We start from the raw sequence: 144,179 nt of genomic DNA, 5'->3' as shown, positions 1-144,179 counted from the left end.
GGGGCACTGTGAATTGTCCCTGCAGTGGAGGCTGAGGACATGGTGGAGGATGAGGAGGCAGAGGCGGACATTGTCGCAGGACCAACGGCGTGAGAACGTGGAGGCGGAAGCGGCGTCACCTGGCCAAGTTGCAGGTGTGGCTGTGAAGGAGCCATATTCACCCAGTGGGCCGTAAAGGACATGTATTGTCCCTGACCGTAGTTACAGGTCCACACATCGGTGCTGCCGTGCACTTTGGCAGACACCAACAGGCTCAAGGACTGGCCCACCTTCTGTTCTACATACGTGTGTAGGGCTGGTACTGCCTTTTTGTCAAAGAAATGACTGCTTGGGACTCTCCAACTTGGTTCGGCACAAGCCATCAGTTCTCTGAAAGGTGCAGAGTCCACCACTTGCAAAGGGAGGGACTACTGCAGCACCAGCAACTTGGCTAGGAGCACGTTCAGCTTCTGTGCCATTGGATGAGTGCAAGTGTAGCGGTCAGAGGAGGGAGAGACCGCAAAGCAGGATTCAAGTACAGTACAGCGGACAAGGGGACTGAAGCAAAAACCGGCTTTATTAAAGAACCAGATGTAACTGCCAGAAAATCGGATTAACAGTATAAACAGGTTTACACAGATTACATGAACACGAGTTAGAATAAATGCGTTCCACAGTATACACATCAGAGTCCAGGCTACACTCAGCTAGTATACTCCTATCTAGCCCTGCTACCCAGGGGACGCTTCTACAGCGCACTGACTAAGTCCCTGACTCTAGAACCTATCACAGATAAGCACCGGTGCCACTCACAGTTCTGCAGATTCTCCTTGATCCCATAAGAATCAGTCTGGCTCCAGGTCCGGTTGCTTGCTTGTCTGTCTTTCTCTCTCTTGTTACAGCAGATGCAGATCTTCTTCAGCTCTGGCAGGAAGGATCCGGCTGGTAGTGGTCTCTGACACACGGTTCCACTCCTCTGGAACACACTGTGCAGTCTCTTTCTCTGGGTCACAGCTGCAGCACTTCAGTTCAGAGTCTATCTTGGCCTGTCTCCAGCACAGTCAGCTTCTCAGGACTCCATTAGTCAGGCTCCATGTCCCATCACTAGCCTTTACTTGGCTCCTAACATGGCAGCCATCCTCTCACAGCTCTCAGGGCACTCTCCCCTCTAGCCAGGACTCAAACCCCGGGAACTTCTGGCTCCTCCTACCTCTTGTGCAGCTCAGAAAAAGTTCAGCTTCCTCTTTCTCAGAGCCACAGTGGCCTCTAGTGGCTGAAATAAGTCATTACAGTCTATGTAGCACCATATTGTAGATATCTGTGCAAAGAACAGTTATTCTAGGGGCTGACCCTTACACACGCATACTGTTGTCTCTTGGCAATCGCTTCGGTGATCAATTACTGGCGGAATAACTGGCGAGGAGTAGAAGGGCAAGGAGCAGGAGCATCAGGACCAGCAGATGATGGGAAGGACAGACAGCTCCCTTCAGCTGAGGTGGTGGAGCCTTGACTGCCTGAAATCGGCTGCGTGCCACTGGGTGATACAGCAGTTGCTGCGGCAGGCTGGACCACCACATCGGAGCCAAGGTTCTCCCAGGCCAGTTTATGATGACGCTGCATATGTTGATGCAGGGCCATGGTGCCAACATTGACACCCTGGCCACGCTTCACCTTCTGCCCACAGAATCTACATATGGCCATGTTCAACTCCTCCGGCGGCTTAACAAAAACTTCCACACCGCCGAGTAGGTAATTTTACCCCCAACACTATGAGCTGACTGACTTCTACCGCCGCTGAAGGGTACCACTACTTCCCGGGCTGGTAGGCTCCTGCGAAGCGGGTGGTCTACCCCGGGCACATTTGGCTCTTGACCTCCCACTGCTGCCACCCTGCTGACTCCCGGCCACGCTAGCGACTTGCTGGCTCCGCTGCTGCCTCATGGGCAAGCTGCCATCCTCTTCTCCCGATGATGATGAAGCCCCTTCGTCACCCGGCTCCGAAGTGCGATCAGCTAAATCATCGAGTACTGTCTGCACCTCATTGATGTCCTCCTCAACGGTCTCTGGGTCAGGAGCCTGACCGCTCAGAACACCAGCTCCCACACTACTCTCCTCATCACTACTTGCCTGCCTACCGGAGGAAGCAGTGGATATCTCCTCCACATCTTGGCTTGCCAGTAGCTGCTGACTGTCCTCTAGTAGCTGAGCCCACAGCATATAATACTTCTCTGGGTGAGGGAACAGAAAAGGACAGAGGCAGGCTGAGGACAGTTGAGGGCACATGGCCTGCTCCCAGGCCATGCCAACTAAGGGTTGTGTCTGATGAACCCACTGACTCTTGGCTGGGGGGTGCAGAAAGAAAGGTGTGCAGGAGCAGCACAGCAAGCGGCTAGTGTAGAGCAATAATGGAAGTCATGCAGCAGCTGGGCAGGAGATCACAGGTCCAAAGCAATCCAAGGTATATAGAAAAAATGGAGGGCCACAGCAGCATGTCCAAAATCCTTCTTTATTTCAATCGATCACCGCATAACACAGCATAAAAACAGCAGCAACGTTTCGGCTAGGAATAGCCTTTGTCAAGCATATTTTACAATTAAAACAACAAGTATATATCCAACATATCAATGCCGCCCACTATGATCACAATCCAATCAACTGTTGTTTCTCTATGTTACACCCACCTAGTTAATATGCACCAAGCTGCTATACAACATTCATTAGCTGTTTCAAACAAACATGAGCTGAATTCACATATTCACCTGTGTGGTATAATGGCGTGCAGGCATCCTCATAGTAGCTGGCGTCTCAAGCTAAAAAGTGCGCATGCACGTGCGCGTCATCAGAAGGCGACACAAACCGAGCCGCGCCGCAACCACTATTGACAAAAAACTCAACGTGGTGGCTGGCGTCCCAATGTTCACACTGCGCATGTCCGTAAACGTCATCAGAGGGCGGCCGGCTAGCGTCACGATGCCGCGCCTATTAGTGACGTGACAGGCAGCGTGACAGGGGAGGCAACATAGCTGCAAATGAGGAATGTCCGCGTTGCTAAGATATAAAACAACGTGCAAACTGATAGATACATGGTAAGGATACAATGTGTAGCGTACCTCAGTTAAAGCGGAGATCGCCAAGTAGATGAATGGACGCAATACCCACACAGGTGTATACATATGATAATATACAAGAATACAGAGGTATAAAACATGTGTAGCCAGCATACAACATTAGAATGAAAGAAATCATCCAAACTGGTGACGTGTCAGTAGAAACTGATGATCAGATGGTTATCAATCGCAGGGCTATGCATTGTGATATATTACAACATTTTTCAAATACATAAAACATAACATAAAGAAATACAGATAACAGAAAAGAGTCTAGCTGATTCCTGCCACATTGAACTCAAGATTGAGTCCAAACGGCTGCAAGGACCTCAGCGTATAGATCCATTTGAGTTCCTTTTTTCTCAATATCGCATCCTTATCACCACCTCTCCGTAGGAAACCCACACTGTCAATGACTCTTCAGGGACACCTTCTACCAGCAACAGCGGGGTGTGGCCATGGGGTCTAATATGGCCCCAACTTACGCTAACATCTTTATGACCGAGGTTGAGGACAAGCTGGTTTACCGTTCCCCCTTTTTTGGGAGGGTCCTGTGTTGGTGGCGCTACATTGACGACATTTTCATGATTTGGACAGGCACGACAGATGAGTTGGACAGTTTCCACTCACATTTGAATGCGGGTGTCCCAGGACTGCAGTTCACAATTACTTCGTCAGCTAGTGAATTGCAGTTCCTTGATGTACGGGTATATGTGATGGAGGGTCTTTTAGCCACTGACCTCTATCAGAAGCCCACTGATAGAAATACCCTCCTTATGCATGATAGCTATCACCCGCGTAAAATGCTTGATTCCATACCCTGGAGTCAACTTTTGAGGGTTAGACGCATAGTTTCTGAGGAGGATGTTTGTACAAAAAGGGTGGACGCCATGTGCGCAAGATTCGTTGAACGTGGCTACCCCAAACATCTGCTTGACAGAACTAGACGTAGGGTGAAGCTGGTTGACAGACGTTCCACACTTCAGAATTCTACAAAAACCAAGTCCAAGGCTAGGGTTCCCTTTGTCTCCATCTTCGGCCGGGACAGTGGCGACATCGCCCATATCCTCAGGAAGGAATGGCATATACTCCAAAGGGGATTGCCAGAGATAGAAGAATTTCAGTCCCCGCCGATGATGGTATACAGGAGGAACCCTAGCCTACGTGATAGGCTGGTTAAAACCGATGTAAGCGATCAGTCTATGACTGCACAAAAACTGCTTGCTCCGCGTAAAAACGGTACTTACCCGTGTTTATCTTGCTGCAATTGTGGTAATGTTCTTAAAGGAGATCACTTCTTCCATCCATATAGTGGTAAAAAATATAAAATCAATGGCTATTATACCTGTAGGTCACGGGACGTGATATATGCTATCCAATGTCCGTGTAGCCTCACTTATGTGGGAGAGACTACCATGGAAGTTAGGGAACGCATTAATAAGCACAAAAGCACTATACGCAAGAAGAACATGGACAAACCCGTCGCTAAACATTTTGTTGAGGCGGGACACTCAGTCAACCAGCTTCGCTTTAGAGTTATTGACAGTGTGGGTTTTCTACGGAGAGGTGGTGATAAGGATGCGATATTGAGAAAAAAGGAACTCAAATGGATCTATACGCTGAGGTCCTTGCAGCCGTTTGGACTCAATCTTGAGTTCAATGTGGCAGGAATCAGCTAGATTCTCCTCTGTCATATGTATCTCTTTATGTTATGTTTTATGTATTTGAAAACTGTTGTAATATATCACAATGCATAGCCCTGCGATTGATAACCACCCGATCATCAGTTTCTACTGACACATCACCAGTCAGGATGATCTCTCTCATTATAATGCTATATGCATAGCCCTGCGATTGATAACCACCCGATCATCAGTTTCTACTGACACGTCACCAGTCATGATGATCTCTCTCATTATAATGCTATATGCATAGCCTTGCGATTGATAACCATCTGATCATCAGTTTCTACTGACACGTCACCAGTTTGGATGATTTCTTTCATTCTAATGTTGTATGCTGGCTACACATGTTTTATACCTCTGTATTCTTGTATATTATCATATGTATACACCTGTGTGGGTATTGCGTCCATTCATCTACTTGGCGATCTCCGCTTTAACTGAGGTACGCTACACATTGTATCCTTACCATGTATCTATCAGTTTGCACGTTGCTTTGTATCTTAGCAACGCGGACATTCCTCATTTGCAGCTATGTTGCCTCCCCTGTCACGCTGCCTGTCACGTCACTAATAGGCGCGGCAACGTGACGCTAGCCGGCCGCCCTCTGATGACGTTTACGGACATGCGCAGTGTGAACATTGGGACGCCAGCCACCACGTTGAGTTTTTTGTCAATAGTGGTTGCGGCGCGGCTCGGTTTGTGTCGCCTTCTGATGACGCGCACGTGCATGCGCACTTTCTAGCTTGAGACGCCAGCTACTATGAGGATGCCTGCACGCCATTATACCACACAGGTGAATATGTGAATTCAGCTCATGTTTGTTTGATACAGCTAATGAATGTTGTATAGCAGCTTGGTGCATATTAACTAGGTGGGTGTAACATAGAGAAACAACAGTTGATTGGATTGTGATCATAGTGGGCGGCATTGATATGTTGGATATATACTTGATGTTTTAATTGTAAAATATGCTTGACAAAGGCTATTCCTAGCCGAAACGTTGCTGCTGTTTTTATGCTGTGTTATGCGGTGATCGATTGAAATAAAGAAGGATTTTGGACATGCTGCTGTGGCCCTCCATTTTTTCTATATATCTTGGCTGGGGGGGTCTGATGTCACTTGCAACAAAGTCGAAGATCAAGTCAAGAACCACTGGGTTGCTGGTCAAGACACGACCGCTAGCTGACACCGGGAGCTCAGGCCTCTCGCTGTGGCCCCTGCTGCCACGGGCCCTTACTCTGCTGCGACCTCTGCCTGCACCAGTAACATTTAGGCCTCTGCTACTCCCCTGTGCAGGGCCTGGCACTTCTCTATCTGACATACTGTTAGATCAAATAAATAAATAAAAAGGAAATTAAAACACCCCAAAAAAGTCTGTAATTTTCTCACTTCACCACACAATGGCTAATAAGCCCTTTTTTTTCTTTTTTTCACACTAATACACACACAAAAAGGGCTTTAGAACATATAACTGCACCGCTGAATGGCAAATATATCTTACTTTTGCCACTAATACACGACAAAAAGGGCTGTAATTTTTGCACTTCAACACACAATGGCTGATAAGCCCTTTTTTCCCCACTAATAGAAGCCAAAAAATGCTTTAGAACATATAACTGCACCGCACAAGGGCAAATAAGATGTAGAAATATTTCCTTGTAATAAACCCTGTTAATGGTTGTATCAATCAGCACTTGTACCCCAATAAGGACGGTTTGCTGGAATTACAGAGCTGTATAATGGAAATGTGGATCCGCAGTCAGTGCAGCAAGGTGTAATAGGATTGTTCCTATTACCCAGGCTGTAACCTCCACTACTGAACCCTGTTCTACATAAATGCTGTGGAATGATTCCTCCCTATCCTTTCCCTACACCTTGAATAATCTTTCCCCGAACTTGTAAATCATTTCTTCAGCACAATGAAGTCTTTCCTAGCACTGTCCCTAGCGCCTGCTGACGTCTCTCCCTGCACTAAGTACACTGGAAAATGGCAGATCCCAAGATGACTGAGGCTATTTATAGGGCTGTGACATCACAGGGCTGGCTGGCTGCTGATTGGCTGCATGCATGGCATTATGGGTTATCCCGCCTTCCCAGAGTTCCTTGCTCCATGTCCTCACACGTTACCACGAAGAGTGACGAAATTCGAATTCGGTGCAAATTTTTCCGCTCATCTCTAAAAATAACATTCTCCAGGGGTGCAGCAGCCTTTAAATTCCAGTTAGACTATTTTATAACAAATGGTTGCAGTGGGGTTATGACCCGCCATGAGCGTGGAGACTGTCCACTGATGTCATTGGAAGACCTTTGGTCTCGTCTGCAGAAAAAGCTGTGTGTCCTTCACGTCCCATGTGGACAATTCATATTTGACTTTCTTGTCTGGGTCTACGTGATGGATGAAGCCACTGTGCCCTTTGCTGCTCCTCAGATCTGCAGCCCATCCGTCATTCATGGCCGGACTCTGACGTGATTGAGCTCATCGCCCTGTCTGTATTCATGTGACTCCGCCGTCAGTGAACCTGTACGAGCATTAGAGGCTTCATTGTAGCAGGGGTGTAGTAATGGATCATAAAGTACAACCGCCTGGAGCTTGTAGTTCAGCACTAGGGATACAGGGGTGAGTGTGAAAAATATAGTGGGGGCGTCTCTTCAGTAGAGGCAACCACCGCTATGGGACTAGTTTTGCATTTGTACCTTATCTTAAAGGGGTTGTCTGGGATTTTACTACTGACGATGTTTGGAGAGGGCACCGGTGCTCCTGAGAGTCTGCAGCCCTCTCGCAGCTCACCAAGCACAGCCTCATAGAAGTGAACGGGGCTGAGCTGTGATACCAAGCACGGCCACTATACAATGTATGGCGCTGTGCTGGGTGAGCTCACAGGAGCGCCGATGCCTTCTTAAACAGCTGATCGGCAGGGGTCCTGGGTCAGACCCCCACCGATCAGATACTGATGACCTGTCCTGAGGATAGGTCATCAGTAGTAAAATCTCAGAAAACCCCTTTAAAGGTTTTGTCCCTCGAAAACCTTTTTTCAAACCAGCACCTGGATCTGAAGACTTTTGTAATTGAATGAAATTAAAAATTTAGTAAAGCCAGTGAACTATTTAATAAAATGTATTTGTATAGCGCCACCTGCTGCAGCTAAAAGGGGACACTCCCATAGAAAGGACACACCCCCTGAGAAAGGGCACCCCCCATGAGAAAGGACACACCCCTGAGAAAGGACACACCCCCTGAGAAAGGACACTCCTTCAGAAAGGACACACCCCCTGAGGAAGGACACACTCCCTGAGAAAGGACACACCCCCTGAGAAAGGACACACTCCCTGAGAAAGGACACACTCCGTGAGAAAGGACACACTCCCTGAGAAAGGACACACTCCCTGAGAAAGGAAACACTCCCTGAGAAAGGAAACACTCCCTGAGAAATGACACACTCCCTGAGAAAGGACACACGCCCTGAGAAAGGACACACCCCCTGAGAAAGGACACACTCCCTGAGAAAGGACACACTCCCTGAGAAAAGACACACCCCCTGAGAAAGGACACCCCCTGAGAAAGGACACCCCCTGAGAAAGGACACACCCCCTGAGAAAGGACACATTCCCTGAGAAAGGACACTCCCTGAGAAAGGACACACCACCTGAGAAAGGACAAACCACCTGAGAAAGGGCACCCCCCCCCCCGAGAAAGGGCACACTCCCTGAGAAATGACACACCACCTGAGAAAGGACACACCCCCTGAGAAAGGACACTCCCTGAGAAAGGACACACTCCCTGAGAAAGGGCACACTCCCTGAGAAAGGACACACTCCCTGAGAAAGGGGACACCCCCTGAGAAAGGGCACACCCCCTGAGAAAGGACACATTCCCTGAGAAAGGACACACCCCCTGAGAAAGGGCACACCCCCTGAGAAAGGGCACACCCCCTGAGAAAGGACACTCCCCCTGAGAAAGGACACACCCCCTGAGAAAGGACACACTCCTTGAGAAAGGACACACCCCCTGAGCTGCCAGCTTGAAATAAATCTAGCAGAACAATTGCAGCAATGAATGTGGAGATCTCTGGATCCATGTGAGGTGCAGGGCTGGTTCTAGCTTTGTTAGAAAGAGGTTGTCATGTTCTATATGATGTCTGATTTTTATATTTTATAACCCTTTAACCCTTCCAATTACAACTTCAAGCGCCTCTTACATATATGTCATACCTATATCTGAAAATCGTTATCACTGCAGTCACGCATCTTCAGTTTTCTTTACATGTAGTGTTGACATTTTATCCATGCCCTTCCTTACTGCTCTCCCTGTGTGTCAGTCTTCACTGCAGTGCTGGCATTTGCTTTGTGAAGCAGGAGGACCAGGATGAACCGTGCTATAGGCCCCCACCCAGAGAGAGATTGCTGCTGTGCACTGAATCTTTTGTAGGACTTTATGGCACCTCCTGGGATGCTTCTCCGTCACTTGTTCATTTTGAAGGATGAATGTCAGAGATCCTTCTAAATATCCAGAGAAATGTGCGTGTAAACTAAAAAGTGACCGCAAGTCTCTCAGGAGACAATTACGCGGGATTTCTGCGTCTTCTGAGACTTGTGTATTGTAAGTACTCGGCGCAGAGTATCTAATTAATAGCAGAATGGGGAACGATGTTCCCAGAAATGACATCTGCAGCGTAGAAATATAGAAACATAAGTCAACTAGAAATCCCGAGGGTCACAATGACTTATTTTCTCATAGAAAGCAGATAGCAAAATCGTGGAAGGATGGATAGATACATAGATAGATAATAGATAGATAATAGATAGATAGATAGATAGATAGATGATAGATAGATAGATAGATAATAGATAGATAGATAATAGATAGATAATAGATAGATAGATAATAGATAGATAGATAATAGATAGATAATAGATAGATAATAGATAGATAATAGATAGATAGATAATAGATAGATAGATAGATAGATAGATAGATAATAGATAGATAGATAGATAATAGATAGATAATAGATAGATAGATAGATAGATAGATAGATAGATAGATGATAGATAGATAGATAGATAGATAGATAATAGATAGATAGATAATAGATAGATAATAGATAGATAGATAATAGATAGATAGATAATAGATAGATAGATAGATAGATAGATAGATAATAGATAGATAATAGATAGATAGATAGATAGATAGATAGATAGATAGATAATAGATAGATAATAGATAGATAATAGATAGATAGATAATAGATAATAGATAGATAGATAGATAGATAGATAGATAATAGATAGATAATAGAGAGATAGATAGATAGATAATAGAGAGATAGATAATAGATAGATAGATAATAGATAGATAATAGATAGATAGATAGATAGATAGATAGATAGATAGATAATAGATAGATAATAGAGAGATAGATAGATAGATAGATAATAGAGAGATAGATAATAGATAGATAATAGATAGATAGATAATAGATAGATAATAGATAGATAATAGATAATAGATAGATAATAGATAGATAGATAGATAATAGATAGATAATAGATAGATAATAGATAGATAGATAGATAATAGATAGATAATAGATAGATAATAGATAGATAATAGATAATAGATAGATAGATAGATAATAGATAGATAATAGATAATAGATAATAGATAGATAATAGATAATAGATAGATAATAGATAGATAGATAGATAGATAATAGATAGATAATAGAGAGATAGATAGATAATAGATAGATAATAGATAGATAATAGATAGATAATAGATAATAGATAGATAGATAATAGATAATAGATAGATAATAGATAATAGATAATAGATAGATAGATAATAGATAGATAATAGATAGATAGATAGATAGATAGATAGATAGAAGATAGATAATAGATAGATAATAGATAGATAGATAGATAGAAGATAGATAATAGATAGATAATAGATAGATAGATAGATAATAGATAGATAATAGATAGATAGATAGATAGATAGATAATAGATAGATAATAGATAGATAATAGATAATAGATAATAGATAGATAATTGATAATAGATAATAGATAGATAGATAGATAATAGATAGATAATAGATAGATAATAGATAGATAATAGATAGATAATAGATAGATAGATAGATAGATAATAGATAGATAATAGATAATAGATAGATAATTGATAATAGATAATAGATAGATAATAGATAGATAGATAATAGATAGATAGATAATAGATAGATAATAGATAGATAATAGATAGATAATAGATAGATAGATAATAGATAGATAGATAGATAATAGATAGATAGATAGATAATAGATAGATAATTGATAATAGATAGATAGATAGATAATAGATAGATAGATAGATAGATAATAGATAGATAATAGATAGATAGATAGATAGATAGATAGATAGATAATAGATAGATAGATAATAGATAATAGATAGATAATAGATAGATAATAGATAGATAATAGATAGATAATAGATAGATAGATAATAGATAGATAGATAGATAGATAGATAATAGATAGATAGATAGATAGATAATAGATAATAGATAATAGATAGATAGATAGATAATAGATAGATAGATAGTAGATAGATAATAGATAGATAATAGATAGATAGATAATAGATAGATAATAGATAGATAGATAGATAGATAGATAATAGATAGATAATAGAGAGATAGATAGATAGATAGATAATAGATAATAGATAGATAGATAATAGATAATAGATAGATAATAGATAGATAGATAGATAATAGATAATAGATAGATAATAGATAGATAATAGATAGATAGATAGATAGATAGATAGATAGATAGATAATAGATAGATGATAGATAGATAGATAATAGATAGATAATAGATAGATAATAGATAATAGATAGATAGATAGATAGATAATAGATAGATAGATAGATAATAGATAGATAATAGATAGATAGATAATAGATAGATAGATAATAGATAGATAGATAATAGATAGATAATAGATAGATAGATAATAGATAGATAGATAATAGATAATAGATAGATAGATAGATAGATAATAGATAGATAGATAGATAGATAATAGATAGATAATAGATAGATAGATAATAGATAGATAATAGATAGATAATAGATAGATAATAGATAGATAATAGATAGAGAGATAAAGACGACTTGCTTAGCTCAGTTATATATCAGATTTTCAGTGCTATATTATTTTTTTTCATAACTCGGACAACCCCTTTAAGTAATCTCTTGGTCCGACCAACATATTGTCGTTTACAGGGGCATTTGTAGTTGAATCAACAGACAATGTTTTTTGGGGGAAGGAGGTCGTCTTGCACCACATACACTTCCCGCATCTGAAAAAGCCAGTGGTATTGGTCCATTTTTGTATTGCTTGTGCTGTACCTCCTGGAAGCTACATTGCAGCCTGTAAGCGTACTACACGTGGGACTCCACGTGAACCGCAGCACAAACCTACAGAACTGTAAGTATAACTAGTGCCGAATGAGTGTACACACAGGCAGAGTGATTGGATGCACTGCTAACTTGTAGCAAAAGAAATGTGAGAGCCCAAACCACAAGTCCTCACTTTGGCCACATTGAAACTAATCTGTGAACTTTGTTTCTAAAATCCTGATTACTACGGACTGTGTTCAAACAGCGTGGATATCAGGTCCTCTGGACAAATAATATAATACGGACACTCAGAGCAATAGAAAGGAACAAAAACTTGAGATTCTATTAGGACACTTCTTCCCTAGGATCGTCCATATGACTTTATATTTTAGTGTTGCTTTTTATTGATGTTTGTAAATTAACTGAGTTATCCACACCTGGCACATGCGTCGCCACAAAACAAGCATTTAACCTCAAACCCTGCAGAACCAAATAGCGAAGCAAGCTCACCACCAGCGGTGAACTCGCCGACTGCCCATTGATCACGTAAACTACACTCAAATTGTCGCAGTAAAAACGTACGCGTTTATTCTGCAACCAGTCTCCCCACAATTCCGTCGCCAAAACAATCGGAAACAGTTAAAGCAAAGTTAAGTTACCCAGAAATCCCACCAAACGCAACTCCTCAGGCCAAGGGCCTGCGCTCCACTGTCCCTGACAAAAAACGCCCTAACCACAGGAACCCGAAGCATCCGTATACAGCTCCAAATCAACATTAGAAATGGGCGCCTCCATCCACACCGAACGACCATTAAATTGCTGTAAAAACCATTCCCAAATTTCCAAGTCCGCCCGTACTTCAGTCGACAATCACAAAAAATGTAATGGGGCAACCACCCCGGCTGTAGCCATGGCCAGGTGACGACAAAATACACGTCCCATTGGCAAAATGCGACAGGCAAAGTTTAACTTGCCTAACACGGACTGCACCCGTCGGAGCTGCACCTTCTTAGCCCTCCACGAAAAAAGCCACCTCCAAAAACAAATCTGCCACCTTATCCTCCGGCAATCTACATTCCATAGCCACACTGTCGATCACAATCCACAAAAACTTGATGGACGTTGCCGGCCCATCAGTCTTTTCCGGGGCCAAAGGAACCCCAAACTTTGCCGCCACCTGTTCCATTGTATGCAACAAAACTCGAGCCTACACGAGACCCCACTGGTCCCAGAAACAGGAAATCATCAAGGTAATGCAGCACCGAAGTCCAACCGGCCGCCTGCTTCATTACCCATTCAATAAACAAGCTAAAAGTCTCAAACAAAAAACACGAAATCGCACAACCCATCGGCAAACAACAATCTACGCAAAACTGCCCTTCCCATTTAAAACCCAACAAGTGGAGATTGTATTAATCGGCAATAAGCGAAACGTCGCCTCAATATCCATTTTCACCAACAGGGCCCCATATCCAAAACGGCGCACCCACCTAATCGCCGCGTCAAACGATGTATACGAAACGGAACATAAAACCTTCTCTATACCATCATTCACTGAACTTCCCTATGGGAACGAACGGGGATGAATGAGCCCAAATTTATTTAGCTCCTTCTTTGGCACTAGACCCAACAGCGACACCCTCAAATCTAGCAACAGACACTCCTTGAATGAGCCCACAACACGTCCTGCCTGTACGTCTTTAACGATCTTCTCCGAAACAACCTCCGGCCGTTGTAAAGCCGAAATCAAATTACGCCCGACAAACCCCGCACCTTCCGAAGTACAAGGGATCGTAAAACCAACCTTAAAACACCTAACAACAACTCCGCCGCCTCCCTATTTGGGTGCCTCTTTAAAAATGACTCCATCTTGTCCACCCTCATTAGAGTCACCCCTCTTCTGCAAAGTCTCATGCCCCTTCCCTTTGCCCTGCTTAAAACACTGTGACAAACTGTGAGCGCCACCGCATCCGGAGCGCTCATGTTTGTATCCGCAACCTGAAAGAAACTTGCAGTATCCTTCATTAAATTGCCAAAAACAGCCTTTCCTGCTCCCAGTGCCTGATTCTGATGCCGAGGGACCCCCGGCCACCCCACGAAAGGACTGCACACCCACTCTTGGCGCCGCCATTAAACGCATCCACAGGCCAATGTCCTTATGCTCCCACCTAATAATAGGCCTAACCGCCTTTCTCTGCCGAAACTGCTCGTCATGTCTAAGCCAACTGACACCCCCAGACACCCCCGATAAGCCTCCCCAATTGCGTCCATATAACAAAATAAAGCCAAACAATGCTCTGACCCTTTCTCCCCTACCACACTAGCTAAAATAGCGAACCCCTGTAACCAGTTCATTAACGTGCGCGGAATAAGCCGATACCGCCGTTTCTCGTCTTCCTCCTTTTTGCTCTCATCCGGCTTAACCCTATCCAAATGGAACTTTTCTAACGGAAGCAATGAAAATATCTCAACATATTCGTCCCTCCAAATCTTCTCCCTAACCTCAGGCTTCAAGTGAGCCCCTAAAGGACCCTCAAAGCAAACATACACTTCTCTCCTTGCCGCATCCGCAAGCCTAACCTCTTCTCCAGCTAATCCTTTTCCGCCACCGCTAGCTGGCACTCCCGCACCAGATTTGCCCGCAACCTCAACGACAGGCGCCGTAGATGCGCTTCCCGAACTAGGTAAGGTAACCCGCTCTGCAGCCCCTACAGACAAATTAGGGGCCCACACTAGCCACACTCCAAGACACCGGGCTCATCTCCCCTTCCTTCACAGATCAGACCGCCGGCGACCCAGGGGTGGGGTGAAGTACTGGAGTTGAACTCGATGCCTGGCCACACTCAGCTGGCCGCTGACCGATGGGTCTTCTTCCCCTCATAGCCAGTCTCCTCCCATGTCCCACCAACTCCCTGACCATGTGGCCAGGAGCTGCCTCGTCACCCTCCTCTGCCTCTGCTGCAAGACAGCGCATGGAGGGCAGAGCTAAACCTGGCCCCCTGCCGCACTTTCACTGTAAAACTGCCGACCTCCACACAGAGGCCGCAGCGCAGATTCAAATCTCCCGTCATCATCCCCACTTGTAGTGCCCTCTCCGGCCACTAGAGGGGGCACGTCTCCCTCCAAGCTCCCGACCTGCTTCTTCCTCTGTCTGCCGAACGCTGCTCCTGGCTCGCTCATAGCGACGGGCATCCCGCAAGGAGGACACCGTACTCATTCCCCCCCCCCTCTTGCTACTAGGGGAAGCGGGACAGGAATATACCCGACCCCCTCCCGTAGATTCTGCGCGTGCTGCGGGATTCCTCCAGCTGCGGCGGAGCGCCGAGGACACACCAGACTCTGCCGACCGCAGCAGAGGGTCCCTGCTGGGGCTCCCTAAACGCCGCCGAACCTTGGGGGTGACTTCTGAACTAAAGCACTCGGGAGGGATGGACCTCCTAGCGCGTACCCTTCCGTGAGGGACTACACAGGACACCGAAGGCTCGCCCACCGCTACCTGGATGGTCCGCTGCAACCATTCCATCCTGTGCTGCTCAGCTGCTGCCCTAACCGCCGCCAATAAGTTCTCCAAGGACTTCATGCTGCTCACAATTCATCAGCAGCGGAGAGGACCCTGTTATCTGCCTGAGCTGCTCTTACATTCAGTCCCCCTCCATCTCCTGTCAGTTCTGACAGAGCTGCTGCCTGGATCCAGTTACAACAGCCAGTAAGAACTCTCGCCATTTAAATGGCAGAATGTATGACTGGACGAAATGAAGAAGATGTGCAGAGAGATCCTGAGGAATCGGTGCAGAGGATGGGAGTGGTAGTGGCCCTGATGAGATGTTGTGTCACGTTGTACTCTGTCAGGTCGTTGTCCCCTGAGGATTAGTGCTGTGAAAAGGTGGTTGAAGGAATTAAGCCAGAAGTAGAAGAATAAAAGTCAAAATAGTTGTAGTAGATGCCGCAGTTTTTTCTTCCCCGATAATGAGATATGGTGGCAGATTATGGCTAGTGCTGAGCAAAGAGAACTATTCGAAGCGGAATTCCGTCTGAAGTTTAGGAAAATTTGATTCGAAAAAAATCAAATTTTTCTCAAGCTTCATGGCAACAAATCAGGTTTTCCTAAAATAGCGGCTGCACGTGTTACAAAGCGAAACTAAATGTAGAAGAGACAAGCTCGGGAACATAAGATCTGCAGGGAGGGTGCAGGGAGACTGCAGGGAGAGTTCAGGGAGACTGCAGGGAGAGTGCAGGGAGACTGCAGAGAGAGGGCTGGGAAACTGCAGAGAAAATGCAGGGAGACTGCAGGTAAAGTGCAGGGAGACTGCAGGGAGGGTGCAGGGAGACTGCAGGGAGAGTGCAGGGAGACTGCAGGGAGAGTGCAGAGAGACTGCAGGGAGACTGCAGAGAGAGGGCTGGGAAACTGCTGAGAAAATGCAGGGAGACTGCAGGCAAAGTGCAGGGAGACTGCAGGGAGGGTGCAGGGAGACTGCAGGGAGAGTGCAGGGAGACTGCAGGGAGGGTGCAGGGAGACTGCATGGTGACTTATTCTTCATCAGTTTGATTTACTCCTACATTTTCTTATTCCTACAAATCAGCCATAAACTAAGATATGTAATTCAATACCAATAAGATGGAAGCTTTTATTATTCCAGTGCCAGCATGCCAACTAATACCATCCAGTCTGCACCCCTTGCGGGGAGGGTCAGGTCTTACTGATGACCATCCTCATCTTTTGCTGGCTTTTTTTTCTTCTAAATCATCCTTCTTGGTCTCCATGTCCTAGATAAGTCAGTAATATGGATGTTCCTGGTGACATATTCTCATCGATATTAGATGATGTGGAAAAGGAGGAAAACCAGACGGCAGAAGAAGGGTTCCCACCTGTAGGGCAGGAGAGCGCTGGGTTTGGATATGGGGATAGGCCAGAGCTGATAAATATTCTGTGTTTACTGCCAAATAACCTGCAGGAGATTGCAGCAAGAACAGCAATAATCTACATATTGTGCCCCCACTTAACCAGCCAAACCCCATATCAGATATTCACTTAATAAGTCCGCCTCGTTGTACTAAGGAAGTCATAGCCTGAATGTGATGCTGTGTGATTGCTTGTGAGCAGAACGTACATATCTGCTTATTGTAGTTTCTGATTCATGGTAGTCGGCGCTCTTAGCTGATGTTCGGGGTCTGTGTTCTGTATGTGTTTGGGGTAATGGACACTCACTTTGCGGCCTGAGAGTGTGGTGTGCACAGAGTGACAGCTTGTAGGCAGTTTGGCCCCTTACAGACTCATCCTTGGTCATGGGGGCACGTATATGACAGTAATGATTGGAGATGGGCAAATTTCTTTTCGATTTGGATGACCCGAATCCACTGTAATCCACTTGACCTAAAAATGTGATACTCTGAGGTTAAACAGCGTGTTTAAAACACACCGCTCCGAGACATGTGCTATGCATTGGAACGCTCGTTAGATATAATCAGCCGGTGTAAAGGTGCCACCGATTACCCGATGAAAGAGCTGGTAATAGGATCTTTCATCTGGACACCTAAATCATTGTTTGCCGTCAGCAGATCTGCTTCTAAACAGTCTCCTTCACTGACGAGCAGACGGAACGCTTCCTTCCCAATAATCGTCTTCTCAACTGATCAGTGTTAAGGGGTCTTAAAACTACGCGGAAACACATTCAGTGCAGGGCTCAGTCTGATTATCTGCCTGTAGTTCTTATTTGCCTACTACTGATAAGGGTGCATTGTTCTAGTTTTGTGTGTTTGCTTTGCGAACGCGTTTTTCATAATTTTTTTTGCAGCCCCCTATTTACTGCGGCCCCTCATCTATCATATTTCATACGTTATCAGGGAAATTCTACTTGCTTTGGCTGAACGTGATACAATGGACATTATGTGCGGAAGCTAAAAGAGGAACAGATGTCACCTTTTGTTACTGGAATTTTCCTAAATTTAACGCTTTGTTACAAATGCAAGAAAACAAATTTGACTTTTTGCATCTGCCATACGCAAAATTCTCTCTCCCTGTCTCTGTTAGACACAGTAGCCTCCTATATTCTCTCTCCAGAAACTGGAAAGTATATCCCGCTGTGTAGTCAAGAAGCCCAGTAATTGAGCTGCGGGTGTCGTGTGGTGGCTACATGGAGCAGTACCAAGCTGATTTTCGTTCTATATGCACCATTTTATTCAGACCAGCCCAATATTCTCATTAAAACAATAGCCAAAGTCTAAAGGCAGTGAGATAACGGCATGTATTATCAGCATCTCCCTTAATTTGATTCTGCTAATTGTTGCTATCATTTAATTATAAGCCATGTTGGCAGTCAGTCATACAAATTAGATAATTACTGTAGATTAGTGGTCTATAATAAAATATCTGTGGAGTATTGATAATAGGCAACACACTAACCTCACAAGCACCACCATCCATCTGTCTGTTAGTGGAAATAAATGTAACAGGTTTCACTTACAGGGGAACATCAGCCATGTGACGCTTCTAGTAAGGTCTTCCAGATGAGACTACCCCAATTGCCAAAGATAAGTATGGTGTATGGTACGGTATTGCTTGAAGATTTGAGATGAATCTCCACCACAGAACCCCTTGAGGTGCACCATAAATATAAAATACCAATGCATGAACTAAATGGTTCTTCTGAAGGTTCTGATTTCATTGGTGCTTCCAGAATAAACGAAATTCAGTGCTGAGTAATGGGCTGAAAGTTCTTAGACACCCGAAATGCAGATCGCCACTCATTCCAAAAACAGTGCCATTGAAAACAATTGGTGTTTCTAAGCAAATAGTAGGATAATAAAGTAATGGAAATGGTGCCAGAGGTTGTGCTATTTACAACATCTGAGGAAACCAAAATCGAGGGACCTTGAAATAAAGTGTGGAAACTTGGGAATCAGTGTGGGAGCTAGTGTGGGAGCGTAGAAACCAGTGAGAACTTGTGAGAAAATCTGGGAACTAGTGAAGGAACCTAGGAACCACTGTGGGAACCAGCAACAAACACTGCGAACCAGTTTGGGAACTTGGACACCTCTGAGAGAACCTTAGAACAAGGGAGGGAATCTGGTAACCACAGAGTGAACCTGGAAACCATTAAGGAAAATCAACAAAGAAAACCCAGGAACTAGCACTGGATGCTGGAACCATGGAACAACTATGGGAACTCAGAAACCAAACAGCCAGGAGCAGTAGAAACAAATACAAGAACCTGGCATATGGTGATGGAATCTGGGAAACCAGGAATCCATGAACCACAAGGGAAGCAGGGACCAGGAATGGATGTTTGAAACAAGTGTGGGAACCTAGATTGGGAACCTTGAGTCCAGTCAGAAAACCTGGGAAGCAGCATGCGAGGTACCAGCAATGAAACTAGAAGCTACTGTGGGATCCTGGATACCAGTAAAAGAGGCTGGAAACTACTAAGAGATCTTAGAAACTGCTAAGGGTACTATCAAAGAAAACTGGAAACCATTGTGGGAACTGGGGACCACTAAAGGAACTGGTGAACCAATGTGCGACACTGGGAACCAGTTCGGGAACCTGTGAAAGCAGAGTGGGGGACTGAAAGGACATTTGGGAACCAGGGAGGAAATCTAGGAAACAACAATGGATGCTGATACAGTTGTGAGGACATGGGACTCACTGAGGGAACCAAAAAAAACACTGTGGGGACCTGGAAACCAGTAAGGGAGCCTTGGTATAATCAAGGGAGGCAAAAAGGAAAACTGGGAACCTGTTAGGGAATTAGAGTGGGACACTGGGAAACAGAGTACCTAGGAAAAGTTAATTTATGATGTCTGTGTGGTATATCACAAGATTAAGATGGAGTTCCCTACAGTGCTTAATAAATAAAATACCATTTTTCATGCTCATATCTTTGGCTTAAAGTTATTGTTCAGGACTACATATCTGACTTCTTCCACTTGTCCATGGGCCAGAGCAATTTCATTGGAAACTTTTCGATTTTTAGGACAAATGAGGTCAACTGGAAGGAACCCAATCAATTATAGGGATATTTAAACCCATGACCTCAGTATTGCAAGATAAGCAATTCAATGGTTTGCTAACTTTTTGACATTATCTAGTAATCCTCTGGACCTCAGTCCACTCAATTCCACCAGGAATAGATTTTTATGGTTCTAGCCACACATCCCAGGGTTCCTGAATATTCATTTAACTAGGAAGCAAATGTTCCTGGATAATTTCAGCCAACACTTTATTATAAAAGATACAGTCAAAATAGAAATTGCTATGCGACAAAATGACTGCTGGATGAGGACACGGGAGATGAAGTCCACCACTTTTGCACCCATCTATTCTTCCAGCTCGGTATTGCCAAATTTCTTAAAGGGCAACTCTTGCAAACCTCTTTCCATTGTAATTATCCATCAGTCTCACTAATAAATTATATCATTAAACAAAGCCGATGATTGGGCAGCGGGAGACAAATCAGGTTTTACACAATCTTGTGATCACCTATGTGCCTTCATCACCATTAACATTCCCAGCAGGAGCAAGATGGCCGACAACAGCCAATAAAGGAGCAAGGAGATGTCGGGATTTAGTTCTGTCTAAGGCCTCATGCACACGGATGTTTTGTTTTTTTTCACGGTCCGCAAAAACGGGGTCCGTAGGTTCGTGATCCGTGACCGTTTTTTCGTCCGTGGGTCTTCCTTGATTTTTGGAGGATCCACGGACATGAAAAAAAAGTCGTTTTGGCGTCCGCCTGGCCGTGCGGAGCCAAACGGATCCGTCCTGAATTACAATGCAAGTCAATGGGGACGGATCCGTTTGACGTTGACACAATATGGTGCCATTTCAAACGGATCCGTCCCCATTGACTTTCAATGTAAAGTCTGGAGTCCCTTTTATACCATCGGATCGGAGTTTTCTCCAATCCGATGGTATATTTTAACTTGAAGCGTCCCCATCACCATGGGAACGCCTCTATGTTAGAATATACTGTCGGATATGAGTTAGATCGTGAAACCTCATTTCCGACAGTATATTCTAACACAGAGGCGTTCCCATGGTGATGGGGACGCTTCTAGTTAGAATATACTACAAACTGTGTACATGACTGCCCCCTGCTGCCTAGCAGCATCCGATCTCTTACAGGGGGCTGTGATCAGCACAATTAACCCCTCAGGTGCCGCAGCTGAAGGGGTTAATTGTACTATCATATCCCCCTGTAAGAGATCAGGGCTGCCTGGCAGCAGGGGGCAGACCACCCCCTCCCCAGTTTGAATATCATTGGAAGCCAGTGCGGGCCCTTCCTCCCTCTATTGTAATAATTCGTTGGTGGCACAGTGTGCGCCCCCCCGCTCCCCCCTTCCTCCCTCTATTGTAATAATTTGTTAGTGGCACAGTGTGCGCCCCCCCCCCCCTTCCTCCCTCTATTGTAATAAATCGTTGGTGGCACAGTGTGCGCCCCCAATCGGCCCCCCCTCTCTCTATAGCATTAACAACATTGGTGGCCAGTGTGCGGCCTCCCATCTCTCCCCCCCCCCCCCCCCCCGATCATTGGTGGCAGCGGGTTACTAGCAATAGTACAATAGTAAAAGATTCATACTTACCTGGGAGCTGCGATGTCTGTGTCCGGCCGGGAGCTCCTCCTACTGGTAAGTGACAGTTCATTTAGCAATGCGCCGCACAGACCTGTCACTTACCAGTAGGTGGAGCTCCCGGCCGGACACGAACATCGCAGCAGCCAGGAGCAGGTAAGTATGAATCTTCTACTATTGTACTATTGCTAAGTAACCATGGCAACCAGGACTGTAGTAGCGTCCTGGTTGCCATGGTTACCGATCGGAGCCCCAGCGATTAAACTGGGACTCCGATCGGAACTCCGCTGCCACCAATGATGGGGGAGGGGGGGAGATGGGAGGCCGCACACTGGCCACCAATGTTGTTAATGCTATAGAGGGAGGGGGGGCCGATGGGGGGCGCACACTGTGCCACCAACGAATTATTACAATAGAGGGAGGGAGGGGGGGGCGCACACTGTGCCACCAACGAATTATTACAATAGAGGGAGGAAGGGGGGGGGCGCACTGGCCACCAATGATATTCAAACTGGGGAGGGGGGGAGGGTCTGCCCCCTGCTGCCTGGCAGCCCTCATCTCTTACAGGGGGATATGATAGTACAATTAACCCCTTCAGGTGCCGCACCTGAAGGGGTTAATTGTGCTGATCACGGCCCCCTGTAAGAGATCGGGTGCTTCCAGGCAGCAGGGGGCAGTCATGTACACAGTTTGTAGTGTATTCTAACTAGAAGCGTCCCCATCACCATGGGAACGCTTCTGTGTTAGAATATACTGTAGGATCTGAGTTTTCACGAAGTGAAAACTTAGATCTGAAAAAGCTTTTATGCAGACGGATCTTTGGATCCGTCTGTATTAAAGTAACCTACGGCCACAGATCACGGACACGGATGCCAATCTTGTGTGCATCCGTGTTCTTTCACGGACCCATTGACTTGAATGGGTCCGTGAACCGTTGTCCGTCAAAAAAATAGGACAGGTCATATTTTTTTGACGGACAGGATACACAGATCACGGTCTCGGAAAACGGCACAACGGCCACGGATGCACACAACGGTCGTGTGCATGAGGCCTTACATTGTAAGTCAGGACGGATCCGTTTGCCTCCGCACGACCAGGCGGACACCCGAACGCTGCAAGCTGCGTTCAGGTGTCCGCTTGCTGAGCGGAGCGGAGGACAAGCGGTGCCAGACTGATGCATTCTGAGCGGATCCGCATCCACTCAGAATGCATTAGGGCTGGAGGGATCCGTTCGGGGCCGCTTGTGAGAGCCTTCAAACGGAACTCACAAGCGGAGCCCCGAACGCTAGTGTGAAAAATCCTGTACATTTTGAGGGGATTTATGTCTCCCCGTTGTAGATCTTTTAGGAGGATGTTTGTGTCAGGCAGATCCCTTCCACGTACCTACAGTGTGAAATGTAGGGCGTCATCAAGGATAACACATGATAGCGCTGAATGCAGTGGATGTCATGCTTAACCCTTTCACTGCCAGTAATATACAGCAATGTCTACATGCAAGGACCCACTGTTTTACTTTAGATCTTTCATTAGAAACTCAGAACATCTCCCCCATCGTGGGGCTAGATACTTACCTTTTATGTGATTGGACACCAAGATGGACCCCTTATCCTGTAGCACAAAAAAATTTTTTCAAGAGCCCAGTAATTACTGCAAATAAGTCATAGATGGCCGCCTAACCTCGTACTAGCCATAAAAATCCTTAGCAGTGTCTCCATAACAGTGTCATCCACAGATCCCCATAACACTGTGTCCTCCACAGATCCCCCATAATGTTGTGTCATCCACAGATCACCCATAACAATGCCTCATGCAGAGATCCCCCGTAACATTTCCATAAGTGTGTCATCCACAGATCCCCATAACAGAGTCATCCACAGATCCCCCATAAAAGTGTCATCCACAGATCGCCCATAACAGTGTCATCCACAGGTCCCCATAACAGTGTCATCCACAGATCCCCATAACAGAGTCATCCACAGATCCCCATAACAGTGTCATCCACAGATCCCCCATAACAGTGTCATCCACAGATCCTTCGTAACAGTGTCATCCACAGATCCGCTCCATAACAGTGTCATCCACAGATCCCCGATAACAATGTGTCATCCCCAGATCCCCATAACAGTGTCATCCACAGATCCCCCATAACAGTGTCATCCACAGATCCCCCATAACAGTGTCATCCACAGATCCCCCATAACAGTGTCATCCACAGATCCCCCATAACAGTGTCATCCACAGATCCCCCATAACAGTGTCATCCACAGATCCCCCATAACAGTGTCATCCACAGATCCCCCATAACAATGTGTCATCCACAGATCCCCCATAACAGTGTCATCAACAGATCCTTCATAACAGTGTAATTCACAGATACCCCATAACAATGTGTCATGCACAGATCCCCCATAACAGTGTCACCAACAGATCATTCATAAGTGTCACCCACAGATCCCCCATAACAGTGTCATCAACAGATCCTTCATAACAGTGTCATCCACAGATCCCCCATAATGTTGTGTCATCCACAGATCCCCCATACCAGTGTCATCCACAGATCCTTCATAACAGTGTCATCCACAGATCCTTCATAACAGTGTCCTCCACAGATCCCCCATAATGTTGTGTCATCCACAGACCCCCCATAACAATGCCTCATCCACAGATCCCCCGTAAAATTTCCATAAGTGTGTCATCCACAGATCCCCATAATAGAGTCATCCACAAATCCCCCATAACAATGTGTCATCCACAGATCCCCCATAACAGTGTCCTCCACAGATCCCCATAACAGTGTCATCCACAGATCTCCCATAACAATGTGTCATCCACAGATCCCCCATAACAGTGTCCTCCACAGATCCCCATAACAGTGTCATCCACAGATCTCCCATAACAGTGTCCTCCACAGATCCCCATAACAGTGTCATCCACAGATCTCCCATAACAGTGTCATCCACAGATCCATCATAACAATGTGTCATCCACAGATCCCCCATAACAGTGTCATCCACAGATTCTTCATAACAGTGTAATCCAAAGATCCCCATAACACTGTGTCCTCCACAGATCCCCCATAATGTTGTGTTATCCACAGATCCCCCATAACAATGCCTCATCTATAGATCCCCCGTAACATTTCCATAAGTGTGTCATCCACAGATCCCCATAATAGAGTCATCCACAGATCCCCATAACAATGTGTCATCCACAGATCCCCCATAACAGTGTCCTCCACAGATCCCCATAACAGTGTCATCCACAGCATCCACAGATCCCCCATAACAGTGTCATCCACAGATTCTTCATAACAGTGTCATCCACAGATCCCCATAACACTGTGTCCTCCAGGATCCCCCATAATGTTGTGTCATCCACAGATCCCCCATAACAATGCCTCATCCATAGATCCCCCGTAACATTTCCATAAGTGTGTCATCCACAGATCCCCATAATAGAGTCATCCACAGATTCCCATAACAATGTGTCATCCACAGATCCCCCATAACAGTGTCCTCCACAGATCCCCATAACAGTGTCATCCACAGATCTCCCATAACAGTGTCATCCACAGATCTCCCATAACAGTGTCATCCACAGATCCCCCATAACAGTGTCATCAACAGATCCTTCATTACAGTGTCATCCACAGATCCCCTCCATAATGGTGTCATCCACAGATCCCCCATAACAATGTGTCATCCACAGATCCCCCATAACAGTGTCATCCACAGATCCTTCATAACAGTGTCATCCACAGATCCCCATAACACTGTGTCCTCCACAGATCCCCCATAATGTTGTGTCATCCACAGATCCCCATAACAATGCCTCATCTATAGATCCCCCGTAACATTTCCATAAGTGGGTCATCCACAGATCCCCATAATAGAGTCATCCACAGATCCCCCATAACAATGTGTCATCCACAGATCCCCCATAACAGTGTCCTCCACAGATCCCCATAACAGTGTCATCCACAGATCTCCCATAACAGTGTCATCCACAGATCTCCCATAACAGTGTCATCCACAGATCTCCCATAACAGTGTCATCCACAGATCCCCCATAACAATGTGTCCTCTACAGATCCCCCATAACAGTGTCATCCACAGATCCTTCATAACAGTGTCATCCACAGATCCCCTCCATAATGGTGTCATCCACAGATCCCCCATAACAGTGTGTCCTCAACAGATTCCCCATAACAGTGTCATCCACAGATCCCCGATAACAATGTGTCATCCACAGATCCCCCATAACAATATGTCATCCACAGATCCCCCATAACAGTGTGTCCTCCATAGATCCCCCATAACAGTGTCATCCACAGAGCCCCCATAATAGTGTGTCATCAAGGTGGAAGACTTTCTCAAGGTAAGTCTACATCAGTTACTAATATGCTCCCGTTGTCTGATAGGTGCGGGTTCCTTCCTCTCGTTACGCAGCCAATACTGTAGAGGAGGGCGCACTGTGCATGGGTCGGCTGTGTCCATCGGCCACATAAAAGGGAATGGAAGCGGTGGCCGCACAAGTTCCTATCCATTTGAATGGGGATTTCGAAAATAGCCAAGTGCGCCGCTCGGCTATTTTCGGTGGGTCAATAGGAATGCTTAGTGGTTGCTGGACCCGGCACTGCCAGCCACCACTTTGCCAGCTTCATTTTCGGCTGCGTTTAAGAGATAGGTGTGGGACCCGCACCTATGAGACAATAGGGGTCTTGTTTTAGTGATATGCCCCCGTTATCTGAGATGGGAATACCCCATTTAGGCACATGAAGGTCATAGACAAGGGTCTCCTGTTCAGCCCCCTCTACAGAATATAACCCTTAGATGGTTACATGGTTGCCCATTCAAGGTGCAGCCACCCACAGCTTCCTCCTGAAGAGTCTTCCAAGAATAATAGAATGCCATAAAACGGCCAGAAATTAGTATTTCTAGTCCTAAGCTGTGGTGTCCGAGGCTCCGGATATTATTTCCCTCCTTTTTAGTCAATTTTTTAGACACAGTCTCATAAATTCTCCTTTAACTTTTTGGAATGGACCCGGGAGAGAGAAGCCACTGGTTCCTTCCCCAGCCCACCTCATTTCTCCCCACCTAATCTCTGCCTACCTTATCTCTGACCACCTCATCTCTGCTTACCTCATCTCTCCCAAACTTATCTCTGCCCACCTCATTTCTGTCCACCTTCTCATTGTCCACTTCAGCTCTGCCCACCTTTTCTCTGCCCACCTCATCTCTGCCCTCTTCATCTCTGCCTAGATTATCTTCTGCCAACCTCATCTCTGCCCAGCTTACCTCTGCCCACCTCATCTCTCCCTACCTAATCTCTGCCTACCTTATCTCTGACCACCTCATCTCTGCTTACCTCATCTCTCCCAAACTTATCTCTGCCCGCCTCATTTCTGTCCACCTTCTCATTGTCCACTTCAGCTCTGCCCACCTTTTCTCTGCCCTCTTCATCTCTGCCTAGCTTATCTTCTGCCAACCTCATCTCTGCCCAGCTTACCTCTGCCCACCTCATCTCTCCTCACCTAATCTCTGCCTACCTTGTCTCTGCCCACCTTATCTCTGACCACCTCATCTCTGCTTACCTCATCTCTCCCCAACTTATCTCTGCCCGCGGCCTGCCTCATCTCTGTCCACCTTCTCATTGTCCACCTCAGCTCTGCCCACCTCATCACTGCTCACCTTCTCTCTGCCTGCCTCCTCTTTCCCACCTCATCTCTGCCCACCTCATCACTGTCCACCTTATCTCTGTCCACATTATCTCTGACCACCTAATCTCTGCCCACCTTCTTTCTGCCTGCCTCCTCTTTACCCACCTCATCTCTGCCTGCCTCAACTCAGACCACCTAATCTCTGCTTACCTTATCTCTGACCACTTAATCTCTGCCCATCTTATCTCTGACCAACTAATCTCTGCCCACCTTATCTCTGACCACCCCCTCTATAACCACCTAATCTCTGGCCACCTTCTCATTGTCCACCTCAGCTCTGCCCAACTTTTCTCTGCCCACCTCATCTCTGCCCACCTTCTCTCTGCCTGCCTCCTCTTTTCCACTTCATCTCTGTCCACCCACCTTATCTCTGCCCACCTCATATATGCCCACCTTATCTCTGACCACCTAATCTCTGCCCAATTTATCACTGACCACCCCCTCTATAACCACCTAATCTCTGCCCACCTTATCTCTGCCCACCCCCTCTATAACCACCTCATCTCTGGCCACCTGTTGGCACAGGGAGGTTCTGTCTTTCGCCATCATGCAGCATCCTTCCCTTGCCTCTGACAGGTTCCTTCTCTTTTATTCTCGTTTCTTTTTGACTCTTCTGTCACAATCTGACGTCAGCCTCCGGCAAGTTTACTTAAGTCACTGAGGGCGGAGGAGAAAGGAGCAGAGGAGAAGACAGAGGAAAGAGGAGCAGAGGAGAAGACAGAGGAAAGAGGAGCAGAGGGAAAGACAGAGGAAAGAGGAGCAGAGAAGAGAGGAGCAGAGGAGAAGACAGAGGAAAGAGGAGCAGAGAAGAGAGGAGCAGAGGGGAAGACAGAGGAAAGAGGAGCAGAGGGGAAGACAGAGGAAAGAGGAGCAGAGAAGAGAGGAGCAGAGGGGAAGACAGAGGAGCAGAGGGGAAGACAGAGGAAAGAGGAGCAGAGAAGAGAGGAGCAGAGGAGAAGACAGAGGAAAGAGGAGCAGAGAAGAGAGGAGCAGAGGGGAAGACAGAGGAAAGAGGAGCAGAGGAGAAGACAGAGGAGAGAATTTAGGAGCAGAGGAGAAGACAGAGGAGCAGAGAACAGAGGAGAGAGGAGACGTCCCCTCCAGAGGCCGCACCATGGTTATCCCTATGACTGGAGGAAATGCCGCACTGGACATAAAGTCGCATCACTTGTCGCAGACATGAGATCTTTTTCTTGGAATGTAAAGTTTTCCTGAAGTTTCTACCGGGATAATCCAGAAACTGGAGGCAGAAAAATCCTAAAAGACACAGGATGGAGACGAACATATTCCCCAACTCCTCCGCTCAGTCATACGGGTATGTGAGCAGTATCAACCTTATACATGTAGCAGAGCTGAGAGAGTACTGGCAGCTTTTGTGAATTGTGATAACTGAAGGATACAGGCAGATTGCATGTAATAGTATAGATAGATAGATAGATAGATAGATAGATAGATAGATAGATAGATAGATAGATAGATAGATAGATAGATAGATATGAGATAGATAATAGATATGAGATAGATAATAGATAGATAGATAGATAGATAGATAGATAGATAGATAGATAGATAGATAGATAGATAATAGATATGAGATAGATAATAGATAGATAATAGATAGATAGATAGATAGATAGATAGATAGATAGATAGATAGACCTCACAGCTGAGGTTTTGCTACAATTACATAGAATGTGTCGGCAGATAAGAACCATTTGGCCCGTCTAATTGTGTCTAGTGTAAACAATCCTTTATGTGTTAAATCCGTATCTCATATCTCTCCTGTCCTGATGGTTTGTTACAATGTAGCAGGATTGTCTGGACTGGATACAATTGTAGCAAACACTCTGCTGTGAGAAGGATGAGGTCTGTATGGGGCTTAAAGTCTCTGAATGTGAACAATGAATGTTTCAATTCACTGACAACAAGTCAGAAAGTGGGAGACAAGAGGGAGAACTTATTACAGGACAGGTGACAGTTTTCTGGTGAACACAAGTCATATATTTTTTGTGCAAAAATCCTTGTGTTTTTATAAGTCACTGCTTTTTGTTGAGCACAGTTTATCGGGGTCGCGACCTCCCCGACTCCAGTTATTATAATGTAGTGGTGTGTATAACGGTGCAGATCTATGGCCGCTGGTAGGTTGCACGGATTCGCTCTCCGGGCACACGGCCTACATGTGCATACTCCGCGCGGTGCTGTTCATTACATGTTATCATCCACACTAGTGTTTTTTGCGGATCCGTCATGGATCTGCAAAAACGCTTCCGTTACAATAATACAACCGCATGCATCCGTCATGAACGGATCCGCTTGTATTATGTCTTCCATAGCCATGACGGATCCGTTTTCTATTGTGTCAGAGAAAACACGGACCATAACGCAATTCTATGAGGGAATGCATAACGTAACGGCATTTCCATCATAATAGAAGTCTATGGAGTCCTCTCCTGCATAACGGAAACAGGACGGATCCGCTATGCAGGCCATAGACTTCTATTATGACGGAATGAATAATGGAATGCCTTTACGTTATGCATTCCGTCATAGAATTGCGTTATGGTCCGTGGTAACGGAATCCATAACGCCATTCTGCTTTTACCACCAAACGAAGCGTGAACGAATTGGATTGTGTCTCTTGTAGCTCAGCGCAGGCGCAGGATTGGTAATGTAAGATGGCAGCCGCCCAGCGTGGGCACCGACATGCCATGGGACCCATCCACTGTGCAGCCATTCAGGGCTCTTGGAAAGCTGGGTGACTGCCGAGGCGAGTGCTGTGATGGCGGCCATATTGGTCGCTGCGCTGCTCCAGACTTCACTGCTCAGATGTTTTACATAAACATTAAATGTCGTAAACCAGGAGCACTCCGCAGCCGAGGACAAATATTTATAGGGTGACTTCTCAGCGAATGTGCCAAGTATTAACAGGCCAGGGCTGAGCGTCGAGGGGCTGGTGGGCGAGGTCCGAGGATGACGTCACGGTGGTCCCTGGCAGGATAAAGTTTATTGAAGAGCAATACACCGGTCATAACATTTAAGGCGACTTTCACACTGGCGCTTTGGCTTTCCGTTTGTGAGATCCATTCAGGGCTCGGTCCAAAACGGATCAGTTTGCATTCTAATCAGGCGACTTTCACACCTGCGTTCGGTGCCGATCCGTCTTGTATCTGCACAGACGGATCCGCACCGATAATGCAAACGCTTGTATCCGTTCAGAACGAACCCGTCTGCATTATTCTTTTAAAAAAAGTCTAAGTCAAAACAGATACATTGAAAGTCAATGGGGGACGGATCCGTTTTCAATTGCACCAATATTGTGTCAGTGAAAACGGATCCGCCCCCCATTGACTTACATTGTAAGTCAGGACGGATACTGTTTGGCTCCGCATCGCCAGGCGGACACCAAAACGCTGCAGGCAGCCTCAAAACCGGAACGGAGACCGAACGCAGACAAACTGATGGATTCTGAACGGATCATTATCCATTCAGAATGCATTGGGGCTGAACTGATCCGTTTTGAACCGTTTGTGAGATCCCTGAAACGGATCTGACAAACGGAATTCAAAACGCCAGATAAGGATCCGCTCAGAATGCATCAGCTCAGTCTCCAGCGTTTTGGTGTCCGTCTGATGAAACTGAGCCAAACGGATCCGTCCTGACACACAATGTAAGTCAATGGGGACGGATCCGTTTTCTCCAACACTATAGAAAATGTCCTCCACTGACTTTCAATGGTGTTCAGGACGGATCCGTCTTGGCTGTTACAGATAATACAAACGGATCCGTTCTGAACGGCTGTAGAAGGTCGTATTGTCTGAACGGATCCGTCCATGACGGATCCGCACAAAACACGAGTGTGACATCATGCCACCAAATCTGTGGAATCTGACAGCAGATCCTGTAAGTTGCTTGGGGAAGTCTCCAGGGTCCGGACTTGAGGACAATTTGGTGACGGGTCTTCACCTCCATCTCTGTCTGCTCCCCATTCCTGGACAGTCTTGTCAGCGAGGCCGGGGCTTTATCCTGCAGAAAGAAGTCACTGCCATTAGGGGGCACCGCTGCTATGAAGGGGGGTACTTCTCTGTACAGTGGTTAGGTAGGTGTCACATCCACATGATGGCCGGACACAAGGTTTCTAACAGAACATCGTCCAGAGCATCACACTGCCTCCGCCGACTTGTCTTCTTCCCATAGTCCACCTGGTGCCATCTCTTCTCCAGGTAAGTGACGCACACATAATCAGCCATCCACTTGATGTAACTCGATTCACCAAGGCCGCCTTCCTCCTAAGTCCTATACTGCACCTGGTGCCATCTCTTCTCCAGGTAAGAGACGCACACACACCCAGCAGGCCACATGATGTAACCCGATTCACCAGACCAGGCCGCCTTCCTCTCATAGTGCACCTGGTGCCATCTCCTCTCTGGACACATGCACCCGACACCTCTTTAAGAGCTACTGATTATACAGGGAGTGCAGAATTATTAGGCAAGTTGTATTTTTGAGGATTAATTTTATTATTGAACAACAACCATGTTCTCAATGAACCCAAAAAACTCATTAATATCAAAGCTGAATATTTTTGGAAGTAGTTTTTAGTTTGTTTTTAGTTTTAGCTATTTTAGGGGGATATCTGTGTGTGCAGGTGACTATTACTGTGCATAATTATTAGGCAACTTAACAAAAAACAAATATATACCCATTTCAATTATTTATTTTTACCAGTGAAACCAATATAACATCTCAACATTCACAAATATACATTTCTGCCATTCAAAAACAAAACAAAAACAAATCAGTGACCAATATAGCCACCTTTCTTTGCAAGGACACTCAAAAGCCTGCCATCCATGGATTCTGTCAGTGTTTTGATCTGTTCACCATCAACATTGCGTGCAGCAGCAACCACAGCCTCCCAGACACTGTTCAGAGAGATGTACTGTTTTCCCTCCTTGTAAATCTCACATTTGATGATGGACCACAGGTTCTCAATGGGGTTCAGATCAGGTGAACAAGGAGGCCATGTCATTAGATTTTCTTCTTTTATACCCTTTCTTGCCAGCCACGCTGTGGAGTACTTGGACGCGTGTGATGGAGCATTGTCCTGCATGAAAATCATGTTTTTCTTGAAGGATGCAGACTTCTTCCTGTACCACTGCTTGAAGAAGGTGTCTTCCAGAAACTGGCAGTAGGACTGGGAGTTGAGCTTGACTCCATCCTCAACCCGAAAAGGCCCCACAAGCTCATCTTTGATGATACCAGCCCAAACCAGTACTCCACCTCCACCTTGCTGGCGTCTGAGTCGGACTGGAGCTCTCTGCCCATTACCAATCCAGCCACGGGCCCATCCATCTGGCCCATCAAGACTCACTCTCATTTCATCAGTCCATAAAACCTTAGAAAAATCAGTCTTGAGATATTTCTTGGCCCAGTCTTGATGTTTCAGCTTGTGTGTCTTGTTCAGTGGTGGTCGTCTTTCAGCCTTTCTTACCTTGGCCATGTCTCTGAGTATTGCACACCTTGTGCTTTTGGGCACTCCGGTGATGTTGCAGCTCTGAAATATGGCCAAACTGGTGGCAAGTGGCATCTTGGCAGCTGCACGCTTGACTTTTCTCAGTTCATGGGCAGTTATTTTGCGCCTTGGTTTTTCCACACGCTTCTTGCGACCCTGTTGACTATTTTGAATGAAACGCTTGATTGTTCGATGATCACGCTTCAGAAGCTTTGCAATTTTAAGAGTGCTGCATCCCTCTGCAAGATATCTCACTATTTTTGACTTTTCTGAGCCTGTCAAGTCCTTCTTTTGACCCATTTTGCCAAAGGAAAGGAAGTTGCCTAATAATTATGCACACCTGATATAGGGTGTTGATGTCATTAGACCACACCCCTTCTCATTACAGAGATGCACATCACCTAATATGCTTAATTGGTAGTAGGCTTTCGAGCCTATACAGCTTGGAGTAAGACAACATGCATAAAGAGGATGATGTGGTCAAAATACTCATTTGCCTAATAATTCTGCACTCCCTGTAGTGAAATAATAATTACTAGTTAGTTCACACTAGTTAAGGTCAGTCAGGGCACACCAGGTAGTGCCATCTCACTGCGGCGCAGGCGCAGTGAGTGAAGCCGACAGCCGGCGAGTGTCCTTCACTTACTGCACCTGCACCGAATACTGAACGGGACGGGGCAGGCGCAAGATTTCCACAGGAGACAGGGCCGGCAAGCGGAGACCAACACTGCCTGTCAATCAAGTGTAGCAGGGCGCGGCCATAGGTGGGAGAACGGAGCCTCTAGGAGCCTCTTAGGGTTAGTCAGGCCGCACCTGTTAAAGGGGTTGTCCGGGTTCAGAGCTGAACCCAGACATCCCTCCATTTTCACCCCGGCAGCCCCCCTGACATGAGCATCGGAGCATTTCATGCTCCGATGCTCTCCTTTGCCCTGCGCTAAATTGCGCAGGGCAAAGGCATTTTTAGGAGTTCCGGTGAAGTACCGGGGCTCTCCATGGGGCTGACAGGAACCCCGGTAACGTCACCGGCACTGATGGGCGGGATTTAGCTCTGCCCTAGCCAGTAAAACGGCTAGGGCAGAGCTAAAGCCCGCCCCTCAGAGCCGGTGACGTCACCGAACACACTGCCGGGAGGAAGTTACCGCCCGGCAGTGTGTTATTTAAAACAAAAGAGCCCGTGCCCTGCGCGATTTAGCGCAGGGCACGGGAGCGCATCGGAGCATGCCTCAGGGGGGCTGTCTGGGTGAAAATAAGGGTATGTCCGGGGTCAGCTCTGAACGCGAACAGCCCCTTTAAGGTTAGGATTAGTCAGGGCACACCAGTTATTGTTATGGTTAGTCAGGGCACACCAGTGAAGATTAGGGTTAGTCAAAGTGCACCAGTTAAGTTTAGGGTTAGTCAGGGCACACCACTTAAAGTTAGGGTTAGTCAAAGTGCACAAGTTAAGATTAGGATTAGTCAGGGCACACCAGTTAAGGTTATGGTTAATCAGGGCACACCAGTTAAGGTTATGGTTAATCAGGGCACACTAGTTAAGGTTAGGGTTAGTCAGGGCACAACAGTGAAGATTAGGGTTAGTCAGGGCACACAAGTTAAGGTTAGGGTTAATCAGGGAACACCAGTTAAGGTTAGGGTCAGTCAGGGCACACCAGTTAAGGTTATGGTTAATCAGAGCACACTAGTTAAGTTTAGGGTTAGTACGGGCACACCAGTTAAGATTAGGGTCAGTCAGGGCACACAAGTTAAGGTTATGGTCAGTCAGGGCACACTAGTTAAGTTTAGGGTTAGTCAGGGCGCATTAGTTAATTTTAGGGTTAGTCAGGCCATACTAGTTAAGTTTAGGGTTAGTACTGGCACACCAGTTAAGGTTAGGGTCAGTCAGGGCACACCAGTTAAGGTTAGGGTCAGTCAGGGCACACCAGTGAAGATTAGGGTTAGTCAGACCGCACCAGTTAAGGTTAGGGTTAGTTAGGAACTATCTTTGCACGTTCTGATTGAGCGGAGCTGGACCTGGTACACAGACAAGACAGACGGGGATTTTAGAAGCAAGGAACACAATGTGCGAGACATAGTGCAGATGCCCTGGAGAAGCTCCGCGTCCTATAAAATCCCCATCTTGAGAATCCACAAGAGTAAATTTGAGTTGTAAACTTCAAAGCACCAAATCTGTCCGTCTGTGATATCTATCTACTCGGCATCACTCGTCTTAAATCCTTCTTAATGTAAACGGAGGCGGCGGTGAAGTCGGCGATCTAGCACTTTACATGGGAAAATCCCACTAAACAGAAGATTGTTGGGTGTCCCTCTTCACTTACGTAGTTTTCTATTTAATAAAGTTACACTTTATTAGGGGCAGGGATGGATACAAACAGAGGGTCCCTGTGAAAATACATTACATGGGCCCTGAGTCTCTAATAGCTGCCCCTAGAGCTCTCTGTCTCTGACTGTCCATTAGTGAGAGTGAGCCCTGGAGTTCACTAACCCAGTCCCTTGCATGCACTTTAATAGTAGATACTTTTAGGGTCACAGTGCCCTGTCCCCCCAATCTACTGGGCCCACGCCACATTATATATGTGTGTATATATACACTACTGGAAAATGATTTTGGGTTTGGCAGCCGCTGCGACACAGGCTGCCACTCTGGCATGGTAGCTGTCATACAGCTGGTACAGTGGCGTTTCACTTGGTGCCACTGCATCTGTTTCTTGTGGGTGTGAATTGGTTCTGTTGTGTATCTACCCCTGGCTCTGTGTGTGCACCTGTGTGTCTTAGTGTCCTGCCCCTGCTGGTTCATCAAGTTCTACTTGTATCCATTCAGATTCTGTCTGCTTGTTCTTTGTCTGAATACTGACCTAAGTTCTGTTTGCCATTCTCCAGTGTCTGTTCCATGGATTTGGATGTATTTTGTGTGTCTGACCTTATCTGGTTCAGTCTGTAGTTGCCTTGGTCTTGTATTTATTTTGTCAGCCTATTCTCCACCTGGTTCTGTCTGTGGTTGCCTTGGTCTTGCATGTACTCTGCCAGCCTGTTCTGTGCCTGGTTCTGTCTGTGCTTTTCACTGGAGTCTCTGAAGTGAAGTCCAGTTCCCTGTATAGGGGTTAAAAGATGAAAACCAGAGGACCGCCAGGATAATGCCCTCACATCTATCCCAATGTCAAACTGGTTAGTTGGCAACGTTGTCCATAACAGTATCCACAACCATTGTCTATAGCAACACTGGACATACCGAATGCTGGTCAATGTTCACTCCTCAAACACCAGACGAGAAGGGCCTTGGTAGATAATGGTACCCCACACCATGACACATGGTGTTGGTCCTGTGGGTCTCCCCACTATGAATGAAAACAGTGGGTACTCTCCAGCCTCCTAGGGTACTCTGATGCAGCCATATAACTTTATATTGATACACCATAAATTTCACACATTTTTTGAAAAATTGCAGGTCCCGTTCAGTTGCTATGGCAGCCGAGCACTTTCTGAAGGCTACCATAGCTATAGTACAGTTCCTGAAAGCCCCTGACTCAGGAAGGGCTTAGTAAGGAACCATTATTTTTTTACCACAATGGTAAACCACTGCAGTCTATGGTATGGTGTGGTTGGGAGGCTAAAAATGAAGCTAAAGAAAAGTTTTAAAAAACAAAAATCAAAAAGTTCTGATTGTCGCCATTTCCCAATTTTACAAATAAGAATAAACCAAATAATTATAAATGTTATCGGAATCACTACATCTGAAAATGCAAACTACCAAAACACAAAATAATTTTTCGGGTACAGCAGACACCGTAATGAAAACAAAAAAGGTGCTGAATCACTGTTTTGTTTTTTTTTTAAATTACATCACAAAACAAATTGAATATAACCTGATCAAAATGTCACACATACCTCAACGTATGGATATCCCTTCAAAAAATAGCCCTCACACAACAGAAAAATAAAAATGTTTTGGCTGGCAGAATATGGAGATGCAAAGAAAAAAAAATTGTAAGATTTTATTGTTTTAAAAGTCTTAAACCATGGGAAAAACTGCATAAATTAAACCGACCTGCAAAATAAAGGCAATATGTTATTTTTACCGCCCAGTAAACGCTATAAATATGAAGTCTATTAAGCCAAATCAATCCGACACATTTTTCCTGTTTTCCAATTAATTGTATAAAATAGTACATGGTTCCATTAGAAATTACAACTTGTACCGCAAAAAAATAAAACCCTCATACAGCTATGTGAATGAAAAAAAGTAAAAAAAAAAAGAAAGAAAATAAAAAATAAAAATTGGCCCCATCCTTGAAAGTATTGTCCAAGCTTTTACAGGTGAAGGCCTAGATAGACCATCACCATCTCATTGGTGGGGTCCACACCCCAGACAATAAGCTGCTCTGCTGTAGCGGCAGTGCCAGAAGTTGGAGGTGGAATTGAACAGCTCCATTCATTGTGTAGTGGACGGAGCTGGTAACTGCAGCTCTGTTCCTACTGAAGTGACTGGTAACCATCTCAATCCACTACACAAAGGATGGAACCATGTCGTACAGGAGCCGACTTCCGCTAGAGAGGTTAGTGTGATCATCAGGTCGCAGCATGTAGGACCCCCACTGTACACATAGTAATAGCCTATCCTGATGATAGGTCATGACTTCTAAAATCCTGGACAACTCCTTTAAGCATTAATAATACTCATTTCTTCTTTACATTGCTTTAGGTGCTATTTTTTCCACTACATCCCAACAAAGTGCTTTCTTTTGGGTATGATGCTGCACTCTTGATTTGTGAACAGTACAATCTTTAAAGGGGTTCTTCAGTAACGGTCATTAATGGCTGCAAGGGATCTAGAATGTGGCTAGGGCAGGTTGACTGCAATTGCAGAGCTGCTTAGATAGGGTGAAGGATGGGCCTTGCTATATACTGGGTCCCACGTCTGCCATCTGCCCTTAGATGTTGCTGGTCTAGTGGTATTCTGATGGCGGGTGTCTTTAGCCGTAGTCCCTCACCTCACAGAAGTGTCTGTAGGAGGGTTATCAGCACCAAGATTAATATTGAAGATTTCTGTGAGTGTGATTTTTTTATTTTTTATTATATAACTTGGTCTGAAAATTGGCTAATACACAATAAGGAAAATTGTGTACTATAGCTTTAAATATTGATGTGCAAAGCAAGTAGAGCCTCATGGGTTGGAAAAATAGCTGCGGCCCAGTGACCCACACTATTCTACTCTGACCCTGTACTTTAGCTAAACCTATGAATCCATTAATTAAATCTACCTAGCTATTGCTTCCCTAAAACTGTCCTTGTTTAACCCTAAACTGCCTGCATTGTGTGTCTACAGATAAGCTATCTTAGCTCACTCTCTGCCATATGTCCTGTCACTAGGTACAAGCCAACAATACATAAGGATTTCCTGGTTGGTATCTAATACAGTATGGTGACTATGACACATTTCGATATTGTCCCTCCGGATAAAACTGCAAATGTTTTACATTAACTGGAATCTAATATTTTGGGAATCTAAAGACAAATTTGATTATTTGCAAATTGATTAACTCATTAATAACCTATTAATAACCATTCCAAACCCAGTTCTATAATCACTAACATTGAAACTCATGTTAAAGTCATCATATAGCACATTATACTACAAATAACCTTGTACATAGTAGTTATATTCTTGTACATATGGCAGTATTATAGTAGTTATATTCTTGTACATAGGAGCAGTATTATAGTAGTTATATTCTTGTACATAGGAGCAGTATTATAGTAGTTATATTCTTGTACATAGGAGACAGTATTATAGTAGTTATATTCTTGTACATATAAGGCAGTATTATAGTAGTTATATTCTTGTACATAGGAGGCAGTATTATAGTAGTTATATTCTTGTACATAGGAGCAGTAATATAGTAGTTATATTCTTGTACATAGGAGAAGTATTATAGTAGTTATATTCTTGTACATAGGAGAAGTATTATAGTAGTTATATTCTTGTACATAGGAGCAGTATTATAGTAGTTATATTCTTGTACATAGGAGCAGTATTATAGTAGTTATATTCTTGTACATAGGAGCAGTATTATAGTAGTTATATTCCTGTACATAGGAGCAGTATTATAGTAGTTATATTCTTGTACATAGGAGCAGTATTATAGTAGTTATATTCTTGTACATAGGAGCAGTATTATAGTAGTTATATTCTTGTACATAGGAGGCAGTATTATAGTAGTTATATTCTTGTACATAGGAGCAGTATTATAGTAGTTATATTCTTGTACATAGGAGCAGTATTATAGTAGTTATATTCTTGTACATAGGAGCAGTATTATAGTAGTTATATTCCTGTACATAGGAGCAGTATTATAGTAGTTATATTCTTGTACATAGGAGCAGTATTATAGTAGTTATATTCTTGTACATAGGAGCAGTATTATAGTAGTTATATTCTTGTACATAGGAGCAGTATTATAGTAGTTATATTCCTGTACATAGGAGCAGTATTATAGTAGTTATATACTTGTACATAGGAGCAGTATTATAGTAGTTATATTCTTGTACATAGGAGCAGTATTATAGTAGTTATATTCTTGTACATAGGAACAGTATTATAGTAGTTATATTCTTGTACATATGGCAGTATTATAGTAGTTATATTCTTGTACATAGGAGCAGTATTATAGTAGTTATATTCTTGTACATAGAGGCAGTATTATAGTACTTATATTATTGTACATAGGAGCAGTATTATTGTAGTTATATTCTTGTACATATGGCAGTATTATAGTAGTTATATTCTTGTACATAGGAGCAGTATTATAGTACTTATATTCTTGTACATATGGCAGTATTATAGTAGTTATATTCTTGTACATATGGCAGTATTATAGTAGTTATATTCTTGTACATAGGAGCAGTATTATAGTACTTATATTCTTGTACATAGGAGCAGTATTATTGTAGTTATATTCTTGTACATATGGCAGTATTATAGTAGTTATATTCTTGTACATAGGATGCAGTATTATAGTAATTATATTCTTGTACATAGGAGCAGTATTATAGTAGTTATATTTTTGTACATAGGAGCAGTATTATAGTAGTTATATTCTTGTACATAGGAGCAGTATTATAGTAGTTATATTCTTGTACATAGGAGCAGTATTATAGTAGTTATATTCTTGTACATAGGATGCAGTATTATAGTAGTTATATTCTTGTACATAGGAGCGGTATTATAGTAGTTATACTTTTGTACATAGGAGCAGTATTATAGTAGTTATATTCTTGTACATAGGAGCAGTATTATAGTAGTTATATTCTTGTACATAGGAACAGTATTATAGTAGTTATATTCTTGTACATATGGCAGTATTATAGTAGTTATATTCTTGTACATAGGAGCAGTATTATAGTAGTTATTTTCCTGTACATAGGAGGCAATTTTTATTGTGAAAACAAACAAAAAAATACAATTAAAATACATTCTTACAAAAACAAAAAAATAACAGGCATTGTACACACAATGACTACTCAACTAGAATGACTATAGAATCCTATTAAACTTAGAAAGTCCACATTTGCTGGGGAGGAAAAAGAAGAGAAAAAAAACACACAAAATAACATCATATTTTCTGTTTTAAACCAAAGACACATTTCTCCATAATTTCCTATTATTCGGGTTACTCCTTATCTCTAATGATTTAACCCACTGGAGCTCAGACATTATTTGGCTTACGGCTGTGGTGTGGTGGAATGGCTCATTGTGTATAGACACGCGGGTTCTCATGTGCCAGTGGTAGTATTTTATGACAGAAATGATCAGGTACATTGTCCCCCTGTCTACATTCCTATTTCTGGATGGAACAGCATAGATTATATCAGCATAAGTCAGGGACTGCAGTAATGGGATGTTTAGCTTTTGTGACACCTCTTCCCATATTCTCCTCCCACCCCTGCAGTCAGATATTAAGTGCTCCATCGTCTCCTCCTGCTGACAACCGAGAGGACAGTTCCTATCTGAAACACTTAAAAATTTCAGGTTACCCCTAACAAATAGCTTTCCATGTAATGACAACCAAGCTATGTCAAATAATTTGGCGGGGAGTCGATTCCCATTGAGGAGCTTCAGACTTTCTTGTAAAGTGCTAGTCACACAATCCCTCAAGACAAGTGGAGAACAAAAGAAGGCCCTACAGACCCTCACGTATAGATCTTTCCTTGGCTTACCCTCAATGTAGGACTTCTCTATCTTCCACCTTCTCACACACTTCAGCCCATAGTCCAGGTACTGGGGGAGGTAGTCACTCGTCCATCGACCCCTCTTGAGACTGCCGCCTCGCACCCAAGACTCTGCAAAAGGCATTATCCAGTCCCTGATACTATTCACCCACAGGAAGCTGTTCTCTGAGTCCAGGCAACCAAAATTAACTTTTAGAAACATGGAGTCAAAGAACACCCTTGGATTCAGCATATCCAACCCACCCTCTCTCCTCTGTAGGTAGGTGATCCCTCTTTTTATCAGGTTCAACCTGTTCCCCCACAACAGTTGGAAGAACAGGCTAAAGAGCCTAGCGGAGAAAGATTCCGGCAAAGGAAAAACGACAGAGACATACAAGAAGACAGGGACCAGGTAAGTCTTCAACATTTTAACCCTTTCTCTATAGGTCAGCCTCCAGTTCTTCCATCGCTGAACCTTTGCATTTCCGGCTTCCAACTTCTCTTCCCAATTTAGTTTGGCGTTATCATTCCTCCCAAATTTGACCCCTAGGATTTTAATATAGGTGGAGGCTCTCACAAATTGTGGCAGATCAAAGTCTGGATCACTGTCTGATATCCAGAGAGCTTGACTCTTCTCAAGGTTGACCAGAGACCCTGAGGCCTCCGAGTAACTTCTGATGGCCGCAGACAACATCTCCACCTCACGAGGCTCAGATATCACTACAGTCACATCATCCGCATAGGCAACAACACTCAGGGGCAGGCAATGGGGGACTAGCACCCCCTGAAAACCACACTCCTGCAGTGACCTCAAGAATGGGTCTAAGGCAAATACATACAGCAGCGGACTCAGTGGGCAACCCTGTCTCACCCCTGCCTCAACCCTGAAGGTATCACCCTGCCAACCATTGACCAGAGGAAAGCTCTCAGCCTCGCAATACAGAGTCTTCAGCCAATCGATGAATTGCCCCGGAATACCGTACTTTGACAAAGTGGCCCATAGATACTCATGATCTACTCTGTCAAAGGCTTTAGCCTGGTCAAGACTCACAACATATCTCCCACCCCTCAGGGCTTTACATCTCTCAAACATCTCCCTTATCGAGAGGACTGCTCCAGAGATGTTCCGCCCTTCTACTGTGCCAAACTGACAGCCTGACAACAGTGCTGAGGACAGACAAACTAATCTAGAAAACAGAATTTTTGCCAGAATCTTTCTGTCGACATTCAAGAGGGCAATCGGCCTCCAGTTCTTGATGTCACTCGGCTCTTTACCTTTGGACAGCAGAATCAGCGAGGACACTCTCATGGATGGAGGCATCAGGTGACTTTCTAGACAATTTGTATATACATCCACGAGGATTGGGGCCAAGAGGTCTCTGAATGTCCTATAGAATTCTGCTGTTATCCCATCTGGACCTGGTGCCTTCTTCAGATGTAACTTATCAATTGCCTCTTTAACCTCCGCCACCGTCAAATCTGCTGTCAAAGGAGAAAAGTCCAAATCATTAGTATCAGGGAGCGGAGTTGCCTCCAAGAATTGGGTCATCTTGTCTCTATCCAAAACCTTCCTCTGAAACAAGTCAGCATAGTAAGATCTCACCACCCCCAGGATACCCTCCCGAGATTCTTGCAAAACACCCTGGGGGTCAGTGAGACCGGTGACAGATTTATTTGCCACTCGCTCCCGGCAATTCTCAAAGGGATCAGGAGACCCTAAGGTCCCATAATCCCGTTCAAGAACCAGGGAGGTGTACCTGCTGTACTGATACTGCCTTATCTCAGATTTCAGCCGGTCTATCCTTTGTTGGTCATCCCCTCCCGCCGAATATAGTGACTCCAATTCTTTCCGCAGCTTGAGATACTGGCCATACTTACTCTTCCCCTTTATAAATGACAGTCTCTTTAAGAGGGATCGGATCTCCTCCTTGACATCCTCCCACCAGTCGGCCATATTGTCATAAAAGTCCACTCTCTCTAGCTGACTCTGTATAAGAGAGTGAACATGACTCTGAACCGAAGGGTCTTCTAATAGACTGGAATTAAGTCTCCATAACCCTCTACCTGTCCCAGAACACTTTGTGACACCCAAACAGAAATATAAGGCCAGATGGTCTGAATAAGGGACGATCTTCTCATCTTTCTCACCAATGGTCTCTGTAGGACTCACCAGAGCTAAATCTATCCGACTTCTTCTTTCACCACAAAAATAAGTAAATTTTGGTTTCCGACCACCCTGCACAAACACATCTGACAACCCGGCCTGTTGAATAATTCTGTTTAAGACCTTGGAGTCTCTGGTAAGAGGCCTATTAGAGGTCCTGTCACAAGATGTCCTGGTGGCATTAAAATCTCCAGCCATGATGACAGGGATAGATGTGAAGAGATATGGCTTCACTTCATTATAAAGGTTAACCCTTTCAGTCACTGTCTGCGAACCATAGATATTTATAAGACGGAGCCTCCTACCCCGAATAGTAACTTCCAGAATTAGGCACCTTCCCATCAATACCTCTGTCAACCTATGTATAGTTACATCATTGGTGTTAAAGAGGATAGAGACCCCGGCACTTGGTTCTACAGCCAGTGACCAAAAGGATGGACCAGACCGCCATTCACGCTCGGCTTCCCGTAAGAGTCCTAAAGTATTCAAACGTGTCTCTTGTAAGAAAAAGACATCAGCATCAAGAGACCTTAGATGTTCATAAACCGCATGCCTGGTCCTCCTCACTCTGACACTGTTCACATTACTGGAGAACACTTTAAGGGTAAAGTCAGCCATCAAAGCAAAGCAAAGCACAAGAAGCAGAGATATTCCCCCCATCATCATAGATCTGGGTCTGAGCCCACCTGCCGACCACCTGTCTCCATGTCCGATTCGGACAGACGTTTAGCTCGCGGGGGTTTCCTTTTTGTGGGGGGATCGCCCTCTTGGTCCTCATTAAATTCATCTACCACCCTCTTTAACTCTCTCTCCATCTCTTCCTCAGCGTCTGACTCTGATAGGACACCGTACCTATTTGTGATAGTCATGACACCTGACCCGGGGTCTACTTTCTTTTTGGAAGGTTTTTGGACAGTGGTCCATTCCCCCTCAGGCTTACGGCTGGTTTTGTCCTTCTTCCGTTTCTTCTGCGGATTTATTGATGCTGGGGCAGAAGACGACGTGCCCACAACCTGCTCAGTGACCTCCCCGTTCCCCTCAGTGGCTCCTGGCTGGTACTGGTCAGACACTATGTCACCTATGTTGTCACCCATGTTGTGCTGAGGCTCGGGCGGTGTCACTGCTGACCCTGACAACAGCGTCTCCTCCTCTAGGTCATCTGCCACTTCCAGCAAGTCCTCATCAGGGAAGTCCTTACAAACATTATGCCAGGCGTCTGGACAGTCCCTGTGCGAGTGACCGATCCTACCACAGAGGTTGCACCGGATGTTCTGGCAGGTGGCGCTGACATGGCCGATCTCCCCGCATAAGTTGCATTTTACCAGGGTGCACAAACTCGCAATATGACCGGCCTTTCCGCATTTAAAACATTTTCTAGGCTGACCCGCATAGAAGCATACCCCTTTCTCCCGGCCAATAAAGAATGAGTTGGGCAGATGTTGGGTGATGTTGTTAACCTGCCGTAACTTTACCAGGACCTTCCACCCCCCAGTCCATATGCCATCCTCGTCCCTGGTCTTGGTCAGATCTGACATTAGGTCACAGTGTCTTTTTAGCCACACAACAATATCCTGGTGTGGTACCGACTCGTTCCAGAATATTATGGTGACGTTTGCTGTGTCTGGTCTAGAGATGGGGATGAGGCTGAACTTATTCCAGTCATCAGCATCTCTCACCCGGGCGAAATGAGCCCAGAAGCGGTCCAGGTCAGACATGAGTTTAAAACTGACGTCATACCCCTGCCTGTCAGGAAGGTTTATCACTGCCAGGATGTTAGATGGCAGGAAACCCATTTGGTGGCACAGAAGTTCACGGACCACAAACCTGCTGTCAGGCAAATCCTCCTTGGCCCCTCTATGTTTGAACCTGACCACGTTCCTCCTCTTAAAAGCCTGACCTGTATAGTTTACATTAGACCTGAAGGATGGTGACCCACGGCTCCAGGCATTACCAGAGGAGACACCACCAGTTCCACCCTCCTGCTGTACTTGGGGGCGCTGTGGTGGCTGCTGACTGCCTGCACTATGGGGGTCTGACACTCCTGGTGTAACTAAAGGGGGGAAGTGCTGTGCATCAGACTGTACAGCCCCCTCCCCACCATCATCCATAATACTCTGTGGGTCACAAGCCTCTGAAGGCTGATCTAATGGTGGACCCGACTCTAGAGATGACCCCAAATCCCACACACACTGTGAAGCGCTCCCCTCTGCAGAAACATCATCAGTAACATCACATACAGTCATATCAATGCAGTCACTAGCAGTATGATCCTGCTGTACAGAGCCCCGACAGTCCTGCTGAGCCATGACCTGTGAGCTCTCTGCTGCACTGCTGCCTTCAGGCGAGAGTCCACAGTCCTGCTGCTCTCTACTGCCCCCCAGGGCTAGTGGTGACTGCACTGCTACTGCAGAGTTACCTTCAGGCAAGAGTCCACAGTCCTGCTGCTCTCTACTGCCCCCCAGGGCTTGTGGTGACTGCTCTGCTACTGCAGAGTTACCTTCAGGCGAGAGTCCACAGTTCTGCTGCTCTCTACTGCCCCCCAGGGCTTGTGGTGACTGCACTGCTACTGCAGAGTTACCTTCTGGTTTGAGTCCATAGTCCTGCTTCACATCACAAACTGCTGGGACTTGTGGTACCTTTTGAGGAGTCTCTGCAGGTCTTTGCTGTTGCTGGACACTTTCTCCCACTTCTCTGTACAAATTCCCTTTCTCAAAAGGGAAGCTGGCTGGTCTGAGGACTGGTCTTGCACAGGCCTGCTGGGTGTCATCTGGACAGGTTGGAGACTTGGGTATAGATGGAGATGGTTCTGGCGCAGGTCTTCCCCCATTTCCCTCAAGTCTTTGCTGGTTCCTGAAGGTTCCAGCGACTGGTCCCATCTGCTCCAGTACAGCCTCCATGTCCTGCACAGTCTCAGCGAGCTGCACAGCGAGGGAGCTCAGCTTCTTGTCATGGACGGCCTGATTGTTGGGGTTTGCTGCCTTTAGCTTATAGACACAATCTATCTGTTTCTGCAGCTGTAGTTTTGTCTTTTTTAATGTCTCCAGTCTCTTGACCAGAGCTGGGATCCGCTCGGCCAGACATAGTTCAGGTGCACGCTGAGTATTGGGGGGTTGTGTACTCACAGAATGGCTCCTTACAGGCGTCCCTCTGCTTGGTCCTTGCACTGGACTTGGTGCAGCCGTGGTCACTGCTGCGAGGTCACTATCTCCAGATTGGGGACTGGGCCCCTGGTTCTTCCCAGTGACTGCACTTGTGGCCCCATGAAGCCTTCCTGCAGTATTCCCTCTGGTCTCATCTGTCGGGTTGGCGACTTTTGCGCTGTTCCCACTCCCGTAACGTGTGCGGTCAGACCGCATGAGGACAGGCTGCTGCAGATTCTCCTGCATGGTCTGCTTCTCCAGGGAAGTTCTCCTCTGTCTGCCTGCGGGTGGGGTGGATTGCACACCTGCAGCCATGGTCTTACTCAGTGATGTCTCCTTCTTTACTTCAAACATTTTCTTTTCATCTTTGCTTCCTGCTGCACTGGGACTGGCAGCACTCGGAACATTCCTTCTTTCCAAAGAAACTTTTGGATAATTATCCATAGTGTGAGAAGACTGGGAATTATTTCCCAGAATAGGCCTTGGAGCCTGGGCCTTGCTTGGGGAGCATCCCCACCCAGAGTGACCCCGCCCTGGGCTTTCTCCAGACATCCAAAGCCTCAGGAGAGCTACTGACACACGTCCTCACAGCTAGGAGGCAGTATTATAGTAGTTATATTCTTGTACATAGGAGGCAGTATTATAGTAGTTATATTCTTGTACAGAGGAGCAGTATTATAGTAGTTATATTCTTGTACATAGGAGCAGTATTATAGTAGTTATATTCTTGTACATAGGAGCAGTATTATAGTAGTCATATTCTTGTACATAGGCGCAGTATTATAGTAGTTATATTCTTTTACATAGGAGGCAGTATTATAGTAGTTATATACTTGTACATAGGAGCAGTATTATAGTAGTTATATTCTTGTACATAGGAGCAGAATTATAGTAGTTATATTCTTGTACATAGGAGCAGTATTATAGTAGTTATATTCTTGTACATAGGAACAGTATTATAGTAGTTATATTCTTGTACATATGGCAGTATTATAGTAGTTATATTCTTGTACATAGGAGCAGTATTATAGTAGTTATATTCTTGTACATCGGAGCAGTATTATAGTAGTTATATTCTTGTACATAGGAGCAGTATTATAGTAGTTATATTCTTGTACATAGGAACAGTATTATAGTAGTTATATTCTTGTACATATGGCAGTATTATAGTAGTTATATTCTTGTACATAGGAGCAGTATTATAGTAGTTATATTCTTGTACATCGGAGCAGTATTATAGTAGTTATATTCTTGCACATAGGAGCAGTATTATAGTAGTTATTTTCCTGTACATAGGAGGCAGTATTATAGTAGTTATATTCTTCTACATAGGAGCAGTATTATAGTAGTTATATTCTTCTACATATGAGAAGTATTATAGTAGTTATATTCTTGTACATAGGAGCAGTATTATTGTAGTTATATTCTTGTACATAGGAACAGTATTATAGTAGTTATATTCTTGTACATATGGCAGTATTATAGTAGTTATATTCTTGTACATATGGCAGTATTATAGTAGTTGTATTCTTGTATATAGGAGCAGTATTATAGTAGTTATATTCTTGTACATAGGAGGCAGCATTATAGTAGTTATATTCTTGCATATAGAGACAGTATTATAGTAGTTATATTCTTGTACATAAAAGCAGTATTATAGTAGTTATATTCTTGTACATAGGAGGCAGTATTATAGTAGTTATATTCTTGTACATAGGAGGCAGTATTATAGTAGTTATATTCTTGTACATAGGAGCAGTATTATAGTAGTTATATTCTTGTACATAGGAGGCAGTATTATAGTAGTTATATACTTGTACATAGGAGCAGTATTATAGCAGTTATATTCTTGCACATAGAAGCAGTATTATAGTAGTTATATTCTTGTACATAGGAACAGTATTATAGTAGTTTTATTCTTGTATATATGGCAGTATTATAGTAGTTATATTCTTGTACATAGGAGGCAGTATTATAGTAGTTATATTCTTGTACATAGGAGCAGTATTATAGTAGTTATATTCTTGTACATAGGAGGCAGTATTATAGTAGTTATATTCTTGTACATAGGAGCAGTATTATAGTAGTTATATTCTTGTACATAGGAGGCAGTATTATAGTAGTTATATTCTTGTACATAGGACACAATTTTTATTACTATAAACAAACATAACAATACATTTAATCGGAATGAACAGAAACAATGGTCATTTTCCAGAAATCGTACATATCCAACAGTATAAATAATAATGATAATAACTTAACAATAGTCCATTGCTGTTAAAGGGAAAGAAAGTAAAAAAAAAATCAGCAATAAACACAATTCCATTATGAAGATAAGTCCACATCCACCATATGTACATTCCTCCAGAACATCCTGTTTCTCTCCTTTTTCCTACATTCTACGTTCTTTATCCACCTCAGCTCTGACAGGATCAGGTTCACCACTAGCCTGTGATGGAACGGCTCGTTATGTATGGACACTTTTGTTCTAGTATGCCAGTGATAATATTTAACAATGGTTATGATCAGGTACATGGTCCCCCGGTCAGTGTCAGGTACCCCATAGATGATGTCTGGGTATGTAAGACACCACAGTCTGGGGATCTTTAACCTGGAGGACACTTCCTGCCATATTTTCCGACCTTCCTCGCACTCAGATATAAAATGTGCCATTGTCTCCTCCTGTTGACATCCTAAGGGACACTTATGCTCTGTCACACTCAGATGTTTTAAATTCCCCTTAACATAAAGCTTTTCATGCAAGGACAGCCAGGCTATGTCAAAACATTTTTGCAGGGAGCCTGACTCCACTAAGAAACCTCAGACTTTCTTTTAAGGTTACCGTTGTTCAGTCTTTTAATGCTGGCTGTATATAAAAGAAAGTCCTACATATGGTCAGGTACAGCTCTTTCCTGGTCTTACTCTCAATACACGCTTTATCAATCCTCCAATTTCTCAAGCACCTAAGACCATATTCCAGGTACTGGGGGAGGAAGCCACGAGTCAACCGACCCCTCTTGAGACTGCCGCCTCGTACCTAAGACCCTGCAAAAGGCAATATCCAGTCCCTGACACTGTTCACCCACAGGGAGCTGTTCTCTGAGTCCAGGTCAGCAAAATTTACTTTTAGGAACAAGGAGTCAAAGAACACCCTTGGATTTATCATATCCAGCCCATCCTCTCTCCTCTGTAGGTAGGTGATTCCTCTTTTTACTGGGTTCAACCTGTTCCCCCATAGAAGCTGGAAGAACAGGCTAAAGAGCCTAGATGAGAAAGATTCTGGCAAAGGAAAAATGACAGATACGTACAGGAAGACAGGGACCAGGTAAGTCTTTAACATAGTAACCCTTTCTCTATACAGTAGGTCAGCCTCCAGTTCTTCCAACGCTGAACCTTTGCATTTCCGGCTTCCAACTTCTCCTCCCAACTTATCCTGGCGTTATCGTTCCTCCCGAATTTAACCCCTAAGATCTGAATATAGCTGTAGGCCTTAGCAAACCGTGACAGATTAAAGTCTGGATCAGAATTCAGTGTCCAGAAAGCTTGACTCTTCTCAAGGTTGACCAGAGACCCTGAGGCCTCTTTGAAGATTCTGATGGCTGCAGACAACATCTGCACCTCACGAGGCTCAGATATCACTACAGTCACATCATCCGCATGGGCAACAACACTCAGAGGCAAGCAGTGGGGGATCGGCACCCCCTGAAAATCACACTCCTGCAGCTACCTCAGGAACGGGTCCAAGGCAAACACATACAGCAGTGGACTCAAAGGGCAACCCTGTCTCACCCCCGCCTCAACTCTGAACGTGTCACCCTGCCAACCATTGACCAGAGGAAAGCTCTCTGCCTCTCTATACAAAGTTTTCAGCCAATTTACAAATTGTCCCGGAATACCGTACTTTGACAAAGTGGCCCATAGATACTCGTGGTCTACTCTGTCTAAGGCTTTAGCCTGGTCAAGACCAACAACATATCTCCCACACCGAAGAGCTTTACATGTCCCAAACATCTCCCTTATCGAGATGACTGCTCCAGAGATGTTCCGCCCTTTTACTGTGCCGAACTGACAGCCTGCCAACAGTGCCCGGGACAAACGGACTAATCTACAAAACAGTATTTTTGCCAGAATCTTCCTGTCGACATTCAAGAGGGCAATCGGCCTCCAGTCCTTGATGTCACTAGGCTCCTTAACTTTAGACAGTGTCACAATGCGGTTCACTGTGACAGTTGTGTCTGTGTAGGCTGGCTGCATGCCCTCTTGCGTACTGGCTGCAGACTCCCTCCTGTGCAGGCTGGTTGCTTGGGGCTGCATGATGCTGCGGTGTCTTCTGTGAACTGCTGCCTGGGAATGTTTGCTCTCCCCGCAAGGCTTCTCTGTTTGTCAGTGTTACACGGGTTGTTTGTGCTCTGGCGTACTGGCTGCGGTAGTCTCCATGTATGCTGGTTGCCAGGGGCAACGTCCTGTGCTGCAGCCTGTATGTTTTGTGGTTCTGTACTCCTGTTCTGATAGGGTTAACTTCCCCTAATCTGTGTCTTGGTGTGGCTTATCAGGTGTCCTCGTTATCCAGCTATATCCATCTGTGAGCTGTGGGGCTGGTGGTCAGTCTTTCTTATGCCTAGCTAGGTGTAGCCCCTTGCTGCTGACCCAGGTGGTTTTACCATCTACCCTTCTGTGTGGTGTCGCCTGGTTTTGCATTGATGTTTGTTGTTGTTACCTGTTCTATTATGTTGTTGCTGCTTTGTCTGATGTTGTTGGTACCTGTTCTGTGATGGTGTTTGAGGTTATGTGCTTGTCTGATCTGTACCTGTCCTGTATGATGTTTATGTTATCCTTGTCTGTTCCTTGTTTCACCTAGCAGTGTGCAACTGCATCTGATAGCCTGGCAGTGCTAAACTACTGACTGTATCCTGTCCTAGGTCCTGCCTGACAGTGCCTACTGCTGATCCTTTTCTGTTCTTGTCTGACTGTAGTTCCTTTCTGCATCTGTTCCTATCCCGTGTTTGTCCTGCCTTCGGGCGAGGGTCCCTGGCTTCCCCGGAGGGGGAATCTCTGGTCTGGGTATCTCTAGTCTGTGTGCAGCTCTGCCTGAGACCGCCATGCTTCCATTCCCCTTGGCGTCCAGGCATCTGTTTCTGTGCTGGTTCCCGTTCGTCTTGTTGTCTGTTCCATGTCCGGTGTTTGTATGGGTCCAAGTTCTGTTGCTGTCTGTTCTGCTGGTGCTTGCACCAGCCTGGTTCTCTGCAGGTAGGGGCCAAGTGTACCGGGACCTTCCTGGAGGTGCGACCAGTGAGCCCTCGGCCCAGTTCATCCCCACCACCAGGGGCTCTGTGAAGAACAGGGCTCACTGGCTCTCTGCTCTTTGGGTTTTGCATCTGGTCTGCCAGTGCACTTGGTTCTGTGGTAGTGGTACCACTATTGCCTATCCTGCTTACTGTCATGTGCTTTTATTACACTTGTAATAAAGTTCTATGTGGGTCCTTGGTCTGTTTTGCCGTGTCCTCTTTGCATGACGTCCCGGAGGTCTGCCTTGGGCCTCCGGCACATGACAGACAGCATAATTTATGAGGACACCCTCATGGACAAAGGCATCAGGTGATTTCCTAGACAATTTTTGGACACGTCCATGAAGATTGGAGCTAAGTGGTCTCTGAACTTCTTATAAAATTGTGCGGTAATACCATCTGGACCTGGTGCCTTCTTTAGATGTAATTTATCAATGGCCACGTTTACCTCCTCCACCGTCAATTCTGCTGTTAAAGGAGAAAATTCTACATTATTAGTATCAGGTCCTGGAGTTGCCTCCAAGAATTGAGTAATCTTTATCCAAAGCCTTCCTCTGAAATAAGTCAGCATAGTAAGATCTCACCACCCCCAGGATACCCTCCCAAGATTCCTGTAAGACACCCTGGAAGTCAATGAGACCTGTGACCACTTTGTTCGCCACATTCTCCTGGCAGTTCTCAAAGGGATCAGGAGACCCTAATGACCCATAATCCCGCTCAAGAACTAGGAAGGTGTACCTGCTGTACTGATACTGCCTCATTCCAGATTTCAGTTGGTTTATCTTTTGTTGGTCCCCCCCCATCTGCCAAATACAATAACTCCAATTCTTTCCGCAGCTTGAGATATTGGCTATACTTACTCTTCCCTTTCCAAAATGACAGTCTCCTTAAGAGGGATCTGATCTCCTGTTTGATGTCCTCCCACCAGTCAGCCATGTTATCATAAAAGTCCACTCTCTCTAGTTGATGCTGAAAAAGAGAGTGGATACAATCCTGGGCATGAGGATCCTTCAGGAGACTGGAGTTAAGTCTTCATAGCCCCTACTGACATCAACACGCTAGTGGCTCCTAAGCTGAAAAACAAGGCCAAGTGATCAGAAAAAGGGAAGACCTTCTCACTCATCCCACTAACCACTTCTGTAGGATTTACAAAAGCCATATCAAGGGGGGCGGAGCCAGCAAGCCATGGTGTAGGTCGTCTCCACCAGAGCTCCTCATCGCTAGCCCAGCTTTATTAGCCTTATTCAGTAGACACAGACCCCACGATGGGGAAAACGCTCAGAGACAGAGATGGGGCAACAGGGACACCCTGAAGACGAAAAAGACTCAAGGGGACCTGAATAAGTTCCTTAACAGAAGATCCACCACGCACCCTGAGAGTGGCAAGATGGCGCGCGAGGCGCGAACCAACTCTGAGCGGGAAGGAGCCAATTCAGATGCAGACAGTTCGGACGCTGAAGCATATAATAGAGGTGAGATGGATTCTCTTCCTCTCACCCAATGCTTTCTGCAGCAGTCGCTAACCCAGGCCCTTACTCCGGTCACGAAAAAACTTTCGGACATTAAAACCGAGTTCCAGCAGCTTGGCCACCGGGTTGACCGTCTGGAGTAAAGCCATGACCTCCTAGTCCAGCATGAAGCTGGAGTACAAAATCACCTAGCGGCTGTGTCCAAAATGATTAATGCAGCCTATTTGCACCTGGAAGACCAGGAAAACAGGGGACGGAGAAAAAATGTTCGCCTGAGAGGCATACCTGAGACGGTCCCGGCTGAAGACCTGACAGACACAGTGTGCCGCCTGTTTGCCTTCCTGGTGGGAGAGGACCAGGCCGCCGCCATTGTCATCGAACGGGCTCATAGAGCTCTTAGGAGACCCACCCAGAGACGTCGTGTGTGCCCTGATGAACTTTCTAGACACTGCCGCCGTCCTGAGAGCGGCCAGAGAGAAGGGCGATGTCACCCTGGATGGGCTCAAGGTGCTTCTGTTTCAAGACCTGGCGGTGAGCACACTGGCCAAACGCAGAAACTTGCGCCCGTTAACCACGATGCTGAGAGACAAGAAACTGCCGGTCCAATGGCTGTTCCCTTTCGGCTTAAGCACCGCAATCGGTGGGAAGCAGTTCACTGTGAGACTCCCGGAGGACTTACCGCCTGTATGGGAGGCCTTGGGAACGGATGCCCTGGACATTCAAACCTGGCTCCCCTGCAGCCAGATACCGGATCTCCCAAGCCTACCACAGCCGGAGAGTTGGCGCTTGGCGCAGAAAAAGAGATCCCCGAAGAAAAGGATCCCTTGACTTGCTTTTCACAGAAGAATTGGAGGCGCACCCTGAAGTAGGACTCTGACGTTTACCGCCATTGAGAACGTTTCCACATCTTCATCTTGCAGAACTCAGGTTCTACACAACCCTTGCCTGTCTCTAACTTCAGGAGCTATCCCTTTTTTCATTTTCCCTCACTGTATTCTTGCCTCCGTATCTGCTTCCACCCACCCCTCCCTCACCCTATTCCCCCCCCCTTACCCCACTTTCCTCTTCGTTCCCCCTCCCTCCTCGCTCGCATGTTATTAGTAGCCATCCGTTTTTCTGACGGTCGTCTATAGAGCTCGGCCAACCGGGGTTGAGTCAGGACCTGGGGCGATAGCTCTGTGATGGCGTTAATGAGGGCCTATTTCATGTTCTAAGCTTCCACTCTGTGTTGTATCTCATATGTCTACTACCTGATTCCTTTGTAATGGGCTTAGTGGGTGAGACCTGGTATTTAGGTACTTCCACACTAATTACCCCCCCTGTCGAGGCCTGGGCCTCTTAGGTAGATATTACCGTTTTTGTTTTCATCTTAAGAACCTTACAAATTGCAATGTTTATATTCGGTTTTTTATTAGATGCCCTGTGTCACCCACTAACTTATCTACCTGTTCATCTGCTCAGATCCACATACTGTCATCATGTCTGATTTAAAGATTGTGTCATTCAATGTGAATGACAGGAACCCCCCCCCCCCCCCCCCCCCGCAAAAAAGAAGCCAAATTTACCATTTGCTCTGAAAGGAGAGTGCCGATTTAGTACTATTACAGGAGACCCATTTTAGGCATTTGCATATACCTAGAGTAGTTAGCAAACATTTTCCTGTATGGCATCATACCTCATACTCCTCAGCAGCCAGAGGGGTTTCCATAGGTCTAGGGCAGAATTTGCCTTTCACTTTGACGTCTAAATTAGCTGATCATTATGGACGTTACCTATTCCTAAAAGGCAGGATAGCAAACTCTATGTTCACACTGGTAAACTTTTACGCACCGAATAGTGGGCAGATCCCCTGGTTGCTACGCATGCTAGAGACTCTAAAGACCTTTAAAGAAGGCCACCTTATCTTGGGGGGTGATCTCAATCTCACGCTAGATTCATCTAAAGACTCAACCTCTATAGGCCGACCTCCCTCTAAGAGACAGATGAGAAGGCTTCTTCTCACCTTCGCAGACTTAGGGGTCTCAGATGTCTGGCGCCTCCTGCATCCGGAGGAAAAGGACTACACCTTCCACTCACGAACGCATGATACATATCAACGTCTGGACTATTTACTCATAACAAAACCAATTACTGTCTTCAGTCACGGAGGCCAGTATTGGGAACATAGTCGTGTCTGATCACGCGCCGGTGAGTGTGAGGGTGCGGTTCCATGCGATTCCACCGAAGACGTGGGTTTGGAGATTAAATGAGACACTTTTAGAGGATGAACCACACAGGCGGGCTATAGAGCAGTGCCTTAGGAACTATTTTAGAGAAAATGCCAGAGATCTTGCTAGCGAGACAACTCTCTGGGAAGCACATAAGGTGGTTGTCAGAGGGGAGCTTACAAGCTTAGGTTCCAGAGTTAAGAGAAATAGACAGAAACAGTTGGACTCCCTCCTCCAGCAGATTTCCCCACTTGAGACTCTGCACAAGAGAGCGAGGTCAGATGAGATCTTGGAGTCGCTTAAACAACTGAGACAAAAGGTTACTGATTTATTAAACGTAAGGGCAGCTAGAGCCCTAAAAACCCTGCGTTTTAAACAATATCTACATGGGAATAGGGGTTCCAAACTGGTCTCAAACCTCCTGAAGGGCCAAAGGAACAAATCCTTTATTCAAGCCATCAAATCGCCTTCGGGCTCCCGACTTATCAACACTCCAGCGATAGGCCAAGAGTTTAGCTCCTTTTACTCGACTTTGTATAACCTCCCGGCACCCTCCACTAGACAGCAGCTTGATGAGAGCATATCGGAGTTCCTAGTCTCCATTAACATCCCGAGGCTAACCACGGACGATGTACGAGGGCTGCTTCTGCCATTTACGATAGAAGAAGTAGATCAAGTCCTCTCCTCTATCCCTTCCGGTAAGAGCCCAGGGCCTGATGGGTTTCCAATCTCGTATTACAAAAAGTTCAGAGACCTCCTAATCCCTCACTTTGTTGATGTCTGCAATTTCCTCCTCAAAGGTAGCCATCTGACCCCACAAGCCCAGGAAGCACACATAACAATTATCCACAAAGACGGGAAGGATAAAGAGGCCTGTGGAAGTTACAGACCGATATCGCTGCTAAATACTGATCTAAAATGGTGGGCTAAACTGCTTAACAACAGAATTTCGAAGTTACTTCCTGGGCTGGTTGGTGAAGAGCAAGTAGGCTTTGTTGCGGGCAGAGAGGGCAGACACAACATTAGTAGAGTGATACATGTGATCACGCACGCTATCAAAACTAAGTCCCCCCTTGTGCTCCTGGGCACAGATGCTGAGAAGGCGTTCGATAGGGTCAGTTGGATCTTTATGAGAAGCGCTCTGAATGCCTTTGGCATCCCAGAAGATTATATAAGAGCCATCTTTACGTTGTACTCAGCACCATCTGCGAGAGTGATGGTCAACGGGACCCTATCGGACGCCTTCCAAATCAAAAATGGTACCCGCCAAGGATGCCCGCTGTCCCCCACCCTGTTTGTCCTCACCCTGGAGACGCTACTGCTAAAGTTTCGCCAATCTCCCATGGTCAAAGGAGTGAAATTGGGAAATTTCACCCATAAGATGGCCCCCTTCGCTGATGACTTACTACTCTTGATGACGAACCCCGAGGAGGCCCTGCCGGAGGTTATGCGGATATTCGAGTCTTTTGGGCTAATCTCAAATTGTAAGATAAACTTTAATAATTCGGAAGCCTTAGGTATATCCCTGTCGAATGCCCTGCGCACTAAGGTTAAAACCCTTACACCATTTAAATGGCCTACGCAGGCAATAAAATATCTGGGGGTCATGATCCCGATAGATCCCAAACTTTTGTTTAGTCTCAATTTTCCCCCACTACTATCCAAAGTCTCCTCTATTCTTTCGAAAAGCTCCTCGCCTTTCCTCACCTGGCTAGGCAGGAAGAATGTCTTAACCACCTACATTATACCATTACTTATGTATACTCTAAGAGCTCTTCCTATTTCAATACCATGTGACTTCATAAATAAACTACAAACCCTTATGAGCAAATATCTCTGGGATAGTAGCCGCCCTAGAATGTCCCTTCGCCTGCTCTCCCGTAGGAAAAAACATGGAGGCATTTCCCTCCCGGAGATCCCGTCCTATATCCAGGCCACAAGTCTAGAAAGGTGGCTTAGGCTGACCAGGCAGGAGATTCACTGTATGCACGTAGACTTAGAATTAGCCCTGCTAGGCAAAGAATCACTTCACAGGTTGTGGATACCGGGAAAGGCAGGAGAGGGGACCAAGATAGACAGCGAGCTTACTAGGGGGATGCTACAGGTTTGCCACAAATCAAAGGAACTTAACTCTGGTCAAGCTAAGATCTCTCCTCTAGCTCCTATGTCAGTTCTACCCATCCTTATGTGCCCACAAATTAAGTTTCCATCTGACATTTGGCTCTCAATGTCCCGTCACAGATTAGGAGAACTGATGAGGACTCAGGCCCCTACTGACTTTTATACTGCCCTCTCAGGAGAACCGGCCCCTGGGAAAAACTTTATCCAAAGGAATGACTTTGAGAATATATGCAGGCAGTTTAAGTCCTCTAAGTTTATTCCTCTGTCAGACCCGACGTGGTTAGAGAACTTCATTTTACTTCCAAATCTACCCCACAAATGCACCACCCACATATACTGTATAGGCAAATCCTCAGTGCGAGGGACTCAAATCTGCCACCTTGGGTCGCTGACTGGGAGAGAGAACTACACCTTACATTAGACGATGCTAGCAGAAAGTGGATCAAAAAGTGTTCACACGGTTTCTCCAAGTGTATAAAAATACAAGAAAACTCTGTAAAGGTGGCGTTTAGATGGTATAGAACCCCCGAGTACCTTTATAAAATAAAGCTGCTCCCCACAGATCTCTGTTGGAGATGTAATGCCGCCACTGGGTCCATCTCTCACATCTGGTGGTCCTGTTCGGCCATTCGCCAATTCTGGGAAAGTGTAGAGCAGACTATAAACAAGATCTGTGCCACGACCCTGAGACTCACAGCCCAGTTAGTACTACTCTGGCTGCCCACTCCAAATTTTCACCCAGGGAAAAACAATCTAATCACACACTTACTTATGGCTGCAAAACTCCTTATCCCCTTAAGGTGGACCCACCGACCATAGATATGTGGCGCGACAGGGTCCACCAGATGTACCAAATGGAGGAATTGATAGGATGGACATATCATAGTAGAGACCGTTTTTTGCTACTCTGGCAACCCTGGTTAAATTACAGGGCAAGTATTCTCGATCCTATGTAATCAGAAACTATCTAGAATAGTGAGTTGGAAAAAGTTCTTTCTTGGGACCTCCGGGGCCCCTTTACTCCCACCCATTACCACTGCTAGGGGTGTATTGCTTAAAGCTTGCTTAGGCAACGATTTAGGAGACGTGATTTGGAATATCCTTGTTGCTACTTCTGAACAGATTGTAGATCACAATCCAGGTTGACACAACGTTAGGGCTGATAGTTCTGGTTGTTTGTTTGTTCAACGTTCTTCTTTATATGTACTTTGTATTTGTTCTGTAAGGTCATTCACATACAGGGCCCTGGCCCTAGATGAGTGATTTTCTCATTCTAGCCTGTATAGGCTGTGCCTTCAATGATATATGCTCTGATTTAACAACGATGTGATACACTCAACATTGTACTTCTGCATTTATCTATGATCTCTGTTTGTCTAATAAAAAGAGATTTCAAACAAAAGCCATATCAATGCGACCTCCTACCATCCTGTGTGAACTCATCGCTGAGGCCTGCTTACTGGATCATGCTGTTTAGGACCTTGGAGTCTCTGGTCACTGCTCATCCAGAGGATCTGTCACCCAATGTCCTAGTGATGTTGAAGTCTCCAGCCAACACCCCTGGGACAGAGGTAAAAGAATACTGCTTAACCTCATTAAATAACTGGATCCTTTCCGCCACTGACTGTGGGCCATAGATATTAATGAGCTGGAATCTTCTACTATGGATAGTGACCTCCAGGACCAGACACCGACCCATAATAACTTCTGTCAGTCTATGTACAGTCACATCATTGGTGGAGAACAATATAGCAACCCCGGCATAAGGCTCCACAGCCAGCAACCAGAAAGAAGGACCAGACCTCCATTCCCTCTCAGCCTCACATAGAAGTCCTGATGTGGTCAGACGTGTCTCCTGCAAGAAGATGACATCTTCATCAAGAGATCTCAAGTGGTCATACACTATGTGCCTCGTTTTTCTTACTTTAATACTGTTCACATTGCTGGAAAGCAATTTTAAAGAGAACCAGGCCATCATCACACAACACAAAAGGAGGAGCAGTGAGGTAATACCCATCATCATAGGTCGGAGTCGCCCTGCTTACCACCTGTCTCCATGTCTGATTCTACCTGGGACTCTACAGCATAGGGTTTATTTTTGGTTGGGGGATCCTGAGTGTCATCCTTTCACATTCGTCATCTATTTTCTTCAGTTCTCTCTCGTAATTTCCCTCAGACTCTCACAGGACCTCGTACCTGTTGGAAATGACCATCACCTCTTACCCTTTATGGACTTTCTTCCTGACACTTTCAGTTATGCTGTACTCTCCCTCAGGCTTACGGGAGGACTTGTCTTTTTTCCTCCTCTTGTTGCTCTTACTTTCCTCAAACATTACTGGTGATGGAGAAGAAGCTACCTCTGACTGTTGCTGGCCCTCGGGGACAACCTCCATATTCCCCTGTGCAGTATCTGGGACCTTATGTTCTGGAGGTGCAGTACCTGATCCCTGCTGGACTTCTTGTCTAGTGAGAATGGACTCTGACATTAAGGCCTCCTCCTCTACAGCATCTGCCTCTGACAATTTCTCATCAGGAAGCTCTTTACAGATATTGTGCCATGCGTCCGGACAGTCGCTGTGAGGGTGACCCATCTTGCCACATAGATTAGATCTGATATTCTGACAATTTGCACTTACATGGCCGACCTCACTGCAGGTTGCACTTAACCACAGTGCACACACTTGCGACATGACCGGCTCTGCCACACGTGAAACACTTCCTGGGCTGACCTGGGTAGAAGGAGATGCCTTTCTTTTTCCCAATGAAAAAGGAATTTGGTAGATGCCAAGTGATGTTGTTATGCTGGTGCAGCTTCACCAAAACTGTCCACCCTCTAGTCCAGATACCATCATTTCTGTTCTTGGTGAGATCAGATGTAAGGGTCAGCCCCTAGAATACTGTTTTTCACAGATATCTGCAAAATTGTGCTACATAGACTGTTAATCCGATTTTCCGGTAGTTACATCTTGTTCTTTAATAAAGCCAGTTTATCTTCAGTCTCCTTGTCTTCTGTACTGTACTTGAATCCTGCCTTGTGGTCTCTCCCTCCTCTGACTGCTACAAGTGGCGCTGTGAGCAGGGTACAGTCACAGAGATGGAGGCGGCTGAAGGCAATGTGCATAATGCTAATGTGAGCACCTTAGACAATGGTGGAACCCCTGCAAGGGCCCTCCCTAAGGGCATGTTGTTTAACTTACTACCCAAATTTGATGGCCAGAATATGTCACTGTTGGACTGGGTGATAAGGTTACGGAGCGCTGCGAGGATTTACAATGTCGGCCCAGAACTCCAGGTGGAAATCGCGTTGGCCGCCTTAGAGGGTGAGGACCGGAAGACTGTTTTCCTACAACCAGAAGTCACCCGTAGGACGTTGGAAGAGATTGTGACATTTCTAGAAGAAATATAAGGTGAGAGGACTAGTGCGGGGCACCTCCGGGCAGCGTTCTTTTACCGGATTCAGTGAGAAGAGGAAGGGGTCTCACAATATGCGATGGCGTTACAGGGAATATTGGCTGAGGTACAGAAGAAAGAGGCAGACGGAGTAACCGGCCTGGGGCCTGTAGACAGGATACTGCGGGGACGATTCATTCTGGGACTCTACAGCACTCCCCTGAGACAGGCCCTGCGGGAACGAGTCAGGGTGGACCCTGCCCTAACCTTTCGGCAAAAATTGGCAGAGGCTGTGGCACGGAGCAAAGAGGAAAGTTATGCGTCCGGAGTGATACGGACCCAGACCGTCACACCCCACGGGGTTACAAAGAGAGTAGAGGTCCTAGTCAGAGTAGTACAAGACTTACAGAGCTCCCTGAGTGCTATGCACAAAAAGTTGACGCACCTGGAAAAACGGATGGAGTCGTGCTATCTACCTGAGGTGGCCTGTCCGGCCCAACAACAAGCCTATCAGACGACCCTGCAGGTTCCTTCACCAGAACGTCCTCTTCTTGAGTTGACTCCCCAGCAAGTTCTAGGGGCACCTCCCGCATTCAGGCGAAGAGGGGGCCGTCGAAGGGCACAGTGTTGGCGGTGTGGAAATATAGGACATTTCGCCATAGAGTGTTGGAGTGAGCCGCCTGGACACCCAGAACTGCTGGATTATTGGGAGCGAGCCACACCGTACAAACCTACCTAGAGAGCATTTCAACGGCGGATCCGATTCTGTGGGACCCGGAAGAGAGTCCCAGCACACCAATCTGTGGTAACTCTGCAAGAGGAACGTCCCAGAGGTGAGTTGAGCGAGTGTTGGGAGGTACGGCCATACAAAGTGAGCAAGGGAGTGTATCCCAATGGTCCGGCTCACGAAGTGCAGGTTGAAAATGAGGAGTCTGCCTCACGGTCTCTACATAGGAATATGCTACGGCCATGCCGGTCTTAAGATTCCGCACCTATTCAGAAAACACCTCCTCTTCTTATCTCCGATGGAAACGAATGTGAAGGCTGGTGGACCGTTCCTGACACTGTGGAAGGTCCCCAGGCCGCAGGTGATGAGGCTCCTGCTACAGAACCACTACCGACTCGCAATGAGGAAGAACCCAGGTTAACAGCTCCCAGTGGAGAAAGTCATGTCGTAACGGATAGTCAAGACCTCCGGAGATCCAGTAGGTCTACAGCAAGGGTTCCACCAAACAGGTACGCTGCCGATCAGTTCCTTAGGTCTACCTGTATGCGTTGTGGACAAGGTGGGGCTGCGTTTAGAAGTTGTACTAATAATTCCTTTTGCATGGACTATATAGCGAGGCCGAGGACGGACACCTTTAAAGTGGGGGGGCATGTAAGGGTCAGCCCCTAGTATACTGTTTTCACAGATATCTGCGATATTGTGCTACATAGACTGTTAATCCGATTTTCCGGCAGTTATATCTTGTTCTTTAATAAAGCCGGTTTATCTTCAGTCTCCTTGTCTGCTGTACTGTACTTGATTCCTGCCTTGCGGTCTCTCCCTCCTCTTACCGCTACACAGACACCATGTCACAGTGCCTCCTGAGCCACACCACAATATCCTGGGAAGGGACGGCTTCATTGCCTAGGATATTGGAATAAAAATAAATTTACTCCAATCGTCAGTGTCTCTGAACCTGGGGAAATTTGCCTAGAATCTATCCAGATTAGACATGAGCTTGAAGCTGACGTCATAGCCTTGTCTATCTGGTAGATTAATGACTGCCAAGATGTCCGCTGGCACAAACCCCATCTGGCGACACAGGAGTTCCAGGGCCACAAGCCTCCGATCTGGGAGGACTTCTTTGGCGCCTCTATGTTTGAATCTCACTACATTTCTCCTTTTAAAGGCCTGACCTATATAGTGAGCGCCGGAGGAAAAAGATGGAGCGCCGAGGCTCCAGGCATTACTAGGGGGAACCTGGCGGGGTTCAGGGCCCTGACTTATTGGGGGGGTGTCTGCACTAGGGGGGCCACTCACACCTTCTGTGCCTGAGGGTAAAGGTGGAAAATCACCCTCATTACTCTGTGGAGATTCCTCCAGCCCGTCCACCTCTATGCCTTCCTCAGATATCTCCCATACAGACTTTACATTCCCCCCAGACACTGACCCCTCAGGTACATGTCCACCATCACCCCCAATCTCTGCCCCAGCAGTAGAGATCTTCTCTGCCACCCTATCACCTGGATGTACGGATACATGTCCATTGTCCTGTTGCTGCTGCTCTGTGCCTCATGGGACTTGTAATGCTGGTGTCTGAGGTCTATGCGTCTCCTCAGGGACAGCTGCAGATTCTTGTGGCCGCTGTTTCACACTGTCCTGTTTATGGATCTCTACTTTTTGAAAAGAAAACTTTGCGGCTTGTAGCACAGGTCTTGTCGCCCGCTGGGCCTCCTCAGAAGCAACAATGGAGTCTAGTTCAGCATTAAAAAGAAACAGTTTTAAAGTTCAAACTATGGCTGGTAAAACGCTCCTGGTTCCTATAAGACTCCGGCAAGTGGTCCTATTCTGTCCAGGACAGAGTCCATCTGCTTCACTAGTTTACCAAGTTCCAAACTGAGTGAGTGTAGCTTATGGTCGTATACGGCTGTACAGTCGTGGCCAAAAGTTTTGAGAATTACATAAATATTGGAAATTGGAAAAGTTGCTGCTTAAGTTTTTATAATAGCAATTTGCATATACTCCAGAATGTCATGAAGAGTGAGCAGATGAATTGCATAGTCCTTCTTTGCCATGAAAATTAACTTAATCCCCCCAAAAATTTTCCACTGCATTTCATTGCTGTCATTAAAGGACCTGCTGAGATCATTTCAGTAATCGTCTTGTTAACTCAGGTGAAAATGTTGACGAGCACAAGGCTGGAGATCATTATGTCAGGCTGATTGGGTTAAAATGGCAGAGTTGACATGTTAAAAGGAGGGTGATGCTTGAAATCATTGTTCTTCCATTGTTAACCATGGTGACCTGCAAAGAAACGCGTGCAGCCATCATTGCGTTGCATAAAAATGGCTTCACAGGCAAGGATATTGTGGCTACTAAGATTGCACCTCAATCAACAATTTATAGGATCATCAAGAACTTCAAGGAAAGAGGTTCAATTCTTGTTAAGAAGGCTTCAGGGCGTACAAGAAAGTCTAGCATGCGCCAGGATCGTCTCCTAAAGAGGATTCAGCTGTGGGATTGGAGTGCCACCAGTGCAGAGCTTGCTCAGGAATGGCAGCAGGCAGGTGTGAGCGCATCTGCATGCACAGTGAGGCGAAGACTTTTGGAAGATGGCCTGGTGTCAAGAAGGGCAGCAAAGAAGCCACTTCTCTCCAAAAAAAACATCAGGGACAGATTGATCTTCTGCAGAAAGTATGGTGAATGGACTGCTGAGGACTGGGGCAAAGTCATATTCTCCGATGAAGCCTCTTTCCGATTGTTTGGGGCATCTGGAAAAAGGCTTGTCCAGAGAAGAAAAGGTGAGCGCTACCATCAGTCCTGTGTCATGCCAACAGTAAAGCATCCTGAGACCATTCATGTGTGGGGTTGCTTCTCATCCAAGGGAGTGGGCTCACTCACAATTTTGCCCAAAAACACAGCCATTAATAAAGAATGGCACCAAAACACCCTCCAACAGCAACTTCTTCCAACAATCCAACAACAGTTTGGTGAAGAACAATGCATTTTCCAGCACGATGGAGCACCGTGCCATAAGGCAAAAGTGATAACTAAGTGGCTCGGGGACCAAAACATTGACATTTTGGGTCTATGGCCTGGAAACTCCCCAGATCTTAATCCCATTGAGAACTTGTGGTCAATCCTCAAGAGGCGGGTGAACAAACAAAAACCCACTAATTCTGACAAACTCCAAGAAGTGATTATGAAAGAATGGGTTGCTATCAGTCAGGAATTGGCCCAGAAGTTGATTGGGAGCATGCCCAGTCGATTTGCAGAGGTCCTGAAAAAGAAGGGCCAACACTGCAAATACTGACTCTTTGCATAAATGTCATGTAATTGTCGATAAAAGCCTTTGAAACGTATGAAGTGCGTGTAATTATATTTCACTACATCACAGAAACAACTGAAACAAAGATCTAAAAGCAGTTTACCAGCAAACGTTGTGAAAACTAATATTTGTGTCATTCTCAAAACTTTTGGCCACGACTGTACAGTTTGGGTTCACAGTCTTCAGCTTTTACATACAATCAATCTCCATTTGCAGCTTCTGTTTGTGTCCCTTCAGCTCCTCCATGTTCCTCACCAGGGCAGGGATCTCCTCTGCTAGCTGCAGCTCAGGTGCATAGACCTCTCTTGTTTGGTGTCCAGTCTTGGGCAGCTTCTCAGGCTGTTTGAACTCAGCAGACCTGGAGACTCTATGAGATTTCTCTGCAGATCTCTCTTGTGCCACATCCATAGATCTTTCAGCATTTTTGCTGCTGTCACCTCCAGACTGAGACCTGGTACGGCCTAAGCGTGCCATGGTCACCACCGCACACTGCTGCAGGTTCTGCTGTAATGTCAGCCTCTCCAGAGATGACCTCCGCTGCCTGTGTGCTGGAGGGGTGAGCTGCACACCTGGTGCATGTGCTGAGCCCTGTCATACCTCCTGTGCACCCTGCAGGTTGGGATTTCCACTTTTCATGTTCCCAACAGTAGATCACTTTTGGGAGTCATATTCTTGTACATAGGAGCAGTATTATAGTAGTTATATTCTTGTACATAGGAGCAGTATTATAGTAGTTATATTCTTGTAGATAGGAGCAGTATTATAGTAGTTATATTCTTGTACATAGGAGCAGTATTATAGTAGTTATATTCTTGTACATAGGAGCAGTATTATAGTAGTTATATTCCTGTACATAGGAGCAGTATTATAGTAGTTATATTCTTATACATAGGAGCAGTATTATAGTAGTTATATTCTTGTACATAGGAGCAGTATTATAGTAGTTATATTCTTGTACATAGAAACAGTATTATAGTAGTTATATTCCTGTACATAGGAGGCAGTATTATAGTAGTTATATTCTTGTACATAGGAGCAGTATTATAGTAGTTATAGTCTTGTACATAGGAGCAGTATTATAGTAGTTATATTCTTGTACATAGGAGCAGTATTATAGTAGTTATATTCTTGTACATAGGAGCAGTATTATAGTAGTTATATTCCTGTACATAGGAGCAGTATTATAGTAGTTATATTCTTATACATAGGAGGCAGTATTATAGTAGTTATATTCTTGTACATAGGAGGCAGTATTATAGTAGTTATATTCTTGTACATAGGAGCAGTATTATAGTAGTTATATTCTTGTACATAGGAGCAGTATTATAGTAGTTATATTCTTGTACATAGGAGCAGTATTATAGTAGTTATATTCTTGTACATAGGAGCAGTATTATAGTAGTTATATTCTTGTACATAGGAGCAGTATTATAGTAGTTATATTCTTGTACATAGGAGGCAGTATTATAGTAGTTATATTCATGTACATAGGAGCAGTATTATAGTAGTTATATTCTTGTACATAGGAGCAGTATTATAGTAGTTATATTCTTGTACATAGGAGCAGTATTATAGTAGTTATATTCTTGTACATAGGAGACAGTATTATAGTAGTTATATTCTTATACATAGGAGACAGTATTATAGTAGTTATATTCTTGTACATAGGAGCAGTATTATAGTAGTTATATTCTTGTACATAGGAGGCAGTATTATAGTAGTTATATTCTTAATCAAATTTCTTTTTATTGAAGAAAACGCAAATAGTCATGTGACAAATCAATCACTTAAATACCAAGCGCAGCTGGACAAATGCTTATTCACTAAGCGCATCAATTCAAGTGCAGTGGCGACATGACTCAATAACACATTAACATGTGCATAAAAGTAATTAATACGGAAAAGTAAAGACAAGACATGGGAAGAGGGGAGGGGGAAAAGGAGGTAAGGGGGGGTAATAGATGTCTATCATATGCTTCGTGTGAATCTAGAAGTTACGATAAAGCTTCCAAGGGGACCATGTTTTGATAAACTTTGCTCTAGAGTGAGTCTCCCAGTGTGCAAGCTCTTCAAACCGGTAAAGCTGATCCACCTTCTCGGTCCACATCAAGAGGGATGGAGGAGAATCATTTCTCCATAACAATGGAATCAATAGGCGAGCTGCTGTTATAAGCATAGTCGGTAGATTTGACCTTGAGGGGGTCAGCGTGTCATTAGGACACCATAACATTAGGAGTTTTGCGTCTAATCTAACCTGGGTATTACAGATCTTATTTATAATAGTTTCGATCTCTATCCAGAAAGGCCGGATCTTTTCACAGCTCCACCATATATGAGAAAGAGAACCAACATCTCCCCCGCACCTCCAGCAACGGTCGGGGATATCAGAATTGATCTTATGAAGATATTCTGGTGTTTTATACCATCTTGTGAGCAATTTGTAGGAGTTAGCTTGTATTCTTGTACATAGGAGCAGTATTATAGCAGTTATATTCTTGTACAAAGTGAGGCAGTATTATAGTAGTTATATTCTTGTACATAGGAGCAGTATTATAGTAGTTATATTCTTGTACATAGGAGGCAGTATTATAGTAGTTATATTCTTGTACATAGGAGCAGTATTATAGTAGTTATATTCTTGTACATAGGAGCAGTATTATAGTAGTTATATTCTTGTACATAGGAGGCAGTATTATAGTAGTTATATTCTTGTACATAGGAACAGTATTATAGTAGTTATATTCCTGTACATAGGAGCAGTATTATAGTAGTTATATTCTTGTACATAGGGGGCAGTATTATAGTAGTTATATTCTTGTACAAAGTGAGGCAGTATTATAGTAGTTATATTCTTGTACATAGGAGGCAGTATTATAGTAGTTATATTCTTGTACATAGGAGCAGTATTATAGCAGTTATATTCTTGTACAAAGTGAGGCAGTATTATAGTAGTATTATTCTTGTACATAGGAGCAGTATTATAGTAGTTATATTCTTGTACATAGGAGCAGTATTATAGTAGTTATATTCTTGTACATAGGAGCAGTATTATAGTAGTTATATTCTTGTACATAGGAGCAGTATTATAGTAGTTATATTCTTGTACATAGGGGCAGTATTATAGTAGTTATATTCTTGTACATAGGAGCAGTATTATAGTAGTTATATTCTTGTACATAGGAGCAGTATTATAGTAGTTATATTCTTGTACATAGGGGCAGTATTATAGCAGTTATATTCTTGTACAAAGTGAGGCAGTATTATAGTAGTTATATTCTTGTACATAGGAGCAGTATTATAGTAGTTATATTCTTGTACATAGGAGCAGTATTATAGTAGTTATATTCTTGTACATAGGAGCAGTATTATAGCAGTTATATTCTTGTACAAAGTGAGGCTATAGTATAGTAGTAAAATTCTTGCACATAGGGGGCAGTATTATAGTAGTTTGTTATCTGCATTATGGATGCAAAGCTTCTAACTCATAGCTAAACCTAAACTTAGTTGTGATTTAGCAGATTTTTTCACTGATTGGAACAAAATGAAGACATTTTATTAGTTTACTTTAGTGCCGCATACACCTTTACTTGACAGGTTCTCTCTGGCATTTCCAAGCACCAGAATTGTTGCATGTACTTTATGAAATGCTTTCACTGTGTTACTCTGGAATATTTTATACTCTATTGGTGTTCGTATAAAAAAAATGTGCTTGTTTTGCAAGAAATAAAAGCTTCCTTGTGAAATCATGGGAACCAGCACTAGTGTCATTGGTTATGTTCTACCTTTACTTGTTATTTGCTGTTTCTTTGCCAAAGGCACAGACAATAGTCCTTGTAGTTTCTCAGCAATCCCGTGTGTGTGTGTTTATATGTATATATGTACATTTTTTTTTATTTCTATGGGGTGGCAGCTGTGTCAATAAGTCCTGTTAATGGAAAGGCCTGTAATATGATAGAATGGGAGAGGATATCAGTAGTCAGACTGGGCGACCCAATAAAGATGCACAGTCTTATCATATAGGATGTTGACTCTGACCACATCATGTAATCCGACTGCAAGCAGAATAATTAAAATGGAAATTCAACAGATAAAAAGTGTATTATGGGTAAATTAATGTCCAAACTATTAGGATGTAATTCAGAGGACCATATTGACAGGTTCAAAGGTGGTTTACAACTGTAATTACCATCAGAAATATAAATGATACTGTATATAGTGCACAGGTACATGTGCTATGCAGTAATATCACAAATAGCGCTCAAATATTACAGGGTGGCCCACTAAAAAGTCACCTGCCTCCAGCCATAGTATGACCAGACGAACGAGCAAGTTGGTTGTGTTTTGTTTTTAATTACCCACAAGTCACAGAAGATGCTGAAAGTTGTCCCCGCTCAGGTCACATCAGATTCTGTTGGCTGATGCTGCCTTCAGCTCTTCAGCAGTGATGCTATGGATGGTGTCTGTGATGTTCTCCTTGAGTTCCTCTTAGCGGACACTTTCTGGTTTAAATTTCCCCACAGATAAAAAATCTTATGTCGACAATATTTTCTGACTTGTGGGTAATAAAAAAAACACAATCCACTTGCTCGTTCATCTTGTCATCCTATCGCTGGAGGCGGCTACTTTTTCATGGGCCACCCTGTATTTCCTTACAGTAATTCCACCGTATAGTCCCAAAATAATGTACACAGTATCTAAACAATATAATAATAATAATAATAATAATTACCAGAAGCAATGGCTTAATCTTAATGGGCTCTTACCAACTGAAGTCCATCCTATCCATAAAATCACCAGACCAGCGCCTTACTTGTAGATCTAGTCCTCTAACCCCTGGACCAAGAGCTAAATGACTAGTAAAATATTTGTGGACCAGTTATACCTTGAAACGCCACTGGTGCACCACTGAATATGAATAATCAGGGCATACATACATAGTACAGCACGGTGGTGATCCCTAGTGCAGACCCAGAGGCAATTGGCAAAGGTCAGTTGCCCCTCCAATAATAAAACCCTACTTCTGGCATGGCATAACTGTTATGCAGTGGCACTGGAACCCATGTGTTAACCAACAGATTTGACTTGGGGATAATCCTGGCAGTCCAATGATATTCACCCTTAAACCCTGTACAGGGATCTGGACTTCCCTGCTGGAGAAACACCAGGTTGCTACCTCCTGGAGGCGTCTCTGTGTAGTTGACAGCTGATCAATGGAGGTCAAAGACAGCAGTGCAAGCCATTGAAGGGTCAGGCAAAACAATAGTCAAGGACAGGCCGAAATAAGGGCTGGCAGAGTAGAAGCAATATGGTAAACAGTCCAAGGTCCAGGCAAGCAGCAAAGAATCAATACAGAGGTCAGGCAAAGGTCAGGCAGCGGAGAGTCAGAATACAGTAAACAGGCAGAGGTCATTACATAGGCAGACAATAGAATACAGCAGACCTTTTCAGGAACTTTACAAGCTAATAGATGAATTACTCGGGCACTCTTCCGTTGGGGAAGGTGCCTTAAGTACCCTCAGGTACCCAGCCATTGGCTCGTGTGAATTAGGGTGTGTGTTGACCATTAAAGAGCCACTGGGTGAATGCATATGCAAACTACAGGCTGAAAAGGAGAGGCTGAGCTGCAAAATAGGCTGCAGCCAGCCTGGAGGGACAGAGCTACCGCAGCATCTGAACCCACTGGGAAGAGGAGGAGAGCTGGAGGCAGAGGACTGGGACAGGTGAGAAAAGCGGTGGCAGCCACGAGCTGCCACTGTGACAATAACACGGATGAGAGTACATCATGTCAGCTTAAATGCTGAACTTAAAGGAGTTGTTCACATTTGGGGGGGATTAATCAATCCCCCACACCCCCCTCCTGGGCAGACCTGTGAAGAGAAGCATACATACCTTTATTCTCGACACTGGCTCCCGTGTCCTGCACTTTCTGGCCTCCGCTGCTCCTGACGGGTCCCTGGTGTAAACTCCTGGTTTGCTGCCGCTGAAGCCAATAGCTGGCCACAGCGGTGACCTGCTCCCCTTGCGTCATGGTCAATGGTCACGTGACACAATTTGAGCAGGTCACCCCCTCCACCAAAATGTGCACAACCCACTTAAGTGTCTGCCAGCGACCAGCACCAATGTTAATCAGAGATTTTCATAATTCAGAATATTCCCTTTATTACAAAACATCCTTTTTGTATATGTCCAGTGCAGAGGACGTGAGAACGTCAGCACTATTGGCCATCATAGGAATCTCCAGGTGTCTGTAAACCCATGCAAATACTATCCACTGACCAGGCCGACACCACAAATCAGCCAACAGAAATTTGGGCTGGAGCTCCAAAGAAGTGAATGCATGAGAATCCGTACGAAATCTGACAAATCCCCGGTATTTGCATTGCTCATAACACGGGAAATGGTCTTGCCGGGCAGGCAGCTGACCAGTTCTACACCACTGTTTACACAGGATCACAAATACTTTCTGTGTTTGCACAAAATATACTCACTATTATGGATACGGATAAATGTTTACCCGGGTAAAACGTCACTAAATCACTTCTACTGACTATCAGAGCCGAGGAGAAAGAAAAATCGCGCGAGGACCGAGGAAACAACATCATCAGTCAAAACAACCTTCAAAAATATCAAAATACGATATAGTGGGAAAAATGATACATTTGAGTAAAAAGACCAAAAAATGTGTAGTCTGTGTAAAGTAGAACATAGAAGCCTCCAGTGAGCCCCAGTTCTGACACTGGGCGGAGAAGATGGGTAGCTGGGTGATACATCGTGAAAAGTAGGCAATCTGTTATTAATGGTGCATTCCTATGTAGCAACGTAGGGGTAAACCTGCAATACCAGGCGGCCATCATTTAAAGGGGTATTCCCGACTCTGACTTTTCTGTGGATATTCCATAAATTTCAGATCGATGCAGAATTTACATGGAGAACAGAGCTTCCTTTGCCCACTGCAGTTTATGGAGAGGTTTTAGAAATTTTGATTCGGTAAATACAGTGTAAAATTAAACATAAAAAAATGTAAAATACAGTGTAAAATTAAACATAAAAAAATGTAAAATACAGTGTAAAATTGACATAATTTTTTTTTTTTAATCAAACTTACCGCCTCCATTTTGCTTGGAAATCTGGTGCGAAATCTCACGCACAGGATTTCGGCTGATGGCAGCGCCCGGCCCATTGCGAGCAAATATAGGAGGTAAGTATGATTTTTTATATTTTTTTTACACTATTTTAGGTTAAATCGATTCGCTACCACCAAGCTCGAGGAAATTCGGCTTTGCGCCGAATTGTATTTATCCAGAAATCCGGATCGAATTCCACTTCGGTGGATTTGATTCGCTCGTCTCACTCCACATGCCTGGCTCTCTCCATTTACTTCTGTAGGAGAACGGGACCCATGGTGGGACTTGCATCTATGCCATACCTGCAGTCCTATGTAACACCACAGATAACACAGTGATAACTTTCTGAGTATAGATAATGTAGTAGATGTCACCTGCAGTCCTATGTAACACCACAGATAAGGCTACTTTCACACTTGCGTTTTGTCTTTCCGTTTGTGAGATCCGTTCAGGGCTCTCACAAGCGGACCAAAAAGGATCAGTTTTGCCCTAATGCATTCTGAATGGAAAAGGATCCGCTCAGAAAGCATCAGTTTGCCTCCGTTCCATCTCCATTCCGCTTTGGAGGCTGCCTGCAGCGTTTTGGTGTCCGTCTGACTAAACTGAGCCAAAACTGATCCGTTCTGACACACAATGTAAGTCAATGGGGATGGATCCGTTTTCTTTAACACAATAGAAAACAGATCCGTCCTCTATTGACTTTTAATGGTGTTCAAGACGGATCCGTCTTGGCTATGTTAAGATAATACAAACGGATCTGTTTTGAACGGATACAGACGTTTGTATTATCTGAACGGATCTGTCTTTGCAGATCCATGACGGATCCACACCAAACGCGAGTGTGAAAGTAGCCTAACACGGTAATATTTCTCTGTACTGTGACATAGCAAGGGGTTTTATTTGAGAAGGCAGGTATTTTCCTCCTAACATGGGCGGCTGGGCTGATTTCTAGCCAGGTGAGATCAAATACCGGACCGGAGTTTAAGTGCCGGGCCGGGTTTTGGCAGCACCTGGCTGTCCTTTAAATAGGCAGCTGGGCTCAGAATCTCTGTTTTGGGATCTGAAGCATGGTGGAGGATGCGGGCAAACGCAGTGAGGCTGGCGTAAACCGCTAAATATTTTGGTTTTCGGGTACGGCTGGATGTCCTGGATTAAACCAGCTAAATTCAAACCTGAGTCACGTGACAAAATGGAGGCTTCAATGAAAGCTCTCATGGAGGCTAACCAACACCAGCAAGAAACAAACCGGCTGCTGTTACAAACACGTGATGGCTTTACAGACGGCAGGAGCGTCCCAGAGTGTCCATGATGTACGGAAATCGGTCCGTGCGGCGATCCCCAAGATGACACTATCATATGACGTTGAAACCTACCTGTCGCTGTACGAGAAGGTGGCCACAAGTGAAAATCTACCCCAAGATCAGTGGGCTGAGGTCGTCGCTCCGTTCCTGACATCCGATTCCCAGCGGGTGTATTTCGACTTGCCGGACAATCAAGCGGCCGACTACCAGAAAGTCAAGGGTGAGATTCTGGCAAGACTGGGGGTGAATGTGTTGGTCCGGGCCCAGCGGGTGCATCAGTGGGGGTTTAAGTCGGCTGAGCCCCCCCAGTATTATAAATTACTTACCAGTAACCTCTTGCAAAAGTGGCTACAGCCTGACGTGCTTAGCCCCACTGCTATGCTGGACCATCTGTTGGCCGATATGTTCTGGAGGGCTTTGCCACCCCCTCTCCAGCAATGGATCGGCCAGGTATCTCCAGGTAATGCTCTCGAGATGGTCTACCTGGTGGAGCGCTATGAGGCTACCCGGAATCTACAGGGGGTTCTTTTGGGAGGAGAGTAGTCTAATCCCGTAACTCTCCACCCCAGACCCGGCGGTTTTATTGCCCACCAAACCCACCCGGAATGTACCCCCTGTGGACCCAGCTCCGATAGTCTGCTGGCGGTGTCGGGAGCCTGGCCATGTACGAGCTGTCTGTCCACATCAGGTGAAACCCATGGACCCGAACTATGGCTTCCGTCAGTCGTTATATGCTAATAGGCTGTGTGCAGCAGGTGCCCCGGAGACTCTAAATCACTTGTGCCAGGTGGAGGTGGGAGACACTCCAGCGGAGGCTCTGTTGGACTCAGGGAGTCTGGTGACCCTGGTAAGGGCTCCCCTGGTACGGTCCACTGAGTATACTGGCTGGAAAGTCGGCGTCATGTGTATTCATGGAGACTTAAAAGACTACCCCACGGCTATGGTGTCTCTATCCACGGTTGCCGGCAAGTAGACCCACGAGGTGGCTGTCACCACCAATCTACACTACGAACTTATAATAGGGAGAGACTTCCCGGGCTTCCCGGCACTGTGGCCAGCTACGAGAGTGACTGATACCCATGAGACAGGTGTAACCCTAGCAGAGAGGCCCGACTGAGGGGGGAGACCAGGACCCTGGGAACCTGAGTCCAAAGGGCCAGCGGTAGGGGTGACTGCCACTTCGGTGGAACAGGGGGAGACAACCCCGCAAAGTGTGCGATAGGGTTAGAGGAGACCAAATACCTAGGGTATGTCATTAGGCGCTGAGTGATCAAACCCCAAGTGAACAAATAGAGGCGATAAGGAATTGGCCTCGACCTGTCATCTCTAGGCAAGTAAAGTCATTCCTGGGAATGGTGGGCTATTATATATGGTTCGTTCCCCATTTTGCCACTTTAGCAGCTCCATTGACAGGGCTCTTGAGGGGACGGAAGTCCATGATGGTCCGCTGGAATGACCAGGCGGAAGAGACTTTCTCCGCTTTGAAGTCGGCCCTGTGTGGGTCCCCGGTTTTGGTGATGCCCGACGTTAAAAGGGAGTTTATAGTACAAACCGATGCCTCCGAAGTAAGCCTCGGTGCTGTACTGTCTCAGGAAGTCAATGGGGAGGAGCATCCCGTTGTCTTCCTTAGCCATAAGCTCATTCCAGCCGAGACCAGGTACAGTATAGTGGAGAGAGAGTGCCTGGCCTTCAAGTGGGCACTCGAGTCTCTCAGCTATTATCTGTTGGGGAGAAAGTTCCGTCTGGTGCCGACCACTCCGCTCTCAAGTGGATGATCCAGGCCAAAGAGAGGAATGCTCGGGTCACCAGATGGTTGTTGTCCTTGCAGAACTTTAAGTTTACAGTAGAACATAGGACAGGCCGGTTACAGGGAAACGCAGATGCCCTGTCCCGGGTACACTGTCTGGCGTGTGTTGAGAGCCGCATGAGGGCGGCACGCTGGGAAACAGGCCCCCTAAAGCCTGCTGTGGACTGCCGGGGATAAAACGGCAAGAAAGGTGACGTGTCTGTTCTATGGACTTTTCATTGTGTGAATTAACACCAAGACTGTAATGAGTCGATTTTCTTTTGCCTTTTGTGTGAATAAACACTGACATTTTGATTTGCAAACTTGTTTTTCCTCTGTACTGCGTCCGCTTACCCTGCCTACCAGAGCAAATCCTCACAGTACAGATAATGTAGTAGATGTCACCTGCAGTCCTATGTAACACCACAGATAACACAGTGATAACTCTGAGTACATCTGCTTCCTTCCGCCTAGACATCTGGATCACTGCTGTCCCCTATGTCTGTACCAGTTCCTGAAGTCTGTATGTCTGGTTCTTGTCGTCTGTCTGGGTTCCTGATCATTCTGTCTGCTGCCTGTTTTCTCTCTTGCCTGTATCTGTGTTTGCCTTGTATTCACCTGTATTCTGCCTGATTCTGATTAAGTACCTTGCCTGTACCTCTGATGCTTTGCACTAGATGACCTCAGTGGGTAATCTGCCAACTACACCAGGACTATTTCAAGAGATAACAGCCTGGTGGTTCCGCTGCAGTGAAGTCCATGTCCCTTTATAGGAGTTAAAGGGAAAATACCAGGGTACTGCCAAGATAATGCCCTCGGGTCTAGCCCAATGCCAAACCGGTTATTTGTCACAGTGTCCATACACAACAATTGTCCGTACACCTGTCCGTAACACTAAATACACTTTACCCACAAATATGCCTAAGTGTATGAATGCTTTGTTGTTAGATATTTCAAAAACAATGAGATCCGTCAACAGGAGTCTAATATACATCGATTTGAGACAGACTTAAAAGCTATTTCGAAGGCACGTTTGATTCTGTTGACCGATTTTACGACAAGATCGTTGTCAATTTTTGGATCATGCATCTTGATGCTTGTCATCCGAGGTGATGGCTTGATGTGGCATTTCCCCCAAAAAGCAGCACCATGGCACTAACTGTGGAGGCAGCCAAGCTCCTCATCTATAAGCCTTTGCTCCTGATGGGCTTTAGAAGATAACGCAGCCTGTCCACTTTGTCCTAATTCCATTTCCATGATCTTTTTGCATATTAAACAACTTGGAAACATGTTTATGAGTCATTTGTATCCTTGGCATATCTTATCCCCTTAAAGAGGAACTGAGCCATGGAAATGGTCTAATTATCAACAGGCATTTAATTGAAAATACTTATTACTGTGCTCATTAGAGACAAGGCAGCAGCGGACCCGCCGAGCGAGGAACAGTTCAATTAATGTCTATATCATTATATCACTCAATAATGACTCATCTAATAAAACCTCATGAGGATATGTTCATATCTGGCTCATAAATCCTAACTGATTAACAGAATTAAAAAAAAATTGAGCCATGTAAGACAAAGGTGGTATGACCATCACAAGAACTCAGGATTTAATGGTCCTGGGGGCTACTAAAGTTTTGAATGAACATCAAGAGATTTCAATGGGCAACCTAAAAACCTTACATTTGTACTGGTGCCTCCTAAATGTCAATTGCTGCTCTGTGAGGGTAACAGGTCTTGTTCTTCTACTTCAACCTAGGTCATCTACAGTTGGGTGTGATATTTTTTATTTTTTTGTGTCATCTCAGATTGGCTTGAGTTTTCATATTTCTGCACATGAGTTAATTTTCATATTCTTTCCCATGGAGCATTGCCTACTGTATGTAAATCTCCATACTTCAGCTGGGTCCCTCCAATTAGACAGTACCACCCACCGTTTCAAAGGCTACTAGCCAACCAGTAATCTGCTTTGTACTAACCATGGGCAAGAACTCTGAAACAGCTGTCTACAGATTGGTACCTCTTCCATCTTTGCTTCAGCTGATGTAATAATATGCATAAATCTCAAGGGATGGAAGCTACAGGCCAGGGGCATAACTACCATAGCGGCAGCCCATGCAACTGCTATGGGGCCCAGTCTTAGTTGGGATTATCTTCTCTTCTACTGGAGGTAAAGACTTAGTCAGGACTCTACCCTCTAAAGGAACAACTTTTAGCAAATGAGGCAGTAGAAAAATAGCCCAAGGGTCATTGAAAAGAGTTTAAGCAGAAACCCTTCTGTCCTGTGTGGGGGGGCCTGGTTTGATCCTTGCTATGGGGCCCTTACTTCTCTATGTACGCCACTGCTACGGGCACATTGGTTTTCTTGGATCTATGACCAGTTCAAGGGTTTAGTGAAAGGTGATCAAAATGCCATTGAGTGGGCATTGTTGTACATGCTAATCTAGTACAAAATGTCATATTGCTGCTCACCATTAGGCTAGGGCGGCACGTTGACTTCAGCCATGGCACATATCACACACACATGATCATGATGTGATATTCACATGAAATCCAGGAGGATAAGATTTTGTGGGACTCCACGGTTGTGAAAATGTGGTTAAAAATAGAAGAATCAATCAAAATGGCTTAGGGTATGTTCACACCTCCATTTAATTGATTTGGCAGGCTATTCTGGCAGAGAACAACCTGCCAAAGTTCACCAAATCTGGCCCAGTTGGATCTGGCCGCTTTCCAGCATAAGTGCAGGCTTTTGAAAGACAGCATTTTGCCAGAAAGAGGCCAGATCCCAGTATAGTCAATGGGGTCCAGTGATGAACGCCAGTACCCAGCTGGGCCGGATCTGGTGAATTTCAGTAGGCTGCCAGATCAGTTAGACAGAGGTGTGAACCTACCCTTACTCCACATGGATGAAACCCTGTTTTAAAGTAAAAATAACCACACAATGAAGGTTCTCAAAAGGTCTCTAAATCAAGCAACTCCCTGCACTCTGACTGTTGTGAAACTACAACTCTCAGTAAGCACGCTTGCCCTGCTGTTCCTGAGACTCCCGAAGAAGTAAACGGTGCATGATTGGACATGTAGTCAACAACAGTTGGGGGGTTACTTGATTTAGGGAAACCTTAGTAGTGATAGGGTAAGGTGGGCTTCATTAAGTCATTCCCTGATAATGCATCCGATACTTCTGTCTTTGAGTAGGTCATGGCTTCTCCCATCTTGACTCTTCCATTTCTATCATGATTTTACTTCTTTCTTTTTTTTAGGCACCAACTAGAACAGCACACTGAAATAGTTCTGGCCGTCTACATTTTGACTTTCATGTTGGGCCTGCCTTCCAACCTGTTGGCTTTCTACGCTTTTCTAATCAAGGTTCGTAAGAAGCCAACTCCAGTGGACATTCTTCTCCTTAACCTGACCATCTCAGACCTCGTCTTGCTACTCTTCCTTCCTTTAAAGATGCGGGAAGCTGCCTCTGGAATGATTTGGGACATGCCATTGTTTCTTTGCCCCCTTACAGGTTTTTTCTATTACAGCAGCATCTATATCAGCACTTTGTTCCTCACAGCTGTCAGCGTTGAGCGATATCTTGGAGTGGCCTTTCCAATTAAATACAAGCTTCACCGAAAACCTTCCTATGCAACATTTGCAAGTATCATCTTCTGGTTTTTAGCCTGTGCTCACTGCAGCATTGTTTATGTGGTCCAGTACTCTATACCCAACAATGGCACATCTAGCAACCAAACCAAATGCTATGAGACATTCTCTCAAGATCAACTGAAGGTTCTGTTACCAGTACGATTGGAGTTAGGAGTGGTCCTCTTCTTCATCCCATCCATGATAACTCTTTTCTGTTATATAAACTTTGTACGGATTCTGCTATCCTTACCCAATATCCAAAAGCAGAGGAAGCAACGAGCTATTGGCTTGTGCCTGGCTACACTTGCCAACTTTTGCATCTGTTTTGCTCCATACAATATATCTCATATTGTTGGGTTCATCAAAAATGAGAGTCCACCATGGAGGGTGCAAGCTCTTCTTCTCAGCACATTCAATGCCGCGTTGGATCCAGTTGTTTTCTATTTCACTTCAACGGCTGTCAAGAACACCTTTTTTGACTTTTTAGCTATCTTCTTTGTAAAATTAAGGAACGTTTGGCCATGTAAGAAGCTCTGTCCACTCCAGTCTGATCATCCATTTAGAAACAGTAATATAGAAAGGTCCTCCACTTAAGACAAAGGACAGCATAAAAACGTATCGTATTGTAGCACTGCCTGAGCAACAGGTTCCGGAGTGGTGGATTGTCTTTCAATCGGAAACCTTGTTCAGCCGAATATGCTGAATGAGATGTTAGGAGAGACACCTGCACCATAGGGAATGAAGACCTTGAAAGGGATAAGACACGGATACTATAGAGCTCCCTAGAAATCATGATGTTCCTTTTAGTCTTCGAGAACTTACATCTTGAGTGATGCACTGTAGACATATACTGTATATATAATGGCACTGAAAATCTGGTCAATGCAGCAACATTGTCTCACTGATATGTTTTTATACTCTGTATGTACATTTTTAAGTTTTATTCCATCGTCCTTTCATCACAGTGGGCTGTAGGTAAAGGAGCTTGCCAAATTTTTTAAGTTATCCTCTAGCTGAGACTCCCACCAATCACAAAAATGGGGGTAATATTCCGCCAAATGAATAGAGGCAGGTCGCAAATGACCATTACTGCTGCGTTTGTTCTCTAATAAATGGAGGAGAATGAACAGAACGGCAGTGGTCATGAATGACCTGCCTCTTAATGACCCTACTCTCACAATCGGTGGTGATCCCAGAGGTTCAACCCCCTCAGATCACATTGTTTTCCCCATCCACTTGTAATCATGTCACATGATTAAAAAAAAATAGCCAACAAAGCTCTCTCGGCTACTTTTGGAAGATCCATGGAGGTAAATGGAGACCCACCCTCTGTTGGCTGCTATGGCAATTCCAAAAATAGACTAGCACTGGCTCAGCTATTTCCAGCAGTCCCACAGCGGTGAATGGAGAGGTGGCCGGGCATGTGCTGTCCATTCACCGCCATTGGTCATGAGCGCTCTTGCTCGGCTATTTTTTGGAAATCCCATAGTGGTGAATGTGCGGTGTGCTCTCCTTTACTTCTGTGGCTCCATTCTGTAGATAGAAATGGGTCCCTGAGGTTGGACCCACACCTATCTGACACTAATGTCATATCCTATCGATATACCATCAATGTCTGAGATGGTCAAACCCCTTTAAGCCCTGGACAAGTCATATCCCAAACCCAGCCGGAAGCGCTTACTTTCAGGTGGTGTTTACACAGTCACTGCCCATTTTTTGGACCAGGACAAGCCAAATTTGCTGTAATTTTCTGTGAAAATTAATGACAATTCCAGAAAATTCTGGCATATTCATCCCCTTGCATAGTAACTCAATATTTGATCTCCTTTCTATTGTCCCTCTTACTGCCAAAATATCTCCTGGTGGGATAGATTAGAAACATCACTAAACGTGTATAAAGGTTACAGTTGTGCCCAGTCCCTAATGCCTAAATTACCTGTTGGGAGGAGACTCTTATTAGAAGGGGTGCCGGCACATGGGACATCTGTTTTTTTATTTAAAAAAATTTAATGATGCAGGCGGGGATGACATGGGACAATTTGTCTCCGTACTGGGCCTTTCCAAAAAAATATTGGAATGGGTCAGTTTGTGAACCCAGACAATATTCCAATTACTGGTGATATCTCAGAGCTATGTGTACACTAGAAGCTATGGTAGTCACACAAAATAGCTCCTTCCATGATAAATTTTTTGACCGTTTGATGCAACTACCAAAAATTGAATATTGTACATAATGTGCCATGCTACTGACGACTGTGTGGTAAATGTCTTAGGGGCCTCTCATGTGGAATCTGCCCCAGAGGAGAGGTAGACATGGTACGCACAGCAACCAATCAGAATACAGATTTTCAGTAACAAAAAAAGCTGGATTGTGATTGGTTGCTGTGAGCTGCCTATCCCCTGAGGCGCGGCTTACACATGAGGCCCACCTGTCTATTACTACTTGTGATGTATTCAGTGACTTTTAATATTATGTACGATGCAAAATAAAGATATTTTTTTACATATTCATAACATTTTTAATATCCATATTATAAAGTAATAATACACTTTTTGCAGTCACGAGAAGAAAAAAAATTTGCGGGAAGCGCCACTATTTATCCCTACTTTTAAGTAATCATTTCTGGGAGGAAGTATACCCTGGTGGAATAAGAAGACAGGGAGATCTGCCACGATACCCCATATAGATAGCCAGGGTTTCACTATTGATCAGACTAAGGGTGGCCATAGGTGATACTCTTAATCCTAAATAGTGCCCCATAATGACAGTCTAAGGTCTTCTTCTAGTTGTGACCAACCATTGTGCCCCTGTGCAGCCAGTACAGCTCTAATCCATCAAGGCATGGACTCCACAAGACCTCTGAAGGTGCCTTGTGGTATCTGGCACCAAGACATAAACAGCAGATCCTATCTGTCCTGTAAGGTGCAAGTTGGGGGCCACAACCATGGTTTAGACACCAATGAGCCTTGAGCACTCATGGCCCCGGTTGTTCTTTCTTGGATCACTTTTGGAAGGTATTAAGTAATAAACGCCAGGAAACACCCCATAAGACCAGTCATTTTGGAGATTCTCCAACCCAGACTCCATATTTTGGTCATTGTCACAGTCGCTCAGATCCAGACGTTTGTCCATTTTTCTCACTTCCAACACATCAGCTTCAAGAACTGACTGTTCACTTGCCTAATATATCCTCACCCGACAGGCACCACTGTCACCAGATAAGTATTGTTATTCACCTCACCTGTAATGTTATGGCTGATTTGTTTTCATAAATCCAAAGTGCCCCCCCCCCCCTAGACAAAAAGACCTCACAGACAGTAACGGCTTGAGTGCCACCATGTGAAGTCACCGGCCCAGGTATATCCATAGCCTAAGTACATTACACAATATGTATAGCAATGTAGGGTTTCCAGGACACCCAGAGACATAACTTTGCTCTCCTCCAGATTGGGCACTAAGAAATCAAACCTACATTACCCCATCCAACACCAGAGATACTGAAGTGTATTGTCACCCAGTATCTCATGATAGCATGATGTATTTACATTGGGCCCCTTGTTGATGGTGTTTTTGTCATTGCATCCACTGGATGTGAATATAGGAAACATTTTGATGGATCCATTGTCTCCTTGTTCCGCAGTCAAACAGATGCACAGGACTCCATTGTCCCAACACAAGCTGCCTGATGAAGTCCTTACATTACACTGCCTATGCTGGGCCACTGACAGCACGGGAGGGTGGAAAGACTGCTCTATTATTAAAGCATGTGGCCTATAGGGGGCACTATTAGGTTGTGTCAGGCCTATAGAGGGCAGTAATACTATGTAGAGCATCATTTAGCAAACATTACAGTGTGGGGCACTTCATTTGTTTGGGATACAATTTGGGGCACTGTCTTTTTGACCCAATTATTACTATTACTATTATTAGGATGCTTTCTATCTAGTACTACTCTTATTTTAGGGTCATTATCTGATTTTCAAAGTACAACATTTTGGAGAATTTTGCAACACAAGTACAGTAACAGGGCAACTATGGATGCAGCACTTAGGTCAACAGTGAAATGTAGAGATTGTGTAGAGGGTGGAAAATAGGTGGGAGGGTGCTGGAAAAATAAGAAGCCAAAGATATCTGAGTGGCAAACTCTACAGAGGTGAGTCTTGGCTGAAAGAAGTCATCATGGAAGTCTGGGCCAAAAAGAGAAGAAATTCACTTTCCTTTTGTATCTCCATCTGGCCCAGACCTCCATGATGACTTTGTGCTGCCAATACCTGTAGAGTTTGCTACCCAGACATCTTTGGTTTTTCCAGAAATTTTCCCATTTATGTGTCTGTAAATTGTCGCTAAAACAATGTTGGGGTGGCACTCATGAAAACTTTGCACCGGGCCCACTCAAACCACCAGGAACGTCCATTTTATAAAACTTTGCATAAAAAAAGGAAGAGGTATTTAAAGGGATAATCCCATCTCTGTCTTTCATGGCTGAAATGGGAATAAACTGTATAAGCTCCTGCCAGGTTAGGTGGAGTTACAGAAATAACCGAGGGGGCAACGCTCCGCTGTTTCTGTAATTCTGGTCGCCATCAGCTGGTACTTACACAAGTTATTCGCCTCTTGGCCATGAAGGTTTCATATATCATTTGGTTTGTCCAGACTTAGGCATGATTCATATTCGTTAGTGATGAGCGGCAGGGGTCATATTCGAATTTGCGATATTTCGCGAATATTTCGTAGAATATTCGTAGAATATTCGCGATTTCGAATATTCGTTAGGAGTAGTGTTGATTGCGAATTTTCGTAATGCAAATTTTTGTAATGAGACTCAATGAGATCAATTGAGTCTGTTTCTTGTCTCAATATTCTTGTTTTAGAATATTACAAATACCGTATTTATCGGCGTATAACACGCACTTTTTCCCCCTGAAAATAGGGGGCAAATCATGTATGCGTGTTATACGCCGATATTCACTGCGCTGTATGAGCCGGGAGAGAGGAGGGGCTGGAGTCCGTAACTAGGGGCGGGGCCCGGTGCAGTCACTGTACTCTTACACCGGGCCCCGCCGCTCACCAAAGTATTTATAAACGTGAATCCTTATCCTGTTATTAAGCTGCCCTCTCCCATGTTCCCATGTCCCCCCTGTATCCCCATAGCACTTACTTAAGCTTCAATAGCAGGCAGAGCAGACGGCAGCAGTAACGTCACTCACTGACGTCGAGCGCCTGCTCGCCCCCTTTATGAATGAAGCAGGCGGAGCAGACGCGCAACGTCAGTGAGTGACGTTACTGCTGCCGTCCGCTCTGCCTGCTATGGAAGCGTGTGAATCGTAAGTGCTGTGGGGATACAGGGGGGACATGGGAGAGGGCAGCCTAATAACAGGATAAGGATTCACGTTTATAAATATTTCGGTGAGCGGCGGGGCCCGGTGTATTGGGGGACACTGTTATGAGGGGGATCTGTGGATGACATATAGCAGTGTCATCCACAGATCCCCCCCATAACAGTTCCATCCACAGATCCCCCCACCCCATAGCAGTACAATTTGAAATGGACACTGTTATGAGGGGGATCTGTGGATGACATATAGCAGTGTCATCCACAGATCCCCCCCATAACAGTTCCATCCACAGATCCCCCCACCCCATAGCAGTACAATTTGAAATGGACACTGTTATGAGGGGGATCTGTGGATGACATATAGCAGTGTCATCCACAGATCCCCCCCATAACAGTTCCATCCACAGATCCCCCCACCCCATAGCAGTACAATTTGAAATTTATTTTTTTTCCCTGAAATTTCCCTTAAAATGAAGGGTGCGTGTTATACGCCAGTGCGTGTTATACGCCGATAAATACGGTATTCTAAAAGACGAATATATAGCAATATAGTGAATATTAAAAAAAAAATAATAATATAGAGCAATCTGAAGTTCAGATTGGAAAAAAAATTACAACTATTAAAAAAAAAGATTATAGCATTATATTAGCTAAATTGTTCTACATTCGTTTGTTTTTTTCTGAATATTCGCTATATTGCTATATATTCTTGTTTTAGAATATTACGAATATTCTAAAAAAAACAAAAAAACTTGTTTTTTAGAATATTCGTCTTTTTAAAAAAAAATCTGTACAGTTGTTCCACTTTGGCATACTCCTCCCCGACAAACGTCCCCGTCACCATGAGAACGCCTGGGGGTTAGAATATACTATCGGATCTGAGTTTTCACAATCTCTTTGATTCTCATTACGAAAATTCGGATTATGAAAATTCGCAATCAACACTACTCCTAAAGTCAAAGATATTGCAGCCTTCTCATTGTCCCACAAGCTAGAAGCAGGGAGGGATTCATGTGTACTGATTTTAAAAAATCTGGCTCTGGGAAAACATGATTAATATTTGAGAAGTTGTCACGAGGGTGTCAAGAGCCACGCTTGACTCTGTTATACCCGGGGTCAGGAAGTCGCAGCGGGTGGCTACGCGCTCGATGTACAAAGACAGTGCTGTTTCGTAATGGTAGCTTTCTGGGTTTGCCTTGCAATCCTTTTTGTCTCACTCAGGGATCCGTGGCTTCATCTTCTCAGCTGTTTCTTGTCCAGCAATCCCAACCTCCTTATATTCCCCTCTCCCACTTCTCTGGTTGCCAGATATAGAGCTTCCTGCCTGGACTTCTATACTGACCCACTGGAGCTGTGTAGTTGTGTTCCCTGGTTGTTGTTCCAGAACGTTACCCTCCGGATCCCTGTTGGGCCTTTGTGGTCTGCTGTTGTCGCCCACCTGGGATTATGTGTTTGTCTGTATTGTCTGTCCTCTCCTTGGTGTTTTCCTCTTAGTGTCAGTGGTGCGGACTAGTGATCCCACCGGCCCGTTCACTATCTAGGGCTCATTTTAGGGAAAGCCAGGGTTTAGGCACGTGATCGGCGTACGGGTGAGGAGCCCGTCTAGGGACATCAGGGCAGTCAGGTGCCAGTCGCAAGGTGAGTCAGGGGTCACCACCTTTCCCTCTGCCTTGGACAGGGCCTTCCCATTTCCCTCCCTTTGCGTGACGCCGGTCATTACAGAAGTTGAATGTGATAAAGGTCAAAACTTCCTGGCCCATTGTCTTTGAGAATACATTTATATTAAAAATTTGCATGTTACTGGGAACTAATGTATTGGTAAAGCTCATTTTACAAGGCTGCATATTTACAGATCTTTGATCTGAATGAATAGGTCTAATGTGGCATCAGATAATGGGAAACAATGTTCCTTCTGCTGCTTCCTCTTAGTGCCAGGATTGCTACATAGTAAAATTTTATATGAATTGATATCAACTTCCATCTCTGTTGGCTGAGGCTTTACAAAGAGAAGGAAATTAATCTTCAAGGAAAGGTGGGCATGTTCAACCTCCTGGACTCCATGAACGTACGGTTTCAGATAGGTATGTAGAGGAACAGAGGGAGGGAGATGTTTTCATATCTGCTTTGGTTAGAATATAATATATATATATATATATATATATATATAATTGTGGGGACTCGCTCTGGTAGACAGGATTAGCGGACGCAGTATAGAGGCAACAACAAGTTCTTTGGGTCAAACAGTTCAGTGTTTTATTCACACTTTAGGCAAGTGACAAAACAAACAGTCACATTCAAACAAAAAGTCACCTTGCCTCAAAGAGTCCTTGCTGATAGCAGCACCAACCTGTTTTTACGCCAAACAGGTAGCAAGCCTTCATCCAGACACAAGTCTCCCAGATCCCAACACAGAGACCTGGCTTCTGAGCCCAGCTGCCTATTTAAGGACAGCCAGGTGCTGCCAAAACCCGGACCGGGCAGCTGGGCTCAGCAGAGATATCTCTGTTTTTGGGATCTGAGGCTTTGTGCCATGCTGGAGGGCTGAGAGCCGCATGCTGGGGAAACAGGCCCTCTAAAGCCTGCTGTGGACTACTGGAGGCAGAACTGCCAGCAAGTTGACTTCTGTTATATGAACTTTCCATTGTGTGTGAATTAATACCAAGACTGCAAGGTTGCATGCTGTTTTGTGCAATTGCCTCAAGTGTGAATAAACACTGACGTTTTGAGTTAAGAACTTGTATTTTGCCTCTGTACTGTGCCCGCTTACCCTATCTACCAGAGTGAAACCCCACAATTGGTGGAGAATGCGGTCAAGAGCAGTGAGGCTGGCGTTAATGCAGAAATTTTTGGTTTCTGCATTTTTCAGGCACGGTTGTATGTCGTACATTAAACCAGCTGTATTACAACCAGTGCCCCACGAAAAAATGGAGGCTGTTGTGAAGGCCCTCATGGAGGCTAATCTGAAGCAGCGAGAGACAAACCTGCAGCAACGCAAGGCTAATAAGCAGCAGCAGGAGACCAATCAGTTGCTGCTACAACATGTGATGGCTTTGCAGACAGCAGGAGCAACCCCGAGCGTCCACGATGCCCGGAAAGCAGTCCGTGCCGTGATTCCTAAGATGACCCCTGCAGATGACATCGAAACCTACCTGGCGATGTACGAGAAAGTGGCCATCAGGGAAATGCTACCCCGTGACTAGTGGGCTAATGTCGTCGCTCCATTCCTGACATCCGATTCCCAGCGGCTGTATTTCAACTTGCCGGACAATCAAGCGGCCGAATACCAAAAAGTAAAGGGTGAGATTTTGGCAAGACTGGCGGAGAATGTGTTGGTGCGGGCCCAGCGGGTACATCAGGGGTGTTTAAGCCGGCTGAGCCTACGAGGACCCAGTATTATTCCACATCTTGCAAAAGTGGCAACAGCCTGATGTGCTGAGTCCCACGGCTATGCTGGATAGACTATGTTCTGGAGGGCTTTGCCATACCCTCTCCAGCACTGGATCGGTCAGGTGTCTCCTGTCAACGCCCTAGAAATGGTAGACCTGGTGGACCGCTACGAGGCTACTAAGACTGTTACAGGGGGTTCTTTTGGGAGGGGGCAGTCAAATCCTGTAAATCTCCATCCCAGACCCGGCGACTTGTACCAACCAAACCCACCCGGGATGTACCCCCTATGGACTCCGATAGTCTGCTGGCGGTGTCAGGAGCCGGGCCATGTAAGAACTGACTGTCCCCATCAGGTGGAACCCATGGATACTAACCATGGCTACCGTCAGTCGCTATATGCCAGGACGCTGTGTGTAGCAGGTACCCCAAAAACTCTAAACGACCTGTGCCAGGTGGAGGTAGGAGACACTCCAGCAGAGGCTCTGCTGGACTCAGGCACTGTGGCCTGCTATGAGAGTGACTGAAACCCATGAGACAGGGGTAACCCTAGCAGAGTGGCCCGGCTCATGGGGGAGACCATAACCCTGGGAACCTGAGACCGAAGGGCCAGCGGTAGGAGTGACCGCCACTTCGGTGGAAGAGGGGGAGACAACCCCGCTGAGTGTGATGCCCATAAGAAGAACCCAAGGAGGTTAAAGTTTGCTGGCGTTGATCCAGTTAGAGGAAACTGGAGAGGAGGAGATCCGCTTGCTAAAATCGATAAGTGTGAAGTGAGGTGGATTTATGAGATGAATACCTTGCAACCAGGAGGTCTGAATCTTGAGTTCGACCTGAAAGCGTGCCTGAAGGAATAGGAAATTAAATTACAGGTCAGAGAGAAAAAAAACTTTGGAGGTAGGTCTAGCCATTTTATGAATGAAAGGGTGGATTAGTCCAAACTACAAGACGCAGGCTTATGGTTGTAAAAAGTACAGCGGTATTTAGTCTTTTTAATACACTGAGACTAAGGTGGATTGAGGATCCTCTATATATGGTGGACTAATGACAGTTAAATTTAAAAGGTTTTATTAATATATTTATTTTGGCGGGGGATGGGGGAGGGTGTAACCTTGGATAAAAGGTTTGAGGGGAGGGTTTTGGAAGTACGCCCCTGATGAAGCTAATGGAGCGAAACCCGGGTTGATCTGTATGAGGACGCGGGATTTGTGTTTTATACGCTTGATTTTAAAGACGCTTGTGAGTACAATAAACCATTTTTATGAAAAAAAGTTGTAGAAATCCAGCTCCACTTTGATAAAGGAAAATAAATGTATTTTGCTTGCGGTAAAATCTCATCCATCAGTTACAAAAATAGCAGTCTTGTCACCTCTTCACTGACACAGACCTCACAAAGTCAAGAGACTGCTTCACACAAAGCGGTTTCAAAAAACGGAGGGCGGGTCGAAAGCATGGAAAACCGCCGGTATCCAGTGAGATACAAAAAGGACAGGATGAACTTGAAGTAATCAATTTATCCGCCTCCATACTGTCAGCTAATGATATTAACATACTAAAACGAGGTCTAACCTTTTCTCCTACCTGCCAATTTGATCTGCATAGGACGCTCCTGGATGTCAACAGGCTAGCCCGCGCCCTCACGCTCCGACGCCATTTCCAGGTGGGTGGTGATGAGGTTTGTGCGGCGGAGACGGAGGACGCTGATCACCCTGTTGCATCCATGAGGGATCCTTCCATCTGTGATGAAGCAAGCCTTAATCATATAAGATGTATGTCTTTTCATGAAATGATGCATGCATGTGAACTCCAGGAGTCGAATACAGTCCTGGGTGATCTGGATTTAAATAATAGGTCAGTGCACTTTCATACAAAGAATCAGGATTTCTATCCGATTCAATCCAGATCCCCAGCGCTGGATCGATACCAAGAATTGGTGGAAAGGGATTTGGTATTGCTGCACGATCGGGTCAACCAGAATCCTGGCGTTTGTCACAATGTCACTAAAAAAGAAAAAAAAGGCACTCCAAGATATGAAATCGAGGGCGGACATTGTGATAAAACAATCTGACAAAGGGGGTGGGGTTGTTGTTTTGGACAGTGGTCTTTACAGGACCCTTATTGAATCCATGCTGAGTGACACCACAGTATATGTCACTTTACGCGACAACCCCCTCCCTTCATTTCAGAAGGAATTGAGGGATATCCTGGATTTGGGGACCAAATCAGGTTTCTTAACTCAAAAGGAATCAGAGTATATTTATATCATGTCCCCTGTTATTCCAGTGTTCCACGCACTCCCTAAAACACCCAACGATATTTTTCCCCCTCCCCTTAGGCCAATTGTAGCGGGCATTGGATCCTTCTCCGAACGCATGCCACAATGGGTTGACTCCATACTCCAGCCGCTTATACCATTAATACCTGGTTTCCTCAAGGACACTACGTCTGTTCTGCAGACAATTGAAAATATGGAATGGTCCCCCAATTATATTTGGGTCACAGCGGACGTAGTGTCTTTGTACACAAACATTCCCCATGAATTGGCCATAAAATCCCTAACCTGGTTCCTCAAAATATATGGGAACATCATTTTAGGTTTGCAGGAATATGTCCCGATGGTGGTGGACTTCCTCCTCAGGCGCAATTTCTTTATGTTTAACAACAAATTTTATCTCCAGACATCGGGGGTGTCGATGGGGCCAAATTCTCTCCCTCCATCGCCAATATTTTCATGGCATGGTGGGAGAGGTGTTTTCTCTTCATCGACACCCACCCTTTCTGGCACCACGTCAGGTGGTATTGGCCGTTACATCGATGACCTGATCCTTGTTTGGACAGGCGATGTGGCGGCCATACCATCCTTCTGTGGTTACATTAACTCCTGCGTGGACACTATTTCTTTTAGTGTCCACCATGACACACGGGAGGTTTCTTTTTTGGGGATCCCTCCACCAGTCGTGTCTCTACCTGCACCTATAGAAAACCTATGGCAGGGAATACCACACTATACGCGGCACCCTGTCACCCAAAACACGTAACTGCCAATATACCCAGGGGGGAATTAATACGTGCAAGAAGAAATTGCACAGAAGAAAAAAGTTTTTGGGATGAAGCAAAAAATATTTCCAATAGACTGGGTAAAAGAGCTTATGGCATCAAACATGTAGAGGAGGCCATACAACAGGTCCCAACCATTGAAAGGGGATCCCTCCTTTATCCCAGACAAGAAAAATCCTCACAAGAAGAGGGTTTAAAAAAGAATAATAAAAACTAAAATAAAAATGATAATATCAATGCCAGTGGCAGGACAAATAAAAACAAAAATTTCTTTGTGACTCAATATAGCACGGAGTATTTGCAGATATGCCATATAATAAAAAAAAACATTTTCCTGTCCTGGCATATGACAAAGAATGGACTGACATAGTTGCAGATGGGGTTAAATGTGCAGCCAGAAGAGCGCCCACCATCGCAAACTATGTCAGCCCCAGCCTGTATCAGGAGGAGAAAAAAATCGCAACCAGTCGGCTTAGGACCAAGGGCAGTTTCAGGTGTGGACACATGTTAAAATCCAAGACCTTTGTCTCAGCCTCAAATAATAGAGTTTTCCCAGTGAAAGCATATCTTAATTGTAATACAACCCATGCTGTCTATTTAATTAATTACGTGGGTTGTACTATCAATGCAATTAAGTCCAGAATACGGAAACACATCTCTGATGTGCCCCACCATGGCCATCGCAATGTATCTGCAGCTAGTCTGCTATTTGCCATGGTGGGGACACATCGGACATGGTGGTACAGGGCATAGAAAAGGTTTTCTTGCCTAAACGAGGAGGAGACCACAGAAGGAAATTATTAAATAGAGAATCTTTCTGGATTTTTTCTTTGAATACGCGCCAACCAGACGGCCTAAACAAACGTCTAGATCTGATCCTGCAGCAATAATTCACACTTTATTTTCTGTGTGCAACATTTTCATGCTTCTTTCTGAGAATATTTCTAGGAAATCCTTTTCCCTGTTTGCAACATGACTTTTACTACACTCCATTATTTTTCAGTAACATAACGTTATGTGCATTTGCATAAATATTATGTGTATCCCCTCATATCTTTTTCTTTGCGTAGTAATTTCCTACTATGTATATGTAGGGTTCAATGTCTTTTTTGTGTTTTTTCTTTTATTTTTCATGAGAAGAGCTATTTGAAGGTGTGGCACCTTTTCTTGGGGGCGGTTGCAGGCCTGTGAAACAATTAGTGAAGACAAGTGAACCCTCCCCTTTAAAAGGTCTAATTTTTAATGTCCTATTGCGTCATGAGGAAGGGCTGAAATTTGTCTTTGGTAGCCCGAAACGCGTAAAAAGGACAAGACTGCTATTTTTGTAACTGATGGATGAGATTTTACCGCAAGCAAAATAAATTTATTTTCCTTTCTCAAAGTGGAGCTGGATTTCTACAACCTTTTTTTATATAATTACCCGTTGCCTGACTCGGGTTATCCGTGCTCACAGCTGAAGGTGAGAGCTGCGGAACTTTCTCTTTTTCTCAATAAACCCTTTTTATACAGTATATGGTTATTGATGTTACTTCACTATGGAAGGAATTTATTCCTAGACTCACAATACCATAGGAGCTGATTATTAAAGAGTAAAGGAGAATTGAATTCACTGCATGTGCCTGTTACCTGCATGCGCTTGTGAGTACATTAGCGCAGTTTTATTTGAGATCTAAAAAGCTGTGCTTCACTATTGGCGCAATTTGATGCTCCACAGGATGTTCTAAAGGAGAGGACGTCTGTGGAACCTGGTTTCTCTTTTTGCCACAGTGGGAGTGGTTATACCTGTGATTGGGAGAATTGAAATACGCGCGGTTTCGCTAATCTACAACTACGGGGTGAGCCTATTGAACAGTTAGTGGTCCCCAAGGCTTATCGCAAGCTTGTGTTAGATCTAGCCCACCTAGTTCTCGGGGGTCACCTGGGGCTTCAGAAAACAGGATCGTATTCTACAGCGGTTTTACTGGCCCAGCATATTCAAAGAAGTGGAGGAGTTTTGTATGTCTTGCCCGACCTGCCAGATAACTAGCCCCCAGCCACATTTCCGTAGTCCCCTAGTACCTCTCCTGATTATCAAAGTACCATTTGACCGACAATAGCTATGGACCTCATAGGCCCAGTACTGAGGTCCACCAGAGGGCATCAGCACATCTTAGTTATTCTAGACTACGTCACTCGGTACCCGAAGACAGTGCCACTCCGACATACCTCAGCCAAACTCATAGCTAAGGAGTTAATGGAGATGTTTTCCCAAGTAGGACTACCTAAAGAGGTTCTGACCGACCAAAGGACCCCTTTTATGTCCAAGGTGATGAGGGAACTCTGTAAGGTGCTGCACATAAAACAGCTACGGACGTCCGTTTACCATCCGCAAATGGACGGTCTGGTAGAACGGTTTAACCAAACATTAAAAAATAATATCCAAAGATGGGAAGGACTGGGACCTTCTTCTGCCCTATCTCATGTTCACAATGCGAGAGGTGCCCCATGCCTCTACTGGGTTCTCGCCCTTCAAACTGCTATTTGGCAGACATCCACGCGGTCTCTTGGACGTGGCCAAAGAGGCGTGGGAACAACAACCCACTCCACAAAAAAGTGTCATTGAGTACGTTACCCAGATGCAAGATCGGATATGGACAGTGTTGCCTCTTGTTAGGGAGCATATGGAGGCAGCTCAGCGAGCCCAGAGTCGGGTCTATAATCAGCAGGCTCGGGTCTGGATCTTTAAAGGGCTTCTGTCACCCCACTAAACTCTTTTATTTTTTTTGGGTACTTATAATCCCTATACTGCGATATATCTATACATTATGTTATTAATCATTTTCATTCAGTAGATAATGCAAAAAACGTACTTTTATAATATGCAAATTACCTGTCTACCAGCAAGTAGGGCGGCCACTTGCTGGTAGCAGCCGCAAAAACCCGCCCCCTCCTCCTGTTGATTGAAAAAAACGTACTTTTATAATATGCAGTGGACAGTAAGTTCCTGGCTAGGTGGCGGAGGCCCTACGAGGTACTCGAGAAAATTGGAGATGTTAACTACAAGGTACACCAGCCAGGGCGGCGAAAGCCGGAGCAGGTTTACCATGTGAATTTACTCAAACCGTGGAAAGATAGAGAAACCTGTACAGAAAACAGCCCGGTGCAGGGTTTTCTAGGAGAAAAGGTACCGGACCCTCTGTCTGATGCAAGAGAGGCGGCTGCCACAGTGAAAATTTCTGACAGCCTCTCCTCTAAACAGACATGTGCTGATTGGCTGGAATGTGTCTGCTGACTGTGAGGTACAGGGTCAAATTTTGCTCAATGATGATGTATAGGGGGCGGACCAAACATCGCATATGTTCGCCCGCCGCGGCGAACGTGAACAAGCTATGTTCGCCGGGTGAATAGTTCGGGACATCTCTAATTGCTATAAGCATAAGCAATGAGCCGCACAGACCTGTGACGAGTTACAAGAAGGAGGAGCACCCGGCAGCCACAGCGCATGTAAGTATGCTGCAGAGTAACTGGCCATGGCAGACAGGACTTCAGTAGCATCCTGGCTGCCATGGTAACCAATCGGAGCCCCAGCATTACACTGCTAGGACTCCAATCGGAACTGCCAGGGGAGGGGGGGGGCGCACTGCCCACCAATGATTTTAATACAGGGGAGGGGGGGTGCACTGCCCACCAATGATTTTAATACAGGGGAGGGGGGTGCACTGCCCACCAATTATTTTAATACAGGGGAGGGGCGGCGCACTGCCCACCAATGATTTTAAAGGGCTTCTGTCACCCCGCAAAAGTCATTTTTTTTTTTTTGGATAGTTACATTCCTCATAGTGCGATATAGTAGAATATAATGCTCTTACTTACTTTCATGCGGCCGTTTCTTTAGAAAACGAAGTTTTATAATATGTAAATCCGGTCTCTACCAGCAAGTAGGGCGGCTACTTGCTGGTAGCTGCTGCAGAAAACCGCCCCCTCGCCGTGTTGATTGACAGGGCCAGCCGTGATCTCCTCCTCCAGCCGGCCCTGTCAGTATTTCAAAAATCGCGCACCTCTGTTCATTCGGCGCAGGCGCTCTGAGATGAGGAGGCTCGTCTCCTCAGAACTCCCTCAGTGCGCCTGCGCCGATGACGTCTTCTCTTTCGGTGATTGAACAGAGGCGCGCGATTTTTGAAATACTGACAGGGCCGGCCGGAGGAGGAGATCACGGCTGGCCCTGTCAATCAACACGGCGAGTGGGCGGTTTTCTGCTGCGGCTACCAGCAAGTAGACGCCCTACTTGCTGGTAGAGACCGGATTTACATATTATAAAACTTCGTTTTCTAAAGAAACGGCCGCATGAAAGTAAGTAATACCATTATATTCTCCTATATCGCGCTATAAGGAATGTAACTATCCAAAAAAAAAAAAAATGACTTTTGCGGGGTGACAGAAGCCCTTTAATACAGGGGAGGGGGGGCGCACTGCCCACCAATGATTTTAATACCAGGGAGGGCACACTGGGGGCTGATGGAGAGGTACTGGGGGCTGATTCAGAGGCACTGGGGGCTGGTGAAAGGCACTGGGGGGCTGATGGAGAGGCACTGGGGGGCTGATGGAGAGGCACTGGGGGCTGGTGAGAGGCATTGGGGGCTGATGGAGAACCACTGGGGGCTGGTGAGAGGCACTGAGGGCTGATGGAGAGGCACTGGGAGCTGATGGAGAGGCACTGGGGGCTGATGGAGAGGCACTGGGGGCTGATGGAGAGGCACTGGGGGCTGGTGAGAGGCACTGGGGGCTGATGGAGAGGCACTGGGGGCTGATGGAGAGGCACTGGGGGGTGATGGAGAGGCACTGGGGGGGTGATGGAGAGGCACTGGGGGGGTGATGGAGAGGCACTGGGGGGCTGATGGAGAGGCACTGGGGGCTGGTGAGAGGCACTGGGGGCTGATGGAGAGGCACTGGGGGCTGATGGAGAGGCACTGGGGGCTGATGGAGATGCACTGGGGGCTGGTGAGAGGCACTGGGGGCTGATGGAGATGCACTGGGGGCTGGTGAGAGGCACTGGGGGCTGGTGAGAGGCACTGGGGGCTGGTGAGAGGCACTGGAGGCTGCTATGAGGGTACTGGGGTCTGCTATAAGGCTGCTGGGGGCTGCTATGAGGCATGGGGCTCTTATCTGAGGTCTGATTGGGGGTCATTCATATTGGGGTCTGAGCTGAGGTGTTATCTGAAGTTTTATTGGGGTCTTATTACCATTGGGGATCTTATTTGGGCTGTTAGCTGAAGTCTGATTAACATTGGGGGTCTGATTGGTGGTCTGACCTGAGGTGTAATGAAATGGGTTTTTTTTCCGGAGCATCTTGGAGAAAAAAGATCTCAGTCTCCCACACTCCTTCTGCCCGGCCAAGCCAGCCAGCACCCCTGAGGCCAAGCCAGCCAGCACCCCTGAGTCTTCAGAACTGTAAGTAAATTATATATAAGGGGAGCTTATAATATGAAAGAGACGAATTATGTCAGAGCGACTCTTCACCTACACGTGTATCAGCACTAGATATATACCCCTTACTCTCCCTAATACCCAAACTACACAAGATACATATCCCTAGAGATGGCCAGTTTGCAGTTTTCGCCCACGAACACATGCAATCTGCCATCTTAACTGACAAGTCCGGCGAGGCACAGGTAAGTCCTTACCTGTGCCTGTGCGCGAACCGGTCTGAAATGAAATGCGGTCTCCTTGTCAGTTTAGATGGCAGATCGCATGTGTTCGCATATCCCTACCTTCTGTCTAATACACATACACACCCAACGATATGTTCTTTCACCTTCTTGTGTTACAGACCCCTGTACAATTTAACAATCTTCTTACACAGACATTTAGATTCATACATTTCCTACACTGGCACAAATGCGTTGCCAGTGACCAACTGTCTGTGCTTAGTCCTACGCGTAACCATCGCAAGTGCATGAGGAGCTGCGGATTTGCTGGCGAGGTCCGAGAGGTATGTGGGGGTGGGAGATCCGGGCGGAGGGGGGACCCATAAAAACATTTTGCTATGGGGCCCAGTCATTTCTAGCTACGCCCCTGGCGCCCCTGCCACTTTTCAGCGACTAATGGACATCGTGCTTTGTCCACATCGTCGGTACGCTTCGGCTTACCTGGACGACATTGTCATCCACAGTACCGACTGGAAAAGTCACCTACCCAAAGTGCAGGCTGTAGTCGACTCCTTTCGGAAAACTGGTCTAACCGCTAACCCCAAAAAATGTGCGATAGGGTTAGAAGAGACTAAGTACCATGGGTATGTCATTGGGCACGGAGTCATCCAACCCCAAGTAAACAAAATGGAATTGGCCCCTACCTGTCACCACTAGGCAAATACAGTAATTCCTGGGAATGGTGGGCTATTACATGAGTTTTGTTCCCCACTTTGCTACTCTAGCCGCGCCCTTGACAGGACTCTTGAAGGGACGAAAATTAGTGATGGTTCGCTGGGATGATCAGGCGGAAGAGGCTTTTGCCGCTTTGAAGTCGGCCCTGTGTGGGTCACCGGTTTTGGTGACACCCGACTTCAAGAGGGAGTTTGTGGTACAAACGGATGCCTCTGAAGTAGGCCTTGGTGCTGTACTGTCTCAGGAAGTCAACCGGGAGGAGCATCCCATTGTCTTTCTCAGCCGCAAGCTCACCCCAGCCGAAACCAGGTATAGTATAGTGGAGAGAGAGTGCCTGGCCATCAAGTGGGCACTCGAATCTCTCCGATACTATTTGTTGGGGAAAAAGTTCAGCCTGGTGACCGACCACTCCCCTCTCAAGTGGATAAGCCAGGCCAAAGACAGGAATGCCCAGGTCACCAGATGTTTTATGTCTCTGCAGAACTTTAAGTTCTCGGTAGAACACAGAGCAGGCAGGTTGCAGGGAAACGCGGATGCCCTGTCCCGGGTGCATTGTCTGGCGTATATTCAGGTTTGAACAAAGGGGGGGAAGTTGTGTCTGGCAAGGCAGGTATTTTCCTCACAGCATGTGCGGCTGAGCTGGTTTCCAGCCAGGTGAGGTCAAATACCGGACTGGAGTTTAGGTGGCGGTCCGGGTTTTGGCAGCACCTGGCTGTCCTTAAATAGGCAGCTGGGCTTAGCAGGGATATCTCTGTTTTTGGGATCTGAGGCTTTGTGACATGCTGGAGGGCTGAGAGCCGCATGCTGGGGAAACAGGCCCCCTAAAGCCTGCTGTGGACTACTGGAGGCAGAACTGCCAGCAAGGTGACTTGTGTTATATGAACTTTCCATTGTGTGTGAATTTACACCAAGACTGCAAAGTTACGTGCTGTTTTGTGCAATTGCTTCAAGTGTGAATAAACACTGACGTTTTGAGTTAAGAACTTGTATTTTGCCTCTGTACCGCGCCCGCTTACCCTATCTACCAGAGTGAAACCCCACTATATATATATATATATATATATATACAGTATATATATATATATATATATATATATATACAGTATATATATACAGGGAGTGCAGAATTATTAGGCAAGTTGTATTTTTGAGGATTAATTTTATTATTGAACAACAACCATGTTCTCAATGAACCCAAAAAACTCATTAATATCAAAGCTGAATATTTTTGGAAGTATTTTTTAGTTTGTTTTTAGTTTTAGCTATTTTAGGGGGATATCTGTGTGTGCAGGTGACTATTACTGTGCATAATTATTAGGCAACTTAACAAAAAACAAATATATACCCATTTCAATTATTTATTTTTACCAGTGAAACCAATATAACATCTCAACATTCACAAATATACATTTCTGACATTCAAAATCAAAACAAAAACAAATCAGTGACCAATATAGCCACCTTTCTTTGCAAGGACACTCAAAAGCCTGCCATCCATGGATTCTGTCAGTGTTTTAATCTGTTCACCATCAACATTGCGTGCAGCAGCAACCACAGCCTCCCAGACACTGTTCAGAGAGGTGTACTGTTTTCCCTCCTTGTAAATCTCACATTTGATGATGGACCACAGGTTCTCAATGGGGTTCAGATCAGGTGAACAAGGAGGCCATGTCATTAGATTTTCTTCTTTTATACCCTTTCTTGCCAGCCACGCTGTGGAGTACTTGGACGCGTGTGATGGAGCATTGTCCTGCATGAAAATCATGTTTTTCTTGAAGGATGCAGACTTCTTCCTGTACCACTGCTTGAAGAAGGTGTCTTCCAGAAACTGGCAGTAGGACTGGGAGTTGAGCTTGACTCCATCCTCAACCCGAAAAGGCCCCACAAGCTCATCTTTGATGATACCAGCCCAAACCAATACTCCACCTCCACCTTGCTGGCGTCTGAGTCGGACTGGAGCTCTCTGCCCTTTACCAATCCAGCCACGGGCCCATCCATCTGGCCCATCAAGACTCACTCTCATTTCATCAGTCCATAAAACCTTAGAAAAATCAGTCTTGAGATATTTCTTGGCCCAGTCTTGACGTTTCAGCTTGTGTGTCTTGTTCAGTGGTGGTCGTCTTTCAGCCTTTCTTACCTTGGCCATGTCTCTGAGTATTGCACACCTTATGCTTTTGGGCACTCCAGTGATGTTGCAGCTCTGAAATATGGCCAAACTGGTGGCAAGTGGCATCTTGGCAGCTGCACGCTTGACTTTTCTCAGTTCATGGGCAGTTATTTTGCGCCTTGGTTTTTCCACACGCTTCTTGCGACCCTGTTGACTATTTTGAATGAAACGCTTGATTGTTCGATGATCACGCTTCAGAAGCTTTGCAATTTTAAGAGTGCTGCATCCCTCTGCAAGATATCTCACTATTTTTGACTTTTCTGAGCCTGTCAAGTCCTTCTTTTGACCCATTTTGCCAAAGGAAAGGAAGTTGCCTAATAATTATGCACACCTGATATAGGGTGTTGATGTCATTAGACCACACCCCTTCTCATTACAGAGATGCACATCACCTAATATGCTTAATTGGTAGTAGGCTTTCGAGCCTATACAGCTTGGAGTAAGACAACATGCATAAAGAGGATGATGTGGTCAAAATACTCATTTGCCTAATAATTCTGCACGCAGTGTATATATATATATATATATATATATATATATATATATATATCGTGGGAAGGTCCTGGAAGACCTGCAGTGGTTTCAGCAAAGTGTAGTTTGCTGGGACAACTTTGTTTAGATTCTGTTCTGGGCTGAATTTTATTTGGACTGGTGGGTAGGTTTGGTAGTGGGACCTACCAGTCCACACCCTTCCAGTATGGCTATTTCCCCTAGCCGGAGGTTATCCCAGGTGCGGCTGCTGGGATCATTACTAGGGAATAAAAGAAACTTCAGAATTTCAATCAGAGTCAGAAAAACTGGGAAGCTAACTGACCTGCTCGCTGTTGAAGCCTGATTCTCCATGTGTGTGAACTGCGCTCTATATGTGAGATAACGACAAGGGGCCTAGGTAGTGCCCAGATGGGCAGGTGTTTATATTATGCTGGTGCCATAGCTTCACCCAACCAAGTGAAGTGATAACTTGGATTCTGTTTTTGTTATACTGCGTACCAGAAAATAAACAGTTTGGACTTTTTAACCTGCTGTCTCTGCTGAGGTCTGTATTTTCCGACCCCCCCTGAGTACATATCCTGACTATATACTGTATATATTACAGTCATAGACTTTACAGTGTAGCAAAGTAGAGCAAATTATGACAGCAACCACAGCTTCCATAAACTGGTTTCTCTATACCTCGCTCTGCTGTACACAGCTTCTCTGCAAACAGCACTTTTACACACTGCTCCTCTGCACACAGTTTCTCCATACACTGCTCCTCTGCATACAGTGTCCCCAAACACTGCTCCTCTGCACACAATGTCCCCATACACTGCTCCTTTGCACACAGTGTCTCCATATACAGCTCCTGTGCACACAGTGTCTCCATACACTTCTCCTCTGCACACAGTGTCCCCATACACTGCTCCTCTGCACACAGTGTCTCCATACACTTCTCCTCTGCACACAGTGTCCCCATACACTTCTCCTCTGCACACAGTGTCCCCATACACTTCTCCTCTGCACACAGTGTCCCCATACACTGCTCCTCTGCACACAGTGTCCCCATACACTGCTCCTCTGCACACAGTGTCCCCATACACTGCTCCTCTGCACACAGTGTCTCCATACACTTCTCCTCTGCACACAGTGTCCCCATACACTGCTCCTCTGCACACAGTGTCCCCATACACTTCTCCTCTGCACACAGTGTCCCCATACACTGCTCCTCTGCACACAGTGTCCCCATACACTGCTCATCTGCACACAGTGTCCCCATACACTGCTCCTTTGCACACAGTGTCTCCATATACAGCTCCTCTGCACACAGTGTCCCCATACACTTCTCCTCTGCACACAATGTCCCCATACACTGCTCCTCTGCACACAGTGTCTCCATACACTTCTCCTCTGCACACAGTGTCCCCATACACTTCTCCTCTGCACACAGTGTCCCCATACACTTCTCCTCTGCACACAGTGTCCCCATACACTGCTCCTCTGCACACAGTGTCTCCATACACTTCTCCTCTGCACACAGTGTCCCCATACACTGCTCCTCTGCACACAGTGTCTCCATACACTGCTCCTCTGCAGTGTCCCCATACACTGCTCCTCTGCACACAGTGTCCCCATACACAGCTCCTCTGCACACAGTGTCCCCATACACTGCTCATCTGCATACAGTGTCCCCATACACTGCTCCTCTGCACACAGTGTCCCCATACACTTCTCCTCTGCACACAATGTCCCCATACACTGCTCCTCTGCACACAGTGTCTCCATACACTTCTCCTCTGCACACAGTGTCCCCATACACTTCTCCTCTGCACACAGTGTCCCCATACACTTCTCCTCTGCACACAGTGTCCCCATACACTGCTCCTCTGCACACAGTGTCTCCATACACTTCTCCTCTGCACACAGTGTCCCCATACACTGCTCCTCTGCACACAGTGTCTCCATACACTGCTCCTCTGCAGTGTCCCCATACACTGCTCCTCTGCACACAGTGTCCCCATACACTGCTCCTCTGCACACAGTATCTCCATACACTGCTCCTCTACACAGTGTCTCTATATACAGCTCCTCTACACAGTGTCCCCATACACTGCTCCTCTGCACACAGTGTCCCCATACACTGCTCCTCTGCACACAGTGTCCCCATACACTGCTTCTCTGCACACAGTGTCCCCATACACTGCTCCTCTGCACACAGTGTCTCTATATACAGCTCCTCTACACAGTGTCCCCATACACTGCTCCTCTGCACACAGTGTCCCCATACACAGCTCCTCTGCACACAGTGTCCCCATACACTGCTCCTCTACACAGTGTCCCCATACACTGCTCCTCTGCACACAGTGTCCCCATACACTGCTCCTCTGCACACAGTATCTCCATACACTGCTCCTCTGCACACAGTGTCCCCATACACAGCTCCTCTGCACACAGTGTCTCTATATAAAGCTCCTCTGCACAGTGTCCCCATACACTGCTCCTCTGCACACAGTATCTCCATACACTGCTCCTCTGCACACAGTGTCTCCATACACAGCTCCTCTGCACACAGTGTCTCTATATAAAGCTCCTCTACACAGTGTCCCCATACACTGCTCCTCTGCACACAGTGTCTCCATACACTGCTCCTCTGCACACAGTGTCCCCATACACTGCTCCTCTGCACACAGTGTCTCTATATACAGCTCCTCTACACAGTGTCCCCATACACTGCTCCTCTGCACACAGTGTCCCCATACACAGCTCCTCTGCACACAGTGTCCCCATACACTGCTCCTCTACACAGTGTCCCCATACACTGCTCCTCTGCACACAGTGTCCCCATACACTGCTCCTCTGCACACAGTATCTCCATACACTGCTCCTCTGCACACAGTGTCCCCATACACAGCTCCTCTGCACACAGTGTCTCTATATAAAGCTCCTCTACACAGTGTCCCCATACACTGCTCCTCTGCACACAGTGTCCCCATACACTGCTCCTCTGCACACAGTGTCTCCATACACTGCTCCTCTGCACACAGTGTCCCCATACACTGCTCCTCTGCACAGTGTCCCCATACACTGCTCCTCTGCACACAGTGTCTCCATACACTGCTCCTCGGCACACAGTGTCTCCATACACTGCTCCTCTGCACACCGTGTCCCCATACACTGCTCCTGTGCACACAGTGTCCCCATACACTGCTCCTCTTCACACAGTGTCTTCATATACAGCTCCTCTGCACACAGTGTCCTCCCCATACACTGCTCCTCTGCACACAGTGTCCCCATACACTGCTCCTCTGCACACAGTGTCCCCATACACTGCTCCTCTGCACACAGTGTCTCTATATACAGCTCCTCTACACAGTGTCCCCATACACTGCTCCTCTGCACACAGTGTCCCCATACACAGCTCCTCTGCACACAGTGTCCCCATACACTGCTCCTCTACACAGTGTCCCCATACACTGCTCCTCTGCACACAGTGTCCCCATACACTGCTCCTCTGCACACAGTATCTCCATACACTGCTCCTCTGCACACAGTGTCCCCATACACAGCTCCTCTGCACACAGTGTCTCTATATAAAGCTCCTCTACACAGTGTCCCCATACACTGCTCCTCTGCACACAGTGTCCCCATACACTGCTCCTCTGCACACAGTGTCTCCATACACTGCTCCTCTGCACACAGTGTCCCCATACACTGCTCCTCTGCACAGTGTCCCCATACACTGCTCCTCTGCACACAGTGTCTCCATACACTGCTCCTCGGCACACAGTGTCTCCATACACTGCTCCTCTGCACACCGTGTCCCCATACACTGCTCCTGTGCACACAGTGTCCCCATACACTGCTCCTCTTCACACAGTGTCTTCATATACAGCTCCTCTGCACACAGTGTCCTCCCCATACACAGCTCCTCTGCACACAGTGTCTCCATACACTGCTCCTCTGCACACAGTGTCTCCATACACTGCTCCTCTGCACACAGTGTCTCCATACACTGCTCCTCTTCACACAGTGTCCCCATACACTGCTATTGTGCACACAGTGTCCTCCCCATACACTGCTCCTCTGCATACAGTGTCTCCATACACTGCTCCTCTGCACACAGTGTCCCCATACACTTCTCATCTGCATACAGTGTCCCCATACACTGCTCCTGTGCACAGTGTCCCCGTACACAGCTCCTCTGCACACAGTGTCCCCTTACACTGCTTATCTGCATACAATGTCCCCATACACAGCTCCTCTGCATACAGTGTCCCCATACACAGCTCCTCTGCACACAGTGTCCCCATACACTGCTCCTCTGCACACAGTGTCCCCATACACTGCTCATCTGCATACAGTGTCCCCATACACTGCTCCTGTGCACAGTGTCCCCGTACACTGCTCCTCTGCACACAGTGTCCCCATACACTGCTCCTCTGCACACAGTGTCCCCATACACTGCTCCTCTGCACACAGTGTCCCCATACACTGCTCCTCTGCACAGTGTCCCCATACACTGCTCCTCTGCACACAGTGTCTCCATACACTGCTCCTCGGCACACAGTGTCTCCATACACTGCTCCTCTGCACACCGTGTCCCTATACACTGCTCCTGTGCACACAGTGTCCCCATACACTGCTCCTCTTCACACAGTGTCTTCATATACAGCTCCTCTGCACACAGTGTCCTCCCCATACACTGCTCCTCTGCACACAGTGTCTCCATACACAGCTCCTCTGCACACAGTGTCTCCATACACTGCTCCTCTGCACACAGTGTCTCCATACACTGCTCCTCTTCACACAGTGTCCCCATACACTGCTATTGTGCACACAGTGTCCTCCCCATACACTGCTCCTCTGCATACAGTGTCTCCATACACTGCTCCTCTGCACACAGTGTCCCCATACACTTCTCATCTGCATACAGTGTCCCCATACACTGCTCCTGTGCACAGTGTCCCCATACACTGCTCCTCTGCACACAGTGTCCCCATACACTGCTCCTCTGCACACAGTGTCCCCTTACACTGCTTATCTGCATACAGTGTCCCCATACACAGCTCCTCTGCATACAGTGTCCCCATACACAGCTCCTCTGCACACAGTGTCCCCATACACTGCTCCTCTGCACACAGTGTCCCCATACACTGCTCATCTGCATACAGTGTCCCCATACACTGCTCCTGTGCACAGTGTCCCCGTACACTGCTCCTCTGCACACAGTGTCCCCATACACTGCTCCTCTGCACACAGTGTCCCCATACACTGCTCCTGTGCACAGTGTCCCCATACACTGCTCCTCTGCACACAGTGTCTCCATACACTGCTCCTCTGCACACATTTGCACCGCCTGGAGCTACTCTACACATCCACTTCTTTTCTGGCTTTCTGCTGTACTCAAGTGCACAGGAATTAGATATTGCATCGCATCTCTGTGGGTTACATATCATCTGGTAATACCAGTTTTATTAACCACTTCAGCCCCCAGTGCTTAAACACCCTTAATGACCAGGCCACTTTTTACACTTCCGACCTACACTACTTTCACCATTTATTGCTCGGTCATGCAACTTACCACCCAAATGAATTTTACCTCCTTTTCTTCTCACTAATAGAGCTTTCATTTGGTGGTATTTCATTGCTGCTGACATTTTTACTTTTTTTGTTATTAATCGAAATTTAACGATTTTTTTGCAAAAAAATGACATTTTTCACTTTCAGTTGTAAAATTTTGCAAAAAAAAATACATCCATATATAAATTTTGCTCTAAATTTATTGTTCTACATGTCTTTGATAAAAAAAAAAATGTTTGGGTAAAAAAAAAATGGTTTGGGTAAAAGTTATAGCGTTTACAAACTATGGTACAAAAATGTGAATTTCCGCTTTTTGAAGCAGCTCTGACTTTCTGAGCACCTGTCATGTTTCCTGAGGTTCTACAATGCCCAGACAGTACAAATACCCCACAAATGACCCCATTTCGGAAAGTACACACCCTAAGGTATTCGCTGATCGGCATAGTGAGTTCCTAGAATTTTTTATTTTTTGTCACAAGTTAGTGGAAAATGATGATTTTTTTTTTTTTTTTTTTTCATACAAAGTCTCATATTCCACTAACTTGTGACAAAAAATAAAAACTTCCATGAACTCACTATGCCCATCAGCGAATACCTTGGGGTCTCTTCTTTCCAAAATTGGGTCACTTGTGGGGTAGTTATACTGCCCTGGCATTCTAGGGGCCCAAATGTGTGGTAAGGAGTTTGAAATCAAATTCTGTAAATAATGACCTGTGAAATCCGAAAGGTGCTCTTTGGTATATGGGCCCCTTTGCCCACCTAGGCTGCAAAAAAGTGTCACACATCTGGTATCTCTGTATTCAGGAGAAGTTAAAGAATGTGTTTTGGGGTGTCATTTTACATATACCCATGCTGGGTGAGATAAATATCTTGGTCAAATGCCAACTTTGTATAAAAAAATGGGAAAAGTTGTCTTTTGCCAAGATATTTCTCTCACCCAGCATGGGTATATGTAAAATGACACCCTAAAACACATTCCCCACCTTCTCCTGAGTACGGAGATACCAGATGTGTGACACTTTTTTGCAGCCTAGGTGGGCAAAGGGGCCCATATTCCAAAGAGCACCTTTCGGATTTCACAGGTCATTTTTTACAGAATTTGATTTCAAACTCCTTACCACACATTTGGGCCCCTAGAATGCCAGGGCAGTATAACTACCCCACAAGTGACCCCATTTTGGAAAGAAGAGACCCCAAGGTATTCGCTGATGGGCATAGTGAGTTCATGGAAGTTTTTATTTTTTGTCACAAGTTAGTGGAATATGAGACTTTGTATGAGAAAAATAAAAAATAAATCAGCATTTTCCACTAACTTGTGACAAAAAATAAAAAATTCTAGGAACTCGCCATGCCCCTCACGGAATACCTTGGGGTGTCTTCTTTCCAAAATGGAGTCACTTGTGGGGTAGTTATACTGCCCTGGCATTTTCCAGGGGCCCTAATTTGTGGTAAGTAGGTAAATGCCCTGTGAAATCCGAAAGGTGCTCTTTGGAATGTGGGCCCCTTTGCCCACCTAGGCTGCAAAAAAGTGTCACACATGTGGTATCGCCGTATTCAGGAGAAGTTGGGGAATGTGTTTTGGGGTGTCATTTTACATATACCCTTGCTGGGTGAGAGAAATATCTTGGCAAAAGACAACTTTTCCCATTTTTTTATACAAAGTTGGCATTTGACCAAGATATTTATCTCACCCAGCATGGGTATATGTAAAATGACACCCCAAAACACATTCCCCAACTTCTCCTGAGTACGGCGATACCAGATGTGTGACACTTTTTTGCAGCTTAGATGCGCAAAGGTGCCCAAATTCCTTTTAGGAGGGCATTTTTAGACATTTGGATACCAGACTTCTTCTCACGCTTTGGGGCCCCTAGAATGCCAGGGCAGTATAAATACCCCACATGTGACCCCATTTTGGAAAGAAGACACCCCAAGGTATTCAATGAGGGGCATGGCGAGTTCATAGAAATTTTTTTATTTTTTTGGCACAAGTTAGCAGAAATTGATATTTTTAATTTTTTTCTCACAAAGTCTCCCGTTCCGCTAACTTGGGACAAAAATTTCAATCTTTCATGGACTCAATATGCCCCTCACGGAATACCTGGGGGTGTCTTCTTTCCGAAATGGGGTCACATGTGGGGTATTTATACTGCCCTGGCATTCTAGGGGCCCTAAAGCGTGAGAAGAAGTCTGGAAAATAAATGTCTAAAAAATTTTACGCATTTGGATTCCGTGAGGGGTATGGTGAGTTCATGTGAGATTTTATTTTTTGACACAAGTTAGTGGAATATGAGACTTTGTAAGAAAAAAAAAAAATTATTCCGCTAACTTGGGCCAAAAAAATGTCTGAATGGAGCCTTACAGAGGGGTGATCAATGACAGGGGGGTGATCAATGACAGGGGGGGTGATCAATGACAGGGGGGTGATCAGGGAGTCTATATGGGGTGATAACCACAGTCATTGATCATGCCCCTGTAAGGCTTCATTCAGACGTCCGTATGCGTTTTGCGGATCCGATCCATCTATCAGTGCATCCGTAAAAATCATGCGGACATCTGAATGGAGCTTTACAGGGGTGTAATCAATGACAGGGGGGTGATCAGGGAGTCTATATGGGGTGATCACCACAGTCATTGATCATGCCCGTGTAAGGCTTCATTCAGACGTCCGGATGCGTTTTGCGGATCCGATCCATCTATCAGTGGATCCGTAAAAATCATGCGGACGTCTGAATGGAGCTTTACAGGGGGTTGATCAATGACAGGGGGGTAATCAATGACAGGGGGGTGATCAGGGAGTCTATATGGGGTGATCAGGGGTGATCAGGGGCTAATAAGGGGTTAATAAGTGACGGGGGGGGGTGTAGTGTAGTGTAGTGGTGCTTGGTGGGACTTTACTGAGCTACCTGTGTCCTCTGGTGGTCGATCCAAACAAAGGGGACCACCAGAGGACCAGGTAGCAGGTATATTAGACGCTGTTATCAAAACAGCGTCTAATATACCTGTTAGGGGTTAAAAAAAACACATCTCCAGCCTGCCAGCGAACGATCGCCGCTGGCAGGCTGGAGATCCACTCTCTTACCTTCCGTTCCTGTGTGCGCGCGTTCACAGGAAATCTAGCTTCTCGCGAGATGACGCATATATGCGTGACTCTGCGCAGGGCTGCCACCTCCGGAACGCGATCCTGCGTTAGGCGGTCCGGAGGTGGTTAATGACACCGCGTTCTCCCTAGCTCATAACAGCCTACTGCTACACAGTGGAGGCGTCGCAGACACTTATGCTAATAAGTAACAAACAACAGTTACCTGTTCAGTAGCGCTTACTCCATGGCTTATCCTTCCTTCTTAGTGTAATCCAACGTAATGCTGAGTGTTGAGCTAAGGTTACTATACTGTGGCTCGCGCCCCGGCCGGTGGCGCCATGTCGTTTGTATAAATCGTACCTCGTGCTTGTCTCAAGCGGATAGTGAGGTCACTATGCAGACTACGGATGGTAGTAGGTACCAGAATTCCTATCTACGCATTTCAGACAGTACGCTGTCCTTCGCCAGGAAAAGGAATAGGTAACACTCAGCATTACGTTGGATTACACTAAGAAGGAAGGATAAGCCACGGAGCAAGCGCTACTGAACAGGTAACTGTTGTTTGTTACTTATCAGCATAAGTGTCTGTGACGCCTCCACTGTGTAGCAGTAGGCTGTTATGAGCTAGGGAGAGCGCTGTGTCATATATATACTAATTTGCAGGTCTCCACCGCTGGTCTCGAGGGCCTTTCCCATTCATGCAGACAACTCTATGGAGTCTGCTGCACCTCAAGGCTGAACTGACCAGGCCGCACCTCAGACTTCCAGGATAGAAATCTCAAATACTTGCCACCACTGAGCTTGGACCCTGCGTATCATCTCAGCATCACTTACTTCTCGCTGGCTCTTCCTAGGCTGACATTATCTTAGTGGACACCCCCACAGCTAACCCCACCCATGCAGAAACATTCAATACAGCTTCAGCAGTAAAATTCACTGAGCTCCACAAGCCACCATCCTCTGTCCCCAAACTGACAGCCTGCTCGCTTGCAACATCTTTCAAGCCTCATTCGGTGAAGCAGTGGAATCATTCCCATCCAGAGACCCGTCCAAGCCCAAGTGACCGTCTAGTGCCCTGCGCCATGCTTCTTGTTCTCCACCCTAAAACCAGCTCTTCAGTGCAGAAGGCTATCCCACTTTAAGTCCAACTATGAACTCCTAGCCAGAACAGGCCTCTTGTAGGTACTGCGTGGTGACCATCCTCACTCTTCTCACTGGCGCCAAACTTCTTCCTTTAGTTTCCTCCTTACAGCGTGGTGGCGCAGTGCGAGTATACACAGCAGGCATAAAATGATGCAAAATTCTCTTAAATCCAGGGTGAGGGCAGACATATAGACGCGGGAGTGTAAGGGCTCATGCACACGAACGTAAGGGCTCAGCGCCCATATTGCGGACCCTAATCTGCCGATCCGCAATATACTGGCATTCTGTGGTGCGGATGTGGACCATTGACTTGAGTGAGTCCGCAATCCGCAAGATATGACCGCTCTCTCTTAAATTAGGGCGTCCCATAGTGGAGGTAAGAGCGGGTCTCAGACATATCCTAGCCATATGCCATCAATGTCTCAGATGGGATTACCCCTTTACTCCTAATAAACCTCATGCACACGGTTATTTTTGGCCCACATCTCCGCATTTTTTTGCATTTCGGATGTGGACCCGTTCATTTCTATGGGGTTGCAAAAAATTCAGGCAGCACATGAATGCCATCCGTGTGCTGTCTGCAAATGATAGAACCTGTCCTATGCTTGTCTGTTTACGGATAAGCAGTTCTATAATAGGGACTGAGGAAGGTGCGGGATGCACACAGCAAGGATCCATATTTAGCAGATCCTCAGTTTGCAGACCGCAAAATACTTTTGGTAGTGTGCATGAGGCCATGGGCTGGAAGTCCTGATATAGGATATTAGATAGCCCTACACAACCTCTCAAATTAGTGTTGAGAAGGGGGGTGTATGAAATCCTCTCTTCCATACAGACACTGTAAGCCTTGCAGGCACCATCTGCATTTTCCTCCACAGCTTCCCTTCCTGGACTATATACTGATCTACTGCTACTTTTGGCATTAAAATGTTAATGATCTGCTTTCTGACGGTAGGGGATGTTCTCTTCTCTTCCACTCCAGCATCCCACATTTAGGATACTTTTCATGCCAGACATCAAAGGAAACCAGAAAGGAGATCAAACAAGTACAATCAGTCTCACTGATGGGAAGGGGTTTGTGGACCTGGTTACAGCGGGGACTTCTGCTGCCCCTATAGTTATGACAAGTATCCATTATGCAAATTGTTCTGTAACCTAATAAAACGATCCCTAGATATATAATTACAGCAGCACCAGGATTCATAAAGGGGTCTTCTCACCACCAGAATCTCTGTCCATGTGTCCTAATGGTGGATATGGATCTTATAGGTGGGGTGGCAGTCTCTTGCTCAAAACACTCATTCATGTCTCTCTTTTTCTTGATAGGTTCGGTCTCTCCAGTGATTTGCTTATTAAGGAGGACGTCACGTCTTGAGCCAATTTGGACAACCTCCGATGAGTAATACATTTATTTTCCCATTGAAGTTAATTAGCTCCCGAGGATGAGAATTCGAGGAGTAAATGAAAACTACCCGACATTAATGAGCGATGGTAATATGTGGGAACCATATGGCGGAATTATGTGGAATTATGTTTTTAAAGCTTCTCTTGACTTGTCTGTTCCAGTAACTACTTGCCTTCCCTACGTAATAAAAATTCACACCATGTCGCACCATTCCTCTATTATTCTTGCTAGAATTTATCTATGAATTTCCAGCAGTTTGCAGTGAGGGTCCAGCTGGGTGTTACCAGTTGTAAGCGTGTCCAGGGTCCGCCTGGCCCACCAGAGGATCCTCGGGTGGGCCCAAGCTCTGACAATAATAGACTCCTAATTAAACAGGTCCCTTAAGGTCCTCTATACACAGAGGGTGGGCCCTCAGCATCATCTCCTCTGGTGGGCCCAAGGGACTTCAGTCTGACACTGGGTGTGTCCCTGCATGGTCAACATCCAATCAGTGTTAGACTGTACAGGGACACCGCCCCCAACTGGTAACATCCAGCTGGACCTTCATTACAAACTGCTTGCAATTCACTCATAACTTCTAGCAGGAATAATAGAGGAGTGGCACAGCATAGAGTCATTAGAATAGGTTCTCCAGAATTGTGATTACATGGGATATGCAAGTAATTGATGTCCAGAGAGGTGACAGGTGCTCTTTTAAGAGAGTATTATTTGGATGCTGTACAGTACAGTCGTGGCCAAAAGTTTTGAGAATTACATAAATATTGGAAATTGGAAAAGTTGCTGCTTAAGTTTTTATAATAGCAATTTGCATCTACTCCAGAATGTTATGAAGAGTGATCAGATGAATTGCATAGTCCTTCTTTGCCATAAAAATAACTTAATCCCAAAAAAACCTTTCCACTGCATTTCATTGCTGTCATTAAAGGACCTGCTGAGATCATTTCAGTAACCGTCTTGTTAACTCAGGTGAGAATGTTGACGAGCACAAGGCTGGAGATCATTATGTCAGGCTGATTGGGTTAAAATGGCAGACTTGACATGTTAAAAGGAGGGTGATGCTTGAAATCATTGTTCTTCCATTGTTAACCATGGTGACCTGCAAAGAAACGCGCGCAGCCATCATTGCGTTGCATAAAAATGGCTTCACAGGCAAGGATATTGTGGCTACTAAGATTGCACCTCAATCAACAATTTATAGGATCATCAAGAACTTCAAGGAAAGAGGTTCAATTCTTGTTAAGAAAGCTTCAGGGCGTCCAAGAAAGTCCAGCAAGCACCAGGATCATCTCCTAAAGAGGATTCAGCTGCGGGAATGGCAGCAGGCAGGTGTGAGCGCATCTGCACGCACAGTGAGGCGAAGACTTTTGGGAGATGGCCTGGTGTCAAGAAGGGCAGCAAAGAAGCCACTTCTCTCCAAAAAAAACATCAGGGACAGATTGATCTTCTGCAGAAAGTATGGTGAATGGACTGCTGAGGACTGGGGCAAAGTCATATTCTCCGATGAAGCCTCTTTCCGATTGTTTGGGGCATCAGGAAAAAGGCTTGTCCGGAGAAGAAAAGGTGAGCGCTACCATCAGTCCTGTGTCCTGCCAACAGTAAAGCATCCTGAGACCATTCATGTGTGGGGTTGCTTCTCATCCAAGGGAGTGGGCTCACTCACAATTTTGCCCAAAAACACAGCCATGAATAAAGAATGGCACCAAAACACCCTCCAACAGCAACTTCTTCCAACAATCCAACAACAGTTTGGTGAAGAACAATGCATTTTCCAGCACGATGGAGCACCGTGCCATAAGGCAAAAGTGATAACTAAGTGGCTCGGGGACCAAAACGTTGACATTTTGGGTCCATGGCCTGGAAACTCCCCAGATCTTAATCCCATTGAGAACTTGTGGTCAATCCTCAAGAGGCAGGTGGACAAACAAAAACCCACTAATTCTGACAAACTCCAAGAAGTGATGATGAAAGAATGGGTTGCTATCAGTCAGGAATTGGCCCAGAAGTTGATTGAGAGCATGCCCAGTCGGATTGCAGAGGTCCTGAAAAAGAAGGGCCAACACTGCAAATACTGACTCTTTGCATAAATGTCATGTAATTGTCGATAAAAGCCTTTGAAACGTATGAAGTGCGTGTAATTATATTTCACTACATTACAGAAACAACTGAAACAAAGATCTAAAAGCAGTTTAGCAGCAAACTTTGTGAAAACTAATATTTGTGTCATTCTCAAAACTTTTGGACACGACTGTATTATGTGGGCTATACAATGTATCTCAGTGGCACTATATGGCGGTATTACAGCCCTTGAATGGGTCAGCAATCCGGAGCTGCGGTACGGAACGGAGGCTGCTGTGGAGGTCCCATTTTAAGGAGGCGGGGTACTGTGGGGGAGGGGTCAGTGTTAAGGGGTGGGGAGCTGTGGACATCACTGTTAAGGGGGCAGGGTACTGTAGATGTCACTGTTAAGTGGGTGGGGTGCTGTGGAACTCACTGTTAAAGGGGCAGGCTGCTGTGGAGGTCCCATTTTAAGGAGACGGTGCACTGTGGGGGGGGGGGGGCAGTGTTAAGGGGTAGGGATCTATGGAGGTCATACCTATTCCTTTTCCTGATGAAGCACAGCGTACTGTCTGAAACGCGTAGATAAGTATTCTGGTACCTACTACCATCCGTAGTCTGCATAGTGACCTCACTATGTGCTTGAGACAAGCGTGAGGTATAATTTATACAAACGACATTGCGCCACCGGCCGGGGCGCGAGCCACAGTATAGTAACCTTAGCTCAACACTCAGCATTACGCTGGATTACACTAAGAAGGAAGGATAAGCCACGGAGCAAGCGCTACTGAACAGGTAACTGTTGTTTGTTACTTCTCAGCATAAGTGTCTGTGACGCCTCCACTGTGTAGCAGTAGGCTGTTATGAGCTAGGGAGAGCGCTGTGTCATATATACTGTATAATAAAATGTAAAAAATGAAAATTGGGCATCATAAAGCACATGACAGTGTCTTTCTATCAAATGTAGAACCAGCCCTGTATATTTTTTGTAGGACAACCATTTTAAAGGGGAATTCTCTCCTAGACGTTTAGATATATCCATATGGTATGCCCCTTAATGTCAGCTAGGTGCTGGCCCCATCTAATTTAGTTGGAAAACTGGAATTAGAATTGGATCCTTCCATGAGGAGTAAAGAAAACCATTCCTAATCTACAGGACATAGAAGAGGTGAAGCACAAGTGCCGCTCAGTGCACGCCCTCTTCTGTATCCGAACGTTACAACACAAATATACATTGTATCACTGCCTGAGCCAAAGGGTAACATGGGAAGGGGGACCCCGAGTGAGAAGCCAATGTGTCCATAGAGGGCCCAGAAATTGTACATAGCGTCCCTGAATATTTAGTGCCCCCATAGTGGTGGTTTCAGGTAAATAGACGGTTATCTTTTCCATCTGTGTCTAGGCAGAGGATTTGGAGCTGTATATCGCAAAAATATATTAAGACTAGCAGAAGGACCCGGCTTCGCACGGGTATATTTCATCTATTTCATTTAATGTTTGTGTGTCGTTAAAAGATATCGACAGTATCCACTATAACAGTGACCTCCACAGCACCCCACCCATTAACACTGACCCCCCCACAGTACCCTGCCCCCTTAACACTGACCTCCACAGCTCCCCACCCCTAAACACTGACCCCCCACAGTACTCTGCCCCTTAACACTGACCCCCCCACAGTACCCTGCCCCCTTAACACTGACCTCCACAGCCCCCCCACTCCTAAACACTGACCCCCCCACAGTACTCTGCCCCTTAACACTGACCCCCCCCACAGTACCCTGCCCCCTTAACACTGACCTCCACAGCTACCCACCCCTAAACACTGACCCCCCACAGTGCCCCGCTTCCTTAAAATGGGACCTCCACAGCAGCCTGCCCCTTTTAACAGTAGGTTCCACAGCACCCCACCCCCTTAACAGTGACAATTACAGTACACTGCTCCCTTAACACTGACCTCCACAGCCCCCCACTCCTAAACACTGACCCCCCCACAGTGCCCCGCTTCCTTAAAATGGGACCTCCACAGCACCCCACCCATTAACACTGACCCCCCCACAGTACCCTGCCCCCTTAACACTGACCTCCACAGCTCCCCACCCCTAAACACTGACCCCCCCCCACAGTGCCCCGCTTCCTTAAAATGGGACCTCCACAGCAGCCTGCCCCTTTTAACAGTAGGTTCCACAGCACCCCACCCCCTTAACAGTGACCTCCACAGGGGCCCGCCCCCTTAACAGTGACCTCTACAGCATCCACCCCTTAACACTGACCATAGGTTACAGTCCCCTTAAATGAGACCTGCATGCACAGCACTTTAACAATAACCTCCACAGTGGCCGCCCCCTTAACAGTGACCTCCACAGTACCCAGTCTCCTTAACAGTGATTTCCACAATAACCTGTCCCCTTAACAGTGACCTCTACAGAGCTCCGTTCCCTTAAAATGTGACCTCCACAACACCCCGCCCCCTTAACAGTGACCTCTACAGCACCCCACCCCTTAACACTGACTTCCATAACGGACCATCCCCTTAACTGTGACCTCCACCATTCCCTGCAACCTTAACTCTGACCTCCACAGCACTCGGCTCCCTTAACAGTGTCATCCACAGCGCCCTGCCCTTTTAAAGCTGACCTACAGAAGTGAAGAAAAATGGCTGGGTTGTTATGGAAACCTGGTGTAAAACTGCGTGTATGTGGAGACTAAGAGCCTGCGAGCTTCTATTGGCTGATAAGGATCATGTGACCGTGTGTATGGCAGATAGGATATGAGTGAAAGACCTGCAGACTTCTATTAGCTAAGGTAGGTCATGTGATGGGGCCATATTTGCATTTTTTTTTTTTTATATATATCTCAGGAACGGTAAGTGCTAGAGAGCTGAGACCTGGTCTAAAACCTTCCCGGACACCTGATGGACCTGTGTGCCAAATTGCGGCGGTGCAGATTCCTTTAGCGGACATACATACATACACACATACATACACATAAACACACACACATACATACATACATACACATAAACACACACACACACACACACATACATACATACATACATACATACATACACATAAACACACGTACACACACACACATACACACATACATACACACACATAAACACACACACACATACACACACATGAACACACATACACACACATACATACATACATACACACATATACACACAAACACACACATATACACACACACACACATACACACTCATACACACATATACACACATACACACACATATACACACACACATATTCACACACACATATACACACATACACACACATATACACACACACATGCACACACATATACACATACACACACATATACACACATACACACACATATACACACACACATATACACACATACACACACATATGCACACACACATGCACACACATATACACACACACATATACACACATACACACACATATACACACACACACATATACACACACACATATACACACACATACACACATACACACACACATACACACACATATACACACATACACATACATACATACATACACTCACATACACATACACACACACACACACACACACATACACTCAGCTTTATATATTAGGAAACAAATAACATAGAAGGTGGTTAGATGTAAAAATAAGAATGAAGCGGGAGGATATTCTATGGTAATCCTCAGGAAGTTGTGGGATCAGCATTTTCCGTACATTATTACTGTAATACAGAATTTCTCACTTATCATATGTCTAATTATAAATTAATAAATTTTATCAGACACAAACTTCTTCCAAAACGAGCACCCTTTATAAGAATAGAAGTCGCCCACGTGCTACATATCCAACGGAGCCTCCAGGAGAAGAGGGCAATGCTGAACATATATGAAACTCAATTCTTCAATACCCGTGACAGTTTATATATAGTGGAGAAATAAATATACATATTATTTACATACAGCTGCACCTGGTAATGGTGCACAACAACATCCACAATTCTACCGAGTGTCAGAGGAAACTGTCAGCAAGTACAGTCAGGTCCATAAATATTGGGACATGGACACAATTCGAACATTTTTGGCTCTATACACCACCACAATGGATTTGAAATGACACAAACAAGATGTGCTTTACCTGCAGACTGTCAGCTTTAATTTGAGGATATTTACATCCAAATCAGGTGAACGATGCAGGAATTACAGCAGTTTACATATGTGCCTCCCACTTGTTAAGGAACCAAAAGTAATGGGACAGAATAATAATCATAAATCAAACTTTCACTTTTTAATACTTGGTTGCAAATCCTTTGCAGTCAATTACAGCCTGAAGTCTGGAACGCATAGACATCACCAGACGCTGGGTTTCATCCCTGGTGATGCTCTGCCAGGCCTCTACTGCAACTGTCTTCAGTTCCTGCTTGTTCTCGGGGCATTTTCCCTTCAGTTTTGTCTTCAGCAAGTAAAATTCATGCTCAATCGGATTCAGGTCCGGTGATTGACTCGGCCATTGTAGAACATTCCACTTCTTTCCCTTAAAAAACTCTTTGGTTGCTTTTGCAGTATGCTTTGGGTCATTGTCCATCTGCACTGTGAAGCGCCGTCCAATGAGTTCTGAAGCATTTGGCTGAATATGAGCAGATAATATTGCCCGAAACACTTCAGAATTCATCCTGCTGCTTTTGTCAGCAGTCACATCATCAATAAATACAAGAGAACCCGTTCTATTGTCAGCCATACATGCCCACGCCATGACACTACCACCACCATGCTTCACTGATGAGGTAGTATGCTTAGGATCATGAGCAGTTCCCTCCCTTCTCCATACTCTTCTCTTCCCATCACTCTGGTACAAGTTGATCTTGGTCTCATCTGTCCATAGGATGTTGTTCCAGAACTGTGAAGGATTTTTTAGATGTCGTTTGGCAAACTCTAATCTGGCCTTCCTGTTTTTGAGGCTCAGCAATGGTTTACATCTTGTGGTGAACCCTCTGAATTCACTCTGGTGAAGTCTTCTCTTGATGGTTGACTTTGACACACATACACCTACCTCCTGGAGAGTGTTCTTGATCTGGCCAACTGTTGTGAAGGGTGTTTTCTTCACCAGGACAAGAATTCTTCAGTCATCCACCACATCCACCCGTGGTCTTCCGGATCTTTTGGTGTTGCTGAGCTCACCGGTGCGTTCCTTCTTTTTACGAATGCTCCAAACAGTTGTTTTGGCCAGGCCTAATGTTTTTGCTATCTCTCTGATGGGGTTGTTATGTTTTTTCAGCCTAATGATGGCTTCACTGATAGTGACAGCTCTTTGGATCTCATCTTGAAAGTTGACAGCAACAGATTCCAAATGCAAATAGCAGACGGGAAATGAACTCCGGACCTTTTATCTGCTCATTGTAATTGGGATAATGGGGGAATAACACACACCTGGCCATGGAACAGCTGAGAAGCCAATTGTCCCATTACTTTTGGTCCCTTAGCAAGTGGGAGGCACATATGCAAACTGTTGTAATTCCTGCACCGTTCACCTGATTTGGATGTAAATACCCTCAAATTAAAGCTGACAGTCTGCAGGTAAAGCACATCTTGTTCGTTTCATTTCACATCCATTGTGGTGGTGTATAGAGCCAAAAATGTTAGAATTGTGTCGATGTCCCAATATTTATGGACCTGACTGTATATGGACACCATTTAGGGGTTTAAGACACCTGAACCAGGAAAGGACATTGAGATCCAACCGGGAGATATACTCGACCTCTACACTGCAACTATGTCCACTGAGACTGCTGTGCTATCAGTGGTCACTAGAGTAACCTGTACATCAGTACAGGATAAGTAATATATGTGCACAGTGACTGCACCAGCAGAATAGTGAGTGCAGCTCTGGAGTATAATACAGGATGTAACTCAGGATCAGTACAGGATAAGTAATATTATATGTACACAGTGACTCCACCAGCAGAATAGTCCAGGTCTGGGAGGAGATCCCTCAGGAGACCGTCCGCCACCTCATCAGGAGCATGCACAGGAGTTGTAGGGAGGTCATACAGGCACGTGGAGGCCACACACACTACTGAGCCTCATTTTGACTTGTTTTAAGGACATTACATCAAAGTTGGATCAGCCTGTAGTGTGTTTTTCCACTTTAATTTTGAGTGTGACTCCAAATCCAGACCTCCATGGGTTAAAAAATTTGATTTCCATTTTTTTTATTTTTGTGTGATTTTGTTGTCAGCACATTCAACTATGTAAAGAACAAAGTATTTCAGAAGAATATTTAATTAATTCAGATCTAGGATGTGGTATTTTTGTGTTCCCTTTATTTTTTTGAGCAGTGTATATTGTGGTCATTGACCTTTAGTTGTGAAGTATTGACATAGTGCCCACAGCATTTGTCACCCAGCTTTCTGGGAGTACTGAACAGCAGCTTAGTTTAGACATGCAGTAATATTTCCCACCAATCCCATCTGGAAGCATCACCAAGCAGATGTGCTCTTCAGGATGCTCAGAAAGCTGGGAGTCTGTTCTTGTGCATACTGACGGCCAGTGGCTTGTGTGGTACTGGAGGGGTCTACATCTCACAAAGGCACCTGCATTGGATGAAGTGGGAAATACAGGAAAGTTGGGTTTACATTGTTGCTTGCTAAAGGGTTTTGGCAATTTGGTTTTTGAGATCTCATCTAAGGTCTGCAGATATCTAAGTGGGGGATCTTATCTAAGGTCTGCAGGAATCTGGAGATGGTCTAGTCTGCTGAGGTCTGCAGATATCTAAGTGGGGGATCTTATCTAAGGTCTGCAGGAATCTGGAGGTGGTCTAGTCTGCTGAGGTCTGCAGATATCTAAGTGTGGGGGGAATGATTTGAGGTCTGCAGGGATCTGGGGGGAGTCTGATCTGTCTGATCTGAGGTCTGCAGATATATAAGTGGGGAGGAGAAGCTGATCTGAGGTCTGTAAGGATCTGAGGTCTGCAGATACCTAGTTGGGAGGTCTGATATGAGGGCTACAGGGATCTGTGGGGTGGGGCTCTGATCTTACTGATCTGAGGGTGGCAGGGATCTGGGGGTCTCTGATCTGAATGATCTGAGGTTGGCAGGGAACTGGGGGTGTCTGATCTGAATGATCTGAAGTCTGTAGGGATCTGAGTGGGATGGGGGTCTGATCTGAGTTCTACAGGGATCTTAATAGGGGCTTGATCTGAGTGTGCGGGAGCATCTGACCTAAGGTCTTCAGTGATGAGTGTGCGGTGGGGGGGCTTTGTCTGATCTGAGGTCTGCAAGTATCTTGAGGGAGTCTGATCTGAGGTCTTCATGGATCTGAGTGTGGGGGGCTAATCTGAGGTCTGTAGGGATCTATTTGGGGAGTGAGGTCTGATCTGAGGTCTGCAGGGATCTGAGTGGGAATTGGGTCTGATCTGATGTCTGCAGGGTTCCGAGGAAAGGGGGATTAGGGGTCTATATTAATTTCGGGGTATAATCTGAGGTCTTCTGGGATCTCATGATTTAGGGGGCCACAGAAATTTAAGTTCTGGATTTAAAATCTGATTTAAGTGATAGTTGGGTGGGGGGTTGTAGGAAACCACATTAATTTGGGATCTGATCTGAGGTTTGAATTTAAGGGAAGAAGGTTATAGGGGGGCCACATGCATTTGGAGTCTTATTCTGGGGTCTCTGAATTTGTGGTCTGTATAAAATTTGGGTTTATCTGGGGTCTGTATTAATGTTAGGGTCTGTCAGGAGATCTGTAATAATTTTGGGGACTGCTTTGGGGTTTGATGCCTAAATTTTGCTTTGGGTTCCATAATTTTCTAAGTCTCTAGCAGTGTCCATTGGCTCTTTTATTATGGCAGTACAGTAATTGGGGGGCATTGGGCAGCTGGTGGATAGAGCGAGACATGATGTCCCAGATGTGCTCAATTGGATTCAGGTCTGGGGAACGGGCGGGCCAGTCCATAGCATCAATGCCTTCGTCTTGCAGGAACCGCTGACACACTCCAGCCACATGAGGTCTAGCATTGTTTTGCATTAGGAGGAACCCAGGGCCAACCGCACCAGCATATGGTCTCACAAGGGGTCTGAGGATCTCATCTCGGTACCTAATGGCAGTCAGGCTACCTCTGGCGAGCACATGGAGGGCTGTGCGGCCCTCCAAAGAAATGCCACCCACACCATTACTGACCCAATGCCAAACCGGTCATGCTGGAGGATGTTGCAGGCAGCAGAACGTTCTCCACGGCGTCTCAAACCTCTCGGTCACGGCTGTCACATGTGCTCAGTGTGAACCTGCTTTCATCTGTGAAGAGCACAGGGCGCCAGTGGCGAATTTGCCAATCTTGGTGTTCTCTGGCAAATGCCAAACGTCCTGCACGGTGTTGGGCTGTAAGCCCAACCCCCACCTGTGGACGTCGGGCCCTCATATCACCCTCATGGAGTCTGTTTCTGACCGTTTGAGCAGACACATGCACATTTGTGGCCTGCTGGAGGTCATTTTGCAGGGCTCTGGCAGTGCTCCTCCTGTTCCTCCTTGCACAAAGGCGGAGGTAGCGGTCCTGCTGCTGGGTTGTTGCCCTCCTACGGCCTCCTCCACGTCTCCTGACGTACTGGCCTGTCTCCTGGTAGCGCCTCCATGCTCTGGACACTACGCTGACAGACACAGCAAACCTTCTTGCCACAGCTCGCATTGATGTGCCATCCTGGATAAGCTGCACTACCTGAGCCACTTGTGTGGGTTGTAGACTCCGTCTCATGCTACCACTAGAGTGAAAGCACCGCCAGCATTCAAAAGTGACCAAAACATCAGCCAGGAAGCATAGGAACTGAGAAGTGGTCTGTGGTCACCACCTGCAGAACCACTCCTTTATTGGGGGTGCTAATTGCCTATAATTTCCACCTGTTGTCTATCTCATTTGCACAACAGCATGTGAAATTGATTGTCACTCAGTGTTGCTTCCTAAGTGGACAGTTTGATTTCACAGAAGTGTGATTGACTTGGAGTTACATTGTGTTGTTTAAGTGTTCCCTTTATTTTTTTGAGCAGTGTATTTCCTCTGATGTTTGACCAAAGGTCCGCTGATACATTGTAACAACCATCAATCAGTCTCGGACAACTTCCCCTAATTTTAATACCGCAGCAACGTGTCTATGTGCACGTCGGCTACTTTCTCCTGTAATCTTCTCATCTGATTACACCACACGAGGTCCTGGTACAATATACAGTGATGCAAAAGTCTATTTATGAAAGGTGACCACAAAACTAAACACATAGGAATGAAGGCTTCAGATTTAAAGGGCCGGTAAGCTGATTATAAGAGTGACTAATGTCAACCATGACAGTTTTCTACCACATCACCTAAAAAGGAAGATATAAGGGGCCACATAACAATGCGACTCCTCAGATACCCGGTCACTCATCTCAGTCACCCTGCAGCAGAAATACATAGGTTTTCTATTTACGCAAATGTAAAGTATACACTGTGGGGATTCGCTCTGGTAGTTAGGATAAACGGGCGCAGTACAGAGGCAAAATACAAGTTCGTAAATTAAAACCTCAGTGTTTATTCACACATGGTGCCAAAAAGAAAACGTCACTTTTGCATTGTTGGTGTTACTTCACACCCAATGGCAAGTTAATATAACAAAAAGTCACCTTGGTGGCAGTTCTGCCTCAGAAAGTCCAAATACAGGCTTTAGGCGGCCTGTTCAACTGACAGACGGGTCTCAGCTCTCCAGCCCAGCACAGGCCTCAGATCCCAGCATACAGACATGGTTTATGAGCCCAGCTGCCTATTTAACCACCTCCGGACCGCCTAACGCAGGATCGCGTTCCGGAGGTGGCAGCCCTGCGCAGAGTCACGCATATATGCGTCATCTCGCGATGGGCGAGATTTCCTGTGAACGCGCGCACACAGGCGCGCGCGCTCACAGGAACGGAAGGTAAGAGAGTTGATCTCCAGCCTGCCAGCGGCGATCGTTCGCTGGCAGGCTGGAGATGTGTTTTTTTTAACCCCTAACAGGTATATTAGACGCTGTTTTGATAACAGCGTCTAATATACCTGCTACCTGGTCCTCTGGTGGTCCCCTTTGTTTGGATCGACCACCAGAGGACACAGGTAGCTCAGTAAAGTCCCACCAAGCACCACTACACTACACTACACCCCCCCCCCGTCACTTATTAACCCCTTATTAGCCCCTGATCACCCCTGATCACCCCATATAGACTCCCTGATCACCCCCCTGTCATTGATCACCCCCCTGTCATTGATTACCCCCCTGTAAAGCTCCATTCAGATGTCCGCATGATTTTTACGGATCCACTGATAGATGGATCAGATCCGCAAAACGCATCCGGACGTCTGAATGAAGCCTTACAGGGGCGTGATCAATGACTGTGGTTATCACCCCATATAGACTCCCTGATCACCCCCCCTGTCATTGATTACACCCCTGTCATTGATCAACCCCCTGTAAAGCTCCATTCAGACGTCCGCATGATTTTTACGGATGCACTGATAGATGGATCCGATCCTCAAAACGCATCCGGACGTCTGAATGAAGCCTTACAGGGGCATGATCAATGACTGTGGTGATCACCCCATATAGACTCCCTGATCACCCCCCTGTAAAGCTCCATTCAGATGTCCGCATGATTTTTACGGATGCACTGATAGATGGATCCGATCCTCAAAACGCATCCGGACGTCTGAATGAAGCCTTACAGGGGCATGATCAATGACTGTGGTGATCACCCCATATAGACTCCCTGATCACCCCCCTGTAAAGCTCCATTCAGATGTCCGCATGATTTTTACGGATGCACTGATAGATGGATCCGATCCGCAAAACGCATCCGGACGTCTGAATGAAGCCTTACAGGGGCATGATCAATGACTGTGGTGATCACCCCATATAGACTCCCTGATCACCCCCCTGTAAAGCTCCATTCAGATGTCCGCATGATTTTTACGGATGCACTGATAGATGGATCCGATCCGCAAAACGCATCCGGACGTCTGAATGAAGCCTTACAGGGGCATGATCAATGACTGTGGTGATCACCCCATATAGACTCCCTGATCACCCCCCTGTCATTGATCACCCCCCTGTAAAGCTCCATTCAGATGTCCGCATGATTTTTACGGATGCACTGATAGATGGATCCGATCCGCAAAACGCATCCGGACGTCTGAATGAAGCCTTACAGGGGCATGATCAATGACTGTGGTGATCACCCCATATAGACTCCCTGATCACCCCCCTGTCATTGATCACCCCCCTGTAAAGCTCCATTCAGATGTCCGCATGATTTTTACGGATGCACTGATAGATGGATCCGATCCGCAAAACGCATCCGGACGTCTGAATGAAGCCTTACAGGGGCATGATCAATGACTGTGGTGATCACCCCATATAGACTCCCTGATCACCCCCCTGTCATTGATTACCCCCCTGTAAAGCTCCATTCAGATGTCCGCATGATTTTTACGGATGCACTGATAGATGGATCGGATCCGCAAAACGCATCCGGACGTCTGAATGAAGCCTTACAGGGGCATGATCAATGACTGTGGTGATCACCCCATATAGACTCCCTGATCACCCCCCTGTCATTGATCAACCCCCCTGTCATTGATCAACCCCCCTGTCATTGATCACCCCCCCTGTCATTGATCACCCCCCTGTCATTGATCCCCCCCTCTGTAAGGCTCCATTCAGATATTTTTTTGGCCCAAGTTAGCAGAATTTTTTTTTTTTTTTCTTACAAAGTCTCATATTCCACTAACTTGTGTCAAAAAATAAAATCTCACATGAACTCACCATACCCCTCACGGAATCCAAATGCGTAAAATTTTTTAGACATTTATATTTCAGACTTCTTCTCACGCTTTAGGGCCCCTAGAATGCCAGGGCAGTATAAATACCCCACATGTGACCCCATTTCGGAAAGAAGACACCCCCAGGTATTCCGTGAGGGGCATATTGAGTCCATGAAAGATTGAATTTTTTGTCCCAAGTTAGCGGAACGGGAGACTTTGTGAGAAAAAAATTAAAAATATCAATTTCCGCTAACTTGTGCCAAAAAAAAAAAATTTCTATGAACTCGCCATGCCCCTCATTGAATACCTTGGGGTGTCTTCTTTCCAAAATGGGGTCACATGTGGGGTATTTATACTGCTCTGGCATTCTAGGGGCCCCAAAGCGTGAGAAGAAGTCTGGTATCCAAATGTCTAAAAATGCCCTCCTAAAAGGAATTTGGGCACCTTTGCGCATCTAGGCTGCAAAAAAGTGTCACACATCTGGTATCGCCGTACTCAGGAGAAGTTGGGGAATGTGTTTTGGGGTGTCATTTTACATATACCCATGCTGGGTGAGAGAAATATCTTGGTCAAATGCCAACTTTGTATAAAAAAATGGGAAAAGTTGTCTTTTGCCAAGATATTTCTCTCACCCAGCATGGGTATATGTAAAATGACACCCCAAAACACATTCCCCAACTTCTCCTGAATACGGCGATACCACATGTGTGACACTTTTTTGCAGCCTAGGTGGGCAAAGGGGCCCATATTCCAAAGAGCACCTTTAGGATTTCACAGGTCATTTACCTACTTACCACACATTAGGGCCCCTGGAAAATGCCAGGGCAGTATAACTACCCCACAAGTGACCCCATTTTGGAAAGAAGACACCCCAAGGTATTCCGTGAGGGGCATGGCGAGTTCCTAGAATTTTTTATTTTTTGTCACAAGTTAGTGGAAAATGCTTATTTTTTTTTTTATTTTTTTTTTCATACAAAGTCTCATATTCCACTAACTTGTGACAAAAAATAAAAAGTTCCATGAACTCACTATGCCCATCAGCGAATACCTTGGGGTCTCTTCTTTCCAAAATGGGGTCACTTGTGGGGTAGTTATACTGCCCTGGCATTCTAGGGGCCCAAATGTGTGGTAAGGAGTTTGAAATCAAATTCTGTAAAAAATGACCTGTGAAATCCGAAAGGTGCTCTTTTGAATATGGGCCCCTTTGCCCACCTAGGCTGCAAAAAAGTGTCACACATCTGGTATCTCCGTAATCGGGAGAAGTTGGGGAATGTGTTTTGGGGTGTCATTTTACATATACCCATGCTGGGTGAGAGAAATATCTTGGCAAAAGACAACTTTTCCCATTTTTTTTATACAAAGTTGGCATTTGACCAAGATATTTATCTCACCCAGCATGGGTATATGTAAAAAGACACCCCAAAACACATTCCTCAACTTCTCCTGAATACAGAGATACCAGATGTGTGACACTTTTTTGCAGCCTAGGTGGGCAAAGGGGCCCACATTCCAAAGAGCACCTTTCGGATTTCACAGGTCATTTACCTACTTACCATACATTTGGGCCCCTAGAATGCCAGGGCAGTATAACTACCCCACAAGTGACCCCATTTTGGAAAGAAGAGACCCCAAGGTATTCGCTGATGGGCATAGTGAGTTCATGGAAGTTTTTATTTTTTGTCACAAGTTTGTGGAATATGAGACTTTGTATGAAAAAAAAAATTAAAAAACAAATCATCATTTTCCACTAACTTGTGACAAAAAATAAAAAATTCTAGGAACTCGCCATGCCCCTCACGGAATACCTTGGGGTGTCTTCTTTCCAAAATGGGGTCACTTGTGGGGTAGTTATACTGCCCTGGTATTCTAGGGGCCCAAATGTGTGGTAAGGAGTTTGAAATCAAATTCAGGAAAAAATGAGGAGTGAAATCCGAAAGGTGCTCTTTGGAATATGGGCCCCTTTGCCCACCTAGGCTGCAAAAAAGTGTCACACATCTGGTATCCCCGTACTCAGGAGAAGTTGAGGAATGTGTTTTGGGGTGTCTTTTTACATATACCCATGCTGGGTGAGATAAATATCTTGGTCAAATGACAACTTTGTATAAAAAAATGGGAAAAGTTGTCTTTTGCCAAGATATTTCTCTCACCCAGCATGGGTATATATAAAATGACACCCCAAAACACATTCCCCACCTTCTCCTGAGTACGGAGATACCAGATGTGTGACACTTTTTTGCAGCCTAGGTGGGCAAAGGGGCCCATATTCCAAAGAGCACCTTTCGGATTTCACAGGTCATTTTTTACAGAATTTGATTTCAAACTCCTTACCACACATTTGGGCCCCTAGAATGCCAGGGCAGTATAACTACCCCACAAGTGACCCCATTTTGGAAAGAAGAGACCCCAAGGTATTCGCTGATGGGCATAGTGAGTTCATAAAACTTTTTATTTTTTGTCACAAGTTAGTGGAATATGAGACTTTGTAAGAAAAAAAAAAAAAAAAAAAAAAATCATAATTTTCCGCTAACTTGTGACAAAAAATAAAAAGTTCTATGAACTCACTATGCCCATCAGCGAATACCTTAGGGTGTGTACTTTCAGAAATGGGGTCATTTGTGGGGTGTTTGTACTGTCTGGGCATTGTAGAACCTCAGGAAACATGACAGGTGCTCAGAAAGTCAGAGCTGCTTCAAAAAGCGGAAATTCACATTTTTGTACCATAGTTTGTAAACGCTATAACTTTTACCCAAACCATTTTTTTTTTACCCAAACATTTTTTTTTTATCAAAGACATGTAGAACTATAAATTTAGAGCAAAATTTCTATATGGATGTCGTTTTTTTTGCAAAATTTTACTACTGAAAGTGAAAAATGTCATTTTTTTGCAAAAAAATCGTTAAATTTCGATTAATAACAAAAAAAGTAAAAATGTCAGCAGCAATGAAATACCACCAAATGAAAGCTCTATTAGTGAGAAGAAAAGGAGGTAAAATTCATTTGGGTGGTAAGTTGCATGACCGAGCAATAAACGGTGAAAGTAGTGTAGGTCAGAAGTGTAAAAAGTGGCCTGGTCTTTCAGGGTGTTTAAGCACTGGGGGCTGAGGTGGTTAAGGACAGCCAGGTGCTACCAAAACCCGGACCGGCACTTAAAATCCAGTCCGGTATTTGACCTCACCTGGCTGTGAATCAGGCTTGACAAGGGCTATGATATAGCCGAAACGTTGCTGCTTGATTTTATGGTACACTTTCTGTTAAGTCCGTCCAATAAAGAATTCAGTGGAGATGCTGCCGCTGCTTTTCTTCATCCACCAGCAAAATTGTGAGTGCAGCTCTGATGTAACTCAGGATCAGTACAGGATAAGTAATGTATGTACACAGTGACTCTACCAGCAGAATAGTGAGTGCAGCTCTGGAGTATAATACAGGATGTAACTCGGGATCAGTACAGGATAAGTAACGTATGTACATAGTGACTCTATGAGCAAAATAGTGAGTGCAGCTCTGGAGTATAATACAGGAAGTAACTCAAGATCAGTACAGGATAAGTAATGTATGTACACAGTGACTGCACCAGCAGAATAGTGAGTGCAGCTCTGGAGTATAATACAGGATGTAACTCAGGATCAGTACAGGATAAGTAATGTAATGTATGTAGACAGTGACTGCACCAGCAGAATAGTGAGTGCAGCTCTGGAGTATAATACAGGATACGTATTATAATGTATGGATAAAGTGCATTCTCCTTTCATGTATACTAGATGTTTGTATATAACCTCTATAATATTGTTAACATGTGGTTTTAAACAAATCTTAAGGAGAAAACTTAAAGGGAGTCTGTCACCTACCTGACCGGTTTCAAACAAGTTACATTGTTCAGTGGGGCACAAAGATGCAGCACGCCAGACCTGCAGGGTATAGCGACAGTGAGGTCACGGTTATGGGCAATCGAGGGTTACTCACTTTTCTGAGGAGAACCCTGGGCAGGCATGCGGCAGTGAAGGAGAGGCAGACACAGTTCCTCTGGGGCACACTCTGTAGATAGAGACCTGGCCTGATGTTGTGTGAGGTGCCCTGGATGTTGCAGGGGTTTTGAGTGCCTTAGGTAAGGTCCCTTTAAGGTTTGTGACGCCAGTGCCTGTAACGGTGGCACACCGGTTTATAGGAGCAGTAAATGAGTACACAGTTGGTAAACTAAACGTTGCTTTACTTGATGGGAAAACAGTCCAAATTTGTACACGTAGTTACAGTAAATGGTAATGCAGTCCCTTGAACAATACTCCACAAGCAGGTTGACTTTCAATAGTGGCAGGTATTAATCATGCAAGATACTTGGAGGGCAAACAGTTAATGCTTTGCAGTGCAATGCTGCTCTATCCCCACAGCTATTCTAGCTGGCTGGATCCCAAGGCCCGGATGCCTAATTGCTGGCTTAAATCCTTGGTATATAAATCCTTCCTCCAGTATTGGCGCTTGCTCTTTACTTTATAGTACCTCTGCCCAATCAGGTTACTTATCTGACCTTGCTGTGTTGTCCTTACTTGGTAGGGAAGCTGCAGGTTTCTCCCAGGAGGTCCATTCCTACTACTGGGGTAATCTTCTGAACTAACTGAGGATCACTTGATCTACAGGCAGGCTAGAGTTCTTCACTAGCCTCCTGGTCATAGCTAGCAGCCAGGGCTATCAAGCTGCATGTCAGGAGGAGGCCCTCAGCATATCTCTGGCTGGTGCCTTCTCACTTCTGTCTCCACAGACTCCTGACTATGAACTCCCTCTTCCCTGTCTGGGCCTGGACATTTATACTAGGGGCTCCCTATCTCCCTCTAGTGTCTAGGATGTCTAATTACACCCAACTAGGCCTACTAAGCATTAACACAGGGGAAACATTGCATGTAAAAACACATAGAAAAATACATTAAATGCATAGACAAATATAATATTACTGTCCCTTGTGAGTAGAAGTAACACGCAAACCAATTGACCCTTGTGTAGTGCCCACGCCTACCTAGTGGGACACTACATACCCCCACGCTATGACATTGCCCGTCCTCGGCGCAACATGAAGGGGCCCTGCCCAGCTGGATACTGCACCTGAAAAAGAGAAATAAGGCAAAGCAGGAAAATACATCTACATTTGCAGAATACATTATATGTATACATCAGGCAGTTCCACTGGCTTAGGAGCAAGTACGGTGAAAAGAGGCGTCGTTCTCTTCTCTCAGGATAATGTAAGGGAACAGGGGCGCTGACCTGGTGCAGCGTGTCAATAATACCAGGATAGTCCATATAATAATTTAAATGCAAATTGTCCATAATAGAACAGTAGAAAAATGCAAAACAATTAAACGTTCTTGGAGGCTCAAAGAACAAACATGAGTCCGTACCCAGGTTCCTCTCTTATTTATAGCAAGGGCAGAAGTACAAGATCACAGAGGCTCGCATACAGTGGAGTCCATCTCTGGGCACATTTCTTTAAAGTAGCAATATCTCAGAGGCTCATGTGCATTTGAGTCTATCGCATTTCCTTAGACTTAGGTTGCACAATAAAAAGACAGCACATAAAAAATAGCCCACATTATTCCAATGGCATATAAAAAAAAAATAAGTGCTGTAATACCCTTAATCAACCTGAAAAGGGGGTTAAAAAGGGTTAAAGGTGCAACATAAAAATTAGGCACAACTTGGCTCAAATATTGAAGAAGCAGGCAGGAGGTCCTGTGAACAAACATGGCTTTGCTGCAATTGGTATTTCAGTGGGGGCGACACTACCACTGAGCCGTGGGTAACTGGCAGCAGCAACAAAGGACCAAAACAAAGGACTCCTGTCCTGGAAGGGTTAAATCATCAGCAATGAGGTCCCTTGATGAAAGAAATCAAATAAATCAATGGCCTAGCAGGCCAATTCACAGGGGCGTATCAAATCCACTTGGCATCACAGTGGTGCTCCCTGGCTCTGCTTGCAGATGGGGCCTGTAGTAAGCATCCACAGGCGGATCTGCCCACAACACAGTATTGGGGGGCAACTGCAGCATGAAAGGACCCCTAATAGGTATTGGCCCCATAGGCCTAGGGGTGATCACGGTTGCTGACCGCACCGGTGCAGGCATGACAATTGTGGGCTGCTGCGCTGGCCTGGGTACCGCTGCTGCAAGCGGTCCGGTGGGTTCCGTGACAACTGACTCTGCACAGCGGGACACAGTGTGAGAGGGCCTCCTTGGGGGCCTCAATGCAGCCGCAGTCGCAGTAGGTGGCCGTCTGGTAGGGACAGGTACCCTTACCTCTGACCCAGCGATGTCCGAGTATTGGAGTCAAACCTCTTCCTTTCTAGGTGGCGTCCGGATTCTGGCGGTGGCAATTCGGCGCAGTTCCCGCAGCTTTTCTTCCAGACGGACGATTTGGTCATCCAGACCCTCGGTTTCAGGATCGCTGTCTTCCGGAGCTTCCGCTGGTACAGGTAGGGGAGTCGCATCCTGCGCAGCCGCTGCAGGTTCAGGTGACGCATCTGGTCTTTTCCCCTTGCGAATGTCGTCCAGGGTCGCATGGAATCGCTCCAGGTTCTCTAGCTCTTTGATAGTTTTCTCCCGGCGAGGCAGCTCAGGGGACGGATATGGGCTCACATACTTCTCCACTACCGTTGGTTGCCAGAATACGTTCGGGCCAATGAAAGAGCCCCGCTCTTGAAATGCATGATGGGCCGGTTCTGGAGAGCGCGCTGGTTCACGCTCGCAGCCAGTATAGTCCTCATCAGCTTCCCAGTCCTCCGGTTCTTTCCTGGGACGGGTCACGGAAGTGGCATATGGGCCTCGGCAGGGGTGAACTCCACTTCCTCTCCCCCACGGAGGTTATGCATGTACTCGGAGAGGTAGCTCCGCTTGACGGACCTCCGATTTACGTACAAATCTCTGCCGGTGGTATAGTCCTGGATAAAACTGTAGCCACGGTTCTTGTCAAAAGCCACAACCAACCCCTTTCTCCTTTCCAGGCGGGGTTGGGTGTCAGTGTGGCGCTCATGAACGGTCTTTGCCAGTTCCTCATAGTAGATCTTTGTCTTGGTAGTTTTCTTTATGGCGGCCTCCCGTATCTCTGCCATCAGCGCCGACCATTTAAACGAGGGCTGGAAAAAGTCTCTCCAGGAGCCATAGTAGTTCTCCGGTTGCGTCCTCGGTGGCGGGCAGGTGGGTCTCTCCGGTCCCGGAGAGTAGGCCGGTGGAGCGTCCTCTTACTCCATAGTATTAGGATCCATTTTCAACAGATCAGGCGCGGACATCCCAGCAGAGCAGTCTTCACTCTTCAACATGCTCGATCCTTCTCTGGAGAGCGACTGGGTAGCGCCAACAATTTCAGACAGATCCTCCCATTGCACTGGGAGGCCGCCCCCCAGGTACTCCAGTATGGGGGAGGCGGAGTCCATTTCTGCAGACATGCAAATGTCCAGAAAGGGCGGTGGCGCCGACATGTAAACTTTCCCGCTCTTTTCAGCAGAAGGCGCCAACTTTTCCCGCCAAACAAGGTATGAAGATGACGCAGCAGTAAATTCAAGCAAGCTAAGCGGCCATCTTTGAGCAAAATCGCTGTCGATTCACAGACAGCAAGCGGTGGGTTAAACAAACGGCAAACAGTCCAGATAATAAAATCTTCACACCACAAATTAGCACAGTTCTTTGGCCCAGCAATTTTCAATAAATCAATTAGGGCTTGGTCACTTTAAGGCATATAATGGCACACAGTTTTTATATCCGCAATGGTGCAGGAATGATCGTATCCTGTTTGTGACGCCAATTTATGCAGCACGCCAGACCTGCAGGGTATAGCGACAGTGAGGTCACGGTATGGGCAATCGAGGGTTACTCACTTTTCTGAGGAGAACCCTGGGCAGGCATGCGGCAGTGAAAGGAGAGGCAGACACTAGTTCCTCTGGGGCACACTCTGTAGATAGAGACCTGGCCTGATGGTATGTGAGGTGCCCTGGATATGCAGGTGTTTAGAGTGCCTGAAGCAAGGTCCCTTTAACCGCTTTACGTCCGCCCATAGGATATAAACGTCCTATGGGTGGACCTCTATTTCTGAAAGCACGTTTTAAAACGTCCTTTCAGAAATAGCAGCTGCACTCTAATCGTGCAGCTGCTGATCGGGTTGCCCGCTGTCAGTGACAGCAGGGCAACCCTAAGACAAGGCAGGAACAGTGCCCAGGTGTCCCTGCCTTCAGGATCACTGCAGACACAGCGCTCACCGAGCGCTGTGTATGCAGAGAAGGAAGCGCTATGCTGTTGGCGCATCACTGCTGGGCCCGGGCATGCGCGGTGTTCTGCCCACTGTGGGCAGAGGGACAGGGATATGGAGTGCGCATGCGCCAATTACTGGCGTGAAATTGGCGCATGCGCACTGCATATCTCTGTGCCTCTGACCACAGTGGGCAGAACACTGCGCATTCCCGGGCCCAGCAGTGATGCGCCAACAGCCTATAGGGAAATATGATGTCACAGAGCCACAGGGCTGGCCTGAGCTTACTGAGCGGCGGAGTTAGGCGCGAGTGAGGCGGAGGAACTTGGGCACTTTCAGAAAACTCTCCGCCCCCTGGGCACTTGCGACGGCTCATTAGCATATGATAAAAACGACTTTTTGGGCAATTTGAAGCATCAGAAGAACTAACCACTTGTAACATCTGTGTCGTGTCTTTGTGCCCCACTGAACAATGTCACCTGTTTGAAACCGGTCAGGTAGGTGACAGACTCCCTTTAAATTCTCTGTGCATGCCTCAGTGGGTAGAATTGCCATGAAGATCCTCTCCTATTTATCTTGAGACCTAACCTCAAGTCACTTATCACAAGGGATGTGTTGAAGGTGACTGTGTTACGCTTCGCCCCTTTCTGCTTTGTGACCCGTATAATGCATCTTAGGGCTTGTTCACACGACCGTGTGCTGCCCGTGCCCGAGCTGTGGACCGCAAATTGTGGTCCACAATGCACGCGCACCGACCATGGGGCAGCCACATACGGATCGCGGACCCATTCCCTTGAATGCGTCCGCGATCCGTCAGTTCCGTAAAAAGGATAGAGCAAGTTCTATCTTTTTTCGGTGCGGAGGCACGGAACGAAAAACCACGAGTGCGCTACGTAGTGCTTCCATAGGGTTCAGTTCCGTGGTTCCGTGGTTCCGTTCCGCACCGCATCTCCGGATTTGCGGACCCATTCAAGTGAATGGGTCCACATACCTGATGCGAAATGCACACGGCTGGTGCCCCGTGTATTGCGGACCTGCCGTATGCGGGCTGCAATACGGCAACGGAGGGGCAATGGCCGTGTGAATGAGCCCTTAAGAGGAGGTGGAGGACGAGACCCTCGTGTTCCAAGAGGAGTCTGGGCAAGTGAAGACTTCAACAACTCTATATCCTCACAGTGGGCAAGGAGAGCGAAGGAGGGGAGATGTTCCTTAAGGTAGTTTTATTTTTTCAGATAATCGCTTGTTTTTCGATCGTCTCGTGTTGATCTTCATTCCTCATAATAACAAGGGGCATTTATAAACCGCTCGCCTCTCTCTGAAATTCACTCTTCTGGTTTTGATCGCTATTTTTCGAGACAATTGCCCCTTTGAGACAGATGCGTTGGGCCTGTGAGTCAGACTTTCCTGCTGGTCACAGCCACTCAGTCAATTAAATCCATTAGGAGCGCACGTTGCCTGTGATCATCATCAGTCTTATTTATTTCTGCAGATAAGTTATTGCCTCGCGTTCGCCGTCACCTCGAATGACTCCTTGAGAAGAGTCGAAAAGTCTTTAAAAATATTTTTGTGTTTGAGAAGAATGAGAGTGAGGGAACGTTCAGAAAAGGAGGGAAGCATGGATCCAGTTATCTCAGGAGAGACTTGTATCTCTTACATTTTTTTCTCCAGTAGGTGGCGCTACTTACGTTTGCATCAATGATGTGACATCAGTGGTCATGACCTGTGACATGGACAATCAGGGAGAACATGGGTTGTTATCAAACTGAGGCTCCTTGGGACCACCAGGGAAATGACAGGAGGGTCCACCATATATCTACAAAGGGTAGGTAGACACCTTCTCATATGTGCATTGTATATTGGACATATCATCCATAACATCTATTGCTGAATCATCCCATAAATAATTGACCTTGGTGGTAAGCGGCTGCTTCAAATTCATCTTAAAATGGAGTTGTCTTCTGCTGGACCAAGTTCATTACTTTACAACATTGCTGCCAGCACAGAGCAGAAGCTCTGGAGGACTCAACGCAACTTGGATGCTCGTTCAGGACCAGTTGACCTTCAAGACCAATGACGTACATCAGAAAAGGGAAGGTGCAGGCTCAGGAGCTGAGTCTGCTCCATACACGATGGGTGACGGATGCTTTACACTCCGTCTGTTTAACCCCTCACATGTCGTGCTCCATAGCATACATGGCACTTGAGCACTTAAACGCAGCGAGGGAACGCTCTCTTTCTCAGAGAAACCACAATCACAGGTTCAAGCACCCTAGGGGGACTAAGGAAAAAAAAAGTTAAAAAAGGGTCTAATGAAATCTTCGAGGCTGTAGAAATAAAATAGAATGTATCTCCCTATGACAGAATCACCATTTTTTGGGCAGCTCACATCAACAAAGAAAATGATCAAAAATGGTACCAATAAAAACTCTCTACGTCGTGGTATCGCCATCGTACTGTAAAAAAAACAAAAAAAAAACAATGTCACAACTGCGTTTTTTTTTCTCCATTGCACAGTTAAAATAGAACTCGTTCTTATCGATGAAAATCAAAAATAGTGTCACCGAAGTTGGCTGGATCCATGAGGCTACATTCACACGAGATAAAAAAAAGTCAGCTAAAAATGGATCCATTTTCTGGTCATTTTGCATTAGCCATTAGAAACAGTTGAATTCCACTGGCTTTTTTTTATTTTATTTTTTTAAATCCCAACCGCTGCAGTGCCCTCCGTATACATAGTGCCCCCTGGACATGAAATGCCCATAGTGCCCTTAGTATTACTAATACCCCTCCAGAATTGCCTCCAGTATGATCATTGCCCCCTTAGTGCCCCCAGTGTTATTAATACCCCTCCAATAGTGCCTCTAGTATGATTATAGTCCTCTTAGTGCTCGCTAAATCCCAGTATAAAGAATGCCCCCCATTGGCCTCCGTTCTGCTTGCAACTCGCTCCTCACTGGAGGCAGCAGGTCCTGACACTCGCAGAGTTGTGACGTCATCACACTGGGAGAACAGGTCCTGCTGCATCCGGCGAGGAGTGAGTGCCCCTGGACATGAAAGTGGATGAGGCATTGTTTTTTTTTGTTTTGTTTTTTTCAATTTTAACTCCTGATATGCCTTTTTCCCCCTAGTGTACTTTATATGGGTGACATGTGCTATTTTTTTAAGGACATTTAAAAAAAAAAAAAAAAAACTGTCATTTTTCAGGTTCGCGTGAAAGCGTTAAAGAAGTGTCAAGGATTTCCTACGGAATGTTAACAATTGGAAACTTAGTTCTCTGAGAAATCCGGGTGGTAGCCTCAGCTCTGCTGCATCTCCTTGATCAGAAGTCGACACTGCGACAATGAGTTCACTACAAGCGGGGACTCCATATTTGATGTTCAGGGTGTCGCGCCTTCCCGAGAACTGACTTATCATAGCGTTTACCTCAAGGCTCCTTCATCAGTGGTAAATTATCAGCGGGATAATATTGACTTACGAGGCCGGGCTCCAACAACAGCAACCCAAACTATAGCTGGTTTTAACCCCTTCATCACCAAATCATCATGAATAGAGATGAACAAAGTATTGGAAAACCCTATTCGCCTTGTGATGAATTACTTCGTCACGAAGCGCATTTCTTTGTAAGTAGTGACGATTGCACTGACCCCTTCCCCCTCAGATGCTGCGTTCATTGCTGATCGCGGCATCTTACAATAATAACATAAAATGTGATAAAATCATAGTTATTTGATCAAGGAGAGCCGGCCGCCGCCATCTTGATTGAAGATCCAGTGCGAAATCTTACGCGGCCTGTGGTGACGTCATTCGTCACTATGCACAGGATTTTGCGTGGGATCTGGCTGCGGCCGGTTCTTTGCGTTCAAACGGATGAGGTAAGTATGAATTTAATTTATTTTTTACCGCGATTCAGGGAAAATCGATTTGTTGCTTCGTGGACTTCGATTCGCTCATCACTAATGATAAACATCAATGTGCTACAAGAGCCACGCGCAGATTTCTGCAAAAGAGTCACAAGTGCTGCCTATATCTATGATGTGCCACCAGAGGGTCCGGCATTATGTTAACATGCAGCTGCCCCTTTAAGTACTATTAAAGGCATTTGTGGGCATTTTTTATCAGTGCATTTTGATAATGTTTGGGCTAAAAAAAAACAACTTTTTTTTAATTGACTTTATCAAAAATTTTCTGTCGTTTTTCCTCTACAACTTTCACTTTCATTGCACGTGCAGACTGCTGCTTTCTGCTTCACACCGAATCCATCAAGGAGCTGCTCTGACGGCTCCATCTGTAGCCCTTATCTCTGAACTCCTGACAGCTCACAAACACTCATTTAAGGGCTCATGCAAACAAACGTATTTTCTTTCCGTGTCTATTCCATATTTTTTTTTGCAGACCATATGCGGAACCATTCATTTCACAGAAAATTCAGTGCAACATAAAACGTAAACAAAAACTGGAATTTGCGCTATATGTCTGTTAAGACATAATTCGTCTCTTTCATATTATAAGCTCCCCTTATATATAATTTACTTACAGTTCTGAAGACTCAGGGGTGCTGACAGGCTTGGCCTCAGGGGTGCTGACAGGCTTGGCCTCAGGGGTGCTGACAGGCTTGGCCTCAGGGGTGCTGGCAGGCTTGGCCTCAGGGGTGCTGGCAGGCGTGGCCTCAGGGGTGCTGGCAGGCGTGGCCTCAGGGGTGCTGGCTGGCTTGGTCTCAGGGGTGCTGACAGGCTTGGCCTCAGGGGTGCTGGCTTGGCCGGGCAGAAGGAGTGTGGGAGACTGTGAGGCCTTTTTTCTCCAAGCTGCTCCGGAAAAAATATTTTTCATTACACCTCAGGCCAGACCACCAATCAGACTCCCAATGTTAATCAGACCTCAGCTAACAGCCCCAATAAGATCCCCAATGTTAATAAGACCCCAATAAGACCTCAGATCACACCTCAGCTCAGACCCTAATATGAATGACCCACAATCAGACCTCAAATAAGAGCCCCATGCCTCATAGCAGCCCCCAGTAGCCTCATAGCAGCCCCAGTAGCCTCATAGCAGCCCCCAGTAGCCTCTCCATCAGCCCCCAGTGTCTCTCACCAGCCCCCAGTGCCTCTCCATCAGCCCACCTAGTGCCTCTCACCAGCCCCCAGTGCCTCTCCATCAGCCCCCAGTGCCTCTCACCATCCTCCGGTGCCTCTCCATCAGCCCCCCAGTGCCTCTCACTAGCTCCCAGTGCCTCTTACTAGCCCCCAGTGCCTCTCAACAGCCCCAGTGCCTCTCCATCGGCCCCCAGTGTCTCTTCATCAGCCGCCAGTGCCTCTCCATCAGCCCCCAGTGCCTCTCCATCAGCCCCTGGTGCCTCTCCACCAGCCCCCAGTACCTCTCCATCAGCCCCCAGTGCCTCTCACCAACCCCCAGTGCCTCTCCATTGGCCCCCAGTGCCTCTCACCAGCCACCAGTGCCTCTCACCAGCCCCCAGTGCCTCTCTATCGGCCCCTAGTGCCTCTCACCAGCCCCCAGTGCCTCTCCATCAGCCCCCAGTGCCTCTCACCAGCCCCCTGTGCCTCTCCATCAGCCCCCAGTGCCTCTCACCAGCCCCCAGTGCCTCTCCATCAGCTCCCAGTGCCTCTCACCAGCGGCCCCCCAGTGCCTCTCCATCAGCCCCCAGGCCCCCCAGTCAGTACATCTCCATCAGCCCCCAGTGCCTCTCACCAGCCCCCAGTACCCTCTCCATCATCCCCCAGTGCCTCTCCATCAGCCCCCAGTGCACCCTCCATGGTTTTAATGCGCCGCACAGACCTGTGAGTTACAAGAAGAAGGAGCAACCGGGCAGCCACAGCGCATGTAAGTATATTGCTGCAGAGTAACTGGCGATGGCAGACAGGACTTCAGTAGCATCCTGGCTGCCATGGTAACCGATCAGGGCCCCAGCATTACACTGCTGGGACTCCGATCGGAACTGCTGCTGCCACCAATGATGGGGGGGGCGCACTGCCCACCAATGATTTTAATACTGGGGGGGAGGGCACACTGCCCACCAATGATTTTAATACTGGGGGGGAGGGCGCACTGCCCACCAATGATTTTAATACTGGGGGGAGGCGCACTGCCCACCAATGATTTTAATACTGGGAAGGGCGTGGGAGGTTGCACTGCCCACCAATAATGCAGCGTCCCCATCACCATGGGAACGTCTCGGATTTAGAATATACCATTGGATCTGAGTTTTCTCCAATCCGAGGGTATATTTTAACTTCAAGCGTTACCTACAGAGGACCAGGAAGCGGTGAGTACAAAGCCTTCACCGCTTCCTGGTCCTTTTGCCCGGCGTTATAGGCGGGCGGCCCTGAAAGGGAACGGCGTTCCTGCTATGAAAAAAGTGCAGGAACGCCGTTACCACACGTTCCCGCAGGACTCGAGCCCTGGTTATAGCATGACTGACCGGATCCCTATCCCATATTTAGGCTTGTGATGTTTATTTACTTTTTATTATTCTATAAGTGATTTGTCTGTGTTATCTTATTTTTAATCACACTTAGAAAATATATTCACTTAGCCTGCGTAAGCTTATTCATTCTTAAATCTTTTGAATTCACATTTTAAAACAGTCCTTCACACTGATCTGTCAGTTAAAAAATAAATAAATAAATAAGTTATCAGACTTAGGCCTCATGCACACGACCGTTGTTCGGGTCCGCATCCAAGCCGCAAAAACTGCGCCTCGGGTGCGGATCCATTCACTTCAATGAGGCCACTAAAAGATGCGGACAGCACTCCTTGTGCTGTCCGCATCCGTTTCTCCGTTCCGTGGCCCCGCAAAAAAAATAGAACATGTCCTATTCTTGTCCGTTTTGCGGACAAGAATAGGCATTTCTACAATGGGCCACCCGTTCCGTTCCCCAAATTGAGGAAGGCACACGGACAGCTTCCGTTTTTTGCAGATCCGCGGTTTGCGGACCGCAAAAATGGAACGGTTATGTGCATGAGGCCTTAGGCCCTTTTCACACAGGTGAGTTTTCCACATGGGTGTAATGCATGAAGTGAATGCATAGCACCCGCACTGAATCCTGGGTCTGTGCACATGAGCGTTTTTTCACTCATCGCTTCTGTGTTGTGTGAGAATCGCATGTTCTATATTCTGCGTTTTTCGCGCAGCCCTGGCCCCATAGATGTGAACGGGGCTTCAGTGAAAAATGATGCAGTCCGGATGCAATGCGTTTTTCACTGATGGTTGCTAGGAGATATATTTTTTTTTCATGCGCATGAAAAACACATCAAAACTGATTGCACCCGTGCGGGAAAAACTGAAAGACTGAACGCAAATGTAGCCAAAACTGCACTTGCTTGCAAAATGGGCCGAGTTTCACTGAACATATCCTGACACAATCCTTATCGTTCGTGTGAAAGAGGCCTTAAAGGGCATGTGCCTGCAGGAGCAGCCCCATGGAACCAGGCATACTCCCTAGTAAGGTCGATCCTGCTGATTAAAATGACACCTCTCTTGTGAAAATCAGTTGTGGCGTTCCTGAGAATGAAGACTTTTATTCTTCATGCAAATGAGGGCTTCAGTGCATGGAGGGGCGGGTTTTAATTTGCATAAAGATTTTTTTCTCAGGAAAGCTACAACCACAATCACAAGACATGCATTATTTTGACCAGCAGTATCAACCCTACCAGGCAGTATGTCTGATTTGAAGGGTTGATCCTGCTGACAAGTGCTCTCTAATACTTAGTCCTTAAGGCCCAAAAAGGGATGGTCATTAAGAGGTTATATATGTTCATGAGAAAGCCGGCTGACAAGCAATGTGGCCCCCATAAAGTATTTGACCCCGCTTTGTGAGACCTCTGTATGGCCCATCAGTGTATAAAGAAGTTTACAATTCAGGATTCTTGGAGAGAAGGAATGACAACCAATGTGAGGGTCATTTCACATAGACCAGGGGGGGGTTGTCACTTCCCTTCCCCCACACAAAGGGAAAGGAGAACAGACACCTCTTCGTCTGTAGGAAATGTTCCAGGCCAGAAGATATAAGAATTTAGGGGAAGGGGGGGGGAGGGTTCTAGTTTAGAAATTAGGAATTTGGGACCTCCACTATTTATCAAGAGTGAAGAGCGACTACAAAAAGCATCTTTTTTTTTTTTTTTTTTGGAGGACCCAGCAAATCCATACATTTTATGGACCATTCATCAATTTCAATGGGAATTGTGCAATGCTTCTCTTCTCCTGTGGTGGCGCTGCAGGGAAATTTAACGCTTGCTGTAGGATTCCCTTACAGACGATCACTGGGAAGGTCATAGAAGCAGGAAAATCTGTGACGACCTTATCATTGGGGGAACCTTCATAAAAAGGAGACTTTTAAACTTAAAGGGTAACTGTCAGGTTTAATCAAAAAAATCTATTTTAGCATATGTTACTGCAGCAGCAGCATTGTGCATAAAGCAATCTTTAGTTTCTTCACATACCACTGTTTTCCTTGAGTTTTTCCCTTAGTTACAGCTGTTTAAACATTTACAATATGAGGACCTTCTCAAGATGGCTTCTCTGCCAGTTCTCTGAGGCCAAAACTGCTTTCCCTCACTTCCCATACACACTTGCTGTAGCCAGCAGCTCCCTGCCAGCCAATCAGATTGGATTACTTAGAGACACGCCTCCTCGCTCTGAAGCCTAATGCAGGCATGCAGTGTGAAGGACCGCCCCTCCGTCTTCTGTTTACATTAAAGGGAAGACAGACAAGCCCTAGCAATAGTCTTTTAAGGGAGCAGTGGAAAGAGACAGGGAACATTAATGAAAGCTGTTATTATAAGGTAATTACAGATCTTTTGACAATCATTGACAGACTGACTCAGGTTTACATGCCTAGCTCTAATAAACTAGTAAATGAAAAAAAAGAACTGAATTTAGTTTTGTACCTAGAAACCTGCTGCATTAACCGCATGGTGGCTTTCTTTCAGAAGTCAGTGCCACACCACTTCATGGGTAGTTCCTGGCGTTGCAGCTTAGCCTACTGAGGAGCACTGGGTTGACTTGCAATACCACTGGTAACCTATGTACTGTACATATGTGGTGTTTTTCTATCCCTCCACAGGTCTAGGGTGGAGATGCCTCTAGTAGACCCTATCCAAATATATCCCCATAACCTACAAACCTAATTGGTCGACACCAGATACATCAGTGTCATAAAGCTGCCACTGACAGCTGTCAGGCTGTAATAAATCACACTGTTACAAAACACAATGTCTTCACATATCATTTGGCAAGGCTCCTGGGTCAACAGAGCACTGTATCTACTTTGGGTCTAGGCCAATGCAAAGTATTTGTAGGAGCACACAACAGAAGGAGAGAGGGAAGTGGAAGCGTTCTCCTGTCATCCAGTGCCAGTCATTAGAATTTTTGTGAGGACCCTGTCATATATAGACCTGAAAGCTCTCCTCAGTAAATAAATGGCCATTTGCTGGTCGTAGTTCAGGCCACCACAACCCACCTATCTGGGACAGCTCTCTCAGGAAGGAAGAAACTCGTGCCATCTCCTCCTTAATTATTTGCTACCATTACAGCAAGTGTGAAGGACAGGGACCCTCTGCAGGTTCCATAAAAATTAGCCTACATTTGGCCCGAGTTTCTCTTTGGCTCCATAGCGTCGGCATGGGTCTTTATGGAATGTAGACCATGCAGGAGGAGATGAAGCCTTCAGATGACCCCAAGATCCAAAATCCATGTCTATGCAAGTTATTTTTGTACAATGTGTTGCAACCTCGTTAGATAGCTCTCGGGCATATGTCAGTATAGCCAACAGCTAGTCCTCCAGACCTCTCCATGAAGCTGAGCATGCGTGTGTTCTCAGTAGGAAAAGTGGAATAAGCTACTGTCTGTCACCTCTAGCTGTGGCTTTTTAAAGACCACAAGATCAGGCGCATTGAAATCAACAGCTCGGTACTACTTTTCCCTGACATCTGCAGTGGGAGTAGAGTTGGGACAACCTCATTCACATTAGATGGTCATTAGATTTCCCATGGAAATGGCTGATATACTTCTAATGGGGGGTCATAGATATTAGATAGCTGGCGGCCAATTATAGGACATGGCCAAGTGTACATGTTGATCCAACGGTAGGAGGACATCAACAGCTTCCAGGAAAAGTTATCAGACAGGTTAAGATTCCTTTTGTAGAATCCTTGGTTCCCCTTTAGAGCAGTATGGTAGACCCATACACATCAGACTGTTGGCTCTGTTAAAACTTGGCCGAAGCCACCAAAAATGTCTAATGTCTATGGCAGCTTGTTATTAATTTGATAGCACTCGATGTACACCAGATTATGGAACGTTCCATGGACTATGAGATACAGTTTTATCATCAAACAAGACTTCTTATCATATGTAAGGTGTTTGGGCCAAGTTGTCCTAACTGTAAATATCAGGGCCAAGATGTCTACCAGATATTGTGAGAGCAGAATGAAAGAGTCATTGTATTTACTGTAAATTCATTAAGGCCTCTTTCAAAGAGCGTGTCCGGATAAGGTCTAGATGCGTTGCGGCAAACCCGCGTGAGTAGGTACCCAATTGCAGTCAGTTTTGATTGCGATTGCGTTCCGTTGTTCAGTTTTTATCGTGCGGGTGCAATCAGTTTTGCACGCGCGTGATAAAAAACTGAATGTGGTACCCAGACCCGAACTTCTTCATTGAAGTTCAGGTTTGGGTTCAAGGTTGTGTAGATTGTATTATTTCCCCTTATAACATGGTTATAAGGGAAAATAATAGCATTCTGAATACAGAATGCATTGTACAATAAGGCTGGAGGGGTTAAAAATAATAATAATAATAATAATAATAATTTAACTCACCTTAATCCACTTGTTCGCGCAGCCCGGCTTCTCTTCTGTCTTCTTCTTTGAGGAATAGGACCTTTGATGATGTCACTGCGCTCATCACATGGTCCATCACATGATCTTATACCATGGCGATGGATCATGTGACGGACCATGTGATGAGCGTAGTGACGTCACCACAGATCCTTTTCGTGTGCACAGCAAAGATGAAGACAGAAGAGAAGCCGGGCTCCGCGAGCAAGTGGATTAAGGTAAGTTAAATTATTATTATTATTATTTTTAACCCCTCCAGCCCTATTGTACTATGCATTCTTTATTAGGAATGCTATTATTTTCCCTTATAACCATGTTATAAGGGAAAATAATAATGATCGGGTCTCCATCCCGATCGTCTCCTAGCAACCGTGCGTGAAAATCGCACCGCATCCGCACTTGCTTGCG

At 45.7% G+C, this 144,179-nt stretch overlaps 1 protein-coding gene across 1 annotated transcript; it reads left to right on the top strand.

Moving 5' to 3' along the window:
• The first annotated feature begins 28,543 nt into the window (after positions 1-28,543).
• Positions 28,544-79,438, top strand: LOC120995045 (free fatty acid receptor 2-like). Its single transcript, XM_040424406.1, has 2 exons — positions 28,544-28,786; positions 78,472-79,438. The coding sequence occupies exons 1-2, from the start codon at positions 28,743-28,745 to the stop codon at positions 79,436-79,438; spliced, it is 1,011 nt and encodes a 336-aa protein (XP_040280340.1). The 5' UTR covers positions 28,544-28,742.
• The last annotated feature ends 64,741 nt before the right edge of the window (positions 79,439-144,179 follow it).

The sequence above is a fragment of the Bufo bufo genome, chromosome 1 (genome assembly GCF_905171765.1).
Source record: "Bufo bufo chromosome 1, aBufBuf1.1, whole genome shotgun sequence".
In the NCBI taxonomy this organism is placed as follows: Eukaryota; Metazoa; Chordata; class Amphibia; order Anura; family Bufonidae; genus Bufo; species Bufo bufo.
Note: the sequence above shows the minus strand (reverse complement) of the source record. Positions and strands in the feature narration are given on the sequence as shown.

Excerpts from the sequence above, each read along its gene's own strand:
- LOC120995045 (XM_040424406.1), top strand. The coding sequence starts at position 28,743 with ATGGAGACGAACATATTCCCCAACTCCTCCGCTCAGTCATACGG. Across the intron at positions 28,787-78,471 it reads TCCTCCGCTCAGTCATACGG|GCACCAACTAGAACAGCACA; the intron begins GTATGTGAGCAG and ends TCTTTTTTTTAG.